A 144,179-nucleotide genomic window follows, 5' to 3' on the forward strand; every position below is an offset into this window, starting at 1 on the left:
TTTCAAAGCTTACCAAGGGTGCCTCCTTGCTGGGGGAGTCGGCGTACGACTGCTTCATTAGCGAAACCCGCAGCATGGCCGCCGCAGTCTTAGATGCTGTTATTTTACTCATGGCGTCGGCTGAAAGAAATAAACAGCAAAGTTAGTAAAAATCCCAAGTAAACAAGGCGTGAAAAAACAGAGTATTCGTCAGGCCGGCTACCTCTAGAGCACCGACTGCCGAGGCCACAGGCGGCCAAGAAGTACTCATCATAGAGCCACTTGAAGCTCGGGACGCAGTGTAGGGGTACTTGCTCTCGTACCCCTGAAGTAGAGTTCACCCTAGTCTCTACTTTGAAGAGTCCTTTGTCTAGGATCTCTCTTTTAGCCTTTGGGGGAACAGGCGGCATGCTGCGGCCGCCTGCAAGAAGAGGCGGATCCCTGTTCCACTTGTTAAAACGTTTGTTCAGCTCCGTGTCTGAACTCTCGATAATAAGGAAGCTGTTCCGCCAATCCTTCCATTTGTTTGCCTTACCTCTCGTCATGAGGTAACCCCTGTGGCTTGTTAGTTGATACCAGCCGGTACCTCCCGACTTAGGGGTCCGGCTGAGATAGTTCATGTGGGCGAAAGCCTCAAAACTCGGCTCCACCCCGTTCAGTTCGCACCCGGCCACATAGCCGAGTACGTTTACCCAAGAGTTGGGGGCTAACTGCCATAACCCCAGATCATACCCATCTAAAATCCGCTGAACAGCCGGATGTAGTGGGAAGCGCAGACCAGCTTTGATGGCCGCCACATAGCAGCCAAAACAGCCGTCACCATAGCTGGTACCAGCCGGCCAGACGACAGTATCTTCTGGATCCGGCACAAACAGTAAATACTCCGGGCTCATTTTGTGGTTAGCAATAAAGCTCGCCACGTTGTCTCGCATGGTTGCGATCCGGCCCCGGGGCACCCTGCAGTAGTAGGGGGTGTTTTCCTCTCTGTAAGAGGCGGACGGCTCTGCCCAATTATCCCCCTTCTCCACTGCATGGGAACTTCTCGCCTCTTGTAGGCGGTTATGTTTTTCTTCTGAGTCAGAAGAACTATGGTCAGAAGAACTATGGTCAGAAGAGCTGGAATCGGACTCGTCCCCTGACGAGTCCGAAGAGGACGACTCCTCCCCTCTCCTAGAGGGGCCCGCCTCCTCTCCCTTAGAAGGAGCAGAAGGTAAATTAGACATGTCCACGGTTAGATGAGAAGGGAACACCTTGGTCCCTCTCTCAGAACTGTCAGCTTGACAGTCGCCTCGTTCCACATCTGGCGCCTGGTCAGATGTTTCGCTAAGGAGTACCCTTTGGGAGGAGCCGTCTGAGTTTGATATTCTAGCAGTCTTTTTTGTTCTGGCCATCACGTTCTGCATAGACACAGATTCAGTCGGACTTTGTATAAAGGGCAAAGATGGGTCCAGAAAAGGGCAGGCGGCACTCCTAGTCCTAGATTCAGCCGTCCCCGGTGACCGGCTGATCACTAACTTAGGGCGTGTCGTGTGCTTCCATGGTGTCATTTCAAAAAATAAAAAGAAAATTAAGAGTAAGAGAACTGAGTTACCTGAACGGATGTCAGTTGATGAAGTCCTGAAAGTTCGGGTCAGTCGGCTTGTCAGAACAGGCGGTAGGCAGAAAAAGTCCGAAAATGTCAGAGCAGGTTCAGGGGTCCGAATGTTCTCGCAAAAATTCTCAAATGTGAAAATGACCGAAGTCAGCACTTTTATAGGCAAAATGAGAAGGCGAAGGGTCGCTTCCGAATTCAAATTTGGGCGGGAGAGTCTCCCGGCCATCTGCAAGGTGACACCTGTAACGGGCCGTCGCCTGTCACCGTGCGACGCCTGTCACAGGCGACACGTGACCAGTCGCGTGCCACCTGTGAGGGGCAAATGATTAGGGGATTTTTATCCACCAAGCGCCGTTTGACAAGTGGACCAACCAGGTTCCGCCACGCGTCCTCCACGGACCACTTAAGACACGCCACGTGTCCACCCATGCCAAATGGGACAACCGGCCATCAAGGCCCATTTCAGTCTAGAAGCCCGTTCGGCCCTAGGTTTACCTTAAACCTAGAGAGTTGCACGCTTCCCAAGGCTATAAATACTCGATTAATCCTCATTAATCAAAGGACCGAATACATTACGGAACACACTAATAACCGGCTGATCTCGCTAGCAAAGCAGATTACCTACATTAAATACTCTCACCTAGAGAGACCTTATTACTTTGATTTCTGTATTAATTACTCCTTAATCAGGTACTAACTTGACCGTTGGAGGCGGAGCTCTCAGGAGTCTCCGTTATTTTGCAGGTACAGGCGTCCGGTTCCAGTCTCGGAATTGTAGCTCTCCCGCAGGACATCAGAAAACCCCGAAACAATATGTACAACTAAGCCAACTGAATAAGTTGAAAGGCACATAACGAGGCATAAAAATCACATAAAATCCCAATCGACAAACAAGTGATCGAATGATATCAACATCAACGATCCCAGGTTCCTTAGAACCGATCAAACATCCTCGAACCATTCAACTTCTTCCTAAACTAAACTATCCTAAGCACACAAAAAAAAGGAAAAGATCTCACCAAATTTGCTTCCCGGGAGCTCCAATTAACGGCCATAGCATCGTTCTTCAAACTCATGCCGCGTCTCGAATGTTCCCAATCTGCAAAAAGGAAAGACATACTAGCAAACAAGTTAAGGTTAGTCTAGGAAAGCAGTAAATCTTTTTGTCTTTTTTATTTTTTTATTTTTTATTTTTTTTTATTACCTACCAAAAAAAAAAAAAAATCCAAATCCCTAAATACAAGTAAGACCCCCCCCCCCTCCAAGCTAGAATCAAACATTGTCCTCAATGTTTATACATCAAGGACTTACAATAGTAAGGAGAGGGAGGTAACTAAAGGGAAAGGGAAAGGGATCACAAGCTAGGCCCGCCCGGGCCATAAGGGAAACGGGAGGCCATATAATCAACACTCCTCTTCAGGTCTCTGAAGGCGGAGGTCATATCCTCGTTCGACCGGCGCAAATCCGCTACCTCGAGCTTCAAATCTTCCATTCCTTGGCGAAGCCAAGTGAAGTCTTGCGTCGGGATCTGCTGGGCTGCATCCGGGCCACCCTCCTCGTCATCATCATCATCACCTCCTTGGCCCCCGTGGGCCTGCTCATCCCCCTGGTGAGGCTGGGAACTGCGGTCTACATACTCCGTGCCTCCGTCCTCGTGCCAGGCGAAGTCGGGGTCGAAGATCCAGTTGTCCTTGTTGTTAACCACCGTCCTCTCCGGATCGGGCAAGTAGGCGTATGGCTTGCCTGCTACGAGCCACAAATAGCAATCCGGCTGGGATGTCCCTTCAAGCCACTGCATGGCTCTCAGGGTGCGCATATAAAGCCTCGTAGTGCCTGGGATAGCCTGCAAGTCGGAAAAATCAATCCCATTATATTGCGCAAGAATGGTGATCATGCCACCGATAGTAATATCACCCCTACCCCGGGCTACACCGTCGAGGTGGTCTAGTAACCACGCTCCCATGTCTAGACGCCCGTCCCCACGGGTGAGGTGCCAAATAAACTGTAACTCCCTAATGGAGACTACACCCGAACTATCTCCTCTAGCAAAGATAGTAGAGGAGAAGGTCCTGTGGGACAACCGAAAGGCGGGATTGATGATGGAAGTCGCCTTATCCCTACGGGGATCTCTATCCATCTTCCCCGTGATTTGCCGCCAAAACAACCCGGAGTTGTAGTGTTTTGAGTGGCCATCCTTAGGACCATATTTCAGGTCGGATGTCCACCCAAAGGCGGCATTAACTTGGGCCACCGACATTTGAATGGTGCCCGAGTTCATTAGTTGAAAGGACAAGTACCGGGGTGAGTTATGCTCATCCCGGTGCACGTACAAAGAAGACAAAAATTCGAGGGTAAGCCTCTTGTAAGTGAGAGCATGCATGGTAAGGAAAGAATCAAAGTTGGTAAATGAAAATAGTTGAACCATGTCGCTTTCGATCCCTAGAGCCCTAGCGGCTAAAGGGTCGTAGAACTTTGTAGGCCGGATCGGTCGGTGGGATAATCCTACAAATTTGTCCAAAAAGGACGGGTTATTAAAAACAATACCCATGGTGTCCACCGTGGGTGGAACCATGGATGAGGATGCATCGTCCCGACCCGGCCTCCTAGTCGATGTCTTTGTTCTAGGCATGTTTGATTCAAGAAATTAAGCACAATATACCAATTAACAAGCAAGAAACTATCCTAGCATGCAATGTACTACCCTAACACTACTAGTTCACCCAAACTTGCAACAATAAAGCACAATTCAACAACAAATATTCAATAAAACTAATGAAATTGGACAAAAATTGCGAAAATCAATGAGTTTAAGAACGAATTCACCGAGGACTCCATGAAGTGGAGTTGTGGCGAGCTCAAAGAGGGCCGAATTTTGCTTCCAATCACTTGAAAAATGCTCTAATGCAAGGAGGATGCCGAAATCTTGAAAGAAGAATATGGGGAATTAGGGTTTGATTTGAGGAATTGGGGGAGGAGGTTGGGAGTTTGGGTTAGTTTAGAGAGAAAAAGGGTAGGAAAGAGTGTTAGAGAGTTGGGGAATAATGAGAGAGTTTGAGTGAAATTGTGTTTAAAAACACGAAATACTATCCGGAACCCGTGCTGCACGGCCATGCTATAACTGGCACGGCCGTGTTGGTTTGGCAGGCTTTTTGCGAAATTGAATTTCAAATGGCACGGCCGTGCTAGAATTAGCACGGCCGTGCTAGAATGTCAGTGGGCTTTTGAGGTTTGGCACGGCCGTGCAGATTTTGGCACGGCCGTGCTGTCTGATGGCACGGCCGTGCTGTCTGCTGCAGTCTACAGGTTTTCTTTTCCTTCAAGGCACGCATCACTCTCTTCATTCCGACTTCTAACCAATCTTCTACCTGCACAAAAACACACAAGAGCACACAAAACTCACACAAATTAGGAGCTAAACCAACTACAAAACAAAAGAAACTACTCTAGTAAAAGCAAGAAAATCGGGTTGCCTCCCGGAAGCGCTAAGTTTAACGTCAATAGCTTGACGTGGTCACATTCAACTCTTGTGACCGCATTTGAACACATCTATCACACCAACATGGGCTCCCTCATAGTATGTCTTCAACCTTTGCCCATTAACCACGAAGGATTGCAACCCACTAGAATCATAAAGCTCAACCGCACCGGAAGGGAAAACATCTTTGACAGTGAATGGACCCCTCCATTTTGACATCAACTTACCGAGGAAGAGCTTCATCCTAGAGTTATATAAGATGCCTTTGTCACCAACATTGAACACCTTCCGCTCTATCTTCCGGTCATGGAACTCCTTAGATCGGGACTTGTATAGGTTCGCACTGTCATATGCGTCCATCCGAAGCTCCTCCAATTCATGAAGGTCCAACATCCGTTGCTCTCCCGCGCTTGCTAGATCAAAATTTATCTTCTTGATAGCCCATTGAGCGCGGTGCTCTAGTTCGACCGGGAGGTGACATGCTTTCCCGTAGACCAAGCGGTATGGGGTGGTGCCTATTGGGGTCTTGAAAGCAGTCCGGTATGCCCAAAGTGCATCATCAAGCTTATCGGACCAATCTTTCCTATTCTTCGCCACTGTCTTCTCAAGGATGGACTTTATCTGTCGATTGGAGACTTCCGCTTGCCCACTAGATTGAACCTTTGATGTACTCCATTCTTTCGAAGCATCCTTTGAAAGGCCCCATGCACAAAGTGTGACCCGTTGTCACTTATAACCGCCCTAGGAACCCCGAACCTTGGAAATATAATCTTCTTGAAGAGTTTCACCACCACCTTGTGATCATTTGTAGGGGAGGCAATTGCTTCCACCCACTTAGACACGTAATCCACAGCCACAAGTATGTATTGGTTCCCCAAGAGGAAGGGAAGGGTCCCATGAATTCAATGCCCCACACATCAAAGATCTCAAGTTCAAGTATGGGTTTTTGAGGCATTTCATTCTTCTTGGAAATGTTTCCACTCCGTTGGCAAGCATCGCAAGTCTTCACAAATGCCCACGCGTCCCTAAAGATATGGGGCCACCATAGCCCACATTGCAAAACCTTTTGGGCTGTTTTATTAGCCCCCATGTGACCTCCGCAAGGGTCGGAGTGGCACATTTTCAGCACACTATGAACTTCTTCCTCCGGAACGCACCTTCTTAGGAGACCATCTACACCTCTCTTGAACAAAATTGGATCATCCCATATGTAATGCCTTGCATCTCTCCTAATTTTCTTCCGTTGGTTCTTGGAGTAATCGGGGGGAAACTCCTCACAAGCCAAGTAGTTTACCATATCCGAAAACCATGTTAGAATCTTCTCCTTGAGGAGGTATAAAACATCATCCTTCAACTCATCACAAATGGGCAGCCCATCATCTTCTTGTTGCTCCCTCTCCATGCGCGAAAGGTGATCCGCAACCACATTCTCGGCTCCCTTCTTGTCCCGGATCTCCACATGAAATTGTTGTAAAGAGAGGACCCATCGGAGGAGGCGTGGTTTGGATTCCTTCTTCGAAATTAGGTACTTGATGGTTGCATGGTCGGTATAAACAATCGTTTTGGAACCAATGAGGTAGTCCCAAAATTTCTCAAATGCATGAACAATGGCTAGGAACTCTTTCTCTGTAGTGGTGTAGTTCCTTTGTGCTTCATTTAAGGTCTTGGACATGTAATAGATCAGGTGAAGCCTCTTCTCAACTCGTTGCCCAAGAACACCTCCAATAGCCGTATCACTAGCATCGCACATCAACTCAAAAGGTAGATCCCACTGTGGTCCTTGCACAATCGGTGCCGAAATCAAAGCTTTCTTAAGTGTGTTAAAAGCTTGTAGGCACTCTTTGTCGAACTTGAAGTCGACTTCCTTTTGCAATAAGGCATTCAAAGGCTTGGCTATAAGAGAGAAATCTTTTATGAATCGCCGATAGAACCCTGCATGCCCTAGGAATTGTCTTACCCCTTTTGCATTGACCGGTGGTGGTAGCTTTGCTATTACTTCAACCTTTGCTTTGTCCACCTCTATGCCTGCATTTGAGATCTTGTGACCGAGGACAATACCTTCTTCAACCATGAAGTGACACTTCTCCCAGTTCAGGACTAAATTCACTCTCTCACACCGTTGTAGGCACTTCCCCAAGTTCACTAGGCAATCATCAAAGGAGGCTCCTCCAACAGAAAAATCGTCCATGAAAACCTCAATCTAGGCCTCCAACATGTCCCCAAAAATGCTCATCATACACCGTTGAAAGGTGCTCGGTGCATTGCAAAGTCCAAAAGGCATTCTCCTGTAGGCAAAAGTACCATATGGACAAGTAAAAGTCGTCTTCTCTTGGTCATCCGGGTTTATAGGTATTTGGAAAAACCCCGAATAACTGTCAAGAAAGCAATAATACTTGTGCCTAGTTAGTTTTTCGAGCATTTGATCAATAAAAGGGAGGGGAAAATGGTCCTTTTTGGTAGATGCGTTTAGACGTCTATAGTCTATGCACATCCGCCAACCGGTCACCGTTCTAGTTGAGATGAGCTCACCATTCTCATTCTCAACTACAGTCATTCCCCCCTTCTTAGGGACAACATGCACAGGGGAAACCCATATAGAGCTTGAAATGGGGAAGATGATACCTGCATCAAGGAGTTTGGTGATCTCTTTCTTCACCACCTCCCCTATTTGAGGATAGAGTTTCCTCTGCCTCTCAATAGAAGGCCTCGCACCATCCTCGAGAGTTATGTGATGCATACATATAGCGGGGCTAATACCCTTGAGGTTATCAATGGTATAGCCTATGGCACTTTGATGCTCTCTCAATACATCACACAACTTCCGAGTTTGATCCGCATCTAAAGAAGAATTCACAATGACAGGATAAGTTGAATCAGGGCCAAGAAATTTGTACCTTAGATGTGATGGTAGAGGTTTCAATTCTACCTTAGGGGCCTCGTTTACCTCTTTTGTGGTGGCCATAGCAAGTGCATACACGGGTGTAATTTCCTTGAAACCGTTATCACCATCATCTTCCTCTAGCATTTGCTCCTCTATGTACCTGCTCTCATCGGTATCACTTGGCTCAAGATCATGGTTAGTAGAAAGCAATAGTGTATGCATACTAGAGACAATCGAATCAATAGTGTCAATCATCATGCAGTTTTCGGAAGTAGACAAAGGATATTGCATGCTTTTGTTCAGATCAAATTCAAGGACCTCCTCTCCTACCTTTAAAGAAATCTTGGCACTCTTCACATCAATGAGAGCACCAGAGGTAGCTAGGAAAGGTCGCCCAAGAATAATAGGTATATGATTATCTTCATCCATTTCCAAAACTACAAAAATCCACAGGTATCACAAATTTCCCAACTCGTAGGGGAACATCTTCTACCTTACCCTTAGGAAATTTGATCGAACGATCAGCTAACTGTAGGGTAATGTTGGTAGGAAGAAGTTCTCCTACCCCTAATCTTTGATATACAGAATATGGCATAAGACTAACACTAGCCCCAAGATCACATAATGCATTATCAATTTTCATTTTATTAATAGCACAAGGGATTGAGAAATTACCTAGGTCTCCCAATTTGGGAGGCATCTTGTTCATGATGATTGCACTACAATTCGCGGTGAGGTTAACAGTTTCCACCCCATCACAATTCCTCCTTCCACTCAAAATATCTTTCAAAAACCTAGCATAGTTAGGCATTTGTTTTATAGCGTCGGTGAATGGTATGGAAAGGTGAATTTGCTTCAAAGTCTCTAAAAACTTACCGAATTGAACATCCAACTTATGTCTCACAAACTTATGGGGGTAAGGAAGTTTTTGCAGTAGATTGGGTTCTTTGACTTGTGTTACTTCCTTTTCATTTAGGACCTCAACAGTTTTATCATTCTCTCCGGTCCTCTCCTCCTCATTCTCTATAACAGTATCAGTGGTAGGTGTAGTCACAGATTGACTCCTAGGGGGTACTACTTCATCGCTCCCCCTCAATGTCTTTCCACTCCTAGTGGTGATAGCATTTACAGAGTTTTTAGGGTCAATACCTTGAGGTGGGAGTTTTGACACTCCAACTCCATCCTTTATAGCACTAGCCAACTGAGAAATCTGGGTTTCAAGCATTTTATTATGTGTCATCACTTCATTAAACTTTTTGTCACTGGTGGCCATGAAAGTGTTGAACATTTTGGTCTGTGCTTCCATCATCTCCTCCAAACTACTCCTTTGCGATGGTCCTTGAGCATTGTAGTTGTCATTAGAGGCTCGAGAGCCACGCGCATTAGACTGTTGGGGATTTTGATTTTGGAAGTTGTTCCTGTTACCATTGTTATTCCAATTTCCCCTGTTATTGGCATTCATGTTCTGATTGTATTGCCCTTGATTACCTTGATTACCTGCATTTTGTTGGTAATTATTCTGATTACCAAAATTACCATGTTGATTATAGGACCCTTGGGGATTTTGGTCCCTTTGGTTCCTGTTTCCCCACTGGTTTTGTTGTTGGTAGTCAGAATTGTTACCCTGTTGATTATAATTGTTCCCTCTTTGATTAGGTGGTAAATATTTGTTATTGTCATTCCTAGGTCTATTATCATAAGACAAGGCATTGACTTGTTCATTATCACACTCATTACCATCATTATAGTTGGATTGAAATTGGGAATCTACGTTGCAGGCAGAGGTATCATGGTCATAAGACCCACAGTTTTCACAGAATATACATCCAGCAGGCATATTATTAGAGTTAGAGTGCATACCTGCTCCCTTAGAATGGGATGGAAGATTTTGATGCGGTGGAGCGTCGAGCTTCTCTTTGATAATTGACATTTCCTTACCTAGATTTACAATTTGCGATGTCAAATTCCCGATTGCATTAAGATGGTCTACCGAATAGACCGCTTATCCACTCTTGCTCGTGGCCTCTCGCTCTCCATCTTGCCAATCCATGTGGTGTCGTACCACATCTTCTATGATATCAATGACTTCTTCTTCGGTTTTGTTCATAATGGGGCCACCTGCTCCCGCATCCAAACTGGTCTTCCCTTGAGGACTCAATCCTCCATAGAAAATCTGTAAAACTTGATATGTTGGGATTCCGTGGTGTGGGCACTCTCTTTGGTACTCCTTGTACCTTTCCCATGCTTCGTAGATTGACTACCCACTCCTTTGCCGAAATACCTGGATCAAAGCTCTAGCATCGGCCGTCTTCTTTTGGGAATAAAATCTTCCCAAGAATGCTGTCGTGACATCATCCCAAGTGTGTAGAGAGTTCGGCTTCACCTCCTTCTCTAACCATTCGAGAGCTCTCCCAATAAGTGAAAAGGGGAAAAGCTTCAATCTCACGAACTCTTGATTCACCCCATTAACCTTGATGGTATTGCAGTACTTCTCAAATTCGTTCAAATGAGCCAAAGGGCTCTCATGCTTGGCACCACTAAACTGCCTTCTCTCGATGAGGGTGATCATAGCCGGCCGGATCTCGAAATCATTGGCCTCAGTAGTGGGTGGAGCAATCCCACTTGAAGCTCTATACGCCCCAGGAGTTCCCAACTCCTTAAGGAGTCGTGGTGCTGGCCGATTAGGTTGGCGCGGTATGTCTGTCATTGGAACCTGTTGTGTGTTGTGTTCCTTTCCTTGAGAGTTTGATGACGTCAATCGAGATTTACGATTGCTCTTCAAAATTCTTTCGATTTCTGGATCGAAGGGTATTAATTCTCTCTGTTTAGACCTGCGCATACACACTAACCAAACCAATCAAATAGCAGGGCTACAAGTGTAGCCAAAAGGAAAAAATCTTTTTGTGCTTTTTTTTTTATGATGAACTAGACTCAAGAAATCAAAAAGCAATTAACAAACACCGCTCCCCGGCAACGGCGCCATTTTGACGAGGGTTAAATCGGTCGCTACAATCTAACTCTCAATCAAACAATTCTTATACGAACACCCTAATACCAAGTACAATGGCAAATAAAGGTTCGGTCCACAAGGAACGAGAGTAAATGCAAATCAATCTTAAACCTAAGCTAGTTCGAAATCAATGAAAATGGTGTTCTAAAATACTACTAATAAGATGGGATAAACCAAATAAACTAAGACACTAGGGAAGACGGGAATTCACCAAACCATCGGTAACTACGCAACAAGGAATCACAGAGACAAACGGGATATGCAAAGACTATATGTCTGATCAATATCATGAGGTAGGAAGACAACGGGCAATATTAAGCTTGGATTTCTCATGCACTTAACATTACTCGATACATAATCAAACCACATTCAACAATGAAATACTCAATTCACAATCTCTTGTTCAAATCAAGGATATCATGCAATCAAATTCAAGATTCTAGGTTAGCTACTCCTATTATAATGAATTAACATGCGATCGCATATAATCAATTTAATCACAATCCATTTATCAAAACCAATCCTCAATTACATAGATTACCTAGGCAGGGCTTCATCCCAAAACCCTAGCTAGGAGACTACTCACACATATTCATAATCAAAGCAATAATGAATTCCAAAAGCATAATAGATATAAACATGAATTCTGATTAAGGAATAATAAAGCTAGATTAATAAACAAGAATGAATAATACCAATTGTATTGATGCGAATCAATGGAAAAGTTTAGAACCTTGATATCCGTCGTCAGTGAATAATACAAAGAATCTTCACAAATCTTGCTTCAAATCAATCCAAGAAACTAAAATCGATAGAATAATCTTTAAGAAAACTAAAGAATCTCTAATACTAAGAACGTTCTCCAATAACTCTCTACAAAAGCTCTCAAAAACTATCTCTGAATCTCTCTCCCAAATCCTCTTAAAGTCGGGCCTTATATACGTCTTCTAATTCGGAGAAGTCAAGCGCGCAGTCAACCCTGGATCAGCACGGCCGTGCTAGCTTGTCAGTAGGTAAACTGAATTTCTTCTTCAATTTGGCACGGCCGTGCTATATATGGCACGGCCGTGCTGAATATGCTCTAGCACGGGGCTCATACTGAAGCTGACACGGGCACGAGCAACATCTGGCACGGCCGTGCTAATGGCCTGCACGGCCGTGCTGGTGCGTGGATACTGACACGGCCGTGCTATTGGCTTGCACGGCCGTGCTGCCTAGCCTGGGGTTGCTTGCTTATAGGCCAGCACGGGTGTGCCTATGGTAACACGGCTGTGCTGCCTGTGCTATGTAATCAATGCACGGAACTTGAACTTCCTTAACTCCTCGGACTTCGGTCAAGGCTAGCTCGGTTACGCATCAAGGGCTCGGGATCCGATTAAACTCGGTTGATATTACCTGAAAACACATCAAAAATAAACCGAAAACCCGTGAAGCACGTAATATGGGGGACGTAAGCATAACAAGGTAATAATTGGCCAAAACGGCCCCAAATACATCCAAAATCATCCTAAAATATGCTCTAAAGCGCGCCCTAAAGTGCGCTTGTCAATGAGTTAAAATCTAAGGTCAAGATTAATTGTTTCGGACAAGTCCCTAATATAAAAAGATATACATATCACTTATATTGTTTCTTGTTAAAAAGTTTTTAGTAGCTTGTCCCTCGACTAGGGTTGTATGTCCCTCGACTAGGGTTTGTTATTTTTCTTGCGATTTTTGCCCTAAATTTCACAAATCTCTACAAATTTTTCCCAAATTTTTAATTCTTCACCAGATTGGAACCATGGCTGATGATTTACTAAACGATTTCGAGAAAATCAAATTGACCAAAGAGGAATCGAAGGTTATTGGTGAATGTTCAGTAGAATTGGAGGATGAAGGAACGAAAAACCAGATTGCCCTATCGCTGGTAGGGAAATTGTTGACAACCAAACCTTTCAACGTGGAGGCGATGAAACGCGCATTAATGTCAGTATGGAAATTGCAGGATAATGTTGTGATTAAAATGGTGGAGATGAATCTCTTTGTATTTCAATTTTTCAGTGAAGTGGAAAAGGATGCTCGTGTTCTTTGATGGAAAACTCCTTATTCTTAAGGAAATCGATGGAGAGGAGCAACCATCCGAAGTGGTCTTTAAGTATGCTCCCATGTGGGTGAGACTTCTCGTTGTCCCCTTTAGCAAGCGGAACAAGAAGAATTTAATTGAAATTGGTGACTATTTGGGAACTTTTCTGGAGATTGATGAGTTTGAACCGTTAGGATGGGGAGAGTTTATACGGATGGAGGTGATGATCGACATTGAAAAACCGCTTCAAAGGGGTCTGTTTTTGGCGGTTGGTGCTTCCGCTTCGAAATGGATTTCTTTAAAATATGAGCGGTTGGAGGATTTTTGTTTTTTCTGTGGGAGGTTGGATCATACCGAGGGTGGTTGTGTTTTCAAGGATGAGGTAAGGGAGGCGAGTGAAGAGATAGTCTATCAGTATGGTCCTTGGCTTTGAGCGTCGCCAAGGAGATTTTCTCGAAAATCTGACTCTGAGATTGCGAAGGAGAGGAGGTGGAAGGAAGGGTTGTATTCGATGAGAAAGGGACGTATTCCAAGCTATAATGATCCAAAGGCTGTGAAGGTAGGTCCTCCAGGGGTGGCACACAAACTAAGCTTCCTACCCCCAAGGGCTAAGGAAGCTGCGTTGGTCAGAGTGGTTGATACCACGACCTCAAAGACTGTCTTGAGATTAAAGAGTTTAATTGAAGAAAATGTAGCTGAATAGGAGAAGGGAGAAATAGCAGAAGTCCAAAGTGAAAATAAAAAAGGCAGCTTAACTAGTCCTATTGTTGATGCGGCTGTTGATGATATGGAGCACGACTTACCTGATGCTAAAGCCCGCAAAATTGTTATCAATAAAAAGAGGGGGGCAGATGCGGATGGTGATAGAAGGATGAGTAATGAAGATAATGCAAGTGTTGTGGCAGCAAAGAAGAGAAGTTTGGAGGAGCTCACTTACAAGGATTCGATTCTAGTAACAAAGCGCACATGCTAACAAAAAACAAAAACTCTCAAAATCTTCTCTTGCCGGAGCCGGGGTAAATCAAGTAAGGGGTGTTGGAATGAACCAACCCCCTGAAGAGCAATGAAAATATTGTGTTGGAATTGCCGAGGGGCGGGTAACTCTCGTGCAATTCGAGCACTCCGACATTAGAGTGATAGTATATATTAGCCTAGATATTATTTTTTTGTGTGAAACTATGATCAGCAGGAAAAAATCAGAAAATATAAAAACTAAATTTGGCCACTCTATGTCTGGTTGTGTTGATAGTAGGGGTAAGTCGGGAGGGATTTGTGTGTGCTGGAGGGAGGGGATCCACTCACTACTACAAATCCCGTTCTTTTGAGACGCTTTTTCCACTATTTACGACATTAAAAAGCGTCGCTATTTTTTTCTCGACACTTTATGAAAGCGTCGAGAAAATGTGAGTCGAGAAATTCGCGACGCTTTTTTGTGTCGCAAATCTCGACACCCTTTTATGTCCCAATATTTTATGACGCCTTTAAGTGTCTTCAATATCGACGCTTATTAATGTCTTAAAAAACTACTAACCGTCGAAAATATCAGCATTCAAGCGCCGCCATCAAATTTCTAGACGCTTTTTCCCGTCCATATTGTCAACGTTGTTTTCAGTCCCAAAATCATTTGAGACGCTTTTTTATGTCCATACAAAAATAGTGGCGGGAAATTTTGAAACTGATTTAAGCAAAATTTCTTGACAAGAAAAAGTGTCTAGACGTTTTTTTACTGTTTTTTTTACATAATTTAAATAAAAGTTTTTTCAAAAAATATATATAACATACAAGAAACAGTAAAACATATATAAAATTAATAAAGTTTTTATCAAAATTAACGAACAAAAAAGAGTTGAAATCCAATCCCTGGCCTACATATATACTGTCACTGATGGATGTTCAAAAAAAAAACCTAGTCATGTCCAAAATATCATTATTATTATTATTATTATTATTATTATTATTATTATTATTATTATTATTATTACTATTATTATTATTATTATTATTATTATTATTATTACATATATCAATTGCCAATTAAAACAAAAAGTTAGATTGAAGCCTACAAAAGTTTACTATCTAACTAACTATAAACAAAAAATGAAGGTGCATAGTAGGCTAATTTCCAACTTCAGTAAGTTTCCTCAGTTCTCCTGTTGCATTCATAACCTTCAAAAAAAAAATTAATAAGTATATAATATAATTCAAATAGTCATATATACAAATGAAACCACACAGACACCACTCCTTTTAAAAAGAAATTTAAAATCCAAATGAATTTTCACAATCGAAGTTATACAAAATAATACTTGCAAAATAGATATAATAGTACTGCTCCAATAGAACCACCCAATAGATGTAAATATCACCCTTCTCATCTACTTTTAATGATGACCTAGGAATTGAAATCAACTATAAGAATACTATAGGCAAATGAAGACATCTGTCAAATCCACTACTCCATATTTCACATATTGTATTGCAACTATATATATAGAACAAAGGGAAATGTTTGAATCATATCACCCTTTACACATTGAAACTTCTAAGATGAGGGAACATCTTGCAATGTTCGAACATTTGAACAAATGCATATCAACTGAGCATCATAGCGTATCATATCACAAACTATAGCCACCTTATGGTCATAAAAAAATCAAAAAATAACACTTAAATAAGATATTAACTTATCTAATTTATAGCAACTGCAATATTAGAGTAAAGTTTCATAAGCCATTTGATTAAATATTGCATAATGTCAAGTCAGACACGATTAATTATTAAAACAAATACCCACAAGCCCAGCGATAAACAATCATGTCACTATCATTTTCTGAAGACCATCACCTGTATATTACTACAAAAAAAGTTCTTGAATTTTATCAGAATTGATAATTACGTGTTGGTTTGTCACTCCCAAGATAGATTTGGCACTGTTTAGAAGATCTGTTGAACCCTTTCCATCATTAACTCCACCAACAATTTGAGAAAACTGTCCGATAAGGGTTTTAAGAAGAATATTATTCTCTTATACAATATCAAGAAGTATATCCGCTAAAATATAATGTAAGTAATCAATTCAAGCCTACAAACTTGTTGAGGGATGAAGGAAGAAAACTAGAAAGAAACAAAAAACAACAAAAAAAGTTATATAAGTTCGATGAATTGATCATTCAACAAACCACACTGAAAATCTAGAATATACGACTCCAAGGCACACGTTATTCAAGAAAATAGAAGATAGTGTCACATGAAACATCCAATTAGGAAATCTAATCAAGCCTACTCAATTGAAATAAGTATATGACATACACTAATTAAGTCAGAATCCTTAAAAATGTATTCTACTTTCCCAAAACCCTTTAAGTGCAATTTCTCTAAGATAAGTGAGCTTATATCTAAGGTAAAGTGTACCTTGTTTTGCCGCAAAAGTACAGTAAGAGCATACAATCTGCTGGAAAAATAGAAAAGGTAGTGTTAGTTAGCTTTTACATTTTAAAGGATGCAAAGCGTGAGATGAAACTAATAAAACCAGGTTGAGATGCAAGAAAACAGGTTGAGGAAGAAACAACGCAACATGAGTAAACAGTATACAAAAGCACATGAAACTAATAAAACCAGAAACAAAACATTTATAGTGGACCAAGCAAGATTAATCATTTAAAATTGCTACAATACAAATGTTACAGAAGCAATGAATGTTGTCATCCATGCTATCAATATGTTATTGACACAAAGAACTAGGATGATTCTATTGCCTACGAGACAAGAGCATCAGTTCAAAGCTAACTGATGCTATCTTTGGGGGTAAAACTCAAGCAATGAAGGATGCAATGTCTGCTCTAAAAAAGGAAGTAATGCAACTTGGTCAGTCCCTTTACAACCAACCTCTCTCATACTGCAACTGCATACAATGAAACTCATAGCAAATCCAACCTTTTCTTGCAATCTTGCCTGTACTAACCAACAGCGCACAGGAAGATCAACCCAAGATAGAATGATGTAGAACTTAAGCTTTTGATCATAAAGCATGCTTGTCTTTTAAGGACAAAACATATTTGCTATTAACTCCATTAGGTAAATCAAAACACAGTACTTGAATATATTTCTAAGATAAATATATTTTAAGGACAAATTACTTGCTTGGAACAACATCCTGTTGTGAAACTAGCTGAAATTTACAGCAAGGAGGCTGCTAGTTTCACAGCAAGGAGGCTGGACAATTTTAGCATGGTTATGTAAGTTTGATTATCCCCCCTATTTCCCCTGTAAGCTTCGGTTTTTTTTCTTTGGGGGGGGGGGGGGGGGGAGGGGGGAAGAAGTAACAAGGAAATACAATAGAAAGATATGAAGGGGTGCACTTATAAAGAGACCTAACAAAAGAGACGGAACTTCTTATTGGGAGTTATGCATACTAGGCATGAAGAGAAGAAAAAAACCCTTTGGCTAGAAAATCACTTCAGATGACAGTTGGTTACCAAAGTTACTTTGAGCAGTTTTAAGATCAAAAAGTTCAGTGATGTTTATAAATGATATAGGAACCAATTGATCCTAGAGTCCTAGATAGTAAGAATGAAGGCAGGACTTCAACTTTTGTATGGATATTTTTGTTTCTTTTACAATTTTACCGAAAAGGAGGAAGGTATGTTGACAAGATACCCCCTCTTAGAATTGGGAGGAGGGGTGAGGATTGACCTAATGCCTGCAGAAGAAGAGATGTTTTCCAGTCGAGACCAACCTATTTCTTATGGTCAGACTATGTTATTAAAGATCCACCACAATCAACAAAAGCATCGAGATACACCAGCACTGACCATCCATCTGTCCTATTCAGTTTCCATATGAGGCCTGATTCATGACACTGTATAGAGTGTATACTATCACCCCAGTTTCTCAAAAACTCTTAGCACCCAATGGCGAGAAATTCAAAATAAAAAATTAAAAATAACCTACTTATGGACCCTTTTACAGCAAAGTGCCAACTACCAAAAAAACTAACAACACTCAAGATTCCCACCTTCTCATCACCAGTGCATAAACTCTTTTGCAGCAGAAATTCTTAGCAAAATTATGTAACCATTAAGTATCCACTTACCCCTAACTATCCCTCCTTAATAAGTAAGAACCTGACTACCACCACCACACTAACCCCCCTTCAAGCCAGCACACCTTCAACTTTTCCAAACAACTCAAGACGATCTTTAAAACAGGAAAGTGATATCACAACAAAGCTAGAAAATTCAAAGCTAGTAACATTACCACATAAAATCCCAAACTAAAACCCTAGAAGACGCCATCAAATTTATCACAAAACCCATAAAAAACTACAACAAAAACAGGGAAACCTTAAATTTGAAAACATAATTGAGGAAAAAAAGAACAAAAAAAGAAATTAAATTATCTAATTAAGGGCAAAAAATTACCTCGCAATAAGAGACTAATTCTTATTTATACAACAATAAAATCCAGACCCCAGAGAAATTCATCTACCAAAAACATAAATAATTATAGGATATTTTGGTTTTTAACACCTCACAAATGTCTGAAAATGTTTTTTAACACCCCAAAAAAAAACTTTTATTTTAACACCTCCAAAAGTTTTAAAAATTTGAAGTTACCACCAGTTAACGGTTTCTGTGACGGCAAAATGTAGTGGGTCCCACAGTTTGGTTTTACCTCTAACTTTTCACTCACCAAAACACGAACAGTCTTCCTTCACTGAATTCTCAACCAACTTCTTCATTGATTTCTCTGGACCACCATTGAATTGGCATTGAAACCTAAATTGTGTGGTTGAGGAGTGGAGTGTAGGACGGAGCTGTCAACATTGGCGAAGATTAGGTCAGGAGGGTGTCGTCACAATCTTCATCAACCACAAAAGGGCGACAGTTGGTGGGAATTGACAGCAAAGAAGGTATTTTTTGGTTTTTTTTGTCTTTTGGTAGCGATTAGGTCTGTTACTGGTGCTTTTTTAATGTCAAATTTGCAATATTGGGCTAAATTAGGGTCAAATTTGGCAACAGAGTAGAAACTGTGCCTGTGTTAGGTTAATTTCTGCAATTGACTATGCGACTTAGGTTAATTGGACTGCTTAATTGCAATTACAGATTAAATAAAGTTGTTTATTAGTGATTAACTGTGCAAGTGTGATTTGTTTATTAACCTATGGTACTGAGCACCTACATTGGGTTTGAACAATTATTTAGTTTGAATTGTTTATAAATGTTGGAATTGTAGCTTTTTACTGTATGTTTGGTAGTTATGTCTTTTGTTTATTTATTCCTAATGTGCATGTGTTGATATGGATTTTAATATGGTAGATAATGGGTGACAATGAAAGTACGGTTGACATCTATCTAAGGGTGGGAGGTGATTTTGTCCCTAAAAGAGTTAGCAAAGACAGACAGCTACTGTGTTGGTGTGGTGGTTGGTGTTACTAGAAGAAGAAAGTCCAGGTGTCTAAGTTGGATGTGCATTTGATTAGAACAACTGCAATTCATGGTTTTGTTAGTGGTGATATGGCTGTGCCTAGGGATTACAGGTGTTGGTATAGGCAGAAGGGGAAAACCTTTAACACTGGGAAAAGGGAACTAGTAAACAGTGAAGAGGTTAAGGGCCTTTTACAGACAGTAAATTCAGAGGGCTATGTTGAAGTGTTTGTGACAATAGAAGCTCCTACTAAGCCCATAAAGGAGGCCCAACCCAATCCACCTAAGACAAATAAAAAGGGCAAGAAAGTAGGAAGTACAACTAATGTGAGTGTTAGGAGGAGCCCTAGGTTTAAGAAGGTAGACACTGAACAGAGGGAGGAGAGTCCACCTAAGGATATATTTGTCACCAAGAAAGGGAAAGAGAAGGTAGCAGAAGTAGGAGAACCTAGTTTTGCAAAAACAGAGGTGAAGTTGAAAGGGAAATCCTCAGCTAAGGCTAAAGTGTTGAGGTTTGATGATGAGGAAGAAGATGGAGGTGAAGGATCTGGGTATTCAAGTTCTGATTTGAGTGATGATCCCAAACAGGTGTTGTAACAAGGACCAAGCTGCAAACCATTTCCAAGTTGAACCTCATCCAGTGATGTACTCATGATTGGTTATAACACATTATGTCTGTTTCTTTGTTTACTGTAACAACTTAGTTCTTTTGTGGCCTTGATTGCCATTTAAACAGTTGGATACAAACTTGTAGTTTTTGAATGGCTTTGATTGCCATTAAAATAGTTTCAAGTAAGGTTTTAGTGCAAACATGCACTTGAAGTACTTTGTTAGATTTTGAATGTAATGTACATTTGCAATGTTTTATTTTGTCCACTTGAAGTTGTCATGAAGTGCTTAATATGTGCAACTTTAAACATTTTCATTTTTAACAGTAAATGCAAGTGATAAATATGTAACACTACAAGCAAACTCATAACATTTCATAAATATATAAAACTAAAACTAAAGTCATTACAACAAATTACCAAATACTACATACATCTTACTATTAAACACCCCTAACCATTAGAAAAACTACAACCATTGATAAACCAATACAAATGGCCATGCCCACCCAACCAAAACAATTCCTTGAAGACATCTTCCCTGCATTGCCCTCCCTGTTCATTCTCTTCCTGTCAACGTTCAGGGCCTTGCATCTAATCTTCAAACTATCAACTTCATTAAGTAGGCACCTCCTTTGGCCACTGATTTCATCAACTTTCCTTTTCAATTCATTAACTTCACCCTTTAGCAACTTCTTATCCAACAACAGGTTGTTGATAACCCCTGTTTGCCAATCTGTTCCATCAGGTTGATCAACCCATTCGAAAGCTTTGCAGCCCCTTGTTTCTGTGATTGGGTCAAAAAACTTACAAGATATGAAATTCCTGCCTGGATTCTCTCTTGTCCAGCTAGTGAGCATGGCCATGGGCACCCTACACTGGCATTTTTTTTCCTTAGAAGGGGAAGAGCTAACAAACGACATAATCTGCATTCATTTAAGATCAACAATCACAATTATGGATTTTTACACTAACGAATTAACATTGTCACCAACAATTTTATTTTTTAATTACCTAACACGAAAAAGGAACCCTAATTTTTTAATTGGCCAGTTACATACAAACATAACACAATCCAACCATCAATTCCATTCCAACACAATTCTAAATAGTAAATGTCATCAATTTAAACTTTAATTACCAAACAAACGAACAGTATTCCCAAAATTTGATTACACATTACTCGTTTTCATCGTATCAACGCACATACCTGTTTCAGCAGATTCAATTTCTTCCCCTTCTCAAAAATCAAACAACGATTCTCTGGTTTTCGTTTCTGATATGCAAAGCGATCTAATTGGGTGAGATTTGGTTTTTGATACTCAATTCGAACAAAGATTTGGTTACAAACGCGGAAAATTGGGGGAGAATCGTGCAAAAAACGTGCATATATAGAGAGTTATCAAAAAACTATCCGTTGGAGTAGGACCCACTAACAGTTCCGTTAACGGAGACAAGATTTTGGTGGTAACTTCAAATTTTTAAAACTTTAGGAGGTGTTAAAATAAAAGTTTTTTTTGGGGGGTGTTAAAAAACATTTTCAGACATTTGTGAGGTGTTAAAAACCAAAATATCCATAATTATATACCAACAAAAAATTAAAAAATAGAGAAATTAAAATCAAACCTGCTCTGAGAAACATCATAGATCGGGCCCTTAATAGCCATAAGCAAAGGCTTCTTAGGGTTAGTACCATCATACTGTTTCAATTCATTTTCATGAATCTCACCGAGTTGAACAGGAGGAGGCAAAGGCTCCATTTCTTCTTCCATAGACCTATGACGTTGATGTTGAGGAGTAGACGATCCAAACACCACAAAAAAACATGAAAATCCATAACATTTTCAGCTGAAAATCTCAAATATCAAATTGAAGCTAAAATCAACAATTTACCTAGCTAATTTCTACCCAAATTTATCCTCTTCATTAATCGAAATAGCTATCAATATCAACAACACACAACAAACCCTAAAAATACAAAAACAAACACAAAAATCAATTGAAAATCAACTTCAAAAGATGAAAAAATAAAATAAAAATCAAAAACGAACAACGACCCTAATTAAAAGTTTGACAAACAACATCCTTATCTAATGATCAAAATGAAATTAACAGCCTACTCAAACGCCATTGCCGGAGAAAGAAACCCTAGATTTCAGTACGACGACGGCAGACATTGCAGAAGACGGAGGTTCAAGAAGAGGAGGGGGGGGGGGGGGCGAAAAGCCAAAACGAGAGTTGAATCCATTGCATCTGAATCAAAAGTAATTGAACACGAACAACCTGGACCTTGTCGGCTTTGAGCACGGCATTAATCGGACGTTGTACTTGCTGCAGAGGTTGCCGGAGAGTGCAGCACTTCATCTTCTCTGGTTTTTTCTGGGTTAGGGTTAGGGTTAGGAGAGACAGGGCGAAAAGCCGAAAATGAGGTTTTAAATTTTTGACATAGACCGCTTAATTTTTCCCTAAATTTTGAAATTGCAGGCAATTATGAATCACGTGTATGACACGTGATTTTCTCGACTCTTTTCTATGTCTAGACAAACCTTCGACCCGTAAAAGCGTCAAGAAAAAGCGGAACCCAAAATTGTACACTGACGCCACATCCAAGGCGTCGAGGCAAATGCGTCTAAAATATACGGGTTTTGTAGTAGTGACTTTTCTTTGGTTTCTTTTTCAGACCACCATATTCGTGGTGATGTTACTGAGGTTGGGGGTCGGGTTTGGAGATTTATTGGGGTTTATGGGTGGGCTGATAGAGCTCTAAAGAGCAACACTTGGGCCCTTGTGCGTGAACTCTATTTGGATTCTCCTCATCCTACGGTCTTCGGGGGCGACTTTAATGAAAACTTCAGCTTTGATGAGAAGTCTGGTGGCGTTCTGAGAGAGCAACGAGCTACAGATGCTTTTAGGGAGGTTCTTGATGACTGCAATTTGAAGGACCTTGGTTATGATGGTTCTTGGGTGAATTGGGAACGTGGGAATGACCCAAATGGCTTTGTCAGGGAGCGTTTGGACAGATTTGTGGCATGTTCTCGGTGGTGTGCCTGGTTTAGTTAGGCTCATGTGTCTCATTTAACAAAGTTCAAGTCGGACCATGTGGATATTTTGTTAGACACGGAAGCCAGAGTGCGCAAAAAGAAGATAGCAAAAAAGAAGAGGTTTCGATTTGAAACCTGCTGGTTGCTCGCTGAAGGGGTCGAGGATGTTATCAGAAATGCCAGGGATGGTTCTCGTCATCTTGACATGCCAAATAAGTTGCCAAATGTTGCAAATGAACTTACCTCATGGAGCAAGGATGCCTTCGATAATTTGGGTGAGAAGATAGCCGAGACTGAAGATGCCCTAAAGGAAGTGCAGCATAATGCGGGTTCTCAGCCCAATTTTGCCGAGTGTAACAGATTGGAAGCAATTCTCGATGACCTCCATGAAAAGAATGAAGCGTATTGGTTTCTTCGATCGAGGGTTTCCGAGATTAAAGATGAGGATCGTAACACCAAATATTTCCATCATAAGGCGGCTCAGAGAAGAAGCAAAAATTATATTAAGGGCCTCAATAATGCTGATGGGGAGTGGCAAACTGGGAAAAAAGATGTTGAAAAAATAATTCTCGATTTTTATGGTTCCTTGTTTACTAGAGGTGATATGGATGAAACTTTTATGGAGGATGTTCTTGAGAGTGTTCCGGCCATGGTGACAGAAGGTATGAATTTATCTATATGTCGCTCTTACCCCAAAGATGAAATTTCTACTGCTTTTTCTCAGATGAGTCCATGCAAGGCCCCGGGGCCAGATGGTCTTCATGCGATTTTTTATCAGAAATATTGGCATATAGTAGGTGACGATGTGACTATGTTTGTCAATAATATTATTTTTGGTAGAGTTTCTCTATATGACATCAATCGTACTAATGATGCTCTTATCTCGAAAGTTAAAGACCCAACTAGTATATCTCAATTCCGGCCAATTTCTCTTTGTAATGTGCTTTACAAATTAGCTTCAAAATATGTGGCTAATAGACTAAAGACGCTTCTTCATGGCATGGTTACTGAAAATCAGAGTGCTTTTGTTCCTAAACGACTGATTACTGATGATGCTTTGATTTCTCTTGAGCTCTTTCATATTATGAAGAAGAGATCTAAGGCCCGTCGTGGGTCGATTGCGATGAAATTGGATATGAGAAAAGCGTATGATAAGGTGGAGTGGGAATTTCTGAGGAGACTTTTGATTGAATTGGGGTTCGCCGGAGCTTGGGTTGATACTATTATGGCTTTTGTTTCTACTGTATAATATTCTTTTATCATCAATGGGGTCCCCTCAAATTCGTTGACTCCGTTTAGAGGGCTCCGTTAGGGAGATCCTATTTCCCCTTATCTTTTCATTCTAGTTGTTGATGTACTGTCTAGAATGTTACAGTCGGCATCGGAGAAAAAATTGATCCATGGAGCTCGGGCTAGCAAAAATGGTCCGGAGATTACTCATTTGTTCTTTGTAGATGATAGTATTTTGTTTACTAGAGCTACTCGACAGGAATGTTCAATCATTGTTGATATACTCAACAAATATCAAGCAACTTCTGGGCAAAAAATTAATTCAGAGAAGTCGGAGGTATCTTTTAGTAGAGGAGTTCAATTACCATCTCGGATCACTTTTAGCTCTATCCTTGGTATGGAAATTGTTAAGAACCATATCAAATATCTTGGCTTGCCAAAAGTTGTGGGGAGATCGAAGAAAGCGGTTTTTGCTTTTGTGAAGGATCAAATTTGGAAGAAGAAGCTTTTGTCGAGAGCTGGGAAGGAAGTTCTTCTTAAGTCAGTCATTCAAGACATTCCAACATATCTCATGGGTGTCTATAAATTCCCGATTGGTTTGATTCAAGAAATTCAAGGCATGATGGCTCGATTTTGGTGGGGGTCAAATGAGAAGGGTAGGAAGATACATTGGAAGAGTTGGGATTCTTTATGTCAATCGAAGTGCCTTGGGGGTATGGGTTGTAGAGACTTGGAGATTTTTAATGAAGCTCTCCTTGGCAAACAAATTTGGCGCCTAGCAACAAATGAGCAATCTGTACTGAGTCGTGTTCTCAAAGCCAAGTTTTATCCGCGGACGTCCATTTTTTAGGCTGCTCTTGGCCCGGTTTCGAGTTACTCACGGCAGATTTTATGAAGTTATAAAGCCCTTGTGAAGGAAGGTATGCTATGTAGGGTTGGTAATGGTCGCAACATCAATATATGTACGGACCCTTGGCTTATTGATGATGAAAGTCGCTTTGTTACCATTGACAGCAGAGCTGATATTTGTTCTACGGTTGATGAGTTGATTGATAAGTAAGGCTGCAACTGGGATTTTAACAAGGTAGAGAGCATTTTTAATGAACGTGATAAGTTGGCCATTTTAGCTATCCTAATCAGTGAATGAAGCCCGAATGATACACTCACTTGGGCATGGTCAAAAAAAGGTCATTACAAAGTAAAGTCAGCCTACATCCTGGGAAAATCACTCGCTCTTGATGCTTTTGAACATTTCTGGGTCAAAGTATGGAAGGTGAAGACTACCCCGAAGGTTCGTCACTTCTTATGGAGATGTTGCTTAAACTCTCTGCCTACTAGAGGCATTTTGTTACATAGGCATCTCATCGAAGACCCCCTATGCCTCTACTGTGGTTCTGCGAGTGAAACAGCCATCCATGCTGTGATTTTGTGTCCTAGTGCGCATCAATTGTGGTTGAAAACTGGCTGCAAGGAAGCTCTTAATTTTGCTGCATCTGATTCATTAGGAGAAATTTTGCTTTGTTGGGCAAAAAATCTTTCGAAAGATGTTTATCAAAGAAGCTTATTTCTCACTTGGTTTATTTGGTTTCGTCGCAATAAATGGGTCTTTGAGAATGTGTGGGACTTATATGAGGCTCTCCTTCTTCGACATAGCAGATTGGTGGCTGACTATGGTAAGTATACCAAAAGAATTTATGGGGGTATAACTCCTCCCATTGAGCCTGCTAGTAGACTAGTGTGGTTGCCTCCCCTCCTGGTGTAGTGAAGATAAATGTCGATGCCGCAATTTCTGATGAAGGCTGGGTGGGGTTGGGTGCCATTGCCCGTGATAGCAGGGGTCAGGTCCTGTTCTCGGCTGTTAGCAGGGCTAGAGCTCGTTGGGAGCCGTTGGTTGCAGAAAGCAAGGCAACTTTGTTCGATATAAAGAAGGCCAAGGATTAAGGCTTCAATGATGTTATCCTTAAGGCAGATTCATTTCTGCTGTTAATGGTATTTTAAAAGACATGGTCTCTGTTAGCTCGAGTTTTTCTTCCATTTTTTGGTCTCATGTAAAGTGTGATGGGAACTTCGTTGCCCACCACCTAGCTAGGTTAGTGTCATATGGTCGTGAACATATTTGGGAATATCTCGTGCCAGATGAGATTTCCCCGTATGTACTTTTGGATAATCTTTCTATAAATTAATGCACTAACCGTTTTCTTCAAATATATATATATGTGTGTGTGTGTGTGTGTGTGTGTGTGTGTGTGTAGAAGGGGAGGGATCCGGTGAGAATATGTCTTTATGTGAGAACACTATTATATATATATGAGAACTCATCACAACCATTACATACTACAAGATCCAACTACTGAGATTGTTCAACTAGTAATGGCAATAATGTAATTCTAAAAACAAACACATCACCCCTAATAATCCAAATTAGGTATAATTTGATATACTCCTTTTTCTCTCTCTACAAAGCTTGAAGGTGGGATTTCAATGGAGACTAAAACTTGAAGATCAAAGATTTCTCTCTCCTCTTGTTTACTGCTGCATAATTTCAAGTAGTAATTTTTAGATTTCTCTTATTCGAATTTCTCAGAATTTGATTTTAGTTTTGTTAATTTCAATTGAATTCCTAATCTTCTTGTTCTGATTTTTATAATTTTGATTATTCAAATCATCTTGTTCAAATTTCTAGAGTATTTGATTTTAATTTGTCCCAAATTAGTATTTTCATCAAAATTTATGAACTTGATATTCTAATTTTCAATTTTAGTGTTCTTAAAATTTCGAATTTCAATGCTCTTAAATTTGGTTATTCGAATTTAACATTCTAATTTTGCTAGATTTTTTGAGTTGAGTGTTCTCAATTTAGGATTTTCGTATAGCATGAGCAAACAAAATTAAAATGAGCAAACAAAATTAAAATGAGCAAATAAAATTAAAATGAGCAAAACATAAATAAGCATAATGATTTTGTGTATATTATCATATTTTCATTCAAATTCTTTTTCTGATTTTTTGCAGGTTCATATATTAGGTTGGTAATAAGGATGCACAAGCAAATATTAGCAACAATGAAAACCTTGATAATGGTTCTAGTGATAATGCCAATGGGCCAGCTAGTTACTCATACAGTAGTAGTTACTCCTAGAGTAGTACTTTGTTAACTCCTGGAAGAACAAAAGATTGGCTTCCATTGTGCTCAATGAGTTAAAATCAGCTTTAGGAATGAAATTAATAGTGTTTATGAGGGTCTTGGCATTTCAATATGTCTTATGCAATAAGGAGGGTTTCAAAGATAAAATAAAGCCTGTTGTTGGCAGAATTTTGAATGATTAAGAAGGAGAAAACAAGGAAAGGAAGGCTTCAATCTCAAAAAAAAAAAAAAAAAAAAGGGAATATTAGTCACTCGTGTTGGGTGCAAAGCTCATATGGTTCTAAAGTATTGTGACGATGAAAAATATATTGTGACACAATTTCATGAGGAACATACTCATCCCCTTTACACACCTAGTTATAATCTGACCATTTGAAAAATGAGCAAATATAATCTGACCATTTTAAAAGTGAGCAAATGTAATCTGACCATTTGAAAAATGAGCAATTATAATCTGACCATTTGAAAATTGAGAAAACAAAATTATGCCTATGTTTGATATTTCACAAAGAGTTGCTTGCTCATTTGACAAATGAGCAAATTTTATTTGTCCATTTGAAAAACGCTAAAGCTAAGAAGTGCCCCGGGGGTGTTAGAATTATTTGCTCATTTGACAAATGAGCATTAAATAGTTTGCTCACTTGATAAATGAGCAAAAAATTGTTTTGCAGTTCTATAACTTGTATTTTTTTTGTAAATATCAATGAAGAAAGATAAACTTTTAGAAAATGTTTACCATTGCATTAACATACAAAAAGGTTATAAGAACAAGATTAACACAAACACATTTTTGCCGTTGAGAACATCATAAAAACCAATAATAATATTGTTCTATCCAAATCCTAAGAACATCGTAACAATTGTCTAACCTCCTTCCCCTATACAATTGCCGAAAGGTGATTCTTCCTAAAGTCAACTTGCCTCATACAGACAAGGACACAAATAGTAACTAACATCAAAATAGTAACTACTAAAAAAGCATATCAACTTAGTCTTCTCTCCCTTGAATGCTCTTGGATTGCTTCCCCTTAGTGATGTTGTTGAGATCATATCACTGACAAGTAGCTTTCTTCAGTTGCAACACTAGCTTTCTTTAGCTTTTTTTTTTTTTTTTCTTTTGACCAATTTGTTTAACAGATTCAATTGAATTTACTTCACTTGAAATAATTGAGAGGCTATACTTCGAACGTAGTTTCTCAATGATTATGACCTACAAACAAATCAAAAGTGTAAGGAGAAAGAGAAAAAAAAAGCAATAAAATGAAACTATAGAATCACATAACTCATTTGAAAAATGAGCAAATAAATATTTTAGTATTTGCAACTATCAAAGCATGGAGGGTTCAATTCCCTCAAAAATTCTATAACGTTAAGGAAAAGGACATTTATGTTAGTCAGATAGATGAGAGGAACATGGCCTCTAAGTTGATAAATGAGCAAATAATTGTTTACTCATTTGACAAATTAGCAAGAATTATTGGCTCATTTGACAAATGAGCAAAGAATTATTTGCTCATTTGATAAATGAGCATTAAATTGGTTGCTCCTTTAACAAATGAGCAAAGAATTAATAATAATTTTTGAAAAGCTAACTAGATTTCCAACATTCAGTAGCTTGTATAAGTTATTAAAAATAGCAAGCCACATGTGTTTACTTAGTAAATGACACGGAGGATTGCAAGATTTGAAAGCATCAACAACCAATTTTGCTCAGTACTAAAGGAAGTTAATTCTTGTGATAATAAAACACCCCGACCAAACAATAACATTTACTAATACATGATCAAGCTACTTTTAATTTGATATGAATAAGTCACTGACCATCCAAGAATAAAATAAGGCAGAAAATTAAAAATGACTTGGACAACAACTATGTAACATTGCATATTGAGAAAATCTAAATGAGCAAAGAAATAAAGTAAAAATCAAATAGTTAAACCTAATTAAGTGAGCAAATGCAGATTTAGCCCTTGCCATTAAGTCCAGTATTAGTTGCAAATCCTCGAATAGGATAAGTAGCCAAATATATTGGTAGCAGGACATCTGGTGCAAGCAGCTATGACAAGCAAGAAAGGCTGACCCTGATCTAATCACCTTAAGCCAAGATGATTAACTTAGGGGCTTCTTACCTAGCAGAACTCTTTTTTAGATCATTGCAAAGTAAAACTATATTCATTTGCTGTTTGAACCAGCTTATGTGCCAATTTATATTCACAACATTAAAAGTCTAAGGTTTGCTCCCAAACCATAAGGAGAGAGTCGCTTCAGATACCCTAAACCAATGAGTACTACAGACTCCATACACTAATGTCATCACATTTATTGGGAAGCCAGGAACAAAATATATGACTTCTTAAAGGTAACAACATTAAAGCATCAGAATAATTGAGCCTATTGAATAAGAAATTCATTTCGGAATAAATAGATTAATATCTTCTTTCATGTTAAAGGAATTGGTGATATTCACTTAAGAATTTCAAACGCTCATAATGTCAGCTGAATCTAGACTAATGTCCAAAGCTATAATATGCAATTCAGATCAAGAATAGCAACTTATGCAAATTATGATTACCCCTTATACTAAATGATATGTATTCTTTTAATTAAAACTCAAACATATGTAACATCATATCAGAGACTTTTATCAAACACTTGGTGTGCACATTACATTCCCTTAATTAGAACTCAATTATTACTATCTTAAAACACAAAACATTTACGCTGCATTATTTAACAAGTAACTAGCAAACATCAAAACATTACATATCCAAAAAATAAACACAATTACATGAAATAATTGAGCAAAAACGGACTTAAATGTCCACAAAAACACAAAATCAGAAATATATCATCAAAATTATCGACACAAACACAAAATTCATAAAATTTGACGATGAAATTGAAAAAATCGAACACAAAGTGATAAACTAATTCGAAAAAATTGAGCACAAATTGAACAAATTAAGCCAAAAAAACCGAACACAAATTGAAAAAATTAATCCAAGAAAATCGAACACAAATTGAAAAATAAAATTAAGCTGTAAAAAATGAAAAAAAAAAACTGAACATTATATATTGAAAAAATCTATTAATGTAGAAGAATTTGATGATAAAATTGATAAACTTACCATATTTTAATGATGAATTTCCGCTCAAATACACTGGGAAGAGAGAGGGGGAGAGGGAGAGGGAGAGGGAGAAAGATAGGGAGAGAGAGAGAAAAATAAGTAGCTGAAAATTTTTAATGTAAGCTATGAAATTTACATATATGTCATTATTAAATAGTGAAAATAGATGGTTAGATTTAAGCAAATCAACGGTATAAATTTGTTCTTATATATTAGAGTGTTCTCACATAAGGGATGTGTTCTCACATGATCCTATATATATATATATATATATATATATATATATATATATATATATATATATATATATATATATATATATATATATATATATATATATATATATATATTTTGAAAGAATATAAAAAGATAGTATGAATACAAAGTACTTAAATAATCTTTAATCTCATTGGTTCGATATTGCACAACCCTTATCTATACTTAGTATTTAAAAACTCTAACCAAGAAAAACACATGTCCCCATCTTATTACACTTCTCTAACTAAAGTTCCATATGTCTTCTTACATTATTAATTTTTTATTACACCATCTTTCTTTAATTCTTTCATTAAACTTATATTTCATCTTCCATGTACATTTCATCCCTTCATCTTCATCTCTCCTCTTCAATTCAACCTTTTCCTATTCTCTCTTCAATTTTAGTCCCCCCCCCCCTCTATTTAAGCTCTTTTTCAATTAAAGTTCCAAAATTTTAATTTCTTTAATCATGTTTCCGATTACATATTATACCCTATAATGACTTATTGATATTTCCTCACTCATCTCTCAATGCAATTTTATATGAATAACCCATGCATTGCACGGGCCAGAAAGCTAGTTATCTTATATTTACAATTTATTTGAATTATTTCGATAGTAAAGGGTAGATATTTTCTTGTTCAAAAAAAAAGGTAGATATTTTCCTTATTGATCTCATTAGTTAGACATTAATGATTTTTTAATTTGCCGCTTAAATGCAATATATATACACGTTATCAAATTACACCCTATTCAAACCTTCCACCGGGGTTCAATCATGTCCAATTAGGGAAAGAAAAGGGGGGTTTTGATGATTTTGTTATGGAGGCAGATGGTTCTTGGGATAAGAATACTACAAGGGCAGGGATATGATGGGCGGTTAAGGTAAATAACAAAGGCTATGCCCTTGAAGAGGGCGGCAAACATGGGGTAGTAGCGTCAGTCATCCATTGTGAAGCATGGGCTTGTCTGGAAGCAATGAAATGGGCTTGTGCTAAGGGGAGACAGGGAATCCTAATCTTTTCGGACTCAGCTTCATTTTTTAATAATCTAGGATACAAAAGGGAAAGAGGTCTCGATTACTTAGATTATCAAGGAGTTAAGGAAGATAGGGGCGGAGTTCCAGAGATGCACTATTTTAAAAGTTCCTAAAGAGCAAGTTCAAAGAGCTAATGACATTGCAAGACAATGCCGGGTTAATTTAACGACTTAGTACTAGTATTTTTGCTTTCCATTTGCTTTTGTCAAAAAAAAAAAAAAATCAAATTACACCCTTGCTATACTATCAATTTTATTGGTGTTCAAAAAAAAATACTATCAATGTTATTATTTCTTTTTAATAATAACCCTAGATAGGTTTATTATGTTTAGGATTAGATTTATTATTCATGGTAAATTGATTTATCTTTTGTAGGTTTATATTAGGAAAGTCAAATGTACAGTTATATACAGTTTAGGTTACCTTTTGTAACCTATAAATATTAGCCAAATTCATCCATACATGTCAAGCAATAATATATCTCATTAATATTTTACAAAAGGATAAAATGTCCGATAACTTTCTTGAAATGATATTACTATGGCCGAAATCTTCATTGTCGATCTCATTACCGGCAACCCAAGTGAAAGCCAAAGAGTTGAAATCTCCACATCAAAATCTCAAACAACCTTTGTCATCACCACAAAAACCTTCCTTGAAAGACTCGTTATATTGCAAGAAGTTGAAAAATACAAAACGTAAGTTGCAACAAGGGTACAAGAACTTTGAAAATGGAAGAAAGAAGATATGTTTAATTAGTTTGAAGATCTCCCTTCACAACCTACAAGCCGAAGAAAGCAAAACAAGTTAAAAGAAACAAGCTTAAGAAATTGTAAAGAGTTAAGAGAGGTCAATAATAATAATGACTCGTCAATTACTTGGTTGTTAAACAGGCAATGTACTAGTGGTACGGTACGTCAAGATAGAGAACAATATTATGGTACCTGGCTACCGGCAACGAATTCAAAGATCAAGATTAAGTCACGAGAACAAGTGAAGAATTAAAGATGTATCATCATTAAAATTAGTTTCTTCTACTAGGATTGAGGTTGATGAATGGTTGATAATGGATGTAGAATGTCGTTTCATTTGGTTTTATGTACTACTTCTTTATATGTTGAAAGAGATTTTGATGGTTTCCCCGCCCATAAGTTGTGTGTTACTCGTAATTATTATTATTATTATTATTATTTTTATTATTATTTTACGTGTATCACACTACCAACTAAGTACTAACCTAATCAAACTCATTGAAATTGCTAGCATGTAATATAAATAAAATTACAATAATTCTTGTGTAAAGCGGGTATACGTTAAATTTATTGTAAGACGGTCAATTTGAGAGTAATTTTATTTATTTTTATGATAATTATAACTTAACCCGTTAAAGGGTAACTTTTAATTTGTCATTGGGTTGAATTTATGTTTAATTTTTTATATATATATATTTATGATTATATACTATAAAGGCTAATATGATTAATCTAATACATTACAAGTTTTTCGTAAAATAAAATTTATTGTTAGAAAAATAATTACTTTTGTAATATAAAAGGTAACTGTAAATATCTTTAACCCGTCTTACAATGTATACCCACTTTTTTTTTTTGGAGAATTTACGATAAAAGTATAGGTAAATCTACTAGTTCCTTACTAAGAAGTTTAGATAAATTAAAGAAAGTATATGTATGTAAAATATGCTACTCCATCTAGAATGCTACTAATGATGTCAAATTAAAAATAATTAATTAAAAAAAAACCCTAACTCATCAATTACAACGCTACTTTGTAATATAACATAAGCATAAGTAAAAAATTGAAAATTACGCGGTGTGATGATGCACATTAGTACAATAGTACATCACCACTATATACTCATTCAACCTTTAAGTGGAGTGATAGCACATCACCAATTATAGTTATAGGTGGTTGGTACACATATTAGCATAAAACTAAATTATGTGGTAAAAAATTTCATCGGAATTACAAAATCATCACATGTTACAAAATCTAGAGTTATATTATAAAAAAATCACTACGGCCGGTGGTGGGAATTTGGGAAATTCGGGCCAATCGAGTGTCTTTCTTCAAGTGGTTTGTTTCTGTCACATTAAAATTCATACTCAAATGTGTCTTTTGCTCAACCGCCATATAAGTAAGTCCTATAAAAAGGATAAAGTTGGGATTTAGGAAAGGAAAGGTCACTAAAACTTGGTTAAAAAGCCTGGTCAACCCATCGAGGTTGGGGAATTGGCCATTGATCGGAGAGGATGAGGTCAAAATTGAGGAGAGAGAGAGAGAATGAGGGAAGGGTCCTGTTCTAGTTTTGGAAGCTTTGCTCTGCTAAAATCTGCTCACCCCTATTTTGCTCTATCCAGAAGCTCAAAAGAACAGGGCCAAAGATGAATGTTCAAGAACTAGGGTTTGGAGTTGAAGATCTAATGTGATTCGATATTTTGATGAAAGATGTTAGGTGAATTAAATAAAGTTGTTGGGGATGATTTAATTTTGGTGGAAATGATTAAATTAATGTAAATTGGTTAGTTTGTTAATGACATATTAGTAGCAACCTAGTTTCTTATTTACAACTTATAAGAAAAGTTTTAAAAAGTTGCATATAATATGTAGTGGGTAAAAATAACAAAAGTTGCAGATAATGTGTAAAAGAGGTAGTATATATTGCAAATCACACGGTGAATAAAAAAAACAATATAAATATCAAATACATATATCACAACTTTACAAGAAATAATTAAAGTAAAGTAACAACCCGTTATAACACATGAACTAACACACTAGCTATTAGTCGAAGTCCTTGAAGAGCGTGCAAATAAAATCAGAGGAAGTATATGAGTATGTAAAAGCAAGGCCATTAGATGACCAAAATATCTTGGTCATGAAATTATTTATTATTATTCTATATTCCACCTCACCAATGACCAAATGTTATGACCTAGACTATTTTTAATACACCCAATGGTTGCCTTTAGTAATAAATGTCATAATGAATCCCATATTAACAATATTATTATTTAAGAAATTAATCACTTAATTAATGATTATTTATTTCATTAATTATAATAGTTCTACCAAATTATTTCCAACTTTATTACGGTAAAAGTATGGTATAAGTAAGAGAAAAAAAGTGGAAAGCTAAACGTCGCCCTCGAATATCTAACTAATGCCCGCAAAATAAATATATTCTACAAATTTACCCTTATATTTAAAAAAATTTACCCCCCTCAAACATAATTTACCCACCCTCACTCCCTCTTCTCTCTCTAAACCACCACCACCACCTCCTTTTACCACCACCACCACCACCTCCTCTTTTAACCACCAACCACCACCTCCTTTAACCTTCGGTTTCTCGATCTAAACAGCCTCGGATATGACAAGGGGAAGGCGGTCGTCGGAGACAAAGTTTGTTTTTTTTTTTTTTATTTTTTTTTATTTTCTGAAATCGGGTTCAAACGCCCTGTTTTTTCGAACAACCTAGGCTCAAACGCCTAGTTCGTTCGAACAACCATATGGTTGTACGAAAGATCTAGGCGGTTGAGATGAAACGCTTACAAAATACGAACAACCACAACAATAAAAAAAAAAATCGAAACCCAAGAAAACGCCTAGGATTTTAGAAAATCCTAGGGTGAAATGCCTAGTTTTTTCGAAACTTCCTAGGATGTTCCAAAAATCTAGATGTTTCAGCCTAGGGTTTTCGAAAATCCTAGGCGTTTGTCTTGGTTTCGAATTTTAAAAATATTTTATCAGGACACACCGAGTTCATACGGTCCGACGAGCCTTCGGCGAGCAGCATAGGTTGTGTTTCCGGTATTTCGTTGTCGTCCATAAGATCCAATAAATTTGGTTTTACAAAATTTAAAAATTTTGTTTGATTTTGAAAATCACGGTGGTTGGTCCGATGATCGTTGGTGGCCGTTGACCACTATAGAGAAAGGTTAAATTTTTTTTGTACGGTAAAAGTGTGAAATTGAGATAAAATTAATTATTTTAATAATCATTATTATAAAGGATAAGTATGTAATTCTATGTTAATTTATGGATGTTAGTTAGATATTCGAGTGCGATTTGCTTTCGTGGTCATTTGCTGATCACACATTATCTCTGTTGTCTTCATCTCTTGTACAATGGCAAATTACAGTACAACTTCTCAAAGTTTACTAAACTCAGATTCTTCCACTCAAGTTCAGCTACTGGAGGAGAGAGAATCATGGCGTGTACAACACCACTCTCCTCCACCCACTACCACGCCATCTTCTCTAACCCATCAAAATTTCCCAACTTTCGACCAAATTCTCACAACCCAATTCAACTTCGACCAATTTCATCCAACAAAAACCCACCAAATCTCACAAATTCCGATAAAAAACGTTCTAGATTTCGGGTATTTGTCCGACAAACAAAATCGACGAAAACTGGTGATGTTTCAGAGCAATCAGAGTCGCAGCAATCCGAAATTGAATGTATAGGAACAGGGACTGAAGTAGAATGTGTTGTTAATGAGAATTCAGAGAGAAATGATGAAGAATTAGGGTTAGGGTTAGGGTTAATTGGGAATTTGTGGGAATGGGCAGTGTTGATTTCACCCTTCTTCTTTTGGGGTACTGCAATGGTGGCAATGAAAGAGGTTTTGCCGAAAGTGGGTCCGTTTTTTGTTGCCTCGTTTCGGCTTATTCCGGCGGGGTTGTTGTTGGTTGGGTTTGCCGCGGCTAAGGGTAGGTCTTTGCCTTCTGGGTTCAATGCTTGGGCATCAATCTCTCTCTTTGCTATCGTTGATGCCACTTGTTTTCAGGTTTTTGATTTCTTGCCTTTTTTTCTCTAATTTTGGAGTTCATTTTGTTGTAAATAACAGCTTTTGTTATTGTTTACCCTTATGAAATATTGTTTTCCCTTATGTTATACACTTATACTTGTTTTTTTTTTTTGGACAGAATGTTATACACTTATACTTGTATGTAGTAACTGAGTAGTAAGTACATTCATTGTTTTTTCATGTATCTCTAATTTGTGATTGTTGAAATTTGAAAATTTGAGTTGGTTTAGTGATGAAGTTTTCATGTTGGTTGGAATTTACCCCGTTTCCATTCACTACTAGTTTTCAGTTTTTTGGTTTATGATTTAGAACTCTTGTGATAAAGCTGTATTGCCTTTATAAGTAACTTAAAATGTGCTTATCTTTAATAATCATGTTGATTATGATGATGGACAACAATAAATTGGAAGCTAGTTTATGTGTTTTCCATAATTTTGTTTATAGTTTTAAATAGAAACTGAGAATTAGATTATAGAAATGAATAAGGATAACTAGTAGGCTTTAATAAACCACTAATTACTATGCCTGTTAGAGGGTGCTACTTTTCCGGAGAGGCTTTTGTTTTAGTGTTTGTTTGGTCAGTAGGAAGTCAGTGGCAATCAAACTTCTCTTAGGTAATAGAGGCATTAATTTAACTAGCAGGATTTGTTTAATTTATGGTTCTGTAAATTTTTTTTTTTTTTTTGTAAAAAAAAAAAAGAGCGTAGTTTCATTTTACGGGAAGTTGAACTTTTTCCCTGTAAATCAGGCATGTTTGAAATAGAAGTATCCTAGGTAGATTATCTGGTAAACACATGAGAATTGGAAGTCATTTCAGTAGAAATGCCAGTTTGTGGATGAACTTACTACAGTACTACAATATTACCCATGCTGACCAAACAGGGTGAGGGAAAAAAGTGAATTACTGTCATCGATTCGATGATTGCCATCCGCAATCTACACCATGTAAAATCTTTGTCTATGGATAATTTTCTAAGGAAAGACTAAGATATCTTTATTTCAATGTATATTTTATGCAAACCGCATCAAATTTTACACACTGACGTAAATGGCTTTGCATAATGATTATCTGTTGCTGGCATGTTACAGGGATTCCTTGCAGAGGGTTTGTTGCGAACAACTGCAGGTCTGGGCAGTGTATGTTTACTTTTTAATGCTTCATATTTAGCTGCTTGACTGACTTCTTTATCTGTACAACAAATCCTTTGCTTTAATTCTTTATACTACCTTCGTTAATTTTAAGTTGCAACAAAGAAATTTTTATTCGAAGTATCTCACAAATAATACCCCTTTATTGCAACTAAAAATTAACGGGGGTAGTAATTGCTTTGCTAGGCAATGTATCTTATATGGGCCATTTTAATTCTATTTGGCTGGTTGTTTAATACTACCTCCGTTTTTTTTTTAGTTGACACGTTTTAACTTTTGCATTATTCATACACTCCTCTTTGACCGTGTTTTGCTCTTTATACATAATGAAAAATATAGTCATGTGGGATTTTGTTAGATTCGTCACGATATATATTTTCAAATTATCAACTTTTCATAATTTTATCTTATCGGCAATTAAAGATATTAATGGTTGAATTTGTGCATTGGCAAACATGACTAAAGAAATGTGTCAACTAAAAAGAAACGGAGGAAGTAGAATAAGAGCAAAAGACTGCATATGACCCATGGCCAGTTCTCCTTTTTTTGAGTACCGTGAGACTATTTGGAATATTAAGAACTCTTCCTTTTTTTTTTGGAAACCATCCATCATTCTTTTTCTTGGAGACCACACAGATCACCATGATTTAATATTAAAGCTGAATTGATGTCTTGCTCTAGGGTTTCTACTTTTTACAGTGATTATGTTTATATTATTTTAATCCTATTAGGTACAGTCATCTTACTTGCTAGCTCCAGCCTGAGGAGTCCTAAATTTCACTTGGAAAGTTGTATTAGCTTTTTTTTATTTTTTGTTTTTATTTATTTATTTATTTATTATTATTTTATGGAATTGGGGGTTTATTTATTTATTTATTTATTATTATTTTATGTGGGAATTGGAAAGTTGTAGATGTTTTGTTCAGTTGCTGCTCACAAATCCGTTATGCTTCCTTTTAAATCATTTGAATATTTCCATTGGAGAGGCTTGTCTCTTATGAGTCCTAAGTGTTTAAAGTATTAGAAATAAGTAAAAACCTTTTCTAGTTAGTTATTGCTTTCTCTGTATCAAAACGTAAACTTTGCATTCTTTTTTTCTTGGTCTTGTGTTTCTTTTATGGCATTGGTTAATAACATTGAAGACGTGATATGAAGTAGGAGGTAAGGTGAAAAATGATGACAATTTTTTAATTAAAAAAAATGGCAATTTGAATTATCTACTGCTATTGCAAAAGCTGTACTAAGTAATTCCCTTAATAATCTGCTCAATATTTTATAAATTATTTATATAAGCCACACACTAATTTCTTCTTTAGTGTTACTAATGCCTATAAGTGATACCTTTAGATCTATGTATAATCTTTCTACAATATCTCCGAGTCTCCGAATATTAGTTAACCTTCACTACAGATAATGTATTAGTATCTTAAAACAACACTTTGAAGATGTCTCATAAAAATCAACATTGTAAATTTACTAAAAATTATGGCATACGGCCTAGTATGTTTAGGAAACTAGCTAATAAATCAGCTATGAAATTCCACAGCAAAAGCATATGGCTAGGTGTAAACTCAGTGTGATGTTTCTGCCATTATCTTACAAATTAATGCCACTTCATGATAATGCAACTGTGATGCCAGAAATTCCAGCTTGGCACTTAACAGGTCACATAGCTCAACATTTATATTCACTGTGATTAAAATCATAGTTTTGCAACATAGAAGAGAATTATGATATGTTACATGCAAATTCATAGACTTGTTACTTTGTGGAATGTCAATCTTCTTGTCTCCTATAATTTGAGTAGTCTGGACGCTGGAGCTTATGACTGAAATCCATGACTGCAGGTTATAATTGACTCACAGCCTCTTACAGTGGCTGTACTTGCAGCTTTTCTCTTTGGTGAGTCGATTGGGTATGTTGGTGCTGCAGGGCTGGTGCTTGGAGTTGTAGGGCTTTTACTACTTGAGGTAATCTTTGAACAAATATAGGCTTCTATTTCCCTTGCTTGCTATACTATCTCCTTGTGATGTACTCCGTATGCTTGTATATAATATATAAACAATACATACTCTGATGGTCTGACATCTCTGACTATTGTATGAGATGTTAATATAGCTTGTTTTTGTGTCTAACTACTTCTGAAGAGTGTCTTGTTCGGTGGTGTGATGAATCAAACGGGTCAGCCCATACAAGTTTATACCCGTAGACACAAGGTTGACAAACCACAAGTCAATGGGTTGTTCTATGGTCAAGTTGCGGCAATCGAAGCACAAGGAGCAGCAGTAGCTAATAAGGAGGCAACTTGAGTCAACAAACAACAAAGGGCAAGATGACAAAACTCATTAAGAGAACTTGAGGAAAGCAAGCAACAAGCTTCTACAATGTTTTATTATGGTTTTGCCATTTTAGCTAATTGATCACATGAACCTATCCTTAGTCTTAGATGTCTTGAGTATAAGTATGTTAGTAAACTTAGCTATTAGAATTATCCAAAAATTGAGTGTTGTAGCCTCAAGCTACTTGTGAGATTGATGGCCTCTAGTCATTTAAATTAATTATTACAATAGCCAGTCTATAACAAATTGGTATCAGAGCAGTGTTCCTGGTGCCGGAAACCACCGCTCCGAAACTCCGAGCAAAAAAGAAAAATGACTCTGACTCATAGAGTGGATGAGGTAGAAGAAAAAATAGTGGGGATGGCAACCCAGATGTCCGCCGAAAGTTGAATTCTCAAGGGTCGAGTGGTGGCATCGGCCGTGAAGGCCGCCATGGAGGAGGAACGGAGGAAGATCGACGAGACGCTCACAGCCACCACCAGCGCGGTTGTTTCCAGGTAGACATGGACACTCAAGCCGCAATTGACAATTGACAAAGGAAAGGTGTAGAAACTAAACAACGAGTTAAAAACGATGGCGGGCAAGCAACCTCCTCAACAACCTCATTTATCGCCTCCGGTGGTTAACCTGGAGGGGGATGGAAGCTAAGTCCAGAGGAAAAACAGAGTACCCATTCCGGAAAGAGAAGTAAACTTCGGCATGCCAGGGTGGCGACCACGTGGTGGCTGGTGTGAAGGTGAAGGTGAAGGTGAAGGCAGAGGGGGGAGGCGCGGTGAATGGCGCGACGGAGACAACGACGGAGGAAGCTAATGGAAGCACCGGAAGTTGGATATTCCGGTGTTTAAAGGAACGGATCCTGACAAGTGATCTTGAGGGCGGAGATGTTCTCCAAATTTTACTGCTTGGTGGAAAGGGAGAAGCTGGAAGTAGCGATGATAGCGCTGGATGGACTGGCGCTTAAGTGGTACTAGTGGGAACAAAAGTGCCGCCCTTTAGTGGGGTGGCCGGATCTCAAAAGACGGCTTCTCTATGAATTCCGACCATCACACTCCGGATCATTGTATGAGCAGTGGTTGGCTTTGGGGCAAGAAGGGACGGTGAAGGAGTATTGGCGGCGCTACATTGAACTAGCCGCGCCGCTAACGGGCCTCTTCGAAGATCTGATGCTAGGCTAGTTCATTAATGGCCTAGAGAGGACCTTAAGTCGGAGTTGAGGATGTTGAATCCAACAACCTTGGAGAAAGCTATGGAGTTGGCAGCAAGATTGAGAAGAATAGAGTGTGCTTTGGGCGTAAAGGAGGTTTGGGGCTGAATCGAGTTGGGCGGCCCAAACCACCCACACTTGTAACAACGACTTCAGAGGCAGTGGGCTGGTCTTAGTCCAAACTTACGGGCTGCCAACCAAAACGCCCCAGCAAGGTCATGGACCAAGGGACTGAGTCCCAAGGATCCATCAACATGGCCTGAACAATACCACACACCACGGCCAGCTCATCGAGCTGCCCAAAGTCGTCGGCCTTGACTCGACTGCTCATCGAAGCGGAGCTCTAAGAAAGGCGAGCAAAAGGGTTGTGCTTCCGATGTGATGAAAGGTGAAGGGTGGGGCATCGTTGTAAGAGGAAGGAGTTGAGTGTATTATTAGCGGTGGGATGTGAAGAAGGCGAAGGTGGCAACGGAGCCGAGGAGGAGTGGGAAGACGGGGCAGATGAAGGACCGCCGATGGAGGTGTTGTTGTGTTCCGTAGTTGGCATATGTAACCCGAGAACAATGAAACTAAAGGGGAAAGTGAAAGGGCGTGAGGTGATAGTAATAGTGGATCTTGGGGCAACTCACAATTTCATTTCTACCAAGGTAATAAAGGAGGCAAAGCTACCGTAGACGAAAGGGGGTGAATTTGGGGTATCGCTGGGAAATGTTGATACCGTAAGAAGTAAAGGAGTATGTCAAGGGGCTTGTCTTAATTTGTCCGGTGGCATCACGAGGGTCGAGGATTTTTTGCCCCTCGGTTTGGGAAATGCCAATTTTATTCTCGGATTGCAGTGGTTAGAAAAATTGGGGATAGTTTCCACCAATTGGAAAACCCATGAAATGCGATTCACGGTAGCCGGCGTAACCGTGGTCCTCACGGGGATCCGACCCTTGAGAAAACTCATATTTCCCTCGAGGCAATGGTCCGTACCATTAGTAAGCACAAGGGTGGGCTTTTGGTTGAAATTAACCAAGTGGAACTTGAAGAATTTGAAAGTGTGCCTAAAGAAGTGGGGCTAGTGCCTACTTTTCTCAATGAGCTGCTAGCAGAATACCAAAGAGTATTCAATATGCCCCAAGTACTTCCACCACCAAGGGGGCTCGAACACTCTATTGTGTTGAAGGATGGGAGTGATCCCGTTAGCGTTCGTCCATACCAATATGCTCATGCTCAAAAGGATGAGATCGAGAAGTTGATCTGACGCCGGTATCATTAAACCTTCAACTAGCCCATTTTCAAGTCTGGTGTTACTAGTGAAGAAAAAAGATGGGTGTTGGTGTTTTTGTGTGGATTACCGGGCTCTCAATAAGGAAACTGATTGTACTGACAAGTACCCAATCCCGGTGATCGACGAGTTACTTGATGAGTTACATGGAGCAACAATCTTCACAAAATTGGACTTAAAGTCAGGTTATCATCAAATCCGGGTAAAGGCCGAAGACACTCATAAAACGGCTTTCCAAACTCATGAGGGTCACTACGAGTTTCTTGTAATGCCCTTTGGATTGACCATCGCTCCGGCCACGTTTCAATCTCTAATGAATGGCATTTTTCGACCTTTCCTACGAAAATTCGTTTTGGTGTTCTTCAATGATATCCTTGTTTATAACACCAATGAGGAAAAGCTCAAGCACCACTTGCGTTTGGTGTTAGAAGTGCTAGCAAAGCACTCACTGTATGCCAATTTCAAGGAAAGGTGGCTTATTTGGGCCATACAATTTCCAAACAAGGAGTAGCCATGGATGATGATAAGGTGAAGGCTATCCTTGAATGGGCCAACCCAAAGAACCTTAAGGAGTTAAGTGGCTTTCTGGGGCTAACTGGATATTATAGAAAATTTATATCCAACTATGCTTAAATTGCAAGTCCACTAACATCTCAATTAAAGAAGGATGCTTTCGGTTGGAATGATGAAACAAACAAAGCATTTGAGCACCTCTGAGACCGTCATGACCACGGCTCCCGTGTTGGCCATGCTGGATTTTGGAAAGCAATTCGTACTTGAAATCAATGCTTCCGGGTACGGTTTAGGGGCCATACTTATGCAAGGAGGTTGCCCAATTGCTTGCTTTAGCAAACTTCTCGGAGTAAGGGGGCAAGGCAAGTCGATTTATGAGAAGCAGTTGGTGGCGGTATGTATGGCATTCGAGAAATGGAAACATTACTTGATGGGGCGACATTTTGTGGTGAGGTCTGATGAACAAAGCCTTCGGTATATTACACAACAACGAGAAGTAGGGGGAGAGTACCAATGATGGATGAGAAAAATAATCAGGTTCGATTTTGAGGTGCAATACAAACTCGGAGCTTCGAATTGGGTCGTCGATGCACTTTCGAGGATGAATCGGGTTGAAACCCAACTCACTGCCTTAATCCACACACATGTGGTCAATTGGGCCAAGTTAGAAGAAGAGTTAGACACTGATTCATGGTAGAAGGAAATCATATTCGGCCTTGAGTCCAAGAATGAAGGGCCACGGGGATTTAGTCTGGATGGAAAAAGACTCGTGTACAAGGGAAGAATTGTTGTTCCACAATCTTCTCAATTCATACCACTGCTACTCCATAAATATCATAGAACTTCCACCGCTGGCTATGGAGGGGAAGTTAAAACATACTGACGCATCGCCATGGCCTGGTTTTGCCCGAGATGAGAAAGCAGATCGGAGAATTTGTGAGGGGGTGCGCGATTTGTCAATGGAGCAAGGTGGTCCAACAACAACCGTTGGGCCTGCTACAACCGCTTCCCATTCCATCGGCAATTTGGGAACATGTGTCCATGGATTTTATAGGACTTCCGAAATCGAATGGGGTGGATGCAATTTTGGTAGTGGTGGATCGATTCTCCATATACGACCATTTCATCGGCCTCAAACATCCATTCAATGCCTTGAAAGTATTTTGTTTGCGAAATGGTAGGCTACATGGTTTTCCGGCTACCATAGTTTCTGACCGAGATCGGGTCTTCATGAGTATATTCTGGAAGGAGCTTTTTCGGTTGCAAGGAAGTACGGCGTACCATTCTCGGACGGCCATACAGAGATCGTTAACAAGGTGGTCGAGACTTTCTTGCGCCGCTTTGCGGCTGACCACCCGAAGAAGTGGGCTTAGTGGCTGCCATGGGCCGAATATTCGTACAATACGACACCTCACTCCGCCACTAAAGTGTCGCCGTTCAAGTTGGTTTATGGTCGCGAAACACCAAAATTGAAACAACCGAACCCCGGTGGACAACCTCGAAGAGAAGTTGAAGGAAAGGGATTTGGTGTTGGATGAAATTAGAGTGAATTTGTTGAAGGCACAACAGACTATGAAAATGCATGCCAATCAAAAGTGGCGAGACGAGAGTTTCGAGGTGAGACAGGAGGTGTACTTCAAGCTCCAACCGCGAAATTGCCATCAGAGTGCAAACTCCATCCTGTATTTCTCATCTCGCAATCGAAATTGGCAGTGGGGGACACTCAAGTACACCCTACCATTCCTGAACAACTGTCCGCAGATTTGGAGCTGCTGGTCGAGCCGGAGGAAGTCCTCGAAGTCAGAAACCGAAACACAAAGGGGCACGAAACAGCAGAGGTTCTAATTAAGTGGAAGGCACTGCCACGGTTTGAAGCAACATGGGAAGAAGGGCAGGCCATAGCTGATCGGTTTCCGTCCTTCCATCTTGAGAACAAGGTGAATCTTCAGCTGGCGGGTAATGTGGTGAATCATATGGGTCAGCCCATACAAGTTTATACCCGTAGACCCAAGGTTGACAAACCGCAAGTCAATGGGTTGTTCTATGGTCAAGTTGCGGCAATCGAAGCACAAGGAGCAGCAGTAGCAAGTAAGGAGGCAACTTGAGTCAACAAACAACAAAGGGCAAGATGACAAAACTCATTAAGAGAACTTGAGGAAAGCAAGCAACAAGCTTCTACAATGTTTTATTATGGTTTTGCCATTTTAGCTAATTGATCACATGAATCTATCCTTAGTCTTAGATGTCTTGAGTATAAGTATGTTAGTAAACTTAGCTGATAGAATTATCCAGAAATTGAGTGTGTTGTAATTGAGAGTTGTAGCCTCAAGCTACTTGTGAGATTGATGGCCTCAAGTCATTGCTATCCAACTTCCCTTAATCAATGAAATACTTAAGCATTCCTCTTATTAATTGGCAATCCTCCTTAGATTAATTATTACAACTGCCAGTCTATAACAGGTGGTTCCCATGAATCCATTGTTTCTTTCCTTTTTCTATTTCAGTTCATCTCACTTTGAAGCCATGAATAATTTTTTTGGCATCGAAGTAGCTTCTGTAATGAAAAAAGAACCAATGGTTTACAACTTTACATTGGTTATGGTGTATTTTGTTTCCAAGGCCGTCTCTCATATTTAATTATTGGATAGCTTCTAAGTATCAAGGGATGAGTGGATGACACATTCAACTCCAAGCAGGCAAGTACAGAATACTTATGACCTGATTCTATCATTTTGATTGCTGGTTTCTTGCTTGCCTTTTTTTAAAAAAACCTTTTTTTTTTTTTTTTTAATTTTTTTTTTGTGGTTGAGGGTGGGGTAGGGAGGCGGAGGCGGAGGTAGTGGTAGTTTCTCTTGTTTATTTGCATATTTTATATATAAGACATGATAACTACTATGAGTGTTGATGAAAATAGAGGTGTTTCTCAAAAGTCGGTCAACGTTGTGTAACCTAGAGGAAGTTAGTGAGAAACTAGAGAGTGAGAGGGGATATCAATGAATGAAAATTAAGTAGGATGATGGTAGTAGCATTGACAGAAGCAAATCTGATGGGGTGGAGAATGATGGTGTTGCATATACTTTGTGTAGACAGAGATAGGGTAGGTGAATGGAGAAAGATAAGGTGATATGACAGGGTAGGGGCATGGGGGTTATGATATGGGTTAAAGATTTGTCCTATACTGGCATTTGCAATTTTGCATGGTATCAATATGACCTGCTTCTAATTTGATTTTTGACCTCTCTTAAATCAGATTCAGTTTCTTTCTTTTTTTTTTCTTATAATCTTTTTTATCTAACTTTAAAGTTGGAGTTAAATTTGGATTCTGGTTTGGCCTGGTTTGCCCATTCCTTTATGTAGGATCTTCCTTAGGGTGTGCCTGGAATGATTTTGTAAATTGGATGGTTGGGAACAGGGGGTTTAATCTAGAGGATTATGACGGCCTTGTCTGAGTGAGGGCGTTATTGGGATAAATGAAATTGCCACTATTCCCACTGTCCCCTTTTGTTTGGCTTATAGACAAATGTGTGCTTTATTTAAGGCTTGGACTAACATTTTGCAAGTGGATGGGTTATAGTTGTTAATTTTACTTTTAAGAGTGTATGCAAGTGGGATAAATCGTGGGGACACGTTACTATATAAGGTAATGGGCAAATTTTTTTGATATGACCGAAAATAAAATACGGGGCAAACAAATAGGGATGGAGGGCGTACCTGCTAGCCTTGGTATGTAATTGCTACTTTGCTACTGCTGCTCTACAATATTGTTATAACTATTACGTACTAGTCTTCTGGCTTAAGCAACTACTAATACTACTCTTGCTTTAGGAAACTACAATATTAATCATTTATAGACTTTGAAAACTTTAACAGAGATCATTATTATTAACCTTAAACAATCACATGTAGTCTCTGGAATCAACAGCTTCCTCAGGAAACTACTAATAGCTTACAGGGAACTACAAGTTTAGCATTTGCATATTATCCCTTAACAACCTGTTGTAGGAAACTGCTAATCTCTCTAGATCAGATTTTGCATGATTTTGGTATTTCATCTACTACTCGCTAATTATTGTGGATTTGTTTGCAATTTATTTTGCAGCTACCTGTAATTGCAATCGATGGGACTGATTTTTCATTATGGGGGAGTGGTGAGTGGTGGATGCTTCTATCAGCACAAAGCATGGCAATCGGAACTGTCATGGTGCGTTGGGTTTCCAAGTTTTCTGACCCAATTATGGCAACAGGATGGGTATGTCTTGTATTCATGCTTCATTTTCCATCATAAAATGTAATCTGGTCCTTGTTTAATGGTAATGTGTGCTGAGTTAGAAATTTAATATTCAAGAAGATCAATGGCTTTGATTAACTTAAGTTCGAATTCTTTCACTGATGAATGATTTTCTTTTGTTGCTAAAACATTTATAAACCTATTTGAATGTACAGTTTTGCATGTGTAGTTTTATATAAAACTTGGCCTAAGGAATTAAAGTTGTATGGTTTTTTTATTGTTAGGAATTAAGTTCTCATATTCCCCATGTTATTTCAGCTTATGAAGTGTGCTGTCTATACATATTCATTTGGAATGTAAATGATAGCGGTAATTTCCTATTTGGGCTATTTCTATGAAGAAGATTTTTTTATTAGGTGGTCTCATGTTACGAGACAACATGGGATCCCATTCTCAATTATGGTCACCCCAATCTGCAAGTTAATCATTTTATCACACCATAGACCATACTGCTAACTAATCATGATTCAATTCTATTGGCTTGCCTGAATATAGTGTTAATCATGAGGGTAGATTTTAATGGAGAACAAATTATCTGGAGACTAATTTAAGGGGGCATGATTTCTGGGCTAATTTTTCTTATGTTTGGGTTGAGGGCGATAGATTCACCTGTAATTCACTTTGCTCTAAATTATTAAAAATTTTATAGGAAATTCTTTTTGGTGCTCATTAGTTTTTTTATTTTTCTCAATGGTGAACAACAAAAATTCCAATTATCTTAGGTAATCATGTAATATTAGTATAGATTGTCTATAACATTAATGATTTATTTAGGTTAAATTATTTAACTAGGGTTAGATTTTTTTAATAATTAAATTATTTTAAAAATAAAACCTAACCTCCTCCCCCCACCCATCCAGCCACCTCCTCCCCCTGTCGGCGTCCAGCCTCCCCACCTCTGGACAGCGACACCCAGCAAAACTGATTCCGACCAACTAGCTGGAAATTCCAGCACTGCCTTGCTGCCATTCGAACCGCAAAACCCCAGCAAATTCAACAGCAGAACCCTGACAAATTTGACCCAAATCCAACAAATTCGACCCCAAAATCAACAAATTTGACCACTAACCGAAATTCCAGCAAATCTAAGCCAAAACCCCCCATATTCGAGCAACCTTGAGCCAAAACCCCCCATTTTCGAGCAAAAATCGACCCAAAACCCCCTAAAATACCCTGAATTGAGCAAATAACGACTGGAATTTCAAATCAAAAGCTGATAATTTCGCCCCCAAAAACCCTATAAATTTCAACCAAAAATCGGGGAAGGGGGGAGGTCGGTTGCCATGTCTGGCAGGGGAGGGAATCGGGGAAGAGGGGACAGCGGCTGGTTTTGGCAGGGGAGGGTGGCTGATCCCGGTGTGCCGCTGGTAGAGGGAGGGTGGCTCCGGTAAGGGAGGAAAGGGGAAAGGTTTTTATTTATTTATTTATTTTTTAAAAAATTATTTTAAAAAAACCAATTAAAATTATTTTTTAAATAATTTAATTATTAAAAAAATACAAAAAAACTAACCATGGTTAATAAATGATTAAATTGATTAACTAATGTCACCATTGCATTAATAATAGTAATAGTTGATTACCAAAGATTATTGAAAATTTTGCTGTTTACTAAAGAGAATTAAAAAACTTAAGACCACCATTGAGAATTTCCCTTTTTTTTAACAACTAGAAAAAATTGTTGGCCTTGTCATTTTGGGATTGGATCTACATCATCTTGAATTCTAGACATTATTCACATCATATGAAGATATTATTCAAATTGTATTTGCACAGGATGCTGTCACACTTCTGCTCATTTGTGTTTTGGTGCCTCTGCTATTTAAAATGAGAACAGAAATAGAAATTAATTAAGGCCCTGTATTTACTTGCTTCAATTGTTCGTGTCATTTGATGTTTCAATCTGACACTGAGATTCAATTTTTGTCACAGCACATGTTACTTGGTGGCCTTCCTCTGGTAGCTTTATCGATACTTAATAATGATCCTGCATTCAATGGGAGTCTTAATGAGCTCTCTGCTAGTGACTTTTCAGCACTGTTTTATACATCCATCTTCGGGAGCGCTGTCAGCTATGGTGTATTTTTCTATAATGCGACTAGAGGTCCTATAATCTTAACATCAGTTGTATTGTTTTACTAATTACTGCAACATATTGTCTTGGGGTTAATTGATGCTATTGCCTCTTTGAAACAAGCGATTGCTGTACAATCCATGTTAACTTGGGTAGTTTTTATTGCAGGTAGTCTGACAAAGCTTAGCTCTCTCACTTTTCTGACTCCAATGTTTGCTTCTGTTTTCGGGTAAGTTTATATCCATTCAACTGTCTTGCCTTCATGAGATGTCTTGTGCTGTAAATTGTGACTTGTTTTCTATTCAGGTTTTTGTATTTAGGTGAGAGCTTCTCGAATGTGCAACTTGTTGGGGCCTTTGTAACATTGGTAGCTATATACATGGTAAATTATAAGAAAAGCACTGTGGAATGAACCAGTGCATTCTGGATTTCAGTAAACCTACTTGATAAGTTCAAGAGGAAGAACATATATCAAACCTACATTTTCAAGTGTGATTGACGAATCATGTAGCTTATACATACACACACATGGGACGTGTCATCATCAAAGATTAAGTGAAAGATAATTATACCAGGTATATTACGGTATAATGTGGAAGGACAGATTTTCAAGCTACCTTGGATTGCTGGAATGAAGTGGAGCCACTTCTGGACTTGAACTCATTATCTTCTATGGTGGACTTATAGCAAGCTCAAAGTGCGCGATCTTGGATTCTCGGTATTCCTTAAATCTCTCTGTGAATTGTAGGAGTTGGGATATATGCTCCAAAGGTGGGTCGTGTATATAATTGCATTTCTCTAAGACCTACCGTAAGGATTGAGGAATGTTAGGGTTCTTACCATTATAAAAAAAAAAAAAAAAAAAAAAAATAGATGATACGAATCTGTACGTGACGAACTTCTATCTTGGTGTTGGTTATCGATTAGAGATTTCAAGTTTGATAATGAAGACTGCCTTGACTTATAAGGTGTTTATATGGATGAAAAGCCAAGGAAATTTGAACAGCTAAATAAGGTTAGGAAAAGTAATAAAACTGTGATGAGGGTTGATGTTTTGTGTTAATATTACTCTTCTTAATGAATGGAAAAAAAACATCATATTGAATGTGTATCGTAGTTTTGTATCATATTCTCCCTTTTTTTCTTTCTTTCTTTATTTTTTTTTTTAATGTTTGACTCATTTGGCTATTATTAATTAGTTTTTAGTGCATTTTTAATTTTTTTTTTTTAACTTATATTATTTTCAAATTAAGTATATAATTAATAGGAAAAATTGTGACAAAGGTCCTTTTAAAGTGACTCTATTGTCACAAAGGTCCTTATAAAAAAAAGGTGGCACTAAAGGTCCTTATAAGTGAGTTTGGTTGTGCAGAGGGGCCTTTGAACCAATTCCGGCCAAATTCCGAGATTGACTTTTGAGTTCAGGCCAAAAAAAATCACGTGCGTTGCACGTGACTTTTTAAATTTTTTTTTCTTTTTCTTTTTTCTCCTTTCCTTCTTCTACTACGAAGCAAGCCCTGTTCTTCTACTACTTCCCAAAATTTCACCTTTGTTCCATTCCTGTTCATTCACCACAGTTAATTGCTGACAGGAAGCAAGCAACCATTAATGGCGAAGTGCAATTGAGGTGGAGATTAAACAATTCTGCCATTAATGACAGCCACAATCACAGGCACTGTCACAAGCTCCACCTCTGTCTCAGACATCAACTCAACCTTCCCAGCCTACTGCATCTGCATCAACTCAATTGCACTTCGCCATTCGCCATTAATGGTTGCTTGCTTCCTGTCAGCAATTAACTGTGGTGAATTAACAAGAATGGAACAAAGGTGAAAATTTGGGAAGTAGTAGAAGAACAGGGTTTGCTTCGTAGTAGAAGAAGAAAAGGAGAAAAAAGAAAAAAAATTTTTTAAAAAGTTGCACGTGATTTTTTTTGGCCTGAATTCAAAAGTCAATGCCGGAATTTGGCCGGAATTGGGTCAAAGGCCCCTTTGCACAACCAAACTCACTTATAAGGACCTTTAGCGCCATCGTTTTTTTATAAGGACCTTTGTGACAAGAGAGTCACTTTAAAAATGACCTTTGTCACAATTTTTCCTATTAATTATATACTTAATTTGAAAATAATATAAGTTAAAAATTATGTAACTGTATACCACAATGAATTTAAGAAGTATGCTTTTCTTAAATGTATTGATGAACAATTATGGTTAATGTTTTTCTCTCTACAAATGAAATGTTTTAAATGGAAATGGAGTATATATGTGTTGTATATGTAATTTTGAGTACTTTATTGGAATAAAATGACAATTGTCTAATATTACATGTAACCCCTAAATGAGAATTAAGTGATCCATATATTAATATAAACCTTAGTAGGTATTGAAAAGCAGTGATTACAAATTGGGCAGGTTTAATGAAAAAACATTCAAAGGAGAGTTTCTCTCTCCATAAATTACAACCACTATTATTACTGACTACCAAATTTTTACAATTAATTTCAGCGGTTTAACGAAAAAACAAATAAAAATTAGCAGCTTTGATTAATCAGCTACAACACCACGAACAGCCAAGTTTGCAAATTGCATCCAATAACAATCTCCGTCTTCTTTTTATCTCTGCTTTGCCTTTACTGCACTCATTTGTTTATATAAAAAAGCAACAATGGATGAAGTAAATGTTGATGATTTTTTCAGTGTGGAACTATTGTTAACGGAGGAAGAGCTATTGTAGTCAGATTACATTACAGAAGAGGATCAACACGCAATAGACATAAGGCAGCTAAAATTTGAAGAAAAAAGGTTGATAGTTGATCATATGTTATCTTTATTTACTAAGGGATGATTGTTTACCTCGAGAACACAAACACAATTAGCAACTCAGTATGGTGTTCACAGAAGAAAAATTACAAGGTTGCAAGGCTGCAATGGGTGTTGGCCCATATTGCACCTACCACACCAACATCACACCCAACTTTTGCTCACATGAACAATGTTATCCATATTGATGAAAAATGGTTCTATTACCCTCATTTTATATTAATTGCAACAAAGAGATTGTTTATATCTCAAAAATATTACCCCTTTGTTGCAATTAATATAAAAGAGAGGTAGTATTTGAACCATGAGACAAGAAGGTTTTACCTTCTTTCTAAAGAAGATGATCCCTATAGGTGCCAACAACCTAAAAGATTCATGATCACCGCTATGTTTATGGACATCATATCAATGCCATTACATGATAGTAATGGCCTTATGATTTATCATGGCAATTATGATATCTTCCCATTAGTTTTTCACAAAACAAAGAAAACAAGCAAGAATAGAAAAGTAGAAACTCTAGAAACAAAAACACTGGAGAATATAACTAAGAAGCCATCAGAGACATGCTAATCAACAAGGTTACACCTGTAATCAATGAAAAGTGACCACCAAACATGGATACAATCATTCAGTGGGATAATGCAAGGCCATATACAATCCCAACTGATGAGGAATTGTTGCAGTGGCAACTCTGAATGGGTTTAACATCAATATGGTATACCAGCTCCCTCAATCCCCCTAATTTAATGTTTAGATTTAGGGTTATTTAGAACTTTTAAATTAATTCAGTTCAATCTTTTCCAAAGAATCAGAATTAAATAATTGAGAAAGTTAAAAGGCATGCAATTCATTTGATCTATCCTACCGTGAACAAGTACACATGGATCACTTTATAGAGTTATATGATTGAAATCATGAAGAATCAAAGAGGGAATAACTACAAACTGCTTCATTTAGGCAATAGAAGGTTAGACAATGAAGTAATTTTTCCCAAAAGGCTAGAAGTACTAAAGTAGTCAAAGAGGCTGTCAAATTGGTCAATGACAGATTTAGGTCTTCAAACCAACATCGACATATAAATGAATTGAAGTTAATGCAAACTAAGTACAAGTGGACCTATACATATATAGACTGCCACACTTAACCATGTTTTTGAGTATATGTAAGGGACTCTAATTTAATATTGGCTATGTGTAACTTTTGATCAATTTTATTTTATTTTTTCCCTATTTTTTTCACCTTTTATAGTGTTGTTAAAATAAGGTGTCTACCAATAGCAAAGATGAACAAATAAAATAGAGGAAGAAATTCGGAGTGGCGTGAAAAAGTCACTGCCTTTGAAAACGAATTCTGGTGCAACCGGGGTGCTCAATTGTATCCACCGGATCGTTCCCTAAGGTTACACACCACTTTCACGCTAAGACACTTTAGAATGAGAGGTGGAGCCTATGCAAATTTATGCCCAAAGAAGGAAGATCGTGTTTAGCTTACAAAAGTGTTTTGCTCTTGTGTTTAGCTTATGTGTATGGATATGTGTATATCTTTTTTCAGAAAATCTGACTTCAATATATATAGAGAAGCAAGAGGGAAGTTAAAAGATCACAAGAAGATGGAAAAGTGAAACTTAATAAGCAATTAGAGATGGTTTTAATCAACATAAAACCACCTCTTAAGTGAGGGGTTACAAAGGAAGAGTAAAGAACAAGAGAATCCAAGGAAGGAAACCAAGAGTCCGAACTCGCGCTCGGTCGGGCAAGCATCAACCAAAAGACTGGTTGCTCTCGCGCCTGGTCGGGCGAGTTCCCTTCAAATTCTAAGCTCTCTCGCGCCCGATTGGGCGACGGAACTCAAGAATTTTACAACTCTTCTTGCGCTCGGTCGGACATGAATCAGCCAATTTGAAATGCTGCTCTCGGGCCCGATCAGGCGGGGCTCGCCCGATCAGGCGTCCGGGATTGACTATTTTGGATTCCTTTCTTTACACCAACATATAGTTGAGAAATTCTTAATAGTAACCCGAATTCCTGAAACACTGAAATGGTGACTCTCCTTTTTTCTTTTATTAAAAATAACCCTATTTTCACTTATAACCTTATTTACATAAACCTGAGTCCATTTAACCTGAAACAAATGTGTCCATTTAACTTGAAACAAATGGAACACTGTCAAAACTAAATAAAGATTGATTTTGTATTATCTTGTTCTCTTTAATCAAGACGGAAATATCTAGAATATTGGGATTACAAATCTCCTTAGCTAGGAATATAATCCACTAGAGGCATGTCACTACCATCCATGCATACTATACTAAAATGTTAATAATGTCACGCAAATATAATTGTCTACATGAAAAATGACTAGACAATGCAAAGCATACGAAAGCCATTCTAAATTCTCGACATTTATTCTTTTCGAAGAGCATCGATACCAATCACCAACTACAGGAAATATGAGTCGTGAATTGAATACAATAGTAAAATATTAAAGTTAGTGGAGCCTTAAAGAGAATCAAGCAAAGCATAAAAAATACGGCAGAAGATAAGGAAGATATGAGAAAGGGCATCTTTTAATTTCTTTAGGAAGAGAGATTATTAGTTGGTGAGTACTAGTGGATCAAGGTTTTGTTCATAATTCTAAAGTTCATAAAGCAATAAAGCTCTACTCGATCATGATATTTCTAGATTAATTGATCCCTCTTTTAAATCCTTGAGTATTGCCTCGTTCTATAAAATATTATTATTGTAGTTAATGGAAATGACAAAGTGAGGTGTTAGAAATAAAAATAATAATAAATTAAGTCCTCATAATTTGTAGTTATATATATTAATTAAATAAGGATACATTTATAAGGAGTGTGTCAAGCAAATAAGAACAAAGAAAATAATTTTAAAAGATCAAATTTCATTATTTCAATGTGTGTGAATGATGATAACAATGTGTGAACTTCTTTAGATTATTTGTAATATACTCTAAATTCAAACACATACATCTTTTTCTTACTTTTATTATTACAATAGAAGGAACAAAACAACTAAAGTTGTACTTTCACTAAATATTATTAAGTGTTATTCTTAACTAATCAATGTAAAAATAAAAGTGAAATATATACACATAATAAAGAAGCTATAGCATACTTGAAACTCCGTATTATGCATATGATATTATTAGATACGTACTTCCTTAGTTCCTTTCCCACTTCTTGTTTAAGTCTATTATTACAAGGAAAACTTTCTTTATACATTCTTACTCTATTAATTACATAAATAAACTCTTTTCCTACTTAAAAAGTATAAAATGACCCTCTTTTCACTAACTTCCCCATTATCTTAATTTAAGGGAGAAAAGGGAATACTTAACGAAGGAAATTTAACAAAATCATGCCTATAATATAACAAGTAGTAACTTAGTAGCTGAGGGTTGATTTAGTCAAAGGGTAAGAACATTATTGCACATATAAAAAGTCACCTTGATTCCCTACTCATAAAAAAGCAATAACAATCAAGCTAAGTGGAGATTCATTTGCCTTTCTTTTCCTGCGTCCTTTCTTTTTACAGCATATTGGACCATATAAAATATACTCCATACTTCCATTATCACACTACTAGAGCTTAATATATAAGCACAAATTAAAGCAATCCCAATAAGCACCTACAAGTGTACAACAACCCCATCAACTCTAAAGAGACACCCATAGCATATAACTCTTCAATAATACTAATTCATCATCACCTAACAAAAATCCTTTGCTAACGTTGTTACAATCTCAAAGCACCAACTCGAAACCTAGTATAAATCGAAACAACTCTCTTACCAGCTGATACAAATGTCTAGTAGGTGGTAATAAGGCACTAAGAAAAATCATGCGTAGGTTGAGTAACACAGTAATAGGTTTCCTAAACCTATTTTCTCTCCTAGCATCAATACCCATCATTGGTGCAGGGCTTTACATGGCAAAGGATAGTACAACATGTGAGAATTTCCTCCAAACTCCGCTTCTTGTAATCGGCTTCATTGTCCTCATCATATCCCTAGCAGGGTTCATTGGTGCATGTTTTTACGTAGCATGGGCTCTGTGGGTGTACCTAGTGGTCATGTTGCTACTCATCATTGTTTTGATGGTCATAACCGTGTTCAGTTTCGTGGTTACAAGCCAAGGGGGTGGTACTCAAATTCCAGGGAGGGTTTACAGAGAGTATCACCTACAAGATTACTCCCCTTGGTTAAGGGCTAGGGTTAAAGACCCTAAGTATTGGAATAATATTAGGGGTTGTATTTTTGGATCTAAGACTTGTGCTAAGGTTGCTACTTGGACTCCTGTTGATTATCTTAGGAATGATATGACTCCTGTCCAGGTACTCCCTCTTATCCTTTTCGTTTTTCCTTACTTTTTGTTTGGTGTCTCCTCCGTCGTATTAATTTAATTGCAACATTTTTACTTTTATATGCTTGTTAAATAGATTTAAATGTTAATATCTTCATTGTCCACAACTAATAACTACTGTAAGAACTAAAGAATTTAGAATATACACTAATAAGAGTTTATCAAAATCTCACATAACTATATTTTATCTTAAATATATATCACCAAAAGTCGTTATAAGTAAAAAATCTTATTGTTTAAATGCATGTTTAAAAATTAGGCCGTATTGATGAGGTAGACTAAGTATAAATGGTAGAAATACATGTATAATTCTTTTTGACATATTTGCATATTATATTAAAGATTAAAAAGACATACAATATTGGAAGTTGGAGCACCCAAAAAATTTAATTATACTTTGTTCAATTAATCCATTTTCTTATATTCAAAGTTGAAGAAAAATATGTAGAAAGCCAGAAATTTAAAAAAAAAAAAAACTTTATTAAAAAATTACATTAAATTTTATAATATTATTTACCAAGCAATGTTTACCTCCCAAAAAAAAAAAAAAATTTAAGCAGTGGAATACCATGCAAAATTGCAAATACATACTTTTTTGCTCACTAAAAATCCAAACAAATTAAAATTAGTAATATTCATAGAATCATCTTTCTTACAAATTAATTCCATAAGTTTACTAATTATCCAAACTAATCTTCATCAAATATCTCCTTTTCTAGTAGTAAGATAAGCGAAGCAGCTTTGTTGTCCCCTTTGAAAACAATGTTCGAATAGGAAAAAAGATAGGGAGAATTTCTTTTTTGCTCGTCATTGTAAGTTGATGAAAAGGAAAGATCAGATTATAGTGGTTTAGAGGGAATTAATTCTTAATTTCCTTGTCAAAAAAAAAAAATTCTTAATTTCTTTTGCATGGTCCATCCTTTTACTTTTTAAATAAATATTCATCTTGCTCTTGTTGCAATTTGCATAAGATATTTTATCTATGATATATCATAATCCTACTTTTTTTTTTCTTAAAAGTTTTTACTTTATAAATCTTTAATTAGGAAATTAGATGGCTTAAGAGAACTAACTCGTACGAAAAGTTACTGATCAAAGAAAGATTAAAGAACGAAACTTTAATTTTGAATGACAAGCTAATTCTTGAATAAATAATAATTTTGTATGTATTGCATCCTCATACAAAATAATAAAAGGTTTAGGATAGAAAACATAATTTTGCAATTCATAATTAGTTGTTTTATTGTTTCTATCTTCGATCTTTGAAGTTATGTCATATGTCTATTATTTGAATTTGTTAGTTGTGTAAGTGATATTATATCATCTCTTCAATCGAGCACTTCGTATAAAATAATTCTAACAGAAAAATTAAATCATAAACCATTTGTTTTACGATAAGAAAAGTGACAATCTTTTTAATATATTCTAAAATAGTTTATGCGACTACTAATTTGATAAAAGGAAATGTATATACAGTCGGGATGCTGTAAGCCACCAACATCATGTACATACGGGCAAGATCCGGTTATGATGGTACAAGATCCGGATTGCTACAAATGGAACAACGACCCGAATTTGCTATGCTACGAGTGTGATTCTTGCAAGGCTGGAGTACTCGAGTCAATAAGGAGGGATTGGCACAAATTGTCTGTCCTCAATGTAGTTATGCTTATCTTGCTCATTGGCATATACTCCATTGGTTGTTGTGCATTCCAAAACACTCGTCGGGCCGAAACTGATTACCCGTATGGCCATAACCGTATGACCAAAGTCCGACCCAGATGGGACTTCTACTGGTGAGTTATTCTCACAATGATTTTTTGTTTATTTATCTTACTTTCAAAATGTCGTCTTAAGACATAAACTTATACACAAAGGGTGACTTTCCCTGAATCATATATACCTCGTTTTTTTTCTTTTCTTTTTTTTTTTTTTTTTTTTTTTAACCACTTACAGATTTCTTTTGACCATATATAGGTAAGAATTTGTTTAATATTTCATTGGCTTTTATAATTTAAATTTTTCTTTTTCCCCTTTCATTTATTTTTCATAAACTTTATGGTAACAAAACAACTTTCAATTCTTTTCAGGTGGAGATGGTGGCGTGATAGAAGAGAACAGCTTTGGTAGACTAGTAACTTTTTATTTTTTATTTTTTTTATTTTTTATGCCTTTTTTTGTTTTAGTTTGATGGAGCCAAAAGTGGTGTTATATTCCATGTTGTGCATGTTCTTGGTTCCTCTTTCTAGTACAAACGAAGGGTCAACCCTTTTTTCTCCTGTTAAGCTTGTATCTATATATTAGATAGGGTTGTATCAATATTGGCTTATGGATACGTTTAAAGGTTTTGTAGAGTGATGGGAATTTGGTTATTTTATCTCGGCTTTTGGTATAATTAACTAAAACAACGTTACATTATATTAAGCATAAGGTTTAATAAAGTAATACTCCCTTTGTCCCTTTTTGTTTGCACCATTTGCCCAAAAAGTTCTCACAAAAAGTAGGTCCATGGTGCAAATAAAAAGGGACTGAGGGAGTAATTACACATGTAGATCGGGATATGCCGCTTTCAAAAATTGTTCATATGAAATTTTTTTCTTTTATTAAAATAATGACATGTATATCGACTATTCAACTTCTGTTAATGATAAATTAACACTATATAGTATCTAGATGAAGAGAATGCCACTCAACACCATCTAGCTTGTTCAACGTTTCAACATATATATTGTCTTTCAACTTAGTTTGATTGTATACAAATTATGTACAATTTTTTTTTTCTCCTAGAAGACTAGGAAGCAGCGCTTATATGAAGTGCAACCAAGGAAGCATAAATTCCATCCTTAATACGAATCAGATTTTCATGCTTCCCTTTCTCTGCAACTACACCATTTTTAATCACTGCAATCGCGTCAGCATTCTTTATGGTGGACAATCTATGAGCAACAACAATAGTAGTACGGTTCACCATGACTTGATCTAATGCATCTTGCACTACCCTCTCTGATTCAGCATCAAGCGCGCTTGTAGCTTCATCCAATAGTAGTATTCTGGGATTCTTCACTATGGCACGTGCAATCGCAACTCGTTGCTTTTGGCCTCCAGAAAGTTGTACTCCTCTTTCACCCACAACAGTATCATAGCCCTACAACATAAATTTCATATAAGATCCTAATTTTTGTACAAATAAACATAATCTTGGTCTACTAAATATTATATTGTAACAGACAAAACCAATACCTGTTGCAAACTACTGATGAAATCGTGAGCATTTGCTAGCTTAGCAGCTGTTATAATTTCATCCTCAGTTGCATTGCCTCCATTTCCATATGCAATGTTAAGTCTTATCGTTTCATTAAACAGAACAGGTTCTTGGCTTACGAGGCCCATTTGTTGTCTTAACCACTTTAATCGAAGCTTTTGAATTTTAATCTCGTCTAATGTAATAGAACCAGAATCATGATCATAGAATCTTTGCAACAGGGAAATGACAGTTGATTTTCCGCTGCCACTTTCTCCAACAATAGCTACTGTCTACAAAATCGATGATATAAATTTGATTAAAAATTTTACAAAACATTTTGTTTTGTATGATTTTAAGTTGCATTTGTTTTCAAACAAAAAAAATCTGTAGTAAGAAGTATACCTTTCCTGCATGAATTGTCAGGCACAGGTCTTGAAAAATCTGAACTTCAGGCCTAGTTGGATAAGTAAAGCTCACATGTCGAAGTTGAATTTCACCCTTGACATGATCAATTATCATCCCTGATTCATCACTTGAGTTTATCTTAGACTTGCGATCAAGAATCGCGAATACAGAAGCTGTGGCACTCTTGGCTTTGCTGGTATCCGGAGCCAAAGAGCTTGTTTGCGATATTCCTACTGCTGCCATTGCAAGTGCAAAGAAAACCTGCAGTAGTATAAGATTTGTCAGACATGTAAACTAAATATATTACATGAAATGTTTGCATGACTATATTTTGCAAGCAAAGGAGTTGATGATTAGAGAAGAGATGTGTACTTACTCTGAAAACATCAGGAAATGTTGTTTTTCCATGGCCAACAAGTTGTGCTCCCGCGTAAAAACAAATGCCATATACACCAAATAGGAAAGCAAAGGCTAACCCAAAACCCGCCCCACTAATCAATCCTCGCTTTATACCAGCTTTTATAGGGGCTTCACATTTCTTTTCATATAATCGAATTATCTTCTCCTCTGCACAGAAAGATGCAACTGTTCTAATACTCCCAACTGCGTCATTAGCAACTTGGCTAGCCTCCTCATACTTTTTCTGTAGAATAAACAAAAGAAAAAACAATGATAAGTATTCTAATTCTCAACAATTTATATCTTATTGAGTTAAAAATTATATGCTAACAGAGAAAGAAAGAAGAGAGGACCTTAGCATCAGCACTAAATCCCTGCATAAACTTTACTTGGAGATAACCACTGAGTCCAATGAGAGGGATTAAGAAAAGGACAATCAATGATAGAATCCAGTTTGAAAGGAAAGCGATTAGCAAACCCGTTAAAGCAGAGGAAATATTTTGAACAAGCAAGCCCAACGCGTCTCCAACTAAAGAGCGCACAGTTGCAGCATCAGCTGATAGCCTTGCACCTATGGCACCACTTGAATTCTCAGCCTCATCAAACCAACCAATTTCCATGTGCACTACTCTCTCGAAGCATAATGTTCTTATCCTTCGTATCAACTTACAACCAGCTACGGCAAAGAAATAAGTTCTAGCAGGATATGATATCAGTGCTCCTAAGCCAATTACTACGAACATAAGGGCCCAAAACCTTGAGTCCTTTCTCAAGATATCATGTGGCTTGTAAAACATTTCAATCGCACTAGCGAATATTATGCTGAACACTGGAAATACTGCGCCGCTAGCAATTGCAGATAGACATCCCAATACAAGTACTGGGATTTCAGGCTTGTTGAGCGAGGCCAAACGCTTTATAGAAACTTCTGATTGCTTTACAACAGGTGATGAAGTTACAATGTTTGCTTCGGGGTCTGCTGTTAGTCCAGACACTGCTGTGAAAGAGTCGTCGTGAGCACTACTAATCCTCCCTGAGGATCCTTGGCTTAAAGATCTTAATGATGATCTTCTTTGACTAGATTGACTCCACATTTCTCTTGCATCAGTTGCTTGTTCCGACTCTTTTTTCATATCTTGTAAGCGTATTAGTTGAGAGTACGCTCCCTCAGGATTGTTGAGTAATTCAGAGTGCATACCTGAATTGCGCAACAAAGCAAGCAAACTGTCAAGATAATTAATAAAAGACAAACAAAAAATTGAAATCACTTACAAAATTTTGTATTGAACATAAGGTAGAAGCTTGCCTTTTTCAACCACTTTTCCTTGATGAATGACAACAATCGTATCAGCATTTCTTACTGTACTCAAACGATGGGCTACGATAATAGTCGTTCGATTTACCATAATCCTATCTAATGCTTCCTGCACAATCCTCTCTGATTCTGCATCAAGTGCACTTGTAGCTTCATCCAAAAGTAAAATCCGCGGATCTTTCAGAATGGCCCTTGCTATGGCTACCCTTTGTTTCTGCCCTCCTGACAGTTGTGTTCCATGTTCACCAACCAATGTTTCCAGTCCCTACAAGTTTAATTTCATTTATTTATATATATTAAGATCATGACTATAATCAACATTTGCCTAATCCATACAAGTTTAATTGAAATGTAAAAGGACTTAAAGAAACTTGAAGATCAAACCTGTGGTAATTTATCGATAAACTTAGCAGCATTTGCAAGCTCTGTTGCTGCTCTTATTTCTTCAATTGTGGCACCATCTTTCCCATATGCAATGTTCTCTTTGATGGACGAACCAAACAACACAGGCTCTTGACTAACTAAGCCAATTTTTTGCCTAATCCATCTTAGCTGATATTCTTTTATGTTAATTCCATCAATCAAAACTTCACCTGCTTGTGGATCATAAAATCTCTCTATAAGACTGATCACTGTCGATTTACCACTCCCACTTTGCCCAACTAAAGCCGCTGTTGTGCCACTTGAGATACTGAGAGAAAATCCATTAAATATTTTCTCGTCAGGTCTTGTTGGGTAACTAAAATGAACATCTTTAAACTCTGTATCTCCATGAATGTCATCTAGTACTTTCCCATTGGGATCAAAAGGGTCAATATCTGGCTTTCGAGTGATGGTCTCGAACATCTTGTATGCTGCTGCCTGGCCTGCTGCAAACGCTGTCATGTTGGGAGATGCTTGCCCCAGTGACCTGCATCAATTTCAAATATAATACATTTTTATCAAAGAACGAAAATCATACAAAAAATGCTAAGATAAATGTGATTACAATATATGTCCCGGTGCATGAGAAGACTGCTAAGACCAAAATTGTGGACTTACATAGAACCAATAATGACGCCGACAATGACATTAATGACGTCGCCACCAGTGTAATCTCCATGGAGAATCCTCCTTGAGCCGAACCAAATGGCTAAGGCATAACTGCTAAAGATTACAAACGTCAAGACACCTAGTCCTATCCCTGTAATAACGCCTTCTTGTATACCTGAAGTATAGGCACTTGCAATTGCTTTATTGAATTTTTCAATAGCTTGTTTCTCTCCTGTAAATGAGGCCACCTAAAGAAGAAATTATGTTCAAATTTATGAGGCCACCTAAAGAAGAAATTTCGTTCAAATGTAAAGAGTATAATATAACTAAATAAATGTATACAAAAAGACTAACATACAAATTCACAAAATTTCATGAAGAAGTTAGTTAAAATCGAACTCACAGTTCTTATTGAGCCTATAGTTTGCTCTACAACAATCGCGGCCTTTGCATAAGCAGTTTGCCCCTTTGTAGCCATTTTTGAGAATATTATGGTCATGAATGCACCCGCACTTGCAAGAAATGGTATTACCGACAGCATAACAAGAGTAAGAAGCCATCCTTTGATGAATGCAACCACAAAACCTCCAAAGAATGTTGCTATCAGTTGTATAAATTGCCCTACCTTAAAATAGATGAATAAACCATAATATTAATCATTTCAATACAGTAGTTTAGCATCTTGTTACAAGAATCATATCATCGATGATAATAATGTTTGGTGTGGCCCAAATTTTTAGGCCCACTATTTTAATGGAGTATTTATGCATATTCTAGAAGTTTTCGAGAAAATCATACAAGGTTAGTTCTTGCTCATATTTTCTCTAGAATTATTTACTTGAACATTATAGAAAATTATTAACATCGGAAGCAACTACAACACATGATTCCTAAATGTTCTAGAATATTATGGCTACAAGAATGATAGAGGAATTTCTGGAATCTTACCACCATTTTTTCCAAGCTACATCTTCAACTATAATATAGGTCATGGACATTCAATCAACATACACACTAGAAGCCGTACTCATACATAAGCCTTTCTACCCTCCTTGTATACAATACACCTTCTCTGTACGAATCCACTATTTCCTTTTGTATTACTCTTTCGTGAGTTCCTATAGTAAGAGTTTGCTTCTAGTACTCATCCTTTCAAGGGTTCTTGTACTATCCTTGAAGGGGTGAGTACTATTTTTCGATATTACTCATCCTTGCTCGTCGTTCTTGGTTTTTTTCGATATTTTTCCCATGTTAAATATTGTGTGATCATTTTTTTACTATTTGTCTTGCCTTTATCTTTCTCCTAATTATTTTCTCAATCTTATCCTATTCCATTTGCTTCTGCTGTACACACTCACCAACCCTAACAAATAAGATAAGAGCTATATAGGTTACCTTTTCCCCAATGGCGTCTTGTATCAGAACTGTGTCGCCAGACATCCTACCAATTACTTCTCCGGTAGTAATTTCTTTGTCAAAGAAGGCAATGTCTTGTCTGAGTATAGTTTTTAAGTACAAATTCCTCATTCTGGCTGCTTGTCTTTCTCCAGTAACCATCCAACAAGCTACTTCTGCCAAAGTTAAAGATGTGCATTAGCAAACGTGTTACGCGTATACTTAAAAGTAGTTCTTTAACTATCAATGATACATAGCCTAGTTTAATTTTAGATTACTCTCGAACGTATGAAGGTTCATCCTAGAAGATTTTTCCAACAATCTAAGGCATTATAGCTGCTGACTTTAATATAATAAAAAGAATATAAATTAACAACAAATAATAAGATAAAGAGCTTAATAAGCTTACGAAGAAATGCAGCAACTAAAGCTCCAACGGCCAAGTAAGCAAAATTCAAAGATACCTGCAAAAGTTAATGGTGAGAGTGCTGAAGATTTGAAATGTGCAAACTACCGTTCAATTAATTTTGTTTTTATACCGTTCGATTAATTTTGTTTATATATGGTGTGAACACAACTATTCATTAAATTTCGTAATATATTGTGTAACTAAGGTGTTTGGTTAGATCATAGAATGATATGTATGTTCTTGAAGTTTTGAGTGAAACTAAGATTGCATTGTTCTTGAACTTGATTCTTAATATCATGTGCCTGATTTGATTGATGTTTTTTTGGAGGGTTAAATATTGGAATGAGACAAATTTTTCCAACCCAAACACATGTTTATGAGCCCTTTATATTGGAGGTTTGAATAGGATCATATTTTAAAATCATAAATTTATCGATCAGACACATGATATGAGTTTCATTTATTCTATTTAAACATATGCCTCATACTTTTAACTTGTAAACCAAACACCCGTAAGATGTATCTAACTAATTAGTATTTACTAATACTAATGATGTTCAAATGGAGGTTTCACATTCCCTAATATTGTACACACTCCTTCGTAGTTGAAACATCCCTTTCCCTTATAAATGATTATGAGAAATTAGGAAAATTTGACAATCAATAATTTCAATCATATTGAACAATAACATTACCTTGGATACAACATGGATGACATCCTTGGTATTCTGATTTTGGCCAAAAGCATCAACTAAGTCACCAACAAGGATAGCCATCAAGGGCATAGCTACACCATTTGCAATAGCACCAATTGAGCCAACGGTCATCAATACCTTATCAGTAGAATCGGCAAAAGCAAAGAGTTTGTAGAAAGGGACTTTGTTACTAGTCTCATTATTTTCTCCCTTCTTGCTTTCATTTTCATTCCACTGTGTTGCATCTGAAGCCGACATTGTTGCCTCATCAACTCCATTATTCATCTTGTCTATATATCTCAACAACCAAATCCAAAGACTAAAGATGGTTGTACTTGGCTCTTAGCTAGTTACCTGCAGTATATCATAAGTATTAAATAATGAAATGTGACATGCATGTACATGTGCATGAGATCTTTGTTGCATGACAATGCATGGCCGGATGAGCTTGAGAATAATGGTTTATAATTGGATTTTCTTATACGTCTTGTGTAATGCCTCGACTTCTAGATACAAGACACTAGTATTAAGATTTTTCTACCTTCGTTTCATTTACTTTGTAAATTTGGGGTATTATTTGTGAAATATAAGATATTAAAAGTTGTAAATAATATAAAACAAAGATAACAGACTAATAGCTACCAACGAAAATTGTTGAAGCTTAAGAGTTTTGATGATGATGAATAAAAGCAAACTTCAACTAATGATTTCTCTAAGTGTTGTGATTAGAACAAGTGAAGTTGACTTTGAAAGTGGAAGAGTAACCTGACTATGAAGACTCAAGGAGATCCTAAGCAAAGTTAAAAAATAGAAGAAGAGTTCCTCAATGGAACTAACTGAGTTCCCAAACAGGAACACTAAGAGAAGTTCCCTAACAGGAGCTTGATAGCAAGTTGAGAATATTGACTTGGTCTACGTCGAAGACAACAAGTTCTATAAGAACTTGGCCTAAGAAGTTCCAGCAAGGAGCTGGAGAATGAAGGACAACAGGAACTTAGTCCTGGTCTGCGTGAAGCCCAAGTATCCTTAACTTGTAGCGATTGATGAGACAATCTAGCTAGAGAATATAAGTTTTTGTTAAGTTTATTTTTCTAAGGATTATATTGTTGTAAATATGTTAGGAAAGTTTATGCATGTAATTTATTAGAAGCGTGACAAAGCTTGGCAAGCTTTAAAAATGGAAAGTTTATAAAAGATAAGTTTTAATTTATGAAAAGTTTTTTGAAAGATTTTATTCTATGAAATCCGGGTTTTACAAAATAACATTCTTTTCATAAATTATATCTTTGATAAGTTTTCTAAAAAGATTTTCTTCTTAAGAGATTTACATATAACGTGTTATTATGAAAATGGTAATTTTATAATTTCTATCTTTTGAAAACCCTACTTTACATACGAGTACTTCTTGTACATAAAGTAGAATTCATATTTTACACAACTTTGCGAGTTTATGCGTGAAGAATCTGAAGAGAGCTCTAAAGTGTAAGTTTGCCAAGTCTAAACTTTGTCATATTAGTTTCGGATTCCATGTGTAGCTTTCCAGTCACATATTAGAGTCAAAGAGTTTGTATTGTTTTGGTTTGGGTGAGTGTTAAGCATATTGCATACAGATTGTAGGCTTCAAGGTTGAGGCTGAGAGTGTGAGCATTCAGGGTGTGCCAGATGAATCTAAGTTAGGGACTTAGGTTGGGTAGGTAGGATAGGGTCCTATCAAGTAGCAGGTTCAGTTAGGAACTTGTGAGAAAGATCTGGATTATAATAGGTTGTAACTAGGATTGTTTTGGCCTATTTTAGTGGATTGATTTGGTGTGTAAAATTCCTTGGAGGGTCGAGGTTTTAATTCCAGTTGGGCTCTGTAAGGTTTCCTCGTAAAATCCTGTGTGCTTTGCTAAGTTCCTTTTATATTCTGTTTTAATTTTGCAAAAGTAGTCACTAGGAACTCACATACAATTCACCCACCTATTGTAGTGTTCGTCTCAACTAACAGAAACCTATGGTGCATCACATGTTTTAGCTTCTTAACGGAGATACAAGGCGATATAATAACTTCATAGTTGTCTAAAATAGACTATAACTTCATAATTTCTTGTGTTTATTGAGCTGTAATTAGGTACTTGATTGTGTGTGTGTTTATAGAGGTTGAAGAAACTCATTAAGGCAAGCAGTTGGCTCATTTTTAGGGTTTGGCAATTGCAATACCATAGTATGTCTAAGGGAGGAAGAAAATCGGGTAAATCTACAATTTTTGTGAGCAACTTTAATTTTATTGGTGGCATGGGGAAGTTTGTGACATTTGGCAATTGGCATACAAGTAACAAGTTTGACCATTGAAGACTTGCATTGGATCAAGTCAAAGTATTTCATGAAATTTCCACTATTCTTAATTGTTTGCTATATTTTTCTTCTTGGATTCAAAGTACATCAACTTTAACCTTGTATTCTCATTGTATTATAAGAAAAAATATAATCATTTAAGATTTAAATTTATTAGGATATAGAGGTAAAATTTTAGAATATTAAGTAGTTATACATTTTAATGATACATAGGTGTACCACTATATATATAATAATTTAACATTTTTATTGAGACCTTGAATAATAAAAATAATACATATAAAAAAAATGGAGGAAAACGTATATCATATTCTAGACTATTATAGTGTTTTTATGCTACATACAAGTCCATCAGGGCTACTTTTAATTAACAATAGGATGATTAACCCAAGACTTTCGAAAGTTAGTCATCTTCCCCTTTTTTTTATTTGTCAATGTTGCCATATATATATATATATGTAGGACAACTAATCCGTACATGCGTATTATCTTCCAATTAAATTAAGATAATACCATACACTTGAATAATAATTCCAGCAATCCAGCTCTCTTTCGATCGGTCAAAAATGCGAGTATAAGTAAAAGTTGGTTGTTAAACTTAGATGATCAAGTGATGTGGCCAAAGAAATTATATTGAATCATTCCGAACATATAAAAGTACGTTTAAGATTAAATAACCTACAAGTTCCTTTCAATGTTACATCAAGATTACAAAATTTGTAGAAAAATAAGTTTATGATTATATATAATCACTAATTTTAAAGGTATTTAAAAGTAAATATCATAAGTTGGCCGGCCCGGTTCTAGCCTAGTCAACTCTACCTTAAGACAAATTTGACTCAATGCAACTAGTTTAGGGCAATAAAAAAAAAAATCACATATGGATCATCAACACATAAGCTTGGGCATATATGTTCCTTCTATCCTTAAAATCACATATGTTTTTTTTTTTTTTTTTTTTTTTTTTTTTTTTTTTTTTTTTTTTTTTTTTTTTTCTCTCTCTCTCTCTCTCTTTTGATGAAAATAAAAAGACTATTACCAATCGTACACGTTTTCTCAATTTTTTTTTAAAAAAGGTCGATAATGTGTGTAATACTCACTACTCAGGGTCAACCCACCTCCCCCCTCCGCCCAAAGAAAACAGAAGACCTACTTCAATATCAAGATCTTAAACCTAATCGAATAAATCCTTAGTAGTCCTCATTAGACCACAGAAGAGACTTCATATAGTTATAACATGACTTTAGAAAACATCATTTCGAAACTTCTTTTATAATTAGAATAAGATACAACCTATGTTCTAGAATAATTAATCTTAAATACATATAAGTACATAACTCTTGGCGTCTATAAATAATTAATCATGTTTTCCTACCTCTCATTCTTTCTTTCTTGCTTAAAAATAAATACACAAAGTACTTACCTAGAGAAAATGGCTTTCTGCTCCTTCCTTTTATAGCAATCCATGTTTCTGAGTTGATTTTCATCTTTCTCCCATTTTTCTGCCTCAACTTTAAATTGTTACCTTGTTTTTGATATGATTCAATTAGTGTTTATATCTATGTATTCCTTCCAGTATTCTTCAATTGTTATGATGGTCCTTATATATGCATGAATTTCGTATATAATTTTTAAGAGGAGGTGCTTAATTTAATGTTGGTCAAACATTTTAGTTACTGTATATAGTAAGATTTCATTCGTATAATGAGTATTTTATTAAATAAAAAATGTGTTGTACTTGTTATGCGTTTACTTAAGCCTTGCTGAGCAAACTTTTTAATCCTATTGGCTGGATTAGCTAAGTCTAGTGATCTAATTCGCTATGTTTGGTCAAAAATTAGACCAACACCCAAAGGAGGTGATTAATTTATTAATTTTTACCGGATTAGCCCCGTATGATGTATGATTATAATACGAATAATAGTATTTTTTTTTGCTAATTTGTGTGAAATAAGTAGTAAAAATAATTTGGTTTAAAAAAAATAGTAAAAATAATTTAAACAAAACAAAACATAATACATCGTGAGCTTTCTCAGTAGATAAATAAATCATGGCATTCCTGTTACCCGAACAATTTTCGATGCTAAAAAAATTAATGATATGCAAATCGATACCTTAGTTGACATACAAAACGAGGCATTTACATTAATATTTTCTCAATTTCGAGGTTATTTTGGATTCTTTAGAGACAAAATGATCGACCTCCTTAATGGAATAATTTTCGGCACGTAAAACAAAAAAATCTAATAGTTAACGAGTGGGCCCACTAACGGTTTAGAAACGATTAGAAGGTAAATGTATACATTTGGATTTTTGATGGTAATAAATTTTAAAAATAAAAAAAAAAAATTAAATAGGCATTAAAAATCAAAGTAGGATTATTTAGAGGTATCAAAAGTCAAAACTTCTAAATAAATACAAAGTATATTGTGATTACAAAATATGGAAGGAGTATCTGAGGTACCATGACACACTGAATGATGTACACATGAACATGTTAAGAACATTCTTCTTGGCAAAGAAAGCTCAATCCTGTAAAAGTCATAAGTTTGAATTGTAGATGAATTATATAGTATTATTATCGCCAACAAAAATCTTGATAAAAAAAAAAATTGGAAAGGTACACGGTATTTAGTAATCTCCCTATCTTAGGAAAGACTACTAGAATCTAAAAGTATTCCTATTTCAGGGAAAGACTAATAGACAAAAGATAAAAGAAAAATTCAGAAAATTAAAAAACATAAAAATAATAATAAAGACCTATGCTAAAAAACAAGCTTCTTAAAGAAGCAAAACAAAACTTCTCTACAATGCTAAAACGTATAGCTTCTCATAGAAGTTAAAGCAAACAAGTAAATAACCAAACAACCAACGACAATCATGAAGCGGTGAGTGGCAATAGCGATGAGGCGGCGAAGAAATCAGTGTTGATCTCACCTACGATCTTGCGTAACACTAGATTGTCGGCGAGGATGATCTAGAGCATTGGCAACTAGAAGCGGAGGTGCAAGCAGCTAGCAGAGAAGAAAACAAGGCTGAAACACCGAGCTTAAGAAATTCTAGAGGAAACTACAAACAACAATTGAAAGGAAGTAGAAAAGAAAGCCCATCCCACCCCCAAAAAATCTTGACTACTTAGAGACTTGACTAAGGTTAGAGAACGACATAAGGTTAAATTAATTGGTTACGCCTTTGTAAAATTTAGAAGAGCTTTCAGCTTTCTTGTGCCCAACTACAACTGTTCAATTAGAAAATATAATCTTGAATTGGATACAGAAATTTGAGATAGGTAGTTGTAGGAATGTATGTAGAAGGGGTCTATTGAAATTTTCCTTATGGTAAAGAGAGGGATTGTGCCAGATAATATAGGCCATGTTTTTGTCCCAAGATTTTTGTTTAACTAAATCACTTAAACTTAAATTATTTTTATTAAATATAAATATTTGGATCAATTGGATAAAGTAATCACAACTTTCATGTATTCGCTTTTATTGGTCCCAACTCCCAAGTGATCGATAATCGATAAAATTGGTAAATTTCTTTTTGGATTTTATGGACACATATCAGCACGTGATTAAAAATGATTAAATTAAAATAAAATAAAATAAATTAAAAACAGTTTCCCAACCACGCCACTTTTCCACCCTCCACCTCCGGCACCAACCAACCCGTTCCCCGTCACCAAAACCATCCCTCCATCCCTACTCACACCCTTCGAAATTACCCTCTCCCAAAACCACAGTCGGGAACCGCCCTAATTCACACCCCCACCCTCGAAAACCATCCCCGCCCCTTTCCCCGAAGATACCTCAAAAACCATCCCTGGCCTCTCTCGTTCCTTAGCCTTGAAACGCCTCTTCGAATGGTTTTCAATTCAGGGCTGGGGAATGGGAAGGGGTGGGGTTTCTGGTGGTGTGCTAGGGGACGGGGGCTGTTTTTGGGTGATGGGCTTAGGGGCAACAATGTCAAGGGGTGGGGTGGGGATGGGTGGTCGTTTGCAGGGTTGGGGGGTGTCGGAGGTGGCAGGGGTGTCACTTGGCGGAGATGGCGCGGCAGGGCTAGGTGTTTGAATTTATTTATTTCATTTTTTAAAAAAATATTATTTTGACTTGTAAATTGCTGACACGTGCCAGTAACCTATTATAATAGGTTGGGTGACTGGTTAGGACCAATGAAAGCGAACACCCCCAAATGTTTGGATTATATAAGAAAATCCCAAATTTAGGATTATTTGAAGCGAATACGTGAAAGTTGAAATTATACTTACCAATTTTTCTTAAAAAATCTAGTAAAACATAAATTATTTTTCTCTTTGAATTTTATTTTGGAAAAATTACATAGAATAATCTGAACTTTGCTTCATCCGTCCAAAATAATCTCAAGTTTTGTGTATTTTTAATAATCTGAACTTTAATATGAATCTGCATTTCAAACAAACATTATTTTTACACTTGTAAATTTAAATGAGAACTGTTAAAATTTTCTCACTAAAAAGAACTTGTACAAGTTTTGCCCATTTAGATCAAATGAGCAAACTAAACAACCCATTTAGATCAAATGGCCTCCTGATAGGTGTACTCCTCTTTCACCAACAACTGTATCATAGCCCTAAAACATGTTTATTATACGTAGTAGACTTTAATTATTAATCCGTACTTTCTCTATCTCTATCTAATTGATAGACTTTTTTTAATAAAGCCATCCCTATTTAGTTTACACATAACTTTTTCTTTCCATAAATGACATGAGCATACTCATTCTATATTACTAGGGCGGCTAGCTCATGCCATAAGTTAGCTATGTTCAGGTTGCTCTTTTGCTCTAACCTTATGTCACAACTTTAATTGTTGGCAGCATTTTAACTAGCACATTTACATTTGCTTTTTTTCATTTGCATCATTCACTAACCGTCACTCTCTTAGCTTTTTAACATTTGCATCATTTTAACTAGCACATTTATAAAGACATAACTTTCATCAATAATATCTTTAATTATCTTTTAGTTAAAATTGTAAGAAAAATAAAATTATGAAAATTGTTATCGTAACTAATCCAATTATATCTTACATAATAACAATTATTTATTTTTAGCTCATAAAAAATTTAAGTCAATATTAATTGAGAAGAGCATAAGTTAAGGGATGCAATATTAAAAAAAAAGAGAGAGAGATTATTAAAAAAAAAAAAAAATCATTAGTTAAAAGTTTAAAACTTTGTGTCAGTCAAAGTGTCGACTAATCTACTAAGAATTTTGTAAGCAATATGACAACATACCTGTTGCAGGCTACTAATGAAATTGTGAGCATTTGCTAGCTTTTCAGCAGATATAATTTCATCTTCCACGGCGTTGCCTCCGTTTCCATATGCAATGTTAGCTCTTATAGTGTCATTAAAAAGAACAGGTTCTTGACTCACAAGACCCATTTGTTACCTTAACCATTTTAACTGGAGCTTCTGAATTTCAATCTCATCTAGAGTTATGTAGCCAGAATTTGGATCATAGAATCTTTGCAAAAGGGAAATCACAGTTGATTTTCCACTCCCACTCTCCCCCACAAGAGCCACTGTCGAAATGTTAAATTTGCAATTAACTATTCGTATATAATAGAAGGTGCTTTTAAACAACTTTAAGTGCTACATGGTTCTCTCCTCATTTAATTGAGCCTTTTATTTCACGTGTTTAAGAACATGGACTGTACAATATTTGAACTCATGACGACCTTATGTTAAAAACTATTGTGTTACTGATTTACTGCTAAGATATTGTCATATCACATGTCATCATTTTATAAAAATTAAGTTCTCCATATAAGTAAGGATTTAAATTATAAAATTAATGCAATAATCCAGAGCATCGCCCTGTCTTAAAACTTAGACATTTACATCTACTTCGTAGTGAAAACTGAAAAAATCACTTCTATTTCATAAAAGTTGCAGCTCTATGGATTTCACATATGCAACAACGTTAATACTACATTACTACCTCCGTTAGTTGTAATCTGTAACTTTGTAATTTTTTATATCTCACAAATAATCTTCCAAAATTACAGATAACAATTAATTGAGGTAATATTTCTAATTCTCACTAAAACACCTTATTTTGATGATGTACATTGATTTTAATCTAACATTTTTTAATATCAGCATTTACACTTTATATGCTCCCTCCGTTTTTAAATACTTGCTTTACTTTTCATTTTCGGCCTTCTTAAATACTTGCTCCATTTCCTTATTCGGAAAGCTTTTACAATATTTAATAAATTTCTCTCACCTAGTGAACCCACCATGAATCATATTTTATTAATTTCATATTCTCTCTTCTCCATTTATCTCCACTACTTTTGTTTTTTACAATTTTTTATTCTTTCACCTACCTCACTACCCCCATATTGTATTACTTTGTCCAATTTCTCCTAAAACTCCGCGCATGAAAAAATAGAGCAAGTATTTTAAAACGGAGGGAGTATTAGTTTATGAAGAATACTACAAAATTCAAAGAATTGCAGTTTTATGAAATAGAGGGATATACATTTGATGACACAATTACCTATCCTGCATTAATTGTCCAGTTTAGGTCTTGGAAGATCTCAATATCAGGTCTAGTGGGATAGGTGAAGCGAACATTTCTGAATTGAATGTCACCCTCACTAGTAGAAAAATATAAAAGGGCACCGGTTCAAAACCCCCATATAGCACCGGTTTTGAACCGGTGTAGATTTGAGGGATGCCAAAAAAAAACTTTAGCACATGTTCAGAATCGGTGCTAAAAACTTGTTTTTCGCCCCGAATCTGTTCCAAAACCGCTGCGAATAATGGCGCAGAAAAATAAAAAAAAACTTTTAGCGGCAGTTCAAAACCAAAACCGGTGCCCTTAATGCCCCAAGAAATTTTTTTTTTTTTTTTTTTTTTTTTTTTTTTTTTTTTTTTTTTTTTTTTTGCATTTTATTCACTTAAATTGATATAGAAATACACTAATATTAACACTATTTCTTTAGGTATAATAACTATTAAGAAGGGCTGTTTCTGGATTCAGTGCAGGTGAGCTCAATGTCACGACTCACATATTCCCACCCCTCACTAGAGCCACTAGGCAGCAAGTTATAATCGTGGCCAGGGGGAATGCCCTTGGTGCATGGCTAGCAAGGCCAGAACACCCTTCCCCCTATAGAGCTTTATTTAGCACCCTGCCATTTACTCTAGTGAACACGCCCATGACAGTAACACAATAATGGGCCATGGGCCGGGCTTAATGGACTCCAAATGAGCCCAAACTTGATGGCCCATCATTTTTGGGCCCAATAAAGATGATGGTGCAGCCAGAATTTGAAGATGAGGCCCAGAACCTTCCAGAATGCACGAAGAGGTTCGTGGAGCATCCGGAGGTCTCTAGAAGCCTCTAGGGACAACTTGTACAAACTTAAGATGCTAGAACTTTGTAGATGGTTCTAGAACATTGTACATAAGCCTATGTAAACAGAAAGTATATAGAGTTCCCTAGAACCTTCCATTTGAGGAGGTTAGGAAGCATCTAGATTAGAACACTCTAGAAAGGGATGGTGCCTATAAATAGGAAACCTCCCACCCATTCTTGGTAGGTACGAAAACACTTGTATTCTCTCAAGCATTTATAAAAAGCCTTTTTCCTTAAAGCCTTCTCATATATTCTCACTTGTGCTTTCCAAGCAAACCACACTTAACTAACAACATCAATATTTAGCTTTGCTAAGCAATTGGGAGCCTTGACTAGTAGTCTAACGGGTGGTGACTCTAGTAGGCCGCGTGCAAAAGACTAAGGGAATTAGTCAGCGCGTGACACGTGGTATCAGAGCAACGTCGATCGAAGGGGCGGTCTGTTGCGTTTGTGTGCTAGTTGTTGTTAGAAGATAAGTGCGGAAGTCAGGAGTATGGCACAAAAGGACGATGCCCATGCATCCGTTGTGGAAGAGGGAAACACCAGTAAGAAAGCTAGCCGTACCACCTTGCTTGAGGAGAAGATGGTTAGTATGGTCCAGGCCATCTCGGAACAACGAGATAGCATTAATGACCTCAACGAACAGTACGATGATGTTGAGGCTAGGGTCAAGGGTCTTGAGTCGGGGAGCTTGAGAACTTCCTGTGGAGCATCGAGAAGTACTTTGGCGCGATGCATTTGGACGACGATGCATCAAAAATCAACACCGCTACCATGTACTTGGGGGACGATGCTATCCTTTGGTGGAGAAGGCGCGAGACCGACATCAAGAAGGGTGTTGTCCAACTCAACACCTGGGACGAGTTCAAGAGCGACCTCAAGAAGCAATTCTATCCAGAAAACTCGGAAGAGGTAGCCATAAAGAAGCTGCGTGGGTTGAAGCATACGGGGTCAGTCAAGGAGTACATCAAACAGTTCACTTCACTCATGCTAGAGGTGACCGAGATGCCGGAGAAGACTCAACTTCTCTACTTTATGGATGGTCTACAACGATGGGCTGAGCAAGAGTTGAAGCGCCGAAACGTCCAAACTCTCGCTGATGCCATCGCTGCTGCCGAGTCCTTGTACGAGTTCAAGCAAGAACCAAGGAAGGAGAGAGGCAACAAGAGCAGCGGCAACAAGGGGAAAGGTGGGGGAGCCAAGCCCACCGAACGAAGCCACAACGGTAGCAAATCGTCTGAGAAGAAGGACAAGGAGAAGTTCCACTCAGACCGAAAGTCAAAGCGCTTAGATTGCTTCCTATGCGGGGGTGATCACTGGGCTAGGGAGTGCCCACAAAAGAGGAAGCTCAATGCTATCATGGCTACATCACCTGGGGAATCGTCAGGGGACGAAGCACACATGGGGACGTTGCGCCTGTGCAACAGTGTGAAGGCTACGGTGGAGGAGCCCAAGGAGGACAAGGACCTGGCCAAGGTATGTACGCTACCCCGGGACAAAAAGCCATATCTTATGTTTGTTGAAGCCATAGTTGGGGGAAAGGCCTCAAAAGCATTAGTCGACACTGGTGCTACCCACAACTTTGTGACGCTCAAAGAAGCCACAAGGTTGGGCCTTAAGTTCACCAAGAAGAAGGGTTCTTTGAAAACGGTGAACACTATTCAAACACCCATCCACGGTGTGGCTCGTGGGGTCCCACTCCAGTTGAGTGAATGGGAGGGGGCAGTAGATTTCACAGTCGTCGACATGGATGATTTCAACTTGGTGCTAGGATTGGAGTTTATGGACTCAGTAAGGCCTTTCACATTCGAAGAGGATGGCTCGCTGACCATCAAGAGAGGACAAGGAACATGGTCAGTCCCCGTTGCTCGGGAGGAAGCCGAAGCCAAGATGTTGTCCGCAATACTACTCGACAGGGGCATCAAGAGGAAGCAGACAACCTTTTTGGCAACAATGGTTGAGGAGAAACTCGAGGTGCAACAAGAGATCCCCGTGGAAATTGTCAGGGTTCTCAAAGAGTTTGAAGATGTCATGCCGCCCGAGCTACCCAAAAAGCTTCCCCCTAGAAGGGAAGTAGATCATGAGATCAAGCTGGAGCCTGAGGCAAGGCCTCCAGCCATGGCACCTTACAGGATGGCCCCACCGGAGCTTGAAGAGCTACGGAAGCAGTTGAAGGAATTGCTCGATGCTGGTTTTATTCAACCATCTAAGGCACCATACGGGGCACCTGTTTTGTTCCAGCGCAAACATGATGGAAGCCTGCGCATGTGTATAGACTACCGGGCGTTGAACAAGATCACTGTGAAGAACAAATACCCCATTCCCCTTGTGGCAGATTTGTTCGATCGATTAGGGAACGCCAGGTACTTTTCTAAACTTGATCTGAGGTCGGGGTACTGGCAAGTACGCATCGCCGAAGGGGATGAGCAAAAAACGGCATGCGTAACTCGCTATGGGTCCTTTGAGTTCTTGGTAATGCCCTTCGGCCTTACCAACGCCCCGGCAACCTTTTGCACTTTGATGAATAAGATCTTCCAGCCTTTCTTGGATAAGTTTGTGGTCGTCTATTTAGACGACATTGTGGTGTACAGTAACACTTTGCAGGAACATGAGCAGCATCTGGCGCAAGTGTTCAAGGTTCTACGGGAGAACGAGCTATATGTCAAAAAGGAGAAATGCTCGTTTGCCCAAGATGAGGTGTCTTTTTTAGGGCACCATATCAAGGCTGGCAAGATTATGATGGAGCATGACAAGGTGCGCTCCATCCAAGAATGGGGTGAGCCAAGGAATGTGTCCGAGCTACGATCCTTCCTTGGCCTTGCCAACTACTATCGGCGGTTCATTCGAAGCTACTCGGCTAAGGCAGCACCTTTGACCGATTTGCTCAAGAAGAAGGCCCAGTGGTGTTGGGACGAGAAGTGTCAAAGGGCATTCGATGGGTTGAAGAAGGCAGTCACGGAAGAACCCGTCCTAGCCTTGCCTGATTACTCAAAGCCATTCGAGCTGATACGGATGCCTCCGATTATGCCATAGGTGGGGTCCTTATGCAAGAGGGGCATCCCATTGCTTACGAATCTCGCAAGCTAAACGATACGGAGAGGAGATATCCTGTCCATGACAAGGAGATGACGGGCATAATTCATTGCTTGCGGATATGGAGGCACTACCTGCTCGGGAGTCGGTTCACCATCTACACCGACAACGTTGCGACAAGCTACTTCCAAAATCAGAAGAAATTAAGCCCCAAGCAAGCTCGTTGGCAAGACTTCCTGGCCGAATTTGACTATGTCATGGTGTATAAGCCAGGCAAAGTAAACTTTGTCGCCGATGCTCTAAGCCGCAAGGCCACCTTTGCAGCTATTAGTCGCGCCACAAGCACCATCTTGGACAGAATCAAGGATGGTCTTACTCAAGATCCTATAGCTAAGGGGCTCCTGAACCTAGTCAAGGAACGCAAAACCCGAAGGTTTTGGATAGAGGATGGGATCCTCTATACTGCTGGACGGCGACTATTCGTGCCTAAGTGGGATAATCTTAGGCGAGATATCATGAAAGAGTGCCATGACTCTAAGTGGGCTGGTCATCCTGGCGTCTTACGCACGTTAGCACTCCTGGAGAAGAATTACTATTGGCCACACATGGGGCAAGATGTGGAGGCCTATGTAAAGACTTGTCTTGTGTGCCAACAAGACAAGGTCGAACAACGCGTGCCGGCTGGGTTACTTGAGCCACTTCCTATACCTGAAGGGCCATGGGAGAGCGTATCAATGGATTTCATTTCAGCCCTACCCAAGTCAGATGGGTATGGCTCGATCATGGTGGTTGTCGATCGCTTTTCCAAATATGGCACGTTCATACCGGCACCAAGGGATTGCACAGCCGAGCAAGCAGCCCATCTATTCTTCAAGAACGTGGTAAAATATTGGGGCTTGCCTCGGAACATCATCAGTGATCGAGACCCAAGGTTCACAGCAAAATTTTGGACAGAATTATTCAAGTTGCTTGGGTCCGGACTCCACTTCTCAACAAGCTTTCACCCCCAGACGGATGGGCAAACCGAAAGGGTGAATGCTTTGCTGGAGCTATATCTCAGGCACTATGTGAGTGCCAATCAGCGAGATTGGGCTAAGTACATGGATGTTGCCCAATTCTCCTACAACCTACAAAGATCCGAGGCTACGGGCAAAAGTGCCTTCGAAATAGTCATGGGACAGCAACCCTTGACTCCACAAGGGATCGCCTCGGGGTACACAGGGAGCAGCCCAGCTGCTTACAAGCTTGCACGAGGGTGGCACGAGCAACTCGATATATCCAAGGCTTACTTGGACAAGGCGGCCAAGAAGATGAAGAAGTGGGCTGACAAGCATAGGCGCCCAATGGAGTTCCAAGTAGGAGATTTGGTGATGGTGAAGCTGCTACCTCAACAATTCAAGGTCTTCCGACAGGTGCACAAGGGTCTTGTGCGAAAGTATGAGGGACCATTCCCCGTACTAAGGAAGGTTGGGAAAACATCATATAAGCTTGAGTTACCCCCAAGGTTGAAGATTCATCCGGTGTTCCACGTGAGCATGCTCAAGCCCTATCAAGCTGACCATGAAGATCCAAAAAGGGGCGAGTCACAAAGGGCGCCCACGGCTGTGGTGGCATCCTTCGAGAGGGACATCGAGACAATTGAGGCCAAGAGGCTCATAAGAAAGAGAGGGGTTCCAAGCTACAACGAGTATCTTGTTCGTTGGAAGGGTCTCCCGGATAGTGAAGCAACGTGGGAAAAAGAAGGAGACCTATGGCAATTCCAAGACAAGATAGCTAAGTTCGAAGGGCGGCCTTGACGGGGACGTCAAGACTTGGGTGGGGGAGCATGTCACGACTCACATATTCCCACCCCTCACTAGAGCCACTAGGCAGCAAGTTATAATCGTGGCCAGGGGGAATGCCCTTGGTGCATGGCTAGCAAGGCCAGAACACCCTTCCCCCTATAGAGCTTTATTTAGCACCCTGCCATTTACTCTAGTGAACACGCCCATGACAGTAACACAATAATGGGCCATGGGCCGGGCTTAATGGACTCCAAATGAGCCCAAACTTGATGGCCCATCATTTTTGGGCCCAATAAAGATGATGGTGCAGCCAGAATTTGAAGATGAGGCCCAGAACCTTCCAGAATGCACGAAGAGGTTCGTGGAGCATCCGGAGGTCTCTAGAAGCCTCTAGGGACAACTTGTACAAACTTAAGATGCTAGAACTTTGTAGATGGTTCTAGAACATTGTACATAAGCCTATGTAAACAGAAAGTATATAGAGTTCCCTAGAACCTTCCATTTGAGGAGGTTAGGAAGCATCTAGATTAGAACACTCTAGAAAGGGATGGTGCCTATAAATAGGAAACCTCCCACCCATTCTTGGTAGGTACGAAAACACTTGTATTCTCTCAAGCATTTATAAAAAGCCTTTTTCCTTAAAGCCTTCTCATATATTCTCACTTGTGCTTTCCAAGCAAACCACACTTAACTAACAACATCAATATTTAGCTTTGCTAAGCAATTGGGAGCCTTGACTAGTAGTCTAACGGGTGGTGACTCTAGTAGGCCGCGTGCAAAAGACTAAGGGAATTAGTCAGCGCGTGACATCAAGCTCCTTTGAAGTTCATTAACAGTTGAATGACTGCTGGGAAATGTCATGTCTAGATTCAATGTAGGTGAGCTCGAGCTTGAGAAAATTTCTTATTAAACAAAACTAGAATCATCACTTGCTTGCTCTAGGGCTGCCTGCTTTCAACAGCACACGACATGGATGAAGGATATGCAGGGTAGTGGACTGCAAACAATTCCTCACTCGATCGGTAAAAACCCTTTTGCAGTACCATCTTCAGTGACTCCCATAACTTGCCTTGTTAACCTCCCTGCCAAAATTAGAAGTTATGTCACCAACCTCAGCAAACAAATATTAAAACACGTAGTATTTTCCCCAATCCCCACGAAAAAAAGAGGGGAGAAAACAGTTGGTCATGGGCTCATAGCATTCTGTGCACCACACCTAATATATATCAAACAAATATTAAAACACGTAGTAGTAATCAAGGGTAGGGAAGGAGAAACAAAAGGTTTAGGAAAGCAGTGTCATATGCAATGTCATGCAGAATATTCCCTGTAGAGCTGTAGTACTGAATGAAAGGTAATCATTTAAAGAAGGAAGGTTCTACCTGGACACATCCCTTGGTCAGAACAAGTCCTCCTATATAATATGTGATGCACTTCAATTTGTTCTCTTGGTTTGCATGATAGCTATCATGAAGACTACATCAAGTAACAAGTGACAAGGAGATATTCTTACAAGCTTGGCAATGATAATATCTTTTTTCATTTTCAAAGGAAACGACAACTTCATCCAAGATCGGAGCCAACTTTTGGCAATGTCCACACCAGGTGCGTAAAACTCCAAAAGAACTGTAGTAATTAAATATGATAAATACATGTAAAAATAAACATGGGCTTTGTTTAGGGTAAAAATTACCCTAGACACGTGGCCCAATAAGGGCCTGACACGTGTCACCTCCTTTTGCACCATGGGCATCCAACCAATGGATGCCACGTGGCATTGTACCCTCAATGGGGGAGCAGATCCTCATCTGCTATAAATAGAGGAATCTACCTCATTTATTGGCATTCATAAATACTCACACCAAACCCGAGCAATATTAATTGTGGAATCTCCCGGAATCTGAGAGAAATACCCGTTTACTTTCCGCACATAATCTCATTCGGAATCATACTAACTTGACCTTCGGAGGCAGAACTCCACCCAACCGGAGTTTCGTGGTTTTGTAGGTACAGAAGTCAGACGTGCATTCCCGGTGTTGTAACTCTCCCGTAGGACACCTTAGAAAACCCCGAAACATTTGGCGCCGTCCGTGGGGAGAGTACCACTGAGATGACATCTGAAAATGTACCAACTGTAGAGGGCAGCCGGCCCCTAGCTTACCCTGAGGTCCATACGGACCACGAAAGTGGAAGCGGTGACGACTACTATGTCGAAACCTATATGGCCCCAGACGGTTCATTCCGTTCTAGGCGCACCCATTCTAAAGAAAGGAAGGAACGGGGTCAAGACAAAGCTTGCCCCAACAACCCAGGCGGCAAGCACCCTGGACAACCCCAGGCGGCGGAGGGGGCTGCCCCCGTCACCAGAGACGAGCTCATGAACCTCATGACTAGTTTCAAAGGGGAAATCAAGGACATCATCAAGAAGTCAGCTGGCTCCAGCAAGGGCCAGTCGGCTAAGAAGGCTTCCATGAAGAAGCCAATTAAAGACCGGGTGCCTACTCCTCACCCGAAGCCTAAGGGGGCGGATGGGCCCTGATCAATCTCTCAAAAATTCGTTTCCCTGAATCAGGGCAGCGAAAGGCCATCCGGCACATACAACCGGATGGGTCAAAAAAGACCTTCTCTGATGCCCGGTTGTTAATCCAGGAGAAGAGAAGTCAGAGCATGTCTAAGTCGGCTTCTACGTCGACCTACCCAGATAGTTTCCGCAATTCTTCAATTAAGCATTCGGAAACCCACCCAAGGAGCTAGACACATGGCACGTCCGTTGATCTCTCCCCCTTCTGAGTCGATCTCCGCCTGCATGGCCTTGATCTGCTTCGGGACCCACTCCTCATAAGACTCTAGAGCCGGCTGCTGCGATTCCTCGGTCTCAATGGCAAGATCAGCGTATTTATAGGCAAGCTCCCAGACGGTATACTCCGTGTCCGGATGAACCAGGGACCAAGCCTTTTGCATTCGAGTGACGCAATCTTGCTCATTCTCTTCAATGAGCCGACTCTGTTCAGCCTCCAGCGTAGATTTAAAGTTGTCGCTAGCCTTGACCGTCTCCTTCTTCAGGCGGACGTTGTCAGCAAGGAGAGTTGTATTCTCCTTCCTGGCCAACTCCAGAAGTTTGGAAGAGTCAGTCACCTTCTTCAGCTCCGCCTCGGCATTCTCCTTCTCCGCTTTAAGATTGTGGAGCTTGGTGTCGGCTTCATTAAGCGCCCTCTGGAGCGTCTTGATGGAATCCGCCTGTTGTATGATTATGCTTTTAGTTTTCAATTCATGCATAATCATGGAATACTGGACAACGTTATGGGCGTCAGACGCATCCCGTTTAGCCCGTCTTACCTCCTGACACTTGCGGGCGTAGGCTTTCTTGAGCCCCTCCACGCGCAGCATTGACTACAAAAGCCCAAGCGGAGTCAGAAGGGGTCAGGTGGCATAACAACTTAAACGAATTGGAAGATTATGTACCTCAGACAGTCCGGCCAGAACCTGGTCGGCATTGAAGGTTTGGATCACTGGGATCGCCTCCTTCTCTTCTTTGGGTATGGCCTTCAGCATGGCCCGGGCGTATTTCTGTACATCCGGCCAGCGAGGGGAGTGATCTGCACCAGAAAAAGATGGTGAGAAGGCAACATACTTCCCTCATATCGACTTCCGGCTGCCAGAAGAGTCTTCTGGTTGGAGCTGGGAGTGCGACTTGACCCGCATAGGCTTGCCAAGCAAAGAAGGGTTGAAGGGGTCAATAGTATCTTGGGATGTAGGCAGAGGATCGCGACTGCCCTCAGCCGGTACAGAAGCGCCGGATGCCCTAGGCGGCATTGTCTCCTTCTCAGGAACATCCGGCTGCCTTGCCGTTAGATCAAACCCCAGGCCGAGGTTTTTGACAGATTTACCTCCAACCGTCTAACGACTGGGTACTGTCGAGGAGGAAGTCTTCCTCGCCTTGTTGTGGATTGGCGGCTCCTCTCTAGGCCGAGGCCTTATTAATTTTGAAACGGAGTGGCGCACCTTGTTCCCATCCTGAAAAAACAAGCACAGAGATCAGGCGGCATAGAAGTCAAACAGAAATCGAAGTAAAAAGAAGGAAAAAGCAAGATACCTTATTTTTTGCCGCCTGGGCAGCAAGCTTCTTCTCCGCATTAGCCTTGCGGATTTCAGCGGCTGACTTGGCGGGTGTCTTGTCAGCAGGCAACATGGCTAGGCCACGCACTGCACAAAAGAACCCATCCGGTTAGAAAAACAAACAAAACAAGGAATGAGTCATTGCAAAACAAAATAGGGGCAATCTCTAATGTGACCTACGTTTATCAAACTGAGTGCTAAGCTTATAGACGGACAAAAACGCCTCGTCTCGAAGAAATTCGTGCTTGGGCACCCAATTCCTGGGTACGCTTATTAACTCCCTATTGGAGAGGGTTGTCGTAGTCTGTTCAAAGAACTTGGACTCAATTATTCGCTCGTAGTCCTCATCCGGGATACGAGGCTTCTTGCACTTGTGGCCCAGAAGGTCTGGCTTCCGGTTGTATGTCCTATACTCCCGGTTTTCCTCCTGGGTGGGAGCGGAGACCAAGTAAAACCTGTTCTTCCAGTCCGACCAATGAGACGGTTTGTCTAAGGTCATTAGGTACTGGGGATATGTGGTCAATGTGTACCAGGCTCTCTAACCGCCTGGGCTTCTGCTCAAGTAATGCATGTGAGCAAAGGCCTCCCAGCCGGGGTTGATTTCCTGCATCTCGTAGGCGGCTATATACCCCAAAATGTTAACCCAAGAATTAGGGGTTGACTGCCAGATGCCCAGGCCATACCCTAGAAGGATGGCCTTGATTGTGTTATGAAGGGGGAAGCGGAGGCCAGCCAGGAACGCCGCTTCGTAGCACCCAAAGTACCTGTTTGCATTGGGCTGCTCGTCTTCCCAAACAATAGTGCCCATCTCAGGCGGCACAATTATTCTCCAATCCTTTCCAAGAGGACGAATCTTTATGAAGTCCTCTAAATTATTGGCCATGCTAGCCCTATCCTTGGCAGAAACGACGATGAGGAAGGGGTCGCCTTTATTATTCCAATTAGGCCTCTCCTCCGCCTTACTATCAGCATCCAGCGTCAAGAGGCTGCTACTACTGCCACTTTGCTTTGTACCGGATGAGGAGGCGGCCTCATTGTCGTTGGCATCCCCTTCCTGGGTTTCGCCGGCCGCCTCCCTGATCCATACCCAATATCCCATCACTGGGAGTGCTTGGGGTGTCATACGGTGAATCCCTTGTCACCTCCGCCTGATTAGGGTCAGATGGCAGCTCGCCAGAGTCCGCTTCTCTGTACTCTGGATCGAAGGCAGTCTTTTTTGTACGAGCCATTGCGTCCTGCACAGAGACAGAGACGGTCGGTTTCGGAGATGAACAAGGAGACTCCCCGTACCCAGAGGCGGCACCCCCAGTCCTAGACTCAGCCGTACCAAGAGACCGACTGACCTCTAAATTGTGGTGTGTCGTGTGTGTGATGGGTGAGGTCATTATTCTAAGATATATACAGCCAAAAGACTTAAAAATAAAGAAACTCCAAAAGACAAGGAACCAAGACGTTACCTTGAAATTAAATAAAAGTTTGGAGAAAGGAGTCGAAGGGTTGTTGACCAAAGATACCCCAAACGGTATCGCTTTGAGCAGACTGCAGATTGGCAAAAGAAAGAAATTAATCACCAATGTTGCCCAAAGATACCACAGGCTGGAAAGGCCGGTTGTGGTAGATATGCAGAGCAAAGTCTGAAGATTTTATAAGGATTGTCCAAAGACCCCACAGACGGTATAAACCGGCTGAGGCTCACCAATGGACAACGCGCAAAAAGAATGGAACGGAACCAACACAGGCGGCCTGAAAGCTGGTTGCGTATTCGTTGAAATGAAAAAGCTGTTTGAAGACACCTCAGTCGGTAAAGAACCGGTTGGGGGTTCCAGCAAAACAGCTTAGAAGGGAATTGCTCGAAGATAACTCAGACGGTTTACACCGGCTGAGATTCTCAATAGACGCAATTTGTTATAAAAATTGCCTAAAGAAGCTCCAGACGGCAAAAGCCGGTTGCAGCATAATCAAACATCCAACAAAAGAGACCGATTAAGTCAGAAGGATACCTTAGTGAGACGGGCTACGTAACTCAAGCGGTATCCGGACGTTTGGAAGTTGAAGGCTGTTTGCACGAGCAAGTAGGCGGGGTCAGGAGTTCTCTCTCTTTTTTTCTCAAAAATGGCATAGTGAGGAATGAAAGGAGGGAGATTCCTATTTATAGGAAATCTCAGAAGGTGAACCGTCACCTCCTCTTCCCCCCTAGTTTAAAATTTGAAAAAGAAGAGGGAAGGAGGCAAACCGTCGCCCTCCTGCCTGGTTGGCACGTGTCACAGGTGCCACGTGGCATAGCCACGTCAGCACCCGTGAGGGGCAAATGTTTAGGGTAAAAATTACCCTAGACACGTGTCACCTCCCTATAGCACCATGGGCATCCAACAAATGGATGCCACGTGGCATTGTACCCCCAATGGGGGAGCAGATCCTCATTTGCTATTAATATAGGAATCTACCTCATTTATTGGCATTCATAAATACTCACACCAAACCCGAGCAATATTAATTGCGGAATCTCCCGGAATCTGAGAGAAATACCCGTTTACTTTCCGCACATAATCTCATCCGGAATCATACTAACTTGACCTTCGGAGGCGGAACTCCACCCAACCGGAGTTTCGTGGTTTTGTAGGTATAGAAGTCAGACGTGCATTCCCGGTGCTGTAACTCTCCCGTAGGACACCTCAGAAAACCCCGAAACAGGCCTCAAGAAGGAAACAAAATAGGGCACACAAACATCCTTACCATTTTTTCCAGAGTTGAAAACTATATCCTGAAGGGTGTCTGCAACAACCACCTTCACAGGTTCATCATTAATTGCTTTCGGGGAGGGGTTCTGACTTCTTGTGTGCGGCCACCTTGCCTTCCTACAATATCACATCATTGTCCAGTTATGCACTTATTCATACATAAATAACTTTTACTAGCAAAACCTCAACTAGAGCAAAAAAAACTGAAAATGCTAATAGAAAATAAATTACACTGTAATCCTGGATCCATGATGCAATTTGATCAGCCTCCACTTTATCTTTAACATATTTCTTCCCATCGTTGGTCTAGACAATAATGAGAGGTACTTGATCCTCTTTAACTCCAAGATACTGAAAAATTAGTCAAAAATTCAACATAATTAACATTCAGTCCGCTAGAAGTGTGCACAAATCAAGTTCACTTGTGGCACTGCCCCATGAGGAGACGGGTGGCGAGGAAAAAGATACCCTAAGTTTAGACTACAGTTCTGGTAAATATATTATACAGAAGCAAAACTAGAAAGTCATTAAGTAAACATTTAACTGACGATTCTGACACTACGATGACTACAACTACTAATGAACCTCAATAACATGACATCTCCACACAGATTAAGAAGAGAATTATAAATAAAAGCAATAGAAAATCCAGACATACAATACATAAGCATCAATCCAAACAGAGGAGGCAGTGCCTCACAGCGCAGATAAAGATCCAACTTGGTGGATACTTAGGTACTTTTAACTTCAAAATACAAAATGTAATCATGGACAAAAAAGGGTTTCTTAACAAAATTTTCTGTTGTTAGCCAAATTGCTTGTGTTTGAAAGCAATAAGATAATTACGTGAAATTGCACACTCCACATGTGCATATCAGAATCAATGTTCTATGTGATACTTAAAATGTTCACATCCATCCGAAAAATTAGTTATGACCAAACATGTGATGATTCATTACAAAACCATTCATGGACAATTCCATCAAGTTTGTACAGAAGAAACAAAACATATACCTTGGCATTGAGAGAGTTAAAAAACTTAATAACATAGGGATGGTGTGCTTGGTCCTTGCTAAAGATAGTCATAGTAGGAATACTGGATTCTTCAACAAACTTCTCCAGAGCTTCCGCATTAAAATCCTACATATTATCACAAGGTTTCATCAGCACACGGAATTACCGTAAGAAACTGCTATGTTGCAAGAAATTTGAAATGAGTAAATTGCTATACCTGAGAGTCAACCACAAGCTCGTCAAAAGGCTTGAACAACCTAAGGGTGGGCTTCTTCACAGATGACTCACTCCTTGGTAGGAGCTTTGCATCAGTAGTGTGACCAAACTCGTAGTCAGAGCGCAACTTCTCAGCCAAGGCTTGGAAGATTCCAGAAAAAAAACAACAAGAACCCAGAAAAAAGAAAAGAACATCCAACCAAATCGTGAATATAATGCAAAACCACCACCACTAGACTCGTAGCTGCAGCTCACGACCCATGAAACCACCACCGCACGAAACCACCATTGCACCCACGAACCCATCACCACTAGCACCGACCACCGTCACCATAATCACAAAAAATTAAATAAAAATCAGAAATCCTATCATCTCACATTCTCACCAGTAAATTCAATCAAAATTTCAATTGTTCATCATTAATTAAAAAAAAAATCATAAAACCTAGATTTCAAATTGAAGAGCACATACCTCGAATTTGTGATTTTTGAATCGATAATTGATTCAAGTTTGTTGTTGTTGTTGTTGTTGTTGTTGTTGTATTTGGTTCAAATTGACGGCGGCGGCGATGGTGGTTGTGCTTGGTTTTAATGACGCCGATTTCGGACTGAGAAGGAGAAGGAGAGCGGCGTTGCTTGCGGCGCAGTTATGGAGAAGGAGAGAGGAAAGGAAAGGGAAAGTGGTGGTTGTGGAGAAAGAGATCGAAGGAGGGAGAAGGAGTTTGAGGAAAGTGCTGAACCTCCATTGTTCAACTGAAGGAGAGAGAAGGAGGTAGAGGCAGATGAGAGTGGAGGAGAGATCGAGGAAAGAGAAAGAAAGAAGATTATATAGACTGGTTTTTTATTTATTTTTTATTTTTTATTTTACAATAGCATTCACACCGGTTCGAACCGAATCGGTGCGATTAACTCATTTTTTGCACCGGTTTGGTTAGAACAGGTGCGAATACTCTTTCCCTCAATCCCGCCTACTTTTTTTCGCACCGGTTTTAAAAAACCGGTGCGCTTTTGGCGGTGCTCATTTTAGTGTTTCTACTAGTGCCTTCACTTGATCAATTGTTGCCCCAGATTCATCACTCGAATCTATCTTAGGCTTTCGATCGAGGATCGAGAATACAGAGGTAGTAGAACTCTTGGCTTTACTTTTATCCGGAACAAATGAACTTGTTTGTGATATTCCTACTACTGCCATAGCAAGTGCAAAGAAAGCCTGCAAAAAATACGAGACATGTCTTAGAAATATACGTACTTACATATTACATTCAAAATGTTCAATGGTTATGAAATAGGGTTTGAAGACAATAATCGTCTTAAATTAATGAGGGAAGCAAATGTAAGGAATCACATCTAAATTGAATGTGGCGTCTAGCTGTGAGTGATATTCTCTCATTCATTGATTCCTACCTTTACACACACACATATATATTCATAGGAAGCAATCCCTAGAAATATCTACTCTGCCCTAGTGACTCAGCTGGACACATGTAGCACTAATACACGATATATTACAAAGGTACTACAGGCCAAAATATAAGATACAATTACTCTACTAAATTACTCTACTAAATTACTCTACCAACTACATACATCATTCTCCATTACTCCCCCTCAAACTAGGAATGAATTCTAGGGCTGCCTTGTTGTCTACTCTTAGTTTTGCAACACCAATTTTCTTCAAGCCCAGGTCCTTTAAGAGTTGTGATAGCTAGGTAACTTCGCATGAAGCTAGTGCCATGGCTCTATACTCTGCTTCCGCAGAGGATCTGGAAACAACATGTTGCTTCTTTAATTTCCAAGATACGGGGGAAGAGCCTAACAAAATACAAAATCCAGTGGTCGATCTTCTGGTCGTAGGACATCCACCCCAGTCACTATCTGCATATGTTGTGAGCACTGCTGCTGATTTAGATGCCAACAATATGCCCTGACCTGGTGCCAACACTAGTAAAAAAACATAAATGAGCATCGAGAAATTCGCACCGATTATTATAAATCGGTGCGAAAAAACAAGGCAAGAGTTAATTAAAGAGTAATCGCACTGGTTCAAACCGAACCGGTGCAAACTTGAGTTAATCGCACCGGTTCAAACCCAACAGGTGCGAATGTGAAAAAGAAATAAATCTCGTCCCTCTTCTTTCTTTCTCTTTCCGTCTTCTTTCTTTCTCTTTCCTCGATCTCTCGTTTTCTCTCATCTGCGCCTCTCTCATCTCTGGTTCTCAGTCTCAACCATTGCTGCTCTCCTTCAAAAACCGCCGTCAATTTGAGCCAAGGACAACCATCATCGTCGCCGCTGTCTATTTCTTGAATCTACAACAATGGAGGCTCTCTCTTGCCTTCTCTTTCCTCAAAATCGCAATCACATGCAATCGAAACCAGCGCAGGCCAGATCTGGAAGCCAGCGCAGGCCAGATCCCTCAGCCCACCGCCGCTTTGCCTTTCCTTTTCTCTCTCCTTCAATCTCCTTCTCCATAACTGCGCCGCAAGCAACGCCATTGATGACTAGGGTTTTCTGAAACAATTTTCATCAATAATTCTCTTAGCGCAGCCAAACTGTTTGGAAATCGGCGAAAACTACGCTTTCTTAGTCCGAAAGTCGGCCTGGTTCCTACTCTTGGTTATTGGTATGTATATACTTTCCTTTTTCTGTTTGTTAATTTGATTTATTTTTCTATTTCTAGGGTTATTTTTGTCTATAAATGTTTGTTTAATTTGTTAAGTGTTGAAAATTTGGTTTTATGAGTGTAAGGTTTTGCGTGATTGCATTACGTGTAATGTAGGAGGTGATTATTATGCAAGATTTTGTTGCTCAGGTTGATGTTCGTTTGATTTTGTGAATTCTTTGTGTTGATTGTTTGAATGGTAGTGAGGTTGTGTTGTTGGTTTAGTTTGTTTAGTTCAATTAGTCTTCTGTTTAGTTTGTTGTTGGTTTCGATTGATCTGCTTTGCTTGCTCAAGTATTATTGATTTCTTTCTACTTTGAATGCGCTAAAATTTGCTGTTGTGGCTGAATTGAAAGAGTAATAGCTTGGTTGTTGTCTAGTTGATGGGTAGTATATATGAATGTGGACTGGTGTGAAGCTTTTACTAAGTGTGCCATACTTATTTGTGGATTCTTATCGAAATTCTTCCTTAGTGGTGAAAGTATGGAAAATGCTATACGGGCATGCCGCAAAGGAATCAAAATAAGAAAATTCTTATACATAGAGAAGGTGACAATGGGCAGCAATTATGATTCTCTGACTTGGATTACTTTTTTTCATCATTTTCTGTTAGAACTGCTTGTTTATTGTAATTTATTTGTTGTACTCTATTTTTCTACTAATCTCAGTCACATTTTAGTAGGTGATATATGATAAACTACCACAAGATATTGCGAATCGACATGTATTTTTGGGGTTTTGGTGGTTAGAAATTGGTTGTTTTCCTGTATATACTTGTACTTTAGAGGTATTTCAGTTTTGAGGTTATGATTGAAATATTATTATACAAACTTGTTGATTTAGGCTCAAAGTAAATTAATGGTTTACATCGAAAGAATCAGAAGTTAAGTTTTGATAATTTATTTAGTTGTCATCTATAGTATTTATGGGAAACCTTATTGTAATTTGGAGGGCTTTGATGCTATCACCATGTTGTTGTAAGTATCCCACTCATCAGCCTTCACAAGATTCATCTTTCTTTATCATCCCCGTAACAAATCCCAGCTTTATTCTCTTAGAGGCCAGGTTAATCTCCATATATCGTCTCCACTCTTTGTAGTTACCTTCGCCTGTTAGCTTCTCAACCAAAATTGAATGCTTTCCATCTCTAGGATGAAGATATAAAGGGTTTTGCATATCAGCTAGAGAAATCTTCAACATTATATGCGAAATATCGAAACTTTATGCAGAGAAAATGGAATAAAGATTTAATCTTTGAGAGGAAACAGAGGTGATTTGAGTTGTTGTTGGATTTTTCCTTACAAATTCGAACTTGGCTCTGATACCATGAAGACAATAATCGTCTTAATGTGGGAAGCAAATGTAAGGAATCACAGCTAAATTGAATGTGGCGGCTGTGAGTGATATTCTATCATTCATTGATTCCTACCTTTACACACACATATATATATTCCTAAGAAGCAATCCCTAGAAAGATCTACTCTGCCCTAGTGACTCAGCTCTAGTGACTCAACTGGACACATGTAGCACTAATACCCAATATATTACAAAGGTACTACAGGCCAAAATATAAGATACAATTACTCTACTAAATTACTCTACAAACTACATACATCATTCTTCATTAGGATACTTGTAAGAATAATATACTTTGAAACCGTCTACAAAGGTTGTTTTCCCGTGGCCAACAAGCTGTGCTCTGACGTAGAAACATAAGCCATGTACACCAAAAAGGAAAGCAAAAAACAATCCAAACCCGCCCCACTAATCAATCCCTTGTTTATACCAGCTTTTAAAGGTGCTTTCCATTTCAATTTGTACAGTTGCATTATCTTTTCCTTGGCGCAGAAAGATGCAATTGTTCTTATACTCCCAATAGCATCATTAGCAACTTGGCTAGCCTCCTCATACTTCTTCTACAAAAGTGGAAGAAATAACAATTAACAAAGAAAAAAAATTACTTGTAGTCGAATATATATAAGAGAAAGAAGATTGAACCTTTGCATCTGCACTAAATCCTGTTTAAACTTTACTTGGAGGTAACCATTTAGTCCTATGGGAGGGACTACTATGAGAACAACAAATGCGAGGATCCAACTTGCTAGAAAAGCGATTACTAAATCCGTTACACCAGATGAAATATTTTGAACAAGCAATCCCAAAGTGTCTCCAACTAAAGCACGTACTGATGCAGCATCAGCAGATAGTCTTGCCCTAACAGCAGCACTAGCATTCTCTAGCTCGTCGAACCAACCAATCTCCATGTGGACTACTCTCTCAAAACATAACATTCTGATTCTTTGTATCAATTTACAACCAGCTACGGCAAAGAAATAAGTTCTTGCTGGATATGATAACAATGCTGCTAAGCCAATAACTAGAAACATCAGGGTCCAGAACCTTGAATCTTTTCTCAAAGTATCATGTGGCTTGTAAAACATTTCAATTGCACTAGCAAAAATTTTACTAAAAATTGGAAAAATCGCGCCACTGACAATTGCAGATAAACATTCAAGCAAAAGGATTGGGATTTCAGGTTTGTTAAGAGAGGCAAGACGCTTAATGGAAACATCTGATTCTTTTGCTGCAAGTAGTGGCGAAGCACGAGTTTCTACTTGCTCAACCGGGTCTAATGTTTGTTGTTCGGTCATGGCTGAGAATGAGTTACGAGCATTGCTATTCCTCCCCAAGGAGCTATTGCTTAATGGCATTATATCTTGACTAGATTGGCCCCATGATTCATTAGCGTCTTTAGCTAGTTCGAAACAATCACTTCTTATTCCTTGTAAACGTATAAGTTGAGATTAGGCTCCCTCTGTATCCTTGAGTAATTTAGAGTGTGAACCTAACATATTAGTCGAAATGAATGTTTATTTTCAAGTTATAGCTAGTAAGATTCAGAAATCGACGAACCAAACAAGACAAGCTCTTGACTTACCAATCAAATCTTTTGCCTAATCCATCTTAGTTGAAATTTTAATATTGACTCCATCTATTAAGACACATCCATCTTGTGGATCATAAAATCTTTCTATAAGATTGATCACGGTTGTTTTACCACTCCCGCTTTGTCCAACCAAAGCAGTGGTTATACCACTTGAGATGTTAAGACAAAATCCGCTAAAAATTTGCTCATTACGTCTTGTTGGGTAGTTGAAATAAACATCACTAAACTCTATTTCTCCATGAAAATCATCTAGAATTTTTCCATTTGTATCGAAAGGGTCAATTTCTGGTTTTCTAGTGATAGTCTCAAACATTTTGTATGCTGTTGCTTGGCCTCTCGCAAATGCAGTCATGCTGGGAGATGCTTCTCCTAGGGACCTGCATAAAAAATGTACCAAGTAATGGAAAATCTATACTACTGCATACTAAATTAATCAACGCATAAGACATTTAGCACAATTCCATAAAATAAAATAAAAATTCCCTCCAAAAGGCTTTGTTTTTAAAGTTTCTAATAGAAAATCGGAATTTTTTTAACAAAAAATTATTTATGTAACATATACTTAAAAGAATTTTAAGCATAAATTAAATACATTCCGATTCCAAAATAACAAATGTCCCATAAGGCTTATTTCAATGGACTATGATTATTAATAAATCTTACTATTATGAATCTATGCACATGTTATAGGATTGTATTAGTGAAATTAGATATCATTAGCATTGTTAGTGTCATCTTCATTTGCCTGTCTATTTTGTGATCATATCAGAGAGTGATCAAGTTTGTGGACTCACATAGAACCAATAAGAACGCCAACAATAACATTAATGACGGTGCCACCAGTGTAATCTCGTCGGAGAATCATCCTTGAGCCAAACCAATTGGCTAAAGCATAGCTGCTGAAGATAACAAACGTAACAATACCGAGCCCTACTCCTGTAGTGATCCCTTCATATATGCTTGATATATAGGCACTTTGAATTGCTATATTGAACTTTGCAATAGCTTGTTTTCCTCCACTAAATGATGCAACCTGAAGGAGAGATGATGGTGTATGTTAAATTTTATGATCAACCATATTTAAACAATTGTTCTGTTTCTTCATTTCTAAAATTTCTTCCAAGTTTGATGACGATTTTCTAACAAAAAAGTCAAAACAAGAAAAGTTTTAGAGAGAGAGAGATTACTAATACGGATTATAATTGAACTCACAGTTCTAATTGATCCTATAGTTTGCTCTACAACAATTGTAGCCTTTTCATACGAGATCTGCCCCTTTCTTGCCATCCTCGAAAGATGGTTGATATCAGTTGTATAAATTGCCCAACCTAATTGCGAAGGAAGAACAATGATTTCAGTCAAGTGTTTTATGGCTATCTTCTAGTACGTACATAGGATATGAGATCGAGTTACCTTTTCCCCAATGGCATCTTGTATAAGAACTGTGTCGCCGGACATCCTACCGATAATTTCCCTTGTAGTGATTTCTTTGTCAAAGAAGGCAATATCTTGCCTTAGTAAAGTTTTTAGGTATAAATTCCTTATTCTTGCTGCTTGTCTTTCTCCTGTTACCATCCAGCATGCTACCTCTGCCAAGAACATAATAACAAGATTATTTATGTACACTTTATTTTTATTTTTTTAATCAACAAGGTCAAGGGTCTATCCTAGAAGGTTTAATTTGTACTACTTCTAGACTATATTTCTGATTGATTTTAAATACGGTTTATTTGTTTTATTACGCTAAGAAGACTTAAATCATACGATACAAAGTTCAACACACTGCAGTGCTTACGAAGAAATGCAGCTGCAGCAGCTCCAACGGCTAAATAAGCAAATTTTAGAGAAACCTGCAAAAATTCTATGGTGAGCTTAGTAATTTTGGAAATATATTTTAAGCATGTCAAATAACCTGCAAAGTCATAACATTTGTATGTAACAAGTTTAAGTTGTCCCAAAAAGTTTCACATTTTCAAATTTCAAGTATACTCCTAACATTTCAATATTTTGGTGAGGCAAAGTGAAAGTCTAAATGGCTAATACAAGAGGGGGGGTGAATTGTATTTGAGGTGAAATCTAAAAACTTTTGCGGAATTTAACTAAATGAAATAATGACGAGAGAAGATATAGGCTTTTCTAAATTTCCACTATGTAATCAAACTCTTTACAAGTGAAAATTCAAACCTGTTAACAAGTTCCATAAACTAGGAACTTGTTCCCAACTCTCACAGAAGACTTCAGCAGCGAAGCTTCCTTGACCTCACCTTACACAAACTCACAATCCCAAACCCCAAAGTGCTTGAATACAATCTGTAATTACAAATACCTATTACACTCAAGAATATATGAAGGAAAATAACTCTCTTTATTTTATTAGATAGCTACTGGAATTTTTATGCTCAAGAGTTGTATTTTGCAATGAATATGGTCGTGGTTTAAATAGGGAGATTTAATCCTTAACCTCCACACCCCTCAATCACTTGCCAGTCAACACCCACTAACTAATAGTGGAGAATGTGACTATGATCAAGGTAGTGGAGATTTCTTAAATCTCTCCTTTAATCCACGTAGCAATCAACATGCTAAAATATAGTTTCTGGAAAAACAACTTTGTTGAGATATTCATGCAACAATATTTGACTTAATCAAATATTCCGTTATTAAAGGATTTAAAAAGATTTTATTTTGAAAAGATAATTTATAAATTATTTAATTATTTAAAAACAACTAAGATAATTAATTTAGGTTAATTATCTTTATTTGAAAATAGTAAACTAGATAAAACATTTATAAATTATCTTTTGCTCAAAAAAAAGATTATCTTTTTAAAACTAATTTTTATATTCCAGTAGTCTTAAACATAAATCATTGAGTTCCTTTCCAACTTGTATTATTGAGTGCCCACAATTAAAAACTAGAACGTGAGATTTGCATGAGGCTTTTTAGAGAATGCTACTCCGCATCCAGGTTCCTACTGCGGAACGAACTTTGTTTGAACCCTTTATTCACCAAAGACTTAAAACGCTCATTAGTCAAGTTTGTCAATTTGTCCATCAAAACTAAAAGGGTAAACAAATTCCCCCTTTTTGATGATGACAAATATTGACAAACTTAGGTAAATAAAATCATCCAGACATGCAACATAAACTTAAAACAAAACATGAAAACTTAAAAAAAAACAAACAGAGTAATTAAAGAACTTAGAAAAGTACTTTAAAATAAAAAGACTGAGCAAAAGAAAAATTAACAAGGACTTTATTAACTTAAAAAAAACTTAGACTACTAGGACTTTATTTTCCTTAAAATTATACCTTCGATGTGTGAGTTCCTTGGTACACGCCTTAGCCGCCATGAAGTTTGTCTTTTCCCCCTTTTGGCATTATCAAAAGATTGAAAAAAAACAGTTTGCTATACTCCCACTAGACTACGTAGGGAATAGTGAGCTCAAATAATGCAAGGCAAATATAAGTTAGACATTGAATTATCAACAAACACACACAATCATATGAAAAATAAGAGTCGAGTTCCGATTTAGGAAATAGAAGAGGAACATAGAGAATGTAGCAAAGGATAAAGGCGTACAAACCAAAGTTCAGAGAGATTACACAAAACCAAAATAAAATTGTTCAACATATGAAATTAGAATAAGTGCAATCAAGGATTTAAAAGGCTGCATTGGTAGGATCAAGGGCTGGATTTGTGGGATCAATAGAGTCTTCCTCGACTTCCTCAAAGGCTACTTTGTTGATAGTTTCCAAGATCTCCTTGTTGCCTTCACTAAACTTGCCTTCAGCCTGTGCAAGCTTTGCCTCCATGCCTGCAAATCCGCTTGCTTGAGATTCTGCCAGAGCCTGCACCTGGCCTTTAAGAGAGAGCAGTTCCGAGGCCATTTCCTCCAGTTTCTTGCTCACCAGAGTAGTCAACTTCTCCATATCTGCTTTAACCTGTTGAAAATTATAAACAGACACACGAGTTCCAGAGAAAGCAGCAAAGCTAGTAGGCTGAAATGGAGGAGGAGAAGGTGAATGAGGAGGCTGCCTAGTAGGTGAGACAGGAATAGAAGAGGGTTCAGTGACAAAGGGAACTTGGGTAGGTTTGAAGGTGGGATCAGATTTGTCTGAGGAGCTGATGGTTTCTACAGTCACAGGGTGTGTAGTAGAAAGGGCAGGCTTGACCACATTCCTCTTACTTCTTCTAAGGCCCCCTGTAAACACAAGAATGACAGGTGGTCCAGCTGTGCTCTCAGAGTCTGTGGTATGTTCCCCCTCACTTTGATCAGTTCCCTGCCCCTCATGTGAGTCAGATTTTCGAGCTTCCCCCTCAGAAACTTCCTTATGTTCCCCCTCAGAATCTTCCTGTTTTTCTCCTTGCACATCTCCCTCAAGTATTTTTTCTTTGTTTTTCTCTCCGTCAGAAATTTTTTCTTCTTCCCTATCTCCCTCAGAATCATTGGAGGTGGTAGCACCCTCACTAGCATCCTCACTACCCTGGTCACTTCCCTCCTCATCACTTGCATCACATTCTTCCTCAGCTTCTTTCCCTTTCCCTTTCTTTTTCTCCCCTCCTTTCCGAGGCACAAAACATACTTTGCCATTTTTAAGCCTAAGACTCAGTCTAAGTAATGATTGTTCAGAGAGGATACTATCGGGTTTGAGATATGTAGGGGATTCACATTCAACATCAATACCAAAAGATTTGAACAACACAGTAAGGAAAGAGCCATATGGAATTGTGGTCTTTTGAGCATAAAAATTCAAGTGTTCAATCATTAGAGCAGGGAAATCAATCTGTATTTTGCATGCAAGACAGAATATGAGGGAGGCATCCAAGAGTGATACGGTACTCCGTTTTTGTAAACGGGGTACTATACCCTTCCAGGTGAAGGTAAACAGTAGCTTATGAAGGGGTGTTAGGGCATGATGGTGAGTAGTTTTCACTTTCGGATTTCCTCCAATAAATTGAAGGATTTTGCATTCATCATTATGGCCAATGTTTACAGATTGTTTGTGCTTTAAATAAGAACAATAGCCTTTAACAGGAACTTGAAATAGATTTCCAAGACAATTGGCATCAAACGAAATTGGAATATCATTAACTACGGCCGAGCACACACCATTATCACATTGAAAGGTATTTTTGAACTCATAAATAAATTTAGGATAAACAGGGTAATGAGAACAATTCTGGAACAAGTGAGTGCATTTTTATAATCAATTAAAGAAGTAAATTCAGTGAACTTACTCGCTACACACCAATCATAGTTGATGTGATATCCGAGAGTGTAATTCCATGATGGGAATTTGGTGGTTGCGCGCCGTTTCCTGTCGCCGCCCTTCACAGCCTTAGCCTTCCTCTTTGGCTGAGCAGATGGATGCACCACCGCAATTGGCACCGGTTGTGGAGACCCCGTGTTTGAGGAGGGTTTGGATGCTGGTGATCGGGTTTTTGGGGTGGTATTTCGGTTGGTTTTCATGGTGTTGAAGGTAAGATGAAGGGAAGGAGAAGATGAATAGTGTGAATAGGAAGGAGAGAGAGTGAGGCCGGTTATGGGAGTTTATGGGGAGTTTAATTGATTTGATAGGTGAAGGTGGAGTGAAAAGAAGAAGAAGAGTTTAATTGGGAGGAGTGAGAAAGAAAAGTGACGGTTTAAAAGGTGAGGTAGTGGGGTAGTTTTAGAGGTAGTAGGATTTAATTTGGTGAAATAATTGCACTCATCTAATTCAATGTTGATAAAATAAAATCATAAGTTAAGGAGTTGATATACATGCTCCTTATCTTACGTAACAAATAAAATCTTTTTGTATTTTTTAAATTTTGAAAAGAAAGCAGAACTGAACAAAGGAAAATAAGGAGGAAAAAAAGATAAAAATATGAATAAAAGATAAGAATAAAAGATAAAAAATAAGGAAGGCAAAAAAGATAATAACAAGAAGGAAAACAAATTAACAATATAAAAAAATAGGTAAGTGCAAATTGATCGTAAATTATGATGATAATTTACGTGATCATAATACAAAGTATGAAGGATGATGAAAAGGGAACTTGAAACAACATGGCTCAATATTTTTAACATATTAACAGTATGTATAAGTGACTCTTCAATACTTTCACAAATCTTTCCCCTGGGTAATTTCAGCTGTGTTATGCACACAAGATTGAGCATAGCATTGTTAGTTCCATCCGATTTTACCTTAGGGGTTTCAAACAAAAATCACTTGAGCCGTAGCACCCCCAATTCCACACGCATCTTTTCAAACTTGTCTCTGCTTAAAGGCTTAGTTAATATATCAGCAATTTGACATTCAGTAGAGATAAAATCTAGCTTAATTAAGCCCTTTTCAACATTATCTTTCAAAAAGTGATGCCTTACATGTATATGCTTAACTTTAGAGTGTTGTACTGGATCTTTAGAGATGCAAATGGCACTTGTGTTATCACAATGAATAGGAACGCACTCTAAAATAATGCCATAGTCACGCAACTGTTGTTTTATCCACAACAATTGAGAGCAACATGCAGCAGCAGCCACATATTCTGCTTCGGCGGTGGATAGAGCAACAGTGTTTTGTTTCTTGGAACTCCAAGAAACCATGCAAGAGCCTAAGAATTGGACCATACCTGATGTGCTTTTACGATTTACTAAATCTCCTGCATAATCAGCATCAGCATATCCTCTTAGGTCAAACGAGTCACTTTTTGGATAGAACAAACACAAGTCTTTCGTCCCTTTTAAGTATCGTAGAATCCTTTTGACGGCTGTTAGATGCGATTCCTTTGGATCCGATTGAAATCTTGCACAAAGACCTACACTAAAGGAAATGTCAGGTCTGCTAGCAGTTAAATATAACAAGGAACCAATCATACCTCTGTATTTTGTTTGGTCCACACGAGTTCCCTTGGGGTCTTGGTCCAACCTTGTGGTTGTTCCCATGGGAGTGTGGTTTATCTTTGTGCTTTCCATACTGTATTTTTTTAATAACTCCTTCACATATTTCTGCTGATGGATCATTATTCCTTCATCAGTTTGCTTAATTTGGAGCCCAAGGAAGAAGTTGAGTTCCCCCATCATGCTCATCTCAAACTCACTGCTCATTAAATCAGCAAAGTACTTGCACAAAGATTCATTAGTTGCACCGAAAATAATATCGTCAACGTAAATTTGTACAACTAATAAATGAGTTCCTTTTGATTTTAAAAACAAAGTTTTATCAACTTTTCCTCTTTTGAAATCATTTTGTAAAAGGAACTTAGAAAGTATTTCATACCATGTTCTTGGAGCTTGTTTTAATCCATACAGTGCTTTATCAAGCTTAAAAACATGGTTAGGAAAGTTTGGATCCTCAAATCCAGGTGGTTGTTCAACATAGACGTCTTCCTTTAAAAAACCATTTAAAAAAGCACATTTGACGTCCATTTGATAAAGTTTAAAACCCATAAATGCAGCAAATGCAATTAAAATACGAATTGCTTCTAATCTAGCTACAGGAGCGAAAGTCTCCTCAAAATCGATACCTTCCTGTTGATTGTAGCCTTTGACAACCAATCTTGCCTTGTTCCTTACAATTGTGCCATGTTCATCTAGCTTATTCCTGTACACCCATTTGAGACCAATAACCTTTTGATTTGTTGGTTTGGGTTCAAGGTGCCACAGTTTGTTTCTTTCGAATTCATTTAATTCCTCTTGCATGGCAACAATCCAATCAGCATCTTCCAAGGCTTCTTTGTGATTTCGAGGTTCCAGTGTTGATAAGAAGGCGTTGAATGCACAAAAGTTTCTCAGTTGGGATCTCGTCTGAGTTCCCTTGCATAGGTCACTTATAATTTTATCCAGGGGGTGTGACCTTTGATGTTTCCATGGCTTTGGTTGAAATGATTGAGCTGGTATAAAAGTGTTATTTTGGGTTGCTCTTTCTTCCATTTCTTCATGGTGTTCTGCTTCTGCATTTGCTTTGCCTTCTGTGTTTTATGTTTCTTCTGTATTTTGAACAGAAGCTTCAGCATTATTTGGAACTCCAGTAGGTTCCTTTTCAGCATTTTCAGTAATTCGAACAGGCTGCTTTCTGGGAATTAATTCTTCATCTTGGTCTGTTGAACGAGTGAGACCAATTTCAAAATCTCCATCTTCATATTCCTGTACACAATCATAATTATTAGTTTCATCAAAAATCACATGTATACTTTCTTCTACACACATAGTCCTCTTATTGTAAACTCTATAAGCTTTACTATTAGATGCATATCCTAAAAAGACTGCTTCATCACTCCTTTCATCAAATTTTCCAAGATTTCTTTTATCATTATTGTGAACAAAGCATTTGCATCCAAAGGCTCTTAAATGAGCAATGTTAGGTTTTCTCCCTTTTAACAGTTCATAAGGTGTCTTGTCCAACATTGGTCTAAGCATGGCCCGGTTGATGATATAGCATGCTGTGTTGACGGCTTCTGCCCAAAAGTTCCTTGGAAGTCCACTCGCTATTAGCATCGTTCTTGCCATGTCTTCCAATGTTCGGTTCTTCCTCTCAACCACACCATTTTGTTGTGGTGTTCTTGGTGCTGAGAAATTGTGACTTATTCCTTGTTCCCTGCAAAATTCATCAAACTTGGAATTTTCTAATTCCGTACCATGTCCAGTTCTCATATGAATAAGTTGATTACCTACTGATTTTTGTGTCTTTTTCAAGAAAGTCATAAACATATCAAAAGTTTCATCTTTACTATGTAAGAATATGACCCATGTAAATCTAGAATAATCATCCACAAGAACTAAGACATATCTTTTTCCACTTCTACTTTGAATTATAACGGGGCCACACAAATCCATATGAATGAGTTCCAATGGTTTTGTGGTGCTTACCATTTTCTTTGATTTAAACGATGATCGAACATGCTTTCCTTTGATGCAGGCTTCACAAATTTTATCATTTAGGAACTTGATAGAAGGTAGTCCGATTACCAAGTCCTTTGACCTTAATTTGTCAAGCAATGAAAGACTAGCATGTCCAAAACGTTTATGCCATAGAAGTGGATCATCCTCAATAACACTTAAACAAGATAGATTGTATTTTAGAACTTTGTTAAGGTCCACGATATACGTGTTCCCTTTACGAGTTACTTCCAAAACGATTTTTCCAGTGTTATTGTTGATTATTTTGCATTTTTCAGAAGAAAAGCTTACAGAGTTTCCTTTATCACAAAACTGAGAAATACTGAGTAGATTATGCTTCAAACCCTCGACTAAAAATACATTGTCAATTGCATGGGAACTTGACCTTCCTACTTTGCCAACAGCAACAATGTTGCCTTTCTTATTGTCTCCAAAGGTCACTGTTCCCCCTGTATAGGCCGTCAGTGAGAGAAATCTGGATTCATCTCCTGTCATGTGCTTAGAACAACCGCTATCGAGGTACCACTGGTTGTTCCCCCTCACTGCGACCCGCAAAAGAAATTAAGGGTTAGTAGCAGGAACCCTTTCATTCATGGGTTCCTGTGTTGACACATTTGAATCAGTTTTCTTCTGCCAAACATAGTTCACATTCTTATTGTACTGATTTGCTTTCTTAGTACATTCTTCACTGCGATGTTCCTTTTTACCACAAAAAGAACAAACGGTCTCACTAGGCAAATCCACATACTTCTTTTTCTTTCCAGTGGACTTCTTCTTATGAACATAGCCTAGACCTTCTGTTCTTTTTGTCTGAGCTTCCTGTACCCACTTAGGAACATCCATGTTTGCTGTACTTTTACTTTTTCTTGCAATTTCTAAGTCCTTTTCTAGTTTCGCATTTTTATCATTAGTATCCTTTAACTCTTTCTTAACATGTTCTAACTCAGTATTGAACATGATTAAAGGAACTTCAGTAGACCTGCAAGAATCAATGTTAGTACACAACATTTTATATTGAGTCAATTCAACATTCAGCATGATATTCTCACTCTTGACTCTTTCAAGGGATTCTTTTAGCATGATATTCTTATCTAATAATTCAAAAAATCTGCCTTGAACATCATTTCTTGAGCTATTCAGATACTTGACATGATCTCTACTAATTCCAGTTGCCTTTTCGGCTTGCCTTAGTTTTTCACATAATTCTTTATAATCATCTAAGGTTTTAACAATAAAGAGATTAATTTATCCTTTGAGAGAGATTTCAAATAACTAGGTTGAATGACTACCTCATCATCATGCTTCGCCATTAGACAGAGATTGGCTACTTCATCATCAGTGTGTTCCTGTTCCTCTTCTTCGGAACTTGATTCTCCCCACGTGGAAATCATAGCTTTCCTGAAATTTGTTTTAGAAAAGTTAGGCTTGGAGTTTCTGTTTTGATCAGCTTATTTTCCCTTGCCTTTCTTAGATTCCCATAATGGACACTCTTTGATGAAGTGGTTGGTGCTTCCACATTTGTGACAAGAAGACTTGGCTTTGGATTCCTGATTTCTTTTACTGTATCCTTTATTCTTGTCTGAAAACTTGTTGTTACAGTAGAATTTTTTCAGCCTTCTCACCAACATTGCATCTTCTTCTTCATCAATGTCAGACTTCTCTTCGGATTATTCATTTGCTTTTAGTGCTAGCCCTTGACTTTTGACAGTCTCCTGAGTCCGGTTGTTCAACTGGATCTCGTGGGTAATGAGGGAACCCGCAAGCTGTTCTAGATTGAACTTGGTGAAGTCTTTTGATTCCTGCACAGCTGCAACCTTTGCTCTCCATCTGTCATTTTCTGGAAGACTTCTTTAGACCTTTCTGACCTGCTCATCTATAGGAATTATCTTACCAAGACACGTTAGTTCGTTAGTAATACTTTTAAATAGAGTAAACATGTCTTTAATAGATTCTTTGTTTACCATTTCAAAGCGCTCATACTGAGATAAAAGAATGTCTATTTTGGAACGTTTAACATCTGACGTTCCTTCATGTGTAACTTCCAGAAGATCCCAAATTTCCTTTGCGGACTTGCACCCTTTGACACGAGTATGTTCATCGGGTCCAAGTCCCCAAATTAAAAACTTTTTAGCAGTAGCATTCATTTCTAATTTTTCGAAATCAGTTTTTTCATACTCATCCATAGGTTTAGGGATTACCTCATTGTTAGCATTCTTTTTCGTAATTTCGTAATCTCCTACTTGTATAATCCGCCATATCTGATAGTTCTCTGCTTGGACAAAGATTACCATCTTATCCTTCCAATAAGAGTAGCATTTGTCGTTGAAGTATGGAGGCCTTTGAATGGATGTACTCCCGAATTCCTTTTCCTCTGTGTAAGCCATTTTCCCAGGAACTTGCTCAACAGGGTTGCTTGCGTTTTCTGAGTTCCCGCTCTGATACCAACTGAAAGTCTAACTGGCTAATACAAGAGGGGGGGTGAATTGTATTTGAGGTGAAATCTAAAAACTTTTGCGGAATTTAACTAAATGAAATAATGACAAGAGAAGATATAGGCTTTTCTAAATTTCCACTATGTAATCAAACTCTTTACAAGTGAAGATTCAAAACCGTTAACAAGTTCCGTAAACTAGGAACTTGTTCCCAACTCTAACAGAAGACTTCAGCAGCGAAGCTTCCTTGACCTCACCTTACACAAACTCACAATCCCAAACCCCAAAGTGCTTGAATACAATCTGCAATTACAAATACCTATTACACTCAAGAATATATGAAGGAAAATAACTCTCTTTATTTTATTAGATAGCTACTGGAATTTTTATGCTCAAGAGTTGTATTTTGCAATGAATATGGTCGTGCTTTAAATAGGGAGATTTAATCCTTAACCTCCACACCCCTCAACCACTTGCCAGTCAACACCCACTAACTAATAGTGGAGAATGTGACTATGATCAAGGTAGTGGAGATTTCTTAAATCTCTCCTTTAATCCACATAGCAATCAACATGCTAAAATATAGTTTCTGGAAAAAACAACTTTGTTGAGATATTCATGCAATAATATTTGACTTAATCAAATATTCCGTTATTAAAGGATTTAAAAAGATTTTATTTTGAAAAGATAATTTATAAATTATTTAATTATTTAAAAACAACTAAGATAATTAATTTAGGTTAATTATCTTTATTTGAAAATAGTAAACTAGATAAAACATTTATAAATTATCTTTTGCTCAAAAAAAAGATTATCTTTTTAAAACTAATTTTTATATTCCAGTAGTCTTAAACATAAATCATTGAGTTCCTTTCCAACTTGTATTATTGAGTGCTCACAATTAAAAACTAGAACGTGAGATTTGCATGAGGCTTTTTAGAGAATGCTACTCCGTATCCAGGTTCCTACTGCGGAACGAACTTTGCTTGAACCCTTTATTCACCAAAGACTTAAAACGCTCGTTAGTCAAGTTTGTCAATTTGTCCATCAAAATTAAAAGGGTCAACACAAAGTAATAACAATATAATCAATTTACCTGTGAGAAAGCATAAATAACTTGCTTGGTATTCTGATTTTGGCCAAAAGCTTCCACCAAGTCAACCACGAGGATCGCCATCAACGGCATAGATACACCATTTGCAATAGCATCAATGGAGCCTATAATCATCAATACCTTATCAGAAGAATCAGCAAAAGCAAACAGTTTGTAGAATGGGACTTTGTTATTAATAGTTTCATCATTATATTCTTCCTTTTTATTTTGCTGTGTTTCATCAGATGCAGGTGTTGTTGCCTCATTAACTCCAATCTTCACGTCCATTTTCAACATAAATCCCAAGACTTAGAGATCTGTATTTAACTAGTTAATTAGTTTTCTACTTTTCTGCAATACAACATTAGCTTTTAAGAGTTAATACTCTTAATGGGATCACAATACTAAAAGATGACATCCATATTTTTAAAGACAACCAACTCTAGCTAAGCCAAAAGTCAAAGTCATACTTTATTCGTTTTTTAATACTTGCAACACACACTTTATCATAGTATTTATGAAATTGGGTCTCTCATGATTTAATACATTTAATATGTGAGTGAGAGATTGTTAGGAGTATGAATTAGTGGGCAATGAGATTAAATAAAGGATAATACTCCGATATTTTTTATTTATTTTTTATTTTTTTTTAAAACTTGTATTACTTCTCTTTTATGGGTGCTTTTTTTTAAATGCATCACTTCTATTTTTGGTAATTTTATATTATATTTTATCATTGCTCTCTCTTACTTTTAACCCCACTCAAATTATTTTATCATTTCTCTCTTTTCTATAGTTTCCACTTAAATAATAAAAATATCTATCCTCTCTCACATACTTTCTCTATCATTGTCCCCATCTTACTTTTACTTTAATAATTTATTCATCCACTCACAATATTATATTATTCTCCTAAAACTCTGTGCAATCCCAAATGATACAAATAAAAAAAACGGAGGAAGTAGTACAACTTTTAATGAAAAAAAATTTCAATTATAATGCGTTGCAAGCATTAATTTGACATTTTATTTTAGGAAAGTGTTTTAAATATAAAAAACGGCTGAAGTAGATGATGTTGGATGATGCATGCGTATGACACAATATGAACATTAATTCTTCATGAAATAAGATAGTAATTCCATCTCCAGTAAATAAATCTTTCAAGTTTAGCTTGACCAAGAATTTGGATGATAGTACATTTGTCCGGACGGACAATTTTTTAGTAGGATATTAATTAGGATAATACTCGTACTACGGACGGCCATTTCTCATTAGTTAAGCCAATATAAAAATAACAATGATAAGCAGAGTGATCAGCTTTAATTTCTTGTGCCCAATTACTACTACTACTAATCTTAATTTTTTATTAGATAATCCGAGGAATATATAACAATGATGACATTACGATAGCCATTTTTTTTTTTTTTTAATTTTTTTTTTTGACAATAGCAAATGAGAACAAACACCCCTACAGCAAATTAGAAAGGTTAATCCGTCATTTTCTAGCAATGTCATTTGCCCTTTGAACTTGATCTCTGTGAACATTTAAAATCGTGCATCTGTGAAACGATGCTCCTACTTCCCTTAAACATTAAGATAGAACTTAGAGATTAAGGAATGTAGAATAGGACAAGGGGTGGTGGCAGATTTTCTTAATTTTAATACGTGGGTACTTTGAACGCAATATTGATTTTTACAATAGTATTACCATCTCCGTTTCAAGTTTTTTGCAACTTTTGTCAAAAACATCCGCTACACATTTATTGCAACTTTCACAATTTTGTCATTTTTAGTAAGTTTTTTGAAAATAAAATTACATAAATACCCTTACTTAGAATTTAATGACCCCAATTAGATTTTAAACGGTAAACTAATTAAATTACTAATCTAACATTATTTATCTAACAATTCCCGCCAAATTTAATTCTTTATTCCAATTCCCAACTAACTCATTAATTCATCAGCCTTCAATTGCTATTTCCATAAATTAAACCTTAACTCTACTTGTTCTTCATCTTCCTTGTTTCTCTCTCTTCAAAAACGAGCAGATTTGAGCAGATCTCCATTAAGCACCCCTCACTTCTCACTCGGTTCATCTATTATCTCACTCACTCTCTATCTCTTTGTCCTTGTTAATCCATTTCTCTGTTTCACAAAAATTGAGTAGATCTGCGTTTTTTGAGTCCCACAAAAATGGTAGATTTCGAGCATCTTGCCCACGCTATTTTCGCAAGTGAGGACGAAAAGAAAAATCCAGTTTCTTGATGATATATACGATGCGCTTGAAGATGGGTTTTTGTGGCCTAGAAGATTCTACAATTCTGGGGAGTTGGGTGATGTTTTGAGCGAAAATTCTTTCATCGCTCTGGGTAAAGTTCTCAGATCTATTGATGCTGAAGAAGAGGAGAAGAAAAAAAAGAGGGTTTTGGAAGATACGAAACCCACGAGCAGTGAAGGGCGAAAAAGCGAAGATCTTTTGTTATCTTGCCCTTAACTCCAAGAATGTCCTGCCAAACAATCATGAAGTTGCGAGGGAAGGGGGCAAAAATTGTTACTGTAGACGATGAGGGGGAAAACGACCTTCCTGCTGCTTTGAATGTGGGAAAAACCGACCCTGCTGCATCTTTAAATGAGGGGAAAATTGACCCTCCTCCGGTGACGATTTTTGAACCCTTATTTATATTGATTATTTTTTACCGTAATTGTTAATTGTTGGGGCATTGTGAAATTGAGTCCCTGGTTTGTTGTTGCTGCTGGTATTTGATTTGTTGTTGCTGTTGGTATTTGGTTTGTTGTTGCTGCTGGTATTTGATTTGGTGGACTGAAGTTTGGTTGCTATTGGTATTTAATTTGGGTGGACTGAATTATAATTTGTTGTTGGTATTTGATCATTTGTTGGATTGAATTTTGGTTGGTAATTGATTTAGTGGAATGAGATTGTTGTTGCTGTTGGTATTTGATCATTTGTTGGACTGAATTTTTGTAGGTATTTGATTTGGTGGACTGAGATTGTTTTTACTGTTGGTATTTGATTTGCTCGATTGATTTTGTGTGCTTGATTTGGTTGCCGGTGCTTTGTGATTACATGCTTTATGACTCCCTGTGCTTCGTGACTCCCTGTGCTTTGTGAGCACATACATGCTTTGTGAGTCCCTAGGAGTCCTTATTGGGGTTGTGGTGGTTGATGGATGATGACAATGCTAAATGTATGAATTTGGTCTCGATGACAAGTCTTTAAGGGACCATGTCCTAAACATGCTAAGTGAGTCCCTTTGTTGTGGTCTGTTTTTGCAATATAGAGTCCATAAGATCTCAATGATTCAATTTAAGAGATCATTCTTGTTACTAAATCTAAATGATGAGGGGACTCATCTGATTTTGAAATGGCCTGTTTGATTTGCTCCAATTTTAACATTGTTGAGGTAACAAACAGGATTTCATTTCTTGTGATGAAATCATAATCTCTCTGATGGATTTAGGATGTCACTCATGATTGGTTCAATGTGTACATAAACCTTTAAACCATTCTCTTATGACCTGAATGTGCTAGAATGTCATTCATGCAGAAATTCAAAATGCTCTTTTCATTAAATATATATCATTCATTAAGCACAAATTACACACTAATCTAACCATAGCTATCACTACATGACTAACTGCCTTTAAGATTCAAAGATGTCCAAACCACTAAAAATTAAAAAAATAAAAAATAAACTAAAGATGCACAAAATACCTTTGTTTACACACATAACCAAATCATATTTGAGTCCCTCTCGTATGCTTAAGCAAAAGATGGTTATGTGGCAGTCTTTGCTTGCTCAGTTCTTGCTTAAATGGTTAATCAACATCCACTTCTTGGTGTGTTTGCTCAGCATGATAATCCCACATTAAGGTATTTCACAGCATGATAATCCACTTCTTGGTGTGCTATTAGCCTCTCATTAAGGTATTGCACAGCTTCCTCTACTAAATCTTTCTCCACCTCCAAATTATCAAGCAACACATCCCACATTTTCAAGTCTCTTTTTGCCTTTATGGGGGGGGGGGTAGTTGTTACCACCTTGTTGTAATACTTCGTATTTTTATATATAAAAACTATTTATTTTAGTTATTTTTATAAATCAAAATGATTCATTTCATTTTAAAAGAAATTAATTATTTAAATATTATGTAAGTGTGTATAAAATAATACGAGTCACTAATTTAGACAATAAAAAGTGTTTTGAATTGGGTCATCTTTATTTAAATAGTTGGATCAACTAGTTGGGAAATTAAAGAAACTTAAGAGCCCAACAAGTTGGCCCCAAAGAAAGAAGTTAAGGGGGAGTAGGATTTAGTAATGCCATTTTTGTAATTATGAGTTTTTGTTTTAAAAGGGAAGTATAAATAATTCAAAACCTCAGGGTTTTTCGCTCATAAACCATAATTGTCAAATTTCACAAAAATCCCAAAAGTTTTCTCTTTATTTTCTATCTCCTTTTTCTCTTTCTTTTTCCTTTCTTTTTCTCTCTCCTTTCACGCCTCTCTCTCTCTCCTCTTTTCTCTCCCACCGGCGCACCGGAGGACCACTAGCTCCACCACCGACTAGTGATCACCGGCGGCCAATAGCAGCAGCTGGCGCCACCAGCCGGCCACCGGTTCTCTTTCCTCTTTCCCCCTCTTTTGCGGTTTAGTACATAAAAAAAAAGAAAAAAAAAAAACTATTTTCTCTTCCTAATTTAATTCTATTGTTTTATTATTTTAAAGCATGATTTTGATTGTGTTTTGGTATTAATCTTATGTATTTGATGTTGTTAAATTATTCATATAATTTTCAGATTTTAATTCAATCAAAAACCCTAATTTACAAACCCTGGAATTTGGGAATTTATTGTTTATGGTTAGGGTTTGATCCTAGGTTGTTGTTGTTGTTTAATTAATGGTTTAAACATATTTTTAATGAGTTTAAAGCCCTCAAATTAATGCTGGAATTTATTTATGCACACTACTTTTTAATAATTGAGTTAGGGTTTGATTACCCATTAAAGGGAAAAAGGTTATAATGATTTAAATATGATTTCCTAGTCTATTAGTGATGTTTTATATTAAATAAGTATGCTGAATTTTTTTTTAAGTCTTAAAAACTAAGTCATTTTGAAAGGATTTAAAGTGCCCAAATAAAGAAAAGGTTTTATGGCTTTTATGTCATTAAATTGGGTGGATTAGTAAGGTTTAAAGTGTATTATAGTTGCTGGAAATTTGTGAGTATAGAAGATTAACTATAATTATGTATTCTTATTTGTAGGAAGCTTCAAGTTAGGTGATTTCTAGCGAGTGTGGCCGAGTTTAGGCATTTTTCAAGGTACGTATGTGCACAAGAATATTTGTGTATGCATTGTATCATGCTAGGATTGTAAAGTATGATTTAAGTGATGAATTAGTAGCATATTTGGTTTACTATATGCTTGGAATTGATGTTGGTTGAGCATGAATTGTTATGCAACCATGTGAATATGTTATTTGAGGCATGATACAGGTTGAATATGTATGAATCATGGAAGTATGTTTTATTTTAAAGTATCAAGAAGGCATGTGTTTAATAAGCAAGGCTTATATATGAATTAAAGAACTAAAGTTAGAATTATTGAGTATGATTCATGAATTTATTTCTCACCCATTTATTATTGGTGTTGAGTTAAGAAATTAATTAATTTATTTACTCGCTCATGTAAGTTGAGTTCGAGTCAAGGAAGTTTAGTAGTGCATTTTATGCACCAAGGTAGTAATCGTGCAATTTTGTGCACAAAACTAGGCAAGGTACCCTAATTAAAATAAATAGGATATGCTCACTAATTAATTCAAGAATGAATTGGAAATATGTGTTGATTGTTGTCATGTCTATTCTTGATTGGTTGGTTGGAGTCATCACAAGTTAAATTGATAAATCACGTAAAGTGTAAGAGGATACACACCAAAATTCTCGAAACGTATATACCTTGAGTATGAACATATGGGGGGAGTTATGGCGTTTTATATTTAACCATAGCTTCTACAGGGGTATAAGTCGCTGTACTTTCTTTTATTATTTATGCGCAGGAATTATGTCACAAGTGTGACATAGTAGGTGCCAATTGGGGTAGCTCCCTGATGTGCACTACTAGAAATAGGCCGATTTCCGACAGACTGCTTTCGACGGACACGTAATTCCGTCAGAAACGTCAGAAGTTCCGACGGATTTTTTTTCCGTCGAGAATTTCCGACGGAATTAAAATCCGTTGGAATATTAAGGGTTTCCGACGGAATATTTCGTCGGAAAATTACATTTCCGGCGGAATTAAAATCCGTCTGAAGTTTCGTCGGAAGATTACATTTCGTCGGAAAATTAACAATTCCGACGGAATGAAAATTCGTCGGAAGATTCCGACGGAATATTTCGTCGGAAATGAATAATATAAAAAGACAAACCCTAAGCTCTCATTTCTGTTTCTCGCCTCCCTTCTCTTTCTCTTTCCTCTCCTCTTTCCTCTTCTCCTCTTCCTTCTATGCGCCTCTCCTTCACCTCTTCTTTCCTCATTTCTCTTTCTCCTCTCCTATCTCCTCTTCTCTTTCTCTCTCTTCTTTTTCCTCTTTTCTTTCTCTGTGTTCAACGTACCAACAATAACAACGGCTTCAACCAACAACAACAATGACTTCAACCAACAGCAACAACCGTCAACCACCGTCTAAGGCAACCACCGTCAACCAACATCAACAACAACAGCAACGGCGTAACAACCACCACCGTCAACAACAACGGCGTAACACTCTCAAGGTTTTTATTTTGTAGATCTAGTTTTAATTTATGTTAGATTTAGATCTACTTAGTTTTTTATGTATTTGTAATGTTAATTGTATTTCCTTTAATTATTAATGTATAATTATCGTTTTTTTTTGTTAATTTTTGTATGAAATTCTAATTAAATTTCGATTTGATTGATTTTTTTATGGTTTTGATTGGTTTGTATTTTATTTTCGATTTTTTTGGTTTAATTTTTGTATTGTATTTTTTGATTTCTTTGGTTTAATTTTTGTATTTTTTTTGGATTTTTTTTTTCTGTTTTTGTGGATATTTTTTTTTCAATTTTTTTTTTGGGGTGGACGGTTGTCGTGGTGGGGCTTGCGGGGAGTGGTAGGGCTAGCAGGGAGTGGTGGGGCTGGCGGGGAGTGGGGAGATTAGGTGATGGGGTGGTGATGGTGTGGAGTGGTGGGGGAAATTGGGGATGTGGTGTTCGGGGAAGGGAGAGGGGCTGGTGGTAAGTGGTGGGGGCTGGTGGTGGGTGGTGGTGGTTAAGGGGGAGGTTAGGTGGTGGGGTGGTGATGGTGTAGGGTAGGGGGCTTTTTTTGTAATTTTCTGGGTAGGGAAGTGGTGGTTGGATAGGGCGGGGTAGGGTGGTTGGGGTGGTGGAGGTTTTTATTTTTATTTTTTTATATTGCTGTTTCCGACGAAATTTCTGTCGGAAGTTTCCGGTGGATTTGTATCCTGTCGGAAATTTCCGACGGACTTTTCGGTGGTTGGAACTCCTCTTCCGACTAGAAAATTCCATCGGACTTCCGTCAGAAAACACTGTTCCGACGGACTTTTTGACGAAAAAGGCCGTTTTTCCTACAACTATGTTTACGACAACCTGTTCCGACGGAAATTCCGTTAGAAACGGGTTTTCCGACAGAATTCAGGGTGTTTTCGACGGAATTTTTCTGTCGGAAATGGCCTGTTTCCCAGTAGTGGTGAAACTCCATATTTAAATGGGCTATTTTCAAGGAAAGAAACTCGTTCGATGCGTAATCCAAAAATTATTATTAATAATTAATATTGCTAGTTATGAGTCAAAGGTAAGTTGACTTCTGATTGTATGGCGATCATGTTTTAATTATTTTATTTTGATGCTAGGATATTCATGTTAGTATGGTGCATATGTACTCAGCTTTTCCTGATTCGTACTTTTGTGTTTGTGTTTGACTTTCCTTTGGATTGGCCTTACTATGACCCATTTATATGGTGAGTAGAGGGTTGAAATAAAGAGGAAGTAACAGGTACTTGAAGCATGAAGAGCATGATGGGATAGAGTGCATAGAGTTACTTGTTATGTTTCTTAATTTGATATATTAGAATTATTCGTTTGTTTATGGGCTAACGTTATTGTGTTTGTTTTTAATTGGTTTTTAAGAATGACCATGTTTGAATTGGTTCCAACTTGTGTAGGTTTATTCTACTTTTGTTTTGAGGTTTTTAAGAAGGGCCATGTTTGAATTGGTTCCAACTTGTGTAGATTTATTCTACTTTTGTTTTGAGGTTGTGAACTCAATTTTTATTTCTGAAAGTTGGTTTTTATTTTTAGACTTCCGCTGTGTGACTTTGAAAATCAGCCTTGATTAGGGAATTTTCCCCGCCTAATCATAGTTTGACACGTGGACCAATCAGGCCCTGTCATGTGTCCGTCACATGGACCACTTAGAGCCTGACACGTGTCACATATTGATCAGTCCAGCTTGGACAAATCATGCCACGCCAAGTGGCCTACTGTTTGCCACCTAAGAAAATGGCCACCTAGGCCTAGTTTCCGGGAAAAGCCCAATAAGCTCTAGGTTGACCTAAACCTAGGATTGGGCACGCTTCCCAAGACTATAAATACATTCATTAATTCTAAGTAAAAGGATGATTCAGAAATAATTACTCTCACCTAGAGAAGCTTAAACACACGTGCTTTCGGATTGCTAGACTTGACTTAGCAATTAATTGCACTTCCTAATCAGTCCTCCCCTAGAGGAACCAGATCACCCTTTACTTTCCGCACCTTTTTACTCCACATACAAGTACTAACTTGATCATCGGAGGCGGAGCTCCCACCACCCGGAGTCTCCGTTGTTATGCAGGTACAAGCGTAAGGATACCAGTCCCGAAATTGTAACTCTCTCGCAGGACATAAAAAAACCCCGCAACATTTTGGCGCCGTCTGTGGGGAGAGTACTTTCGAGATGGAATCACAGTCTTTACAAAATCAAAATGAGAAGCGTCCCATGGACGACCCTCAAGTCTACTCAGACCAGGATACGGACAGTGAAACTGAGGTCGGGACTCCCACGGCCCCTGATGGGACCCTCAGAGCTCGACGCACTCGTCCCACCGAAAGGAGGGAACGAGAGGACTGCTTGGCTGGATCTAGTAAACCAGCCGGCCAGCCGCTTGATCAACAACAGGCGGCCGAGGGATCTGCCCCCATCACTAGAAGCGAACTCATGACCTTCATGAATAGCTTCAAAGGGGAGATCTAGGAGCTTATCAACTAGAGGATGCCTACTCTGGTTAGTTGACTCTACAGCCGGTCATGCCTTGATGAGTTTCATGGACGCCTACTCTGTTTTCCATCAGATTCCCCTATGGAAGAAGGACCAAGAGAAGACGACCTTTGTCACAAATCAGGGCCTCTATTGTTACACGGTCATGCCGTTTGGTTTGAAGAACGCCCCAGCAACCTTCCAGAGAATGATAAACACGGTCTTCTTTGACCAAATTGGGAGGAATGTGGAGGCGTACATAGATGATATGATTGTGAAATCCAAACTCTAGGCGGACCATTTGGCCGATCTCTGAGAAACATTCACCACACTCAGGCGGCATCATGTCATGCTCAATCCCAAGAAGTGTGTTTTTAGAGTTGAGTGTGGGAAGTTTCTCGGATTTCTTATCAATCAAAGGGGTAGAGGCTAACCCCGAGAAGGTACAGGCGGTCATAGACATGTAGTCGCCCCGCACTGTCCGAGAGGTCCAGAAATTAACAGGTTGTTTGGCAGCCCTGGGAAGATTTCTCAGCCGAGCAGGCCACAAATTCCTCTACTTCTTTCAAGCAATAAAAAAGAGAGCCATGTTTGAATGGGGGTTGGATGCTGAGTCGGCCTTCCAAAAGCTGAAAGCACACTTGCACTCCTTACCAAGGCTGGTCAGCCCTTTGCCCAAAGAAGTGCTCTATATGTATCTAGCAGTGTCTGATCATGCTTTAAGTGCCGTCCTCCTTGCTGAGAGGGAAGATCGCCAGCTCCCGGTCTATTTTGTCATTCATGTCTTGAAGAATGCTGAGTTAAGATACCCCCTGGTTGAAAAATTTGGCCTTGCCCTCTTCATGGCAGTTAGAAAGTTGAAGCCTATTTTTTGGCGCATCCGGTTGTGGTATACACAGACCAGCCGATCAAGCGGTCCCTGATAACCATGGAGTCGTCAGGCCGAATGATAAAATGGGCAATAGAGATACAGAGCCTTGAAATCACATTCGAGCCAAGAAAAGCAGTGAAGGGGCATGCATTTGCTGACTTTATAGTAGAGATGACTCGGCCCTCTGATTCTCAAATTTCAGAACAAGTCTGGAAGGTTTATGTGGACGGGAGCTCCACTATGAATGGTTGTGGAGCAGGCATCATATGTCAGTCGCCCGAAGGCGACAGGTATAAGTATGCACTACGCTTTAACTTCCAAGCCTCAAACAACGAGGCATAGTATGAAGCTTTGCTAGCCGGTATCCGCATGTGCAAGGCGGCTGGGGCAAAGAAGATAGCCGCCTGTTCAGACTCACAATTGATAGTAAGTCAGTACAATGGTGATTATAAAGACACCCATCCGGCCATGATTAAATATTTACAAGCGGTAAGACATGCGACTGGGTCACTTGAGGAATTTCATCTAACTCAAGTACCCAAGTCCGAGAATAATCAAGCGGACGCCCTCTCTAAGCTAGCATCCTCGGCCTCCTGTGACACACCAAGGACCGTTTTCTGGGAAGTTATGGAGAAACGAAGCGTTGAGGAAGAGCCTATTGGAATCCTTGATAGAAGCTCAACTTGGATGGATGACATTCGAGCCTATTTAACAGCCGGCACCTTGCCGAGTGATTACTCCCAGGCGTCCTTACTAAAAAAACGGGCGTCCAACTTTGAGATGTGTAAAGGGGAACTTTTTAAGAAAGGGTATCTTCAGCCCCTCCTGAAATGTGTTACCCTAGAAAAAGGACAAAAGGTCTTAGAAGATCTACATTCAGGGTACTGCGCTTCTCACGTAGGCGGTAGATCGCTTGCTCAAAGAACCAGGCGGCAAGGTTACTTCTGGCCTACCTTGGAAGCTGATGCCATGGAAATGGTTAAAAAATGTGACAAGTGCCAAAGGTTTGGCAAGCTAATCCATCGTCCGGCCACAGACCTTACGGCCATCCATAGTCCTATACCATTCGCTAAGTGGGGCATGGATATCCTAGGTCCCTATACACCTGCAACAGGCGGTAGACGGTATATACTGGTTGTAGTTGACTACTTCACCAAGTGGGTGGAGGCAGAGGCAGTTAAGGGTATCAAGACTAAAGACGTGATCTCCTTTATATGGAAAAATGTCATCAGTCGATTTGGGGTACCCATGTCTATGGTTTTTGATAACAGTCCCCAGTTTGAGGTGCATGTTCTCAAAAATTGGCTGGGAGACCAAGGTATTTCTTACTGCTTTGCATCAGTCGGCCGACCACAAGCAAACGGCCAGGTGGAAGCTTTCAATAAAATCATCTCAGACGGTATTAAAAAGAAGATCGAAAGGGAAGGTGGCCTATGGGCAGACAAACTACCGCATGTTCTCTAGGCCATCAGGACAACTAAAAAAGGGGCAACTGGAGAAACTCCATTCCTCCTAACTTATGGAGCAGAAGCTATTCTACCAATTGAACACTATGAGCCAACTCTTCGTATAATGTTGTATGACGAAGAAGCGAATTGGGAATCCATGCGCCTGGCATTAGATTCACTCCCAGAATGTAGGGGCAATGCAGCTCTACGCCATGAAATCTACCGCCTGAGAATGACAAGGGCATATAACAAAAGGGTACACAAGCGTCCACTCAAAGTGGGAGACTTTGTACTACGAAAGATGGAAGCAGTCGGTAGGGCCAATGAGTTAGGCAAACTGACTCCTAACTGGGAAGAACCCTACCGAATCTATGAAGAGGTCAGGGATGGCACCTACCGTCTGGAAACACCAGACGGCCAACCCATGCCTCGAACCTGGAATGTCGATAATCTAAAGAAATATTATTTTTGAATGATGTAAATAGCCGAGAGCTACTAATTAAACTTGCTATTCTTCTTCTTCTTCATTAATATTGTAAATAGAGGGGCATGTCTCTTGCTTCATTAGTAGTCGGCTACTCTCCATTTTCATCAATTGAAGGGTATGCCGACTGGTAACACAGTCGGCTACTCTCCATCTTTCTTCAATATGTACTGAATAAAGAAGGGCACGCCGCCTGTAACTATACAGCCGGCTACTCTCCATCAAATGTGGCCGCCTGAACCAAAACAGACGGCTACTCTTCTATACTTGAGGTCTAAGGCAACTTAGCACCTTTGTTCGCCATGTACTAAACGAGGCCTATGGCCGGATGATCAGCTCAGGCGCCTTGTCGACTGATCATCTCTTTTAAATTAATATGACCTGTCCCAACATCATAGCAGGCGTCCGGCGACATCCCTCCGGATGATATTCGTTGCAGAGAGAAGCTCTCTTTTGGGTGGAATAATGCTCTATAAACTAAGTACACGACACCTAAACGACTGTCACCAAGGACAACCACGTAGCCATTTTGAGACAAGGATAACTCTAACACTAACCGAGCAAGTGTTAGCAATTGATATCCGAGTCGGATGACCGCCTATATTACTTGGGATAAGTACAGGGGGTACCTCTTGAGTTAATAGCCAACAAAAATTGGCGAATCAAGGGGATCACCCGGCCTCCGCCGCTTGGTACCTCTATTACTCAAGCAGGAGTGGTGACGACTGGGTAATCTCTAAGATTACTCATAGTCACTCTCTCATACTTAGTATGGAACCTAAAAGGTATGATGAGTTCGCCTATTTTTGGTAAACAGGAACTCTCAAACCACTACTCCTACTAGGTGAACACCTTTTGAGTAAATAGCCAAGCAACACTTGGCGAATCAAGGGGACCATCCGGCCTACGCCGCCTGGTTGCTCTACTACTCAAACAAAAATGGCGGCGCCTGGTAAACCCGTGTGGGTAACCAGTCGTTCCCCCAGGTATGGAATTAAAAAGTTCGAGAGTCGACTGTTTTATGGCAAACAGGGGCCCTAGGACACTTCCTATTGGATCAAAAATTAGAATTAATTGTGGCAAACAGGCGGCTCGACAAATTAGGCGTCCAACCACCTAGGTAACGCCCAAATAAAGACTCCGCCCTAAGTTAAAGCAAGCCTAATATAGTTGAACTAGTTGGCACCAAGCTACCATGACTAATAAGGCGGGCCATAAATATTATTTTACAAAGCAAAGAGTAGAAGACCCAATGTATTTGCTAAAATTGGGTCCATGGCCGACTGGTCGCCAATTCTGGAACAAAGACAACCAGTTGCCCAGGGGCATAAACAGTCGGCACCAAGAGTAGTTGGCACCTGATAAACCTCCATCCTAGCCTACTACACCTCGCAAAAATTTTGTTAAAATTTTATCATTTCAAGACAAACAAATAACAAGCTAATATAGTCGGTATGGCATTCAAGCGGATGTCAAGGATCCTCTATACTTGACAAAAATAAGCATAAACAAGATGGAGAATCATTGATTAAAGACTACCGAACAGTCGCCAAATTAGTATTAACAGCCGGCCATAAAGACCGGCAAAATATTCATAGACCCCGACCCCTTGGTCGGGTAAAAAGATGCAAGAAGAAACGGCCGCAGGCCGAAGAAGAGTTGAAAAAATAAGCAGCTTAAGCATTGGAGAGAGGAGTCTCAGTAATGGCGGCCGCTTGATCAGCTTTGGCAATAGGCGCCTGCTTCTCAAGCACACTCTCTTGAGGCTCATTAGCCGGTGCCTGTACTTGGTTGGCGTCTGCCTCCTTTTTCTCAGTCTCTCCCCTGTTGGCGTCCGCCTCCTCCTCATCACCTTCATCCTCTCCTTCAGAAGAGGAGTTGGCCGCCTCTTCCCTCGCTTCATCCTCATCGTTCGCCTGCTACATGATCTTGATGTTATATTCTTCAGTGCAGGCGGCAAATTTGGACTCCCATTGCTCATAAGTTGAGTCTGGGAAGAGATTAGTCCAGGTCATCTTCATTACGGCCGAAGAATCCTCCATCATATCCTGAACCAGGGCCATCTTCTCAAACTCAGCCTTAGCGCTGAGTTGCTTGGTCAGGGTCGCTTCCTTGGATGACAGGCGCTCCTTGAGCTTCTGGTTCGACTTTTTAAGCTCTTTGGCCGCATGCTTTGCATGCTTCAGCGGATGAAACTGAGTTTGGAGGTCCTTAACCGCCTTTTCCAGCTCTAAGTTTTTCTTCTTGGTCGCCTCTAATTTGACTTTGACCTGCAAGGTGGCAGTCGCCTGATAATACAAGATGTCAGTAGTCAAAATCTCATTTTGGGCAATTTGAAACATTGCCCGGTCACAATCAGAGGCGGCCATAGCCTTTGCAGCCTTTACCTCCTTAATCTTTTCATTGATGGGGCGGCGGAGACCATGAACACGAAGCAAGGCCTGTGAATCAACAAAACAGGCGTCAAAATTTTTTCAAGAAACAGGCGGAACTTAGATGTCAATGTTGCTCAATGTCGAAGAAAATTCATCAAGTCTACCTCGGAGAGTAGATCCATGATAGAGTCCAAGTCTAGGGTACCGACTCCCCTGACCGTTTTCCTTTCGTCTAAGGGAATGGCCTTGACCATAGACTTGGCCATTTGCACCAAGTTTGACTCTTGGTGGTCGCTTGCAACAAGAAGAATGGAAGATTTAACAGAAAAAAGGGGAGCAAAGGCCGCCTAATTTAAAATTGTTTTAGCTAGTAAGAGAATCCAAGAAAAACAGTTATACCTCTTGGAGGCCGAGTGTCCCTAGGGACGGTTGTTTGTTTTGCCCCGCTTTGGGGAGTTCGCGTCTGTTTTTCAGATGGCTGTTTCCTAGAAAAACCAGGCGTACTCCCAGCCGTCTGCTTTCGAACCTTTGGGTTTGGTTGTTTAGAGGGAGAGGGTCTGGGTGCTCCACCCTTTAATGAGAAACCAAGTCCATTAAGAAAAGAAGAAAAATAAGATGAAGAATATGACCAAGTTTCGAGGGCTCACCTTGGACGCCTCCTTTGAGGGAGAGTCGGTAGAGGGTTGCTTCTCGGCAATTATAGCCGCGCGAAGAAGGCAGGCCGCCTTCTTTGAAGCGGAAATTTGATCCATAGCTTTGTCTGCAAAAACATCTCAGAGTTAATAAGAAATTTAAGCCAAGAAAAAATATTAAGAGCGTAACAAGGGCCGACTACCTCTAGGGGTCCGTTCGCTAAGGCCACAGGCGGCCAGGAAATATTCATCATACAACCAATTAAACTTAGGTATACATTTAAGAGGGACAAGCTCCCGGTTCCCAGAATCAGAGTTAATCCTGATCTCTACTTTAAAGAGTCCTCGATCGAGGATCTCTTCTTTTGCCTGACGAGGAACAGGCGGCATGGCAGAGCCGCCTGCGAGGAGAGTTGGATCCCTATTCTACCTATTGTATCTCTTGTTTAAAAGTTTGTTAGGGCTGGAAACGATGAAGAAGGTGTTTCTCCAGTCCTTCCATTTATTCTCCTTCCTCCTCGTCATCAAATAGCCTTTGTGGCTAGAAATCTGGTACCTTCCGGTACCGCTTGCCTTTGGGGTCCGGCTCAGGTAGTTCATCTGAGCGAACGCAGCAAAATTTGGCTTAACCCCATGCATTTCACAGCCGGCTACGAAGCCTAAAATGTTAAACCATGAGTTTGGGGCCAAGTGCCAGAGCCCCACCTCAAATCCATCCAGGATTTGTTGAACAGCCGGATGCAGGGGAAATCTTAACCCAGCCTTAATGGACGCCTCATAGCATCCGAAACAGGCGTCTCCATAGCTAGCTCTCTCCGGCCAGACTACCGTATCCTCAGCATCCAGCATTGAAAGAAAGTAATCAAGACCCATCGTGTGGTCCGCCTGAAAGGTCCCTAACCTCTCGGCTATGGCCTTAATTCAGCCTTTCGGAACGTGACAGAAGAAGGCAGTGTGCGATTCTCTTTGAGAAGCTGACGGTTCTTCCTAGTTGTCTCCCTTCTCAGCAGAGTGAGATACTCTCGCCTCATGAAGATGAGAATGCCTCTCCTTCGAATCTGGAGAATGTCGGCTAGATGAACTAGACTTAGAGTCACTAGAACTCTTAGAAGAGGCCGACTCCTCTTTCTCAGAGAGGGCCGACTCTAGGCAAGACATGTCTACAACCATAGGACTGGTCTCCTGAACCTCAGATTCTTCTAGAATAGAGTCACTTGGAGTACTTGGGTCGCCAGGCGACCTGTCCAAGAGCTCGCTCAACTGCACATAATATGAGGAGTCGTCTGAATTGGTATATCTGACCGTCCTCTTTGTTCTGGCCATAGTGTCTTGCACAGATACAGAGACAGTCGGACATGGAGCATAGGGCAGAGATTTGTCCAAAAAGGGGCAAGCAGCACTCCTAGTCCTAGATTAAGCCGTCCCCGGTGACCGACTAATCACTAACTTAGGTCGTGCCGGGTGCTTTTGGGATACCATATTCTTAAAAGAAAAAGAAAAATGCAAAGAAATGAAAAGTGCAGAGAAAAACAGACGGTTACTTGAAGTATGTTCTGAGAAAGGAGATGGAAGCTTTAAGCAGCCAGTCGCCACAGATCAATCGGCTAGCGTAAATAGTCGGTCGAATATGAATCGTCTAGAAATCTCAAAGCACAAGTTCAGGGTTCCAAGTTCTCTTACAAAGTTCGCAAAATGTGAACAAAAGACTTGGTCAACATGCCCTTATATAGGGTTCTTCGAGAATTTGAAGGGTCACGTCCTGATTCAAAATTAGGTAGGAAAAAACAGGCGGCCTACCACAAGCCGACATCTGTCACAGACCGTCGCCTAGTTACGAGCCGACACCTGTCACAGGTGACATGTGACCAATCACGTGCCACCTGTGAGGGGCAAATGATTAGGGGATTTTCCCCGCCCAATCATAGTTTAACACGTGGACCAATCAGGCACTGCCATGTATCCGTCAAATGGACCACTTAAAGCCTGACATGTGTCACGCATTGATCAGTCCAGCTTGGACCAATCATGCCACGCCAAGTGGCCTGCTATTTTCCACCTAGGAAAATGGCCACCTAGGCCCAGTTTCCGGGAAAAGCCCAATCAGCTCTAGGTTGACCTAAACCTAGGATTGAGCACGCTTCCCAAGACTATAAATACATTCATTAATTCTAAGTAAAAGGATGATTCAGAAATAATTACTCTCACCTAGAGAAGCCTAAACACACGTGCTTTCTGATTGTTAGACCTGGCTTAGCAATTAATTGCACTTCCTGACCAGTTCTTCCGTAGAGGAACCAGATCACCCTTTACTTTCCTCACCTTTTTACTCCACATACAAGTACTAACTTGATCGTTGGAGGCGGAGCTCCCACCACCTGGAGTCTCCGTTGTTTTGCAGGTACAGGCGCAAGGATACCAGTCTCGAAATTGTAACTCTCCCGCAGGACATAAAAAAACCCCGAAACAAGCCTTAGCCATTATCACGGTGGCGGTAATATTTTGGTTACGTCTAAAGAAGGGTTTTATTTAGAGTAGAATAAGTACTTTTAAGAGAAGGAAATTTCCAGGGTATTACAAAGTGGTATCTGGGAGCTTTGGTTGGATTTTAATTACTACTAAAGCCAAAAACGTGTTTTTTTTAGATACCTACGTTTTGATGTTTGGCCAAGTGCTGATTTAATTTAGTTTGAAAATATTTTTAAGAGGTCTGATTTTTTTTCCAAAGGCCGAAAATTCTTTTCTTTTTTTTTAATTAAATGGTCTGAATTTTTTAAATTAATAAAGGCCGAAATATATTTTATTTAAGGGGGTCCGAATTTATTTATTTATTTCGGGCAATTAATTTTTGAAAAATAAAAAAGAGAAATTTTAAATTATGTGTGCAGGTATGCGAAGGAATTAAGGTATATATGTAATTATGTGTTAATTGCTTTTGAAAGCATGTGGTGAGATTGGGTAGGAAAGAAAGGGCATATAGGTTAGAATTGTATGTCTTTCTATGTGCATATTTTATTTATGCAAGGTGTTCAAGCATGTTATATGATAATATGTGTCTATGTGAAGACATGTTTATGTGTAATAACCTAAATTGTATGATTGAACACCAAACTTAAAGTTTTGCAAGGAACTGTATACTCGACTGAAAAGAAATTTCTCTCATTGAGTCATAACCCGAAATACCTTGCAGGATGTTTGATTTACCTAGTAGATTCACTATCACGGGTACTTTAGTAAAGAAGGACTATGAGCATGTGTGGGATTACATTCGCATGATTCGCTTTTACTGTACTTATAGATCTAATGTGTTTGGAGAGCGTCATTTTGACCAACCTGACTATGTCTTTGCCATGATTGTTCATTGTTTTCCTAACTATCCTCCCTATGAGGCTATTAAGAGTCGCTTTCGTGATTTTCATTTGCCTAATGGTGTAGCTAACTATACTAAGTATAAGGAGTCTAATGGTCAGTGGGAGCAGATTGAAGATATTTATACCGTTACATTGCTCATAAGGAATTCATTTACCTTAACCCTTAGTATGCTTCTTATCCTCCTATTTACCATAACTTTGGTGAACCAACCCCACAACAAAATGCACCTTATTATTCTTTTGAAAATGATGATTCCATGTTTGAGTCAGAACCTGAGAAAACGTATGAGAGTCAAGGTGAGTCAATGGAGCAAGATAATGAGTCTGGAGATTCTTCATGTGAAATCATTCCTAATCCAAATCCTCCAAGCCCTATAGTAATCATTAACTTAGAATCTGATGAGCCAGATGAAGATCCTGAGGAAGATGATGATGATGATGATGATGGTGGCAATGATGGTGATAATGGAAGTGATCTTGAGTATAATCCAAAGAAGTAAAAGGAGATAAAAGACAAGATTGGCATTGTCAACATTTGAAGATTTTAGACTAACTTTCTTTAGTGCTTTGAGTATTTATTTCATTCTTCATTCATAGTTACAGTTTAATAAAGTACTGCGTGAGTAATAAGTAGCAAAGCTACATTTGGGATATTCTAAACATTTCTTTTCAGTATTTCAATATCAAACGTCATTTATTACCTTTATTTTCCGTGAATGGTATCAAGGGAAATGACTCAAAAACATTTTTTTTTTTTGGTGATGTATTAACCTAAGTGAAATGGTTGCATGAAAACCAAAACAATATGTTGAATTATTAGTAGGAGAAATGCATAGTTGATTCTACTATAATTCAAAATGACTGCTTGTATGCTTGAATTAAAGTATCTTGGTTGTTGTTTAGTTACGAGAAAGTTTTGACCAACCTAATAGTAGTCATCTCTTTATTCAGGAGGACTAGAATGGTAGGGAGAACAACAATAACAATGATCTTAATGAGGTAGTAAAGCAATTAACTATTGTAGCTCAACAGTTAACTAAAAGGAATAATAATAACAATTCAAGCCCTGCTGGGAAGTTGTTTAAGAAGATAGCCCAAAGCAAACCTTCTACCTACTAGGGAGAACCTGACCCAACTATCCTTGAAAACTGGCTGAGAGAGTTTGACAAGTTGTTTGTGGCAGTAGCATGTCCTAATGAGTCCAAAGTGAGTAGTGCATCTTATTACTTAAGGGGTGAAGCAGATCTCTGGTGGCAGCAGAATGAACAAGTTGTGACAGCATTACCTAACTTCGGATGGAATGTGTTCAAGGAGAAAGTGAGGGATAAGTTCTACCCTATATTCTTGCAGAAGCAGAAAGCTGATAAGTTCTTGGAACTTAAGATGGGGAGTATGTTGATGACTGAGTATTACACTAAGTTTATCGAGTCGTCTAGGTTTGCGGAAGATATTGTGGCTACTGATAGGCAGAAAGCTAGAAGGTTTGAGAGGGGTTTGCCTCTTTTTCTCCAAAGAAAATTGTCAGGACAAATATTTGACAATTTGGATGAGTTGTATGGTAGGGCAGCGCATTTACATGTGTTAGAGTTGAAGGAGAAAGCTGAAAAGGCTGAGTTGGAAGCTAGGGAGACAAGAAAGGAGCCTATGAGTAGTTCTGGACCGTCTGGGAACCAGAATAAATTTAAGAAGCAGAAGTTTAACAACCACCAAGGTAATAACTTCCAGAACAATAGGAACAACCAAGGTGGGCGCAATTTTCCTAAGGGATATAGGAACCAGCCTGGAGATCATAACCAGAGGATATATTACTGTAAGAGATGTTCCAACAACCACCCAGGGAAAGACTGTGAGGCTAAATTAGTCACTTGTAACATGTGCAACAAGCAAGGGCACAGGCATATGAGTGTTTCTTCAAGAATAAAGGGGGTTAAGGAAACAACCAATTTAAGGGTAGTGGACAGAATTGGAATCAGCAGAAAGGAGGTCAAGGGAGCAATGGGAATCAAGTGAACAAGGGGACGGAGTTTCAGAATGGAGATAAGAATACCAATAGTGGTAACATACAAGTCAAGGGTGGAACACTAGGAAAGCTTAATGTGATGGGTTCGCGTGAGGCTGACGCAGCGAGATATGTCATTATTGGTACATTTTATATAAACTCAGTTCCTGTTAAAGTTTTGTTTGAATTCTGGTGCAACATATTCTCTCATTTCTAAAATTATGCTTCCAAAACTATCGCATTGTCTGAAAACTGTAAAAGACATAAATATTCCTATAGAACTTCCAAATGGGGGTGTAGTTCATTGTACTAGGGTCTATAAGGATGTTCCCATAAAGATTAAAGGTAAGGAATTCCTATCCATCCTGATTGAATTTAAACTATGAGACCTTGAAATTATTCTGGCAATGGATTGGTTATGTCGTTATCATGCTGAGATTCGATGTCAGTCATAGAAAATCCCCTTGAAAACGTCTTAGGGAGAGCTCATAACCCATTGGAGGCATGGAAAACCCAGGCATACTAAGATCATTTCTTTGGTGATGTAGGGAAAATATATGAAGAGGGAAACCCAATCTATTTCTGTAGTGTGAGAAACTTGGAGTATTAGGAACCATCTAAACCAGAGGATATTAAAGTAGTAAGGGAGTTTCTAGATGTGTTTAATTTCCTTAAGAGATTCCGAGTATGCCGCCAAAAAGACCCATAGACTTTACCATAGACTTAGTACATGGAACAATACTTATCTCTAAGGCCCCATATAGGATGGCACCTGCTCAGATTAGCGAATTGAAAAGTCAATTACAGGATTTTTTGGAGAAGGGATACATACGACCAAGTGCATCACCATGGGGAGCTCCTGTATTGTTTTTGAAGAAGAAAGATGGTAGCATGAGGCTATGCATCGATTATAGGGAGTTAAACAAGGTAACCATAAAGAACAAATACCCTTTGCCTAGGATAGATGACTTGTTTGACTTATTGAAAGGTGCAGTAGTGTTTTCTAAGATTGATTTGAGGTCTGGATATCATCAACCATGGATTGCGGAAGAGGACATTCCGAAAATGACATTTAGGACGAGATATGGACACTATGAGTTTACAGTAATGCCTTTTGGGTTGACAAATGCACCTGCAATTTTTATGGAATTGATGAATAGAGTGTTTCAACCTTTCCTAGACTAATTCGTTGTGGTATTTATTGATGATATTTTGGTTTACTCAAAGAATAAAGCGGACCATGCAGAGCATTTGAGACCAGTATTAGCTACTTTAAGGACTAACCAATTGTATGCCAAATTCTCGAAGTGTGAATTTTAGCTGGAGAAGGTAGAAATTTTGGGACATTTTGTATCTAAGGAAGAAGTGAAGGTAGATCCTGCAAAGATTGAAGCTGTGAAGGGGTGGCCTACACCCAAGAATGTGTCGGATATTCGAAGCTCTTAGGCCTAGCTGGATATTATAGGCGGTTTATGAAGGATTTTTCAAAGATAGCTAGACCTATGGCTTTGTTGATGAAAAAAGAATCTAAGTTCATTTGGAGTGATAAGTGTGAAGAAGCATTTCAAACCTTGACGAAGGGTTTGACTACAACACCAGTGTTAACTTTACCTAATGAGAGTGGTTCTTATGATGTATATAGTGATGCATCTAAGAATAGACTTGGGTGTGTTTTGATGCAAAATGGGAAGGTGATTGCTTATGCATCGAGACAACTGAAGAAACATGAAGTTAACTACCCTACTCATGATCTAGAACTGGCAGCGATAGTGTTTGCATTGAAAATATGGAGACATTATATATATGGAGTGAAATGTAGGATAATCACAGATCATAAAAGTTTGAAGTATCTTTTCACGCAATCAACTTTGAACATGAGACAACAAAGGTGGCTAGAATTCTTTTATGACTATGAAATAGATATCAAATACCACGAGGGTAAAGCGAATGTAGTCGCAGATGCTTTAAGCCGCAAAGCAACTCATGGGTGAACGCTTTGGTAGTGGCAGATGAACTTTGTAAGGAAATGAGTAAGTTGAACCTCGAGGTAGTACCACATGGAACGTTGGAAGGAATGCTTAATAATTTGAGTATTTAACCAACAATATTCGAGGAGATTAAGGATAACCAAGTAGGGCATGTGAAATTAGATCGCATAAGGAAGAAGATCAAGCTAGGGAAGGCGACTGATTTCAAAATCCATGATGATGGGAGTATTTAATTCAAGGGGAGGTGGTGTGTACCACAAAAATGTGAGGAATTGAAGAAGAAGTTGATGGAAGAAGGGAATAATACACCCTATTCAATACATCCAGGGGGAGATAAGCTTTACAAGGACTTAAAACAGGTGTATTGGTGGCCTAATGTGAAGAAGGAAGTAGCAGAGTTTGTAGCCAAGTGTCTATGTAGGGTTTCGTAGTGACCCACACTACGCGGAAAGAAACCCGCCAAGAACCGCCCCCTTAATAAATGCAATTAACAAGCAAAACATAATTAAAACATAATTAAGGATAAAAGATTATACCTTTGACGCGTGCTTCGCTCAACTATGAGCTCTTACTTGAACCCCAAAAATACGAGGTCTCCAACGGGATCATACCCTCGAACCCAGCCCGAGCGTCCTAAGTCTCGAAAGTTAGTCGAGACCCGGACAAATAAAACTATGAGTTTTACGAATCAAGGTTTACTCAAATCAAGAGTTGCCTTTTAATTCTACTCAAGGTTGTGTATTCCCAATACCCATGCCTTTGGTATTTATAGGGAAATGCACCCTTGATTTCCAATCTCCCACCAATGTGGGAGAGTTGGTAAAAATCAATAATTTATTTAATTCCAAATTAAATAAATAATTAAGATCAATCACAATGCGACAAGTGGCATAATTATATGCTTATGAGTGATGCCCAAGGTTAGGTGGGGGGACCGTAGCCTTTCTCCCCAAGGCTTTGCATGCTCCCCACAACCACACACAAACCGCCTCAAGGAGGGCTGTGCTGGCTGCCAGCTAGCACCAGCCAGCAGCCTTGCATCCCCAGCCAGGCAATGCGTGCTGGTGCTGGGCGATGCTTGGCGCTGGTGCGTGTTAGTCCTGGGCACTGCTAGCACGTTATGCTGGCGCTGGCCCTAGCATTCCCACGCATTGCCTCGCACACACTCGCATCCCTCGCACAGGCTCTACGCATAGCCATGCCTGCCAGCCCCTCACGCGCGCAAGGCCTAGCATGCGTGCTGCTAGCGAGCCACGCATGCTGGGCTTAGTGATGGGCGATGGTGCACATGCACACGCACTGAGCGAGGCTAGTGCTGCTTGCTAGCTTGTTGTGCTTGGTGCTGCCATGCAAAAGCACGCACGCAAGCACACAGTTATGCGAAGGCTCGGTGCTGCATTGCGAGGCTGCTGGGCGATAGTGCACACGCACACGCGCATGTGCCTAGCACTGCGATGGTGCTGTGTGTGGTGCCAGGCCTACGATGGCGCCTACGAATGATGCTAGGGCTGCGATGGCGCCTAGGCATCATACTAGGGCTGCGATGGCGCCTAGGCATGATGCTAGGGCTGCGATGGTGCCTAGGCATGATGCTAGGGCTGCGATGACGCCTAGGCACTCTTGCCTCACCTAGCACACCATGGTGCGTCTAGCACATACATGGTGCGCCTAGGCTTGCGATGAGCTAGCCTAGCCTAGCTACGACTATGCTCGTACTTGTCGCCTGTGATTTTGCGACGCTCGGTTTCGACGCCCTAGGCTCGATATCCGACGTCTGTATTCGTAAAACTCCGTCGACTCATTAAATCCTTCGGATTAATTCGTCGTCTCGGATCGGTTGTTCGATTGGATTCGACCCGAAGGGTTCAGTTAAGATTAAGATGTAATATTAATTATACCTTAATATTACTGATCGGAAGCGCCCTCCACCTAGGCATTCTGATCACTTGACCTTACTGATGAATTAGCTCTGGAATAATTCTGAACCCTCTATCAAAATAATACACTTGTTGGAAGGACACCATTCCTTTCAGTCTAACCTGTCAGAAAGTGAAGATAGAGCATAAGAGACCACAGGGAACAGTACAACCACTCGAGATCTCGGCTTAGAAGATGGGATTGCATCTCAATGGATTTTGTCACTAGTTTTCCTAAGTCTAAGAATGGGAATGATACCATCTGGGTTGTGGTGGATAGACTTACCAAATCGGCAGTATTTATACCAATGAAAGGGACTTGGAAAATGGAACAACTTGCAAAGGCTTACATAAAGAATGTTGTGAGGCTACCTGGAGTTCCTAAGGGTATCGTTTCTGATAGGGATTCTAGGTTTCTTTCAAAATTCTGGAAAAATGTTCAAGAGAACTTTGGTACGACATTAAAGATGAGTATAACATTTCACCCTGGAACTGATGGACAATCTGAAAGGACTATCCAAACCTTGGAAGATATGTTAAGATCATGTGTGTTACATTACCAAGGTGGATAGGAAGATAGCTTGGACTTGGTAGAATTCTCTTACAATAATAGTTACCATGCAAGCATTAGCATGGCACCATTTGAGGCCTTGTATGGAAGGAAGTGTAAGAGTCCACTATGTTGGAGTGACATTAGTAAGACAAAGGTCCTCAATTGATAGAAGAAACAATGAAGCAAGTGAGAGAAATCCAAGCTAAGATTCAAGCTGTTCAAGATAGACAAAAGAGCTACGTAGATTTAAAGCGTAGAGAAGAGGAATTTTAAGTTGGTTACAAGGTTTTGCTCAAGGTATCACCAATGAAAGGAGTAATGAGATTTGGGAAGAAAGGGAAGTTGAGTCCAAAGTACATTGGACCGTATGAGATTTTGAAAAGAATAGGAAAAGTTTCTTATAGATTGGCATTGCCTATGGACCTCAGCAAGGTACACGATGTGTTTCACGTTTCTCAATTGTGAAGGTACATCCCAGATAAGTCGCATGTCCTACAACCTGAAACCATATAACTAGACCAAATCCTAACCTATGAGAAAAGACCTATAAGGATTGTTAATAGTAAAGTGTGTAGTACAGGCAAGAAAGATGTCAAGATAGTAAGGGTTTTGTAGTCAAATCAAGAAACTGAGGAAGCGACATGGGAAGCTGAGGATGAAATGAGAAAGAAGTACCCAAAATTGTTTGAGGTTAGTTGAGTTACGAGGACGTAACTCATTTTCTTTAAGGGGGTAGCTAGAATGTGGTAGAATTTCAGGCTTTTTACCGTATTCTCAAGCATTTTTGTGCATTTTTAGTATATTTTGCACAATTTTATACAAAGTTTAGAAAGAAAGAGAACAAGAAAGGTTACAAAAAGTACAACAACTATAAGTATTAAGAAAAGGTTTTACTAAGTGGGTGAAAAAGTACAGTTTTAAATAAGTTTTGAACAAAGTTTTATGATTTTCGTGCTCAAGTTTCAAGGACCAAACTTTTTTTAAGGAGGGTAGACTGTAATACTCCGTATTCTTATAATATTTTTAGATATATAAATTATCTATTTTAGTTATTTTTATAAATCAAAATAATTCATTTCATTTTAAAAGAATTTTTTTTTGAAAGGTCATTTTAAAAGAAATTTATTATTTAAATATTATGTAAGTGTGTGTAAAATAATATGAGTCATTAATTGATGCAATAAAAGTCTATTGAATTGGGCCATCAGTATTTAAATAGTTGGATCAACTTGTTGGGAAATTAAGGACACTTAAGAGCCCAACAAGTTGGCCCAAAAGGAAGAAGTTAAGGGGGAGTAGGATTTAGTAGTAATGACAGTTTTGTAATTATGAGTTTTTGTTTTAAAAGAGGATTATAAATACTTCAAAACCTCATGGTTTTTCACTCAAAAATCATAATTGTCAGATTTCACAAAAATCCCAAAAGTTTTCTCTTTATTTTCTCTCCCCTTTTTCTCTTTCTTTTTCCTCTCTTTTCCTCTCTTTTCACGCCTCTCTCTCCTTTTTTCTCTCCCACCGGTGCACCGGAGGACCACCGGCGCCACCACCGACCATCGGTCATTGGCGGCCAACAGCAGCAGCAGCCGGCGCCACCAGCTGACCTCCGGTTCTCTCTCCTCCTTCCCCCTCTTTTGCGGTTTGGTACAAAAAAAAAAAAAAAACAGCTCTTTTCTCTTCCTAATTTAATTATATTGCTTTGTTATTTTAAAGCATGATTTTGATTGTGTTTTGGTATTAGTTTTAGGTATTTGATGTTGTTAAATTATTCATATAATTTTCAGATTTTAATTCAATTAAAAACCCTAATTTACAAACCCTAGAATTTGGGAATTTTTTGTTTATGGTTAGGGTTTGATCCTAGGTTGTTGTTGTTGTTTAATTAATGGTTTAAACATATTTTTAATGAGTTTAAAGCACTCAAATTAATGCTGGAATTTATTTATGCACACTACTTTTTAATTGTTGAGTTAGGGGTTTGATTACCCATAAAAGGCAAAAAGGTTTTAATGATTTAAATATGATTTCCTACTCTATTACTGATGTTTTTATATTAAATAAGTATACTGAAATTTTTTTAAGTAGTAAAAACTTAGTCTTTCTGAAAGGATTTAAAGTACCCACTTAAAGAAAAGGATTTATGGATTTTATGTCATTAAATTGGGTGGATTAGTAAGGTTTAAGGTGTATTATAGTTGCTGGAAATTTGTGAGAATTGTAGATTAATTATAGTTATGTATTGTTATTTGTAGGAAGCTTCGAGATAGGTGATTTCTAACGAAAGTGGCCGAGTTTAGGCATTTTTCAAGATATGTTGGTAAATCACGTAAAGTGTAAGAGGATACGCACCAAAACTTTTGGAACGTATATACCTTGAGTATGAACATATGGGGGGAGTTATAGGGTTTTTTTATATTTAACCATAGATTCTACAGGGATAGAAGTCGCTATACTTTCTTTTATTATTTATGCTCTAGAATTCCGTCACAAGTGTGACATAGTAAGTGCGAATTGAGGTAGCTCCCAGATTTGAAGCTCCATATTTAAATGGGCTATTTTCAAGGAAGGAAACTCGTTCGATGCGTAATCCAAAAATTATTATTAATAATTAATATTGCTAGTTATGAGTCAAAGGTAATTTGACTTGTGATTGTATGGCGAGTATGTTTTAATTATTTTATTTTAATGCTAGGATATTCATGTTAGTGTGGTGCATATGTACTCAGCTTTTGTTGATTCGTACTTTTGTGTTTGTGTTTGGCTTTCCTTTGGATTGGCCCTACTATGACCCATTTATATGGTGAGTAGAGGGTTGAAATAAATAAGAAGTAACAGGTACTTGAAGCATGAAGAGCATGATGGGAAAGAGTGCAGAGAGTTACTTGTTATGTTTCTTAGTTTGATATTTTGGAATTATTGGTTTGTTTATGGACTAACGTTATTGTATTTATTTTTAATTGGTTTTTAAGAAGGGCCATGTTTGAATTGGTTCCAACGAACTTGTGAAGGTTTATTCTACTTTTGTTTTGAGGTTGTGAACTCAAGTTTTATTTTTGAAAGTTGGTTTTTATTTTTAGACTTCCGCTGTGTGACTTTGAAAATTAGTTTTAGCCGTTATCACGGTGGTGGTAATATTTTTGTTTATTTCCTAAAAAGAGTTTTATTTAGAGTAGAATGAGTATTTTTAAAAGAAGGAAATTTTCAGGGTACTACACTTGTTTTCCTAGTATCTCAATCATACATGCTTATAAAGTCAACCAACTGTTTCTGTTTACCTGAGGTTCAAACCACTCATATGCCTCTTCAACCCTTTCAATTAACTTAGTTAGGCTGTTTGGGAATGAATGATATTGGATGGATGGAATCGCGTTGAATAAGCCCAAATCTAGCACATTTAGGTCTGGGGATTGAGGGGGTTGATGTATGAATTGTATGTTAAATCCATCTTAAGTACATGTTGCAACAAACTTTTCATCTTTTGGTATTTGATGGGGTTTGGCGTTGTCCTATATCTGCTCGCCATTTTTGCTTGATTGCTGGTATGACATTTTTGATAAGCATTTCCCTGATAACTTCCCTATTAACATTCAACAATGCTTTTGGTTCCAAAGTTCCTTTCTTCCTTCTCTTGTTGTTTTTTTTTGCTGTTTGATAGTAAACAAAGGGAAAAATCCCATACTTACCATCATGTGTCATCACCCCGCTGTGGTTTGTGATTGGCCTTGAAATCAAACCCATGAACATAGCCTTGATCTTAAACCTTCTGGATACTTGGCATCTATATGGATTATCCTCTTGGGAAGCAAGTAGAACCTTCTTGTCTCGAGGCATAGATAAAACCACTTTTCATCTATGTGTACTACATGTTGCATGTCATCAAAAGTTGGATTTGATTCTGGGGTAATAGCAGGCTTGATGTGTGACAAAACCCACTTTAATCTTGATATCTTGTGGGCTTCTGTTTAAGCTGGTTTGTTGTTGCTTGTATGGCATCTCAGTTTACCCCTCTTTTTTTAGCCTATGAATGGTGACATGGCTTATCTTTAAGTATCCTGCATAGCTTCTTTCAGTTGTCCTCAAATGGAGGGGAACTGACTGCAACCATTCTTCAGAGTACTCTTTTGGATTTGGCCCAGTTTTGCCAATTGCTTTTGAACTGACAACAACCACCACCACCCCCCCCCCCAATTTTTCCTTTGCTTGCATACATCATCCCAAAGTCTTGTTTTGTACTCTTGTGAACATCATACTCTCGGAAAGTGATAATTTGAGCCCCCTTGTTAGCTTCCCATCTTGTTGCATTGCTAACGTAGTGTCAACTAATGCCCTTTTTTGGTGGAGCTTTAAATGTGGTTTGCGTCTCTTGTTTGGTAGACTATGTTGTTCTTCATTTTCTGACTGAAAGCACATATGATCCTCTTCCATTAAGATTTTCTGACTGTGTTTTTTTTTCCCTTGTTTTCTATTTTTTTTTTCATTTTCAGTTTGAATAAGTAGAAGAAGAACCCGACAAGTGCTTGAATAGAAGCTGAGAAGAAGCAGAATTTTTTGGATGCTTGATGATGATGTTGTACACTGCTAGGACTTCATTATTATTATGTAGTGTACTGTAATTATTTTTATTAAGCCAAAGTAGTAGTGGAAAAACATTCATTTTGAACCTGGTGTGTAATTGTTGTATAAATAGGGGTTGACTTTGTGGGTGGAATTTAAACTCAGCTGTGAAAAAATTGTTTGGCGGTTCCTTTAATTTTTGTGTGAAAATTTCAGTACAAAACCTTTGGAGGGAAACTTTTTACCCCTCCAAAAAGTTGGCAGAATTTTAAAAATCCATTTAACAAATAGGGACCCCATATTCTCTCTCCTACTTCTTAATCACGTGCCTTCTCTTTACATAATCTCCATTTTTCATTTTTTGACTAGGAGTCCGTGTCGACTTTGAAATCGTAAAAAACTTGAAACAGAGTTAGGATTTAATAATATCAATTCCTACCAAGTTATGAATATGTATTGTGTTAAAAAAAGTCTAGACTTTTGTGCCGCGAGTAAATCGTGACACAAATTTAACATTGATGTTGTTATATACTTAGTTACGGAAATTTCGAAATTTACTTCTGTGACACAAGAGTTGTGGCTAGAAACTTACCACCACAAATGGATCGATTTTGACCACTAGCGAGTATTTTTGATGAGTTTGTAAAATGAATGGTTGTTTTAGTTGGGGAAAGGAGTGGATGTCGATTTTGGGTTATGGGAAAGGGAGGGGGTGGGTTTCCAATGGTTAGGCTGACAAAGGGGGTGTCGGAGGTGGGACAGGGGTAGCGACTGCGTAGCCGGTGGTGGGGTGAGGTATTGAGGCGGCTGGGTTATTAGTTAAGGGTTTGTTTGACATCGCTGTGCTTTTTATGTTTTTTTAAAATCATATGATATATGTCATTTAATGATTTAAAAATTAGTCAAACTTATTAAAATTATGATAATTTAGAAAAACTGACAACAGAAAAGTGAAAACACCTTTTTCTTGTTTCTTGTTTCCTGTTTTTGGTTTTTTGTTATTTAAAAAAAGAAAACTGAAAACAAAAAACAATGTCAAACAAACCATAAGATTTTCTTTTTTCTTTATTTTTCTTTTATTTTTGGACCAATAATATGGTGACACATGGACGTTGTGGGCCCTCACTTATTTTTGGATGAAATCTATTAAGTGTGGATGAAATCTGTTAAGTGGTAGTAAAATCAAAATTTTGAACTTATTTTGTAGTGTTATAATAAAACTTATTTTGTGATGTTAAAAAAAATAAATAAATAAAAAAATAAAATTAAGTTTTTTTTTTTTTTTTTTGGTACTATAAGTAAAAAATTTCTCAAAAATTATTAAATTTGTGTTGCATAGGATCTAATTTAATATTGGAATAATTTTATGTACAACTGCAAAGAAGTAGAACAAAGTATAATTATCGACTTATCGTCAACATTAACATTTGATACAGCAACTTTTATTTTTAATTTTTTTTAATCAGTTGGTACGGTAGTGCAATAAACAAAAATCATAAAATAAAACATGCATGCAAGTCGCAACATTACAAGATTTAATACTTGAAAACAAATACTCACTGTGAGAAACGTTTTTATTCTCACAGTGACATTTTCGTAAATAAAATATACCATTTTAATCACGGTGATACAATTTATTTACGAAATGAATGATAAAATTGTACCACTTTAATCACGATGGTACATTTTATTTACGAAACTGCTGAGTAACAGAGATTTACTTTACATTAAGAAACATAAGTCATAAATTCCTCATCCAATAATAGAGCACTTATACTCTCAGGCAGAAGACTCACTTGTAAATCCACACTACCCGGACCATCACAACCCGGAAAAGCTGTTAGCTTACCATCAGCCCTGTTGGTATACCCGGTCCGAATAGCCACCGGTTTACCAAGCCCAAATTCGGCCCCGGATAAATCAAACCTTGGTGAACCACCCATTACCACAAAATTAGTCCCAAGCGATATGAACCCAGCAGACTCAATTGTAGGACTCTCACCAGAAGATAGCACCAACGCTTCACGCGCTCTTTTCTCATTTACAATATCTACCTCATCATGTATCAGCTTGGTTGCGTAACCTAACCCATTTTTGAGTAGCTCACCCGCCTTCGCAGTCGCGACTGCAGCCACGAAACAGTTAGCAAAATGGTCTGGTGACAATGGTGGGTTCAAACGAGACCTTATGTTTACTGCCAATGCAAACTTGGTTTCTTCATTAGATGGAAGGTTTCGAGCTCGGGTGATGCACTGCCAGATAAATCCACATCAGGCTTTAAAAGATGACAGTAGTGGCGAACTGTTGTTGGCCTCGGCATTAGCTTTGATCTTGAGTTTTGTCATTGTTGTAGCTGAGAAGTGGAAGATTCTGTCTCTCAGTAAGTGATCTTTGTCGAATCGGGTTATGAACTCTTTAGGTTCCTTAAATGGGAGTTTAACTGTTGGAAATCCTTCAGAAATTGATGGAGGGAACTTAATGACTGGTTTTCGTAGTACAACATCTTTTGTTCCTTCTTCTGAAACAAATATGTTAGATAAAATGTTAAGAAAGTGAGAAAAAGATGTACCATCACATACACAATGGTTAATGCAGCATCCGATAAACAACCCATCTGCCACCTCTGTCATCTGAATAGATAACAATGCCCTCGTGTGGCCATCGTGATTGACTTGTCTCTCGCCAAGATCAAAAAACGATTGGACCACCAAAGGGACATCTGTGCTAGGATTGACAATGTTATCAACAGTGACATCTAAGGCGGAAGCATGGATAAGCCTAGCTCCGGGGCCGGATTTGCAATCGACGAAGATAGAGCAACTATGCTCTTCGTCGTAGTTTTTGGTAACAAGACGACCAGCCAAAGGATAAAAGTGAACAAGGGCATGAGAAAGAGAGAGATTAAGGTTGTTAAAGAAATTTTTAGATTTGTATGATGAGGTACTAAATAAGAGACCATATTGTGTGTTACCTAATGATAATAATTTTAAGGCTAAAGGACTTGGGTAGTGGTATCTTTCCGAGTCGTCGACGTCGGGTTTTGGTCGGACAAAGCATTCTGAAATAAGCTTAATCGGAGACATTTTAATATTCCGGCCAATTCTACAATTTGGGAATTGTGGTGGCAAAAATTGTATGTCTTGGTTCAACTTTATATAATGTGAAGAATTTTGGGAAATAACGCAATGACAAAATTAAAGCCCGTTTGATATCGTTGTGGTTTTCTGCTTTTTTTATTTTTGTTTTTTCAAAATTATATGATATATGTCATATAATTATAAAAAAATTAGTCAAACTTATTAAAATCATGAAAATTTTGAAAAATGACAATAGAAAATTAGAAACACTTTATTTATTTTTTTAAATTTTCAAAAAATCAGAAAACCAAAAACAAATAACGATACCAAGCCAACTATTTTTAATTTTAATACTACATCCGTTTTTTTATTAATTACAACAAAAAGGTATTATCTAAAAGACATAATTTTATCTTACAAAATTATTTAAAGCATACGAAAGCCATTCTAAATTCTCGACATTTATTCTTTTCGAAGAGCATCGATACCAATCACCAACTACAGGAAATATGAGTCGTGCATTGAATACAATAGTTAAAATATTAAAGTTAGTGGAGCCTTAAAGAGAATCAAGCAAAGCATAAAACATACGGCAGAAGATAAGGAAGATATGAGAAAGGGCGTCTTTTAATTTCTTTAAGAAGAGAGATTATTAGTTGGTGAGTACTAGTGGATCAAGGTTTTGTTCATAATTCTAAAGTTCTACATAAAGCAATAAAGCTGTACTCGATCATGATATTTCTAGATTAAATTATCCCTCTTTTAAATTCTTGAGTATTGCCTCGTTCTATAAAATATTATTATTGTAGTTAATGGAAATGACAAAGTGAGGTGTTAGAAATAAAAATAATAATAAATTAAGTCCGCATAATTTGTAGTTATATATATTAATTAAATAAGGATAAATTTATAAGGAATGTGTGTCAAGCAAATAAGAACAAAGAAAAAAAATTTAAAAGATCAAATTTCATTATTTCAATGTGTGTGAATGATGATAACAATGTGTGAATGTCTTTAGATTATTTGTAATATACTCTACATTCAAACTTATACATCTTTTGCTTACTTTTATTATTACAATAGAACGAACAAAACAACTAAAGTTGTAGTTGTTCAGGGTAAAAATACTCAGGTCCACGTGGACCAATTGCATGGTGACACGTGTCACCCTCAGAGAGGATCTAAACGAGTAAATCCTCTGCTGACACGTGGCAACCCAAGTCATGAAGAGGAAGATGGCCTTCTTGGCCCAATCCATGAGACATCCCACCAACCTTTGGGATCCATAACCCAAAGAAGGGGAGCTGCTCTCCAGACCTTATAAATAGGGATATATCCCCATTAAATGCATCCATTCAAAAATACCAATCAACAAGAGCAATATTAATTATTCTCTCTCGGAATCCGAGATGACTCTTTACTTTCCGCACTCTTAACTCCGTCCGTACACATACTAACTTGATCGTCAGAGGCGGAACACCACCCAACCGGAGTCTTTGTTGTTTTGCAGGTACAGACGGTCAGCATCCAGTCTTGGAACTGTAACTCTCCCGAGGGACTCCAAAAACCCCAAAACATTTGGCGCCGTCTGTGGGGAGAGTACTTCCAAAATGGCTTCCCATGAGTCTGTATCGCCTATTGATGAGAAACGGCCTATGGCCAAGGCTGAGGTCCACACGGACCAAGATAGTGGTGACGACTTTGAGGTTGAAACCTATATGGCCCCAGACGGGTCACTCCGAACAAGACGCACCCGTCTTAAGGAAAGAATTGAAAGGGGCGAAGACAAAGCTGGTCCAAGCAACCCAACCGGCAAACCGGTTGGACAACCCCAGGCGGCGGAGGGTGCTGCCCCCGTTACAAGAGACGAACTCATGAAATTCATGACTTGTTTTAAAGGGGAAATCAAGGACCTAATAAACAAGAAGACGACTTGCGCCAGCAGGGGTCAGTTGGCCAAGAAGCCTTCTCCCTCAAGGAAGACGCATGTGAAGGACCGTGTGCCCACTCCTCACCCTAAACCAAAGGGGTGGATTGGTCCATGGTTGATTTATCAAAATACCAATTCCCTGAAGCAGGAAAAAGGAAGGTCATCCGGCAAGTTCAACCGGATGGATAAAAAAGACTTACTCGGATGCCCGGATGTTAATCCAGCAGAAGAGAAGTCAACAATTGTCTGAGTCGGCTTCAACGTCGACTTATCTAGACAGTTTCCAGAATACCTCAATAACGTCGGCTTTAAAAGATGACAGAATTGGCCAACTATTCTTGGCCTCGGCGTTCACTTTAATCTTGAGTTTTGACATTGTTGCAGCTGACAAGTGGAAGAATCTTTCTCTCAGTAAGTGATCTTTGTCGAATCGGGTTATCAACTTGTTAGGCTCTTTGAATGGGAGTCTGATTGTTGGAAATCCTTCAGAAATTGATGGTGGGAACTTAATCACCGGTTTTCGTAGGATATCATCTTTTGTTCCTTCCCCTGAAACAAATATATTAGATAACATGTTAAGAAAATGAGACAAAGATGTACCGTTAGCTACACAATGGTTAATGCAGCATCCGATAAACAACCCATTTGCCACCTTCGTCATCTAAACCAAAAAATGACTGGACCACCAATGGGACATCTGTGCTAGGGTTGACAATGTTATCAACAATGACATCTAAGGCAGAAGCATGGATGAGCCTAGCTCCGAGGCCGGATTTGCAATCGACGAAGATAGAGCAACTACTCTCTTCGTCGTAGGTTTTCGTAACAAGACGACCAATCAAATGATAAAAGTGAACAAGGGTGTGAGAAAGAGAGTGTTTAAGGTTGTCAAAGAAATTTTGAGATTTGTAAGATAAGGTAATAAATAAGAGACCATATTGTGTGTTACCAAATGATAACAATTTGAAGGCTAAGGGACTTAAGTAATGGTATCTTTCAGAGTCGTCGACGTCAAATATTGGTCGGACAAAGCTTTCCGAAATAAGCTTAACGGAAGACATTTTAATATTCCGACCAATTCTACAATTTGGAAATTGTGGTGGCAAAAATTGTATGCCTTGGTTCAACTTTATATACGGGGTAATAAGAAGAATTTTGGGAAATATCGCACTAATGCATTAAATAAGTATTACACTAATCAAATACTGCCCTGTTTAATGAGTGTTACGCTTCTTTATTTTTTTTGACAAAAAGCCATATTTTAATATTAATTTGTGTAGATCCATACCCAAACCAAAACTTGTTATTATTATTATTATTATTATTATTATTATTATTATTATTTCTTGTCAATCACATTCATTACTTTCAATAAACTATTAATCTCACTATCCTTCTTCAAAAATTCTACAGTAAACGACGCGTATCATTATGTATCACTAAAGCAATGTACCACAATGTACCACAATTAAAGTTAATTAAATATATTATTTAATTTTGCATTTTTTAAGCATGGTTTAACTCTAGTTAAGATGGTGAACTGCATTATTACTTTGATTTTGTGGTTTAAGGATCAAATCTTTGTGCTCACCATATATTTATTTTTTTACTCATCCTTGTAAACTCAATTTTATAAATTCTATGTTGTTGGTGGATTTTCAAAATTCCTTCAATCTAGTTGATCGTACGGTCATGTTACGTGAAGTTTGTCGTTGTTGTCTGGGCATTTCGCGATGGGTTGAATTCTGCTATTCTAATCTAGCCAGATTATATTATAGGGACCAAACCTTATGGTCGTCTCAGAGGGTGCAGCAGGGTGATCCCCTGGGTCCTCTACTTTTTGCTTTGGTTTTACAACCCCTAGTGCTTAAATCAGAGACACTTTTGATGTATGTCTTCAGGCCTGGTATTTGGACGACGGTACTGTTATTGGTGACATGTTGGTGGTGGGGAAGGTTCTGCTGTTGATTATGGAGGAAGGGCCTCGTTTTGGGTTACATCTTAACGTGGAAAAAACTGAAGTTTTTTGGCCTATAGAAGACCCTCGAAGCAGGCTTAGCTTGTGGGTGTCTTTCCACCTAATATTGCTCGACCTTTGCGTGGTGTTAAGTTGCTTGGTGGTCCTGCTAGTTCCCATCCAGCTTTAGTGGTGAGCTTGTGATGCAGAGGGTGACCAAAACCAGTGTTCTTATGGATAAGTTTGCTATGCTTGATGATCCTTAGTGTGAGCTGTTGTTGCTTAGGTCATGTATCAGAGTTTCTAAACTCTACTTTGCATTGTGTACTTTTCCTCCTAGTACTTTTGAGGCGGCTCAACGCACATATGACGGGGCTCTTCAATCTTCCTTGGAGCGTATTGTTACTGCTTCGGGGCTTGGGTTTGGTGATTGACCGTGGCGGCTTGCCACCTTACCATTTGCGTTTGGAGGTCTTGGTGTTTATTCCGCAGGTGATGTTCGTCATTATGCTTCTCTTGCTTCTCGGCTACAGTATGTTGGGTTGCAGACAAAGCTTTTATGGCACGTTGGCATTGTTGGTCATGGACGAGCCTTTGAAGATGCGTTGAGTCTGTTTAATGGAACAGTGGAGTCTGACATTTTGATTAATCCTAGTGAGGTCGCTGCCCATAAACTCATGAAGAAATTGGCAGATATATATTTCACAAAGGTTACTACTTCTGCAGAATCCGCTTATTTGTTATCTCCTCGGCAATCTGCATTGTGGAAATCACAACAGGGAGATCATACATCTGCTTGGCTTTGTGCGGTCCCTATTTTGGGGTTTGGTCAGACGATGAACGGTAAGACATACCGATGTGTGTTGTGCTATCGGCTAGGTGTTTCATTGTTCTCTACCTCGGCATCGTGCTCTTCTTGTTCAAGGGTTTTTCCTAGGGATATTTTCGGTGATCACGCGGTGTCGTGTGTTGGTATGGTGGGTATTAAGCATCGGCATAATGTTGTTTGGGATACCCTTTTTGATGTTTGCTATCGATCTGGGATTTCAGCGAGAAAGGAGGTTGACATTGGGTTGACTGGAGGGAATGATGGGGCCCTCAGACTAGCAGATTTGTTACTTTATTCCTGGGATCGTGGTCATAATGTATGTATTGATTTGCATAGGGTCCTCTCCTTTGACACAGTCTGGACTATCTGACTTTGTTCCTAGACGAGTTGTGGCTGACGCGACTCATTGGAAGCGGGTCAAGTACGAATCTAGTTGTCAGGCGATTGGATATGGTTTCATTCCCTTCTCCTTTTCTTCACTTGGGGAATTAGAGAAGGAGGTTGTTACATTGCTGAAGCGGGTTCAAAAATTCTCGACAGCGCAAGACATTGGGGCCTGTGCTGCTGCTCATATATTTACCAGGATAGGATTTGCTATAACTAGAGAA

The 144,179-nt window shown here is 38.5% G+C and overlaps 3 protein-coding genes, 2 long non-coding RNA genes and 2 pseudogenes across 7 annotated transcripts; 3 read left to right on the top strand and 4 right to left on the bottom strand.

Moving 5' to 3' along the window:
* Positions 1-36,010: 36,010 nt before the first annotated feature.
* LOC110711176 (WAT1-related protein At3g02690, chloroplastic-like) lies at positions 36,011-50,652 on the top strand. Its single transcript, XM_021889557.1, has 7 exons — positions 36,011-36,688; positions 37,799-37,846; positions 39,706-39,828; positions 47,284-47,433; positions 49,402-49,573; positions 49,712-49,772; positions 49,850-50,652. Exons 1-7 carry the CDS (start codon positions 36,107-36,109, stop codon positions 49,953-49,955), a joined length of 1,242 nt encoding a protein of 413 aa, XP_021745249.1. The 5' UTR covers positions 36,011-36,106; the 3' UTR covers positions 49,956-50,652.
* A 5,199-nt stretch (positions 50,653-55,851) lies between these two features.
* LOC110711137 (tetraspanin-6-like) lies at positions 55,852-59,123 on the top strand. Of its 2 annotated transcripts, XM_021889518.1 has the most exons (4): positions 55,852-56,717; positions 58,223-58,542; positions 58,703-58,723; positions 58,837-59,123. In XM_021889518.1, coding segments are annotated over exons 1-3 (813 nt in total). In that variant the 5' UTR covers positions 55,852-56,225; the 3' UTR covers positions 58,704-58,723; positions 58,837-59,123. The 2 variants fall into 2 exon arrangements, with proteins under 2 accessions (XP_021745210.1, XP_021745209.1); XM_021889517.1 differs by lacking the exon at positions 58,703-58,723 and having other exon boundaries at positions 55,856-56,717.
* Positions 59,124-59,322: 199 nt separating this feature from the next.
* LOC110711136 (ABC transporter B family member 11-like) lies at positions 59,323-69,644 on the bottom strand. The gene is made up of 13 exons (XM_021889516.1): positions 69,398-69,644; positions 65,641-65,994; positions 64,946-65,000; positions 64,537-64,712; positions 63,545-63,766; positions 63,151-63,389; positions 62,494-63,019; positions 62,101-62,374; positions 61,148-61,992; positions 60,772-61,038; positions 60,393-60,656; positions 59,987-60,280; positions 59,323-59,891 (listed from the first exon to the last, which is right to left on the bottom strand). Exons 2-13 carry the CDS (start codon positions 65,923-65,925, stop codon positions 59,538-59,540), a joined length of 3,801 nt encoding a protein of 1,266 aa, XP_021745208.1. The 5' UTR covers positions 65,926-65,994; positions 69,398-69,644; the 3' UTR covers positions 59,323-59,537.
* An 863-nt stretch (positions 69,645-70,507) lies between these two features.
* On the bottom strand, positions 70,508-106,590 carry LOC110711204 (annotated as a pseudogene).
* Positions 75,193-89,287, bottom strand: LOC110711138. 2 transcript variants are annotated; one of them, XR_002509277.1, is made up of 6 exons: positions 88,759-89,287; positions 88,288-88,597; positions 88,071-88,196; positions 87,288-87,407; positions 87,052-87,173; positions 75,193-81,284 (listed from the first exon to the last, which is right to left on the bottom strand). It is a non-coding gene; the product is annotated as an uncharacterized LOC110711138 (long non-coding RNA). The 2 variants fall into 2 exon arrangements; XR_002509276.1 differs by having other exon boundaries at positions 75,193-84,405.
* Positions 106,591-108,062: 1,472 nt separating the features above from the next.
* LOC110711139 lies at positions 108,063-114,814 on the top strand. The gene is made up of 3 exons (XR_002509278.1): positions 108,063-108,957; positions 111,587-111,643; positions 114,325-114,814. It is a non-coding gene; the product is annotated as an uncharacterized LOC110711139 (long non-coding RNA).
* Positions 114,815-137,028: 22,214 nt separating this feature from the next.
* LOC110711175 lies at positions 137,029-138,997 on the bottom strand (annotated as a pseudogene).
* Positions 138,998-144,179: the final 5,182 nt, after the last annotated feature.

This window comes from Chenopodium quinoa, unplaced genomic scaffold (assembly GCF_001683475.1).
Source record: "Chenopodium quinoa cultivar QQ74 unplaced genomic scaffold, ASM168347v1, whole genome shotgun sequence".
Taxonomy (NCBI): Eukaryota; Viridiplantae; Streptophyta; class Magnoliopsida; order Caryophyllales; family Amaranthaceae; genus Chenopodium; species Chenopodium quinoa.

Coding starts and splice junctions, on each gene's coding strand:
- LOC110711176 (XM_021889557.1), top strand. CDS start 36,107: ATGGCGTGTACAACACCACTCTCCTCCACCCACTACCACGCCATCTTC. Junction 39,829..47,283: donor TAGGGCTTTTACTACTTGAG/GTAATCTTTGAA, acceptor TTTATTTTGCAG/CTACCTGTAATTGCAATCGA. Junction 49,773..49,849: donor ATGTTTGCTTCTGTTTTCGG/GTAAGTTTATAT, acceptor TTTTCTATTCAG/GTTTTTGTATTTAGGTGAGA.
- LOC110711137 (XM_021889517.1), top strand. CDS start 56,226: ATGCGTAGGTTGAGTAACACAGTAATAGGTTTCCTAAACCTATTTTCT. Junction 56,718..58,222: donor ATGATATGACTCCTGTCCAG/GTACTCCCTCTT, acceptor ATGTATATACAG/TCGGGATGCTGTAAGCCACC. Junction 58,543..58,836: donor CCCAGATGGGACTTCTACTG/GTGAGTTATTCT, acceptor AATTCTTTTCAG/GTGGAGATGGTGGCGTGATA.
- LOC110711136 (XM_021889516.1), bottom strand. CDS start 65,925: ATGAATAATGGAGTTGATGAGGCAACAATGTCGGCTTCAGATGCAACA. Junction 64,713..64,945: donor TTTAGTTGCTGCATTTCTTC/GTAAGCTTATTA, acceptor TAACTTTGGCAG/AAGTAGCTTGTTGGATGGTT. Junction 63,020..63,150: donor GGCGTCATTATTGGTTCTAT/GTAAGTCCACAA, acceptor AAATTGATGCAG/GTCACTGGGGCAAGCATCTC.